Here is a 144,179-nt window from a genome sequence, read left to right as displayed (position 1 = left end):
ATGGGCTTCGAACCAGTCTGCCATCTTTTTGGTCTTCTTGCCAAATGTGGACAAGGCGGTGTTATAAACAGCGTTCTTGAAATGTTCCCATTGTTCAGGTGCATTTGCATCGGCCGGGCCTGGAAGGTTTCCTCAAGCTCTTGGGCAAATTCCTCTACTTTTCTTTAATCGCGAGTCTTGCTGATGTCAATACGTGGTCTTCCTTCCTTTTTCATGTGATACAATCTCTCTGCTCGCAGTTTTACTCTACTACACACCAGGGAGTGATCTATACTCTGGTAACTGTGTGTGATCATAATAGTAGGAAGGCTAGAACATCTAGTGTGGATCAAATTGAGCTGATGCCAATGCTTCAATCTTGGATGTCTCCAGGAAACTCTGTGTTGGAGCTTCGTATTAAATAATGTATTGCTGACACAAAGACCATAATAGCACCAAAACTCCAGCAAGCGTTGGCCATTTTCATTCATCTTCCCAATGCCAAAATGACCTAAACAAGGGGGCCAAGAGTTGTGATCAGCACCAACTCTAGAACTCTAGTGTTAAAGTCTCCAAGAATGAACAGTGGTTCTCTCTTGGGGATTTATATATATATAGTAGCTGCCAGATCATTGTAGAATTTGCCTTTGACTTCTATTGTGGACGACAGTGTTGGTGCATATATACTGATGAGGGTGACCAGTCCCACTGATGAGTGTAGCTGCAGAGACAGGATTTTTTTCACTTCCCACAATAGATGGAACAATGGATCTCAGCAGAGTATTTATGACCGCAAAGCCAACACCATGTTCCCTGGTCTCATTCAATGGTTTTTCCTGCCAGAAGAATAAGAAGTTTTTTTCTTTGACAGGTCCCCTGTCTGGCAATCTTGTTTCTTGCAGGGCAAGAATGTCCATCTGCAGTCTACTCAGTTCCATGTCGATGACAGCTATCTTGTGCACATCGTCTATTTCTTGCAGGGTGTCAGAAAAGCCAAGAGTCATTGTCCGAACATTCCAGGTGCCCAACTTTAGGGCAGAAGTTTTTTTATGATTGTTGCATGGTGCAGGGTTACCGATCTGCTTGTCGGCTTTCACCCTAAACCCCATGCACCCCGTGAGGTTAACAGACCATGGTGAGGTAACACCTTACTGGCTGGGAAATGCCCAGCTTAAGTCAGATGGTAGCTACCTAGTGAGGTGGAATGACCTCTCCCACTGTCAGAAGTAGACCCTGAAATCTTACAGTCAAGTAAATATATTTCAGACAACCTTGTCAATTCTTGCTTGGTCATGCTTTTGTTAACTAATGAAGAGAGAGAATACTCTTTGTAAAAGGATTATTTAACCAAATTCCTACATTATGACATTACTACATTCCTTTGCTTCCACTCAAACATTAGAACTTTTTGTACTTGACACATACTATACACAAAAGCTCTATCTATGAATCATTTCCTTACTTTTATTAAAAAATAAACTTATTACTGTAATCGTGTTTGCAACACCATGTTCTCTACTTCTTGCTCAGAGATTCGTTTCCTTTATGTGAATCCATGCATTTTACTATACAGCACTTACAAATATTGACTGCTTCCTGTTGAGAGGGGATCTATATTGAGGCTTTACATCAGACACACTTTACTGAACACAACCAGAAAGATCCACCCAGTCGTTAAAAAAGAACAGCTATAAATGTAGCTACTGTACACACACTAAAAGAACAACAGAGAACTTCTCCTGGCTGCAAACTTCCTGAAATCATTTGCCAAGAGCCTGCAACTGTATGCATTTCTACAACTCACAGTCAGCGGTTGTGAGGTTGAGAATACTCTGACAGAGACTTCTCAGAGTGTGCCGTCCACCTCGACAGAAGATGTGAGGAGACAGATTTCACCAGTTGAAGAGACCATAAGAGGACTGTGTATAAAAGAAAACAAACAGAAAAGACCTGAAGAGGGAGACCAGATAGGGTGGGTGGATTTTTCACCTTCGTCAATGAGGCTGAGTTATGTGTTAACAGAGGAAACGGGCATATTCAGTAAATGGCAATATAAAGAGTTTAGTTCCACACCTCTACTTGTTGAGAGGGATTTGTTCCTGTTTGAAGAAAAACTACTAGAAAGAAAGCCTCTGAAGCAAGAGGAAGAGACGGCTAATAATGTTGGCAATAGCAGTTTGTTAAAAAAATAGAGGGACCTCTGATGTTATCTGATGGCATCTGCCAGTCATCTATGAGAGAACAAGTGGATAAAGGAGAAGGGGAAACTGCACCCAGTCACAGAAGTAAGTCCCATTTTATTCAATGGGGCTTACTTCCAGTTCAGTGAGTATAGGTTTAGAAAAAAAAAACACTGCCAAAGCAACCCCAGCAAAAGGAACAACTGAATTCAGCCAGATCTGGGAAATATATATTCAACTACTAGGCCAGCCTTGAGTTCCCTGAGTACTTTATCTACTAAGCAGCAGCCAGGCACAACTTGACTATAACATTTTTAAAAAGCTTCCTAATCTAATTTTATCATGGTTTACATTACTGAACTGCCCAGCTGTCTGCATCCAAACTGGCAGCCTTTAAAAGAGGTGGAAATGCAATGCTACATAATTTAAAAATCAAGCATCACTGTCATAAATAAACCATTTAGCAAAGGTTTTGCTTCAACATGGTACTGTATGTGTTTAGAATCTAGATGGGAAGGGCAAAAGCTAAATAAATAAATAAATAAATAAATAAATAAATAAATAAATAAATAAATAAATAAATAAATAAATAAATAAATAAATAAATAAATAAATAAATAAATAAATAAATAAATAAATAAATAAATAAATGGATGGATGGATGGATGGATGGATGGATGGATGGATGGATGGATGGATGGATGGATGGATGAAATACCAAGTTGATGTGCTGTACAGTTATTTAATTTAAAACAAGCTATTTATATTTTCCATGCTCTAATAAAATACAGGAAAAAAATCTTAGTTGGGCTGTCCTTTACTTATTTATATCAGAATTGTGGGCACACATGACATAAAAGGAGCCTCCCCTAAGAGTGGGAAAGCATCATGAGTACAGTCATGATGCCATGCATATCACTAAGCCTCTTGTAGAATGTGCCCAAGGTGGGCATGGCAAAGGTCTTATGAGCAAGGTCATATGCCAGATGAACTGTGGATATGATCCAGCTGGAGATTATTTGGGAGGTAACAGAACCCCTAGAATGTCTGTGACAACTAATAAAGAGTCTTCGCGAAGGCTTTTATGGCCGGGATCTAATGGTTGTTGTGGGTTTTTCTGGCTCTTTGGCCATGTTCTGAAGGTTGTTCTTCCTAACGTTTCACCAGTCTCTGTGGCCGGCATCTTCAGAGGACAGCACTCTGTGCTCTGGTGTAGTTTGCTTGGGAGTGGAGTATTTATGGCTGTGAGATAGGCTTTTGTCCTTTTAAGGAGATGGGTGCTTAGTGTGTCTTGTTGTGGGTGTATTGTGATAAGGAGGAGAGATTATCTGTAACTGTGATTGATGGGTGTCATTAGCTGGTCTTTTGTGTGTAGTGATGCCCAGTCCTTGTGGCTGGGTAGAGGTCATTGACCTTTTGTACGCTGTATTTTTCAGAGCTGGGAGCCAAGTTTTGTTGAGTTTCAAACTTTCCTCTCTTTTTTTGTCATTACGTCAGACTGCACAGGGAAGCCACTGAAATCCACAAGCAGCAGCAGAACTTCAACAAAAAAGAGGTCCTTGGAGGAAGATGGTGTGCCCAGACCTGATCCCTACTGGCTCGACATTTCCCAAGGGTGACTGGGCTCCACACCCCTGTTGCAGAACTATTTGTGTGGTGAGGAGACAGCCACTAAGGAAACCTACCAATTGTGAGAGATTTGGAATGTCACTGCATTAAAAGACTCTGGGTTACAAGAAATGTGGACTGAAACGTCTATGGTTAATGATCCCATTGGACCCACAGAAGTTGTTATTCATGCTACACCATTAAAAGATATTAAACCAATGTTACTTCATCTCCTGTGGTAACTTTTGCTCAAGACAAGGAACTGCATAGTATCAAACAAGAAATCACATACTATTATTATTATTATTATTATTATTATTATTATTATTATTATTATTATTATTATTATTATTATTATTATTATTATTATTATTATTATTATTATTATTATTATTATTTTATTTTATTTTATTTTATTTTATTTTATTTTATTTTATTTTATTTTATTTTATTTTATTTTATTTTTACTGAAAGCCAAATGCAGCAATATTACTTCCTTGGCATGCAACCCGCTAGCAGAGCTTGGAATATTAGGTGTTAAAAGGAACTTGTGTTCCTTTATTCTCATTAGCAGGCTGTCATTATTATTGTTGTTGTTCTTTCTATCTTACAATATTACTGTGTTGCATTGTTATTACAAGTAAGTTAGGAAAGTCAGGGAAATACTCACTAGTCCTCCCTAGTAGCCACTTTTGAAAGTGTAGCATGGAATTATTTATAAAAATACAGAAGACAAATTCTAAGGATGGTTCCCTTAACTCTTAGGTTAAGACAGTGGCATAATACCTGAAAAACTCCTGTCAATATGCCTCTAAAAATACCTTAAATATCCTTTAGAAATAATAAGTAACTATATTACTCATTATCCTCATCATATAACTTATGCATGGCTCATCTAAAAAATAACTTTATAATTACTCATTACCAAAATAACTAGTTACAGGCAACTAAGTCATTGGTAACTATTTACTTCCAAGCTCTTCCCACAACTATGGATATTGATTGTTCTTTCCATATTGGTGGATAACATCTAAGAATTACTGGCTGAAATCCTGTTTCTCTTATCATAAAGTTATACCTGCATGTGTTTGCCAGGAATTTTGCCTGAACAATGAGGCCTCCACAATTCAATTGCACAGCCGGTCACACAGTTCCAGTCACAAACATTATGTGGCAGGCAGGCAGATGTGTTTTCTGCCATGCTGTGATTTTCACAACTGTTGCTGCAGCTTCATGTTACACACACAGAGCTGTGCAACAGGATTCCAGACAATGTTTCTTTTCAAGTATAACTAATTCATTAAGAATGCACATGTAAAATATTCATTAGAAGATCCACTCTCCTGTAGGTATCCACTGTCTTTTAAGCACTAGTTATTTTTCTGACAGTAAATGCTCCCAAATTCCTTAAGCAGATTTTAAGAAGAGTGTGTGTGTTTAGCAGAATATTCATCTCAAATGTCTCACAATAAAGATTACTGTATTTGCTAGATCCATCCAATTCTAATCTAAATTAAGGACAAGCTATGGAAGCATCAAAGTGGAGGTTTAAAGAAAGGATGGCCAGTGTGTTTGATGAAAAATGATGATCTGGAAAAAGTGCATGGACAGCATATATAGTGAGATGTGCCTGGTCTTTATGCTGAAATCCCCCCAGTTCTCAGGAGATCAAAGCATACAGGAAATGCTTTACCAATGATACAACTGATTAAACTCTCTAAGCTAACCAGAGTATGAACAGACTTTTCATTTTAACAAATTGTTTTCAAATGTGTAATTCCTGATGTTGCCCTGATTGTATTTGACGATGTTTTCACTCTTTGGGAGTCTGTAAGTTTTCATTCATTGCTTTAGGGCAGCTACACATTCTTCTCTGATTTAGACCACCCACAGATCTTGGAGAAGTTTTTTTATTATTATTATTATCATTATAATTCATGCCAGCTGAGGAATTATGGGAGCTGTAGTCCAGAAATTTAACTTTTCCAAGGTCTGACCAGCAACCGCTAGTAGCAGCCATTCAGCTTCAGATTAGTTTGTTCCCCCAACAAATGGCTCCAGTTCCTTTTCTATCCTTCTCCTCTCACTCCCATCCTGTTCCTCTAAAGATGCCCAATAAGCAGTCTGGGATTTAGGTGAAATATCAGTTCCACATGTCAACACAAAAGATTTGTCTAACCACATCTTTCGTATGATTCCATACAGAAAGGATGGCGGTCTCTAACTCCATGGCCAAAGACACTACACTACCCAAAGCATCACTGCTTTCAAGCAAAATCATTTTGCATAGAAGACAAACATAAACATGCAAAGCAGTCCTACGTCATCAACTAGGAAAATATTTAACAAAAAAACAAAGTGAAAGATACCTTTTTCAAATGTTATTTTCATTTCCCCACCTTACCTTCATCAAGGGTGAAGGTCGCTGCCCATACGCACACTTATCATTCCTGCACATTACTGATAGTAATTCAAAAAAACAGAAACCCAATATCCCAGACATACACAGTTTTCCTATCAGCCTTCAGCTGGTTGCAGAGTGGATTCTCCAAAAGACCTTCATACAGTTTCAAAAGAAGCTGCCCAGACATTGTGAAAATATAGTGCCCTGTGCTGTCTCCAAAGCTTGGAGAGTTATTTGAAATTTTAACGTCTAACCTTTGAAGTTTAAATAATATAATCATATGCTGATGGCATCCATAACTGAGGAGTAGTAAGACAAAGTTCCAGGATCCAAAGCTCAGTCATGACAGGATGGCTGGAGAATCCCTGGAGGTCTCATCCAGAAAAAAAAAAGTTGCCAAGCTCTTTTTTCAAAACTTTAGCTGGCCCAATGAACTTCGAAGTCTGGATACCTTGGACAAGCTGCTATTTTCTATACATGTTCATTGCGAGTACACAGGCATGACCAAAGGATCAATGGGCAGACTCCAACTGGATATTCATGTAGGCACAAGAGGAATCACAGAAGTTACCATGGCTAATTAACAAGGTACTAGTCAGACATTGTTTGCATGCCTGGCTGTGCACCTAGCAGACTTCTGATTGCATCAGTGGGCAGCTGCTAGCCACTGCCTGTAATTCCTCTTACACACCTATAAATATCCAACTTTTTTTTTTTTTTTGCCGATACTCTTACTGTTATTCTGTCAAGAAAAATAATGTTGCGATTCAAACTTTTGAAACATTTAAACCTTTCTACTGCTCTTATTTTGATTTGCTTACTTATGTATAAGTTTTAGATATTTTGCAACACTTGAACTCTTAAACTTACAATTTAAGAAAAAACATATACCACTTTTTCATTCATTCATTTGTTCATTCATTCACTCATTCCCAACCTTTCTTGCTATAAAAGAATCCAAAGTGGTTTATCAAATATGTAAAAGACAAATACAGCTAGAATACAATAAATTACAACAGAATTATTTCAAAAAATTAACAGTACAGTAAAAAATTAAGGATATTACACACTAAAATTAATGAACAGAAACTATTTTAAATAATTTAAGACCACATGTTGAAAAGGTGCAAAATAAAGTATTCCTAATTAAAATGTCTTCCTTGGCCGTCTGGCAGCCTCCTACTTACCAAAGGCCCAGCTGAAGGCCTTTCCTGGCCGGTGGGAGGACAGCACAGAGAGGGGCACCCTGGCTTCTTGCAGAAGAGAATTGCACACTCAGTAAGCAACCACAAAATAAGCCTTCACTCTAGTTCTAACTAGAGATACCTGTGGAAAATGGTGGAGAATGAAAAAAGCATCTGTCCAGGACTTAAGTTGCTTAAGTCAGAACCAGAACTTTGAACTGTGCTCAGAAATATATCAGTAGCCAGTGAAGGTGTCATCACAAAGTACTTTGGTTCTCTTGCTATAAATTAATATAAGAAGGGAGGAATTTATCCCTTTTTTGTGCTGGTGGACAGCTGGATGAAAGTGTCAACCCAGCGTGCGGTGGCAGTGAAAAAGGCCAATCCCATGCTAGGGATCATTAAAAAAAATGGGTTGAAAATAATACAGTCCACATTATAATGCCATTATACAAAACGATGGTAAGGCCGCACCTGGAGTATTCAGTACAGTTCTGGTTGACGCACCTCAAAAAAGACATTGTGGAACTGGAAAAGGTGCAGAAGAGAGCAACTAAGATGATGACTGGCCTGGGGCGCCTCCCTTATGAGGAAAGGTTGCAGCATTTGAGGTTCTTTAGTCTAGAGAAAAGCACCTGAGGGGGACATGATTGAGACATATTATATGTAATATTGTAATATTACATACAGTAATTATTAAAGTAATATTGTTGTTTTATTTTATTTTAATACTGCTGTTAAACAGTAAGCCCAGAGTAGACTTTGGTCTAAAGCCCAGAGTAGACTTTGGTCTAAATTGGCGGGATATATATATAATAATATATATCATAAAATATTTATTGACCCAGCATGTTCTTAGTCTGTGGAAATCCTTGCCACAGGATGTGGTGATGGCATCTGCCCTAGATGCCTTTAAAAGAGGATTGGACAGATTCTTGGAGGAAAAGTCAATCGCAGGTTACAAGCCATGATGGGGATGTATAATCTCCAGACTTCAAAGGAAGGTACCTCAAAATGCCAGATGCAGGGGAGGGGTATCAGGAGACAGGTATCTAGTTGTCTCTTGTGCTCCCAGAGGTATCTGGTTGGGCCACTGTGAGATACAGGAAGCTGGACTAGATGGGCCCTGGGCCTGATCCAGCAGGACTCTTCTTATGTTCTTAATTTAATTAGAGGGACTTGCTTTATTAATGCTAAGGTGAATAAAAACACTTTAAATAGTTGAACTGTTGCTTTTTATGTATTTATTTCTTGGCCTTGGTCAACACATCTGTCACACATCACTGTGAAATATTATTCACCCTCTGTCTGTCATAGAACACCTATGTGAATGTCCTCTTCTTATTGATTTTCTATTCAACAATGAGGAGGAAGTGGAGGGTTAAGTTCCTGGTGTTACACTAAAAATAGTATAATTTTGAGATTGGCATCATAAACTAGAGATAAATCAGACAGAAATATAACCACTATGCAATTCGCTCTAGATATGTACAGCTCCATTTCAATATATCTAAATGACAGGTTTGAAGAGATACAAACAGCTAATCCCCACAGCAAGTGAGGAAGAGCAGAGTCAAATTATCCATTATTTACAGGTAACAGTTCATACTTTTTTTTCTCCAGATACCTTTCTCTTCTTCCAGAAACCAAGTGCAGACTTGAAATGTGAAAGAACTATGTGAGGGCAGTGCCTGCTTAACTCCTGTTCTTCTTGTCAATTTTTCACACAAAATCCCCTGCCCTGTTGAGCTTCTGTCTTTGAAGATGGGGTGGGGGGATAAATGATTACAGTATATTAGTACAACTAGAGAAAAATTACTTAAGGTGGTGAAAACAGAGAATATTTTGAAAACAACAGAAACAAAGGCTAAATATAAGAAACAACGATTTGAAAATAAACAGTTGGGAAAATAAACCACTACATGGACAACATCAGAAATATTGATGGAAAGTGTGGCAATTCAACATGGGCATGGCTAAAACTGGGGACCATTAAGAAAGAAGTGGAAGGTTTGATTATTGATATTTAACAAATACTTAGTTTTTTGGTTAAAACTTGTATTTTTATGTAATATCAGTCAATATTTTTTATAATTTTGATTGGCTGGGCCTGGTATATTTGAATAAAAAGCTTAGAACTGCAAAGCTGGAAGGGACGCTATAGGTTCCTCCACTTACATGTGCAACTCTGGATTTAGGTTTTGATTTAAAGGAGAAAAAGTTCACATTCATTCAGGGATGCATACTCCATTCTTCTAATGAGTCCCCTTATGAGGAGAAAGGCAGTCTATAAATAAGACAAATGTATTTGCATGACTTAGCATCAGTCTAACATAAACATACTAAAATAAGTAGGCATATCATACACATAACATGCATACTTATTTTAGTATGTTTCATGTATGTATCATCCTCATGAAGAACCCATCATATATACTGTGTGTTTTGAATGTTAGAAACACCACGTCATATAATATGCACATTTCAGACCTTGGAAATATTACTTGTTTGGACTACAGCTCCCAGAATCCCTGGGAGGTTTACTTTGGGATTTACAATCCACAATAGCAATATTTCCAAGGTTTGGCAAATTTGCCTATTTGTTTGCATACTTGGACAGGTAGTATGGTCACATTTTTAGGACTTAATCTCTCATTCTTTCCTTCCCCCTCCTACAGACTCATGAGGGTTACTTGATCTCCTCTCTCTCTCTCTCTCTCTCTCTCTCTCTCTCTCTCTCTCTCTCTCTCTCTCTCTCTCTCTCTCTCTCGTGTGTGTGTGTGTGTGTGTGTGTGTGTGTGTGTGTGTGTGTGTGTGTGTTTAGAGGTCTGGCAAAGACGCTACCATGAGCAAGGATGGAGAAGTCCAGTTTTGCCACCCTGGGTATACACACCCACAGCTGGATTCAGGCCTGGTGTGCAGAATCATGGCAAATGCAATGCTATGCTGACTAACTTGTTGAGTGTCCCTATGTATATGCTGAAGAATGCTGCTATAAAGTGTGTTATCTTTAACACACACTTGTTGCCTTAGGTTTTTTTTTTTTTGCAGTTTCATTTCTGTGTACTCTGTATGTAATGTTGAGCCAAATGAGGATACCGTGTTTTTGTTATCTAAACGAGTGCTTCCCTCAAGTTCAATACAGTTAATATATTTCTGCTGAGTAATGCTATGTGTGCAGCACATTTTATGAAGCCAAAAGCATGACACAGCAAGTTGTAAATACATTTAGCAGAAGTCTGACTTACTAATGGAAGCTTTATTACTTACCACTTATTATTATTTCTATCCTTTTTTTTTTTTTTTTTTTTTTTTTGAGATGGGCTGGAGCAATTCCTGCATGCACTGAAGGGTTGCTTTAAGGACCTTTTCCAACACTATCAGACGCAATTCTTTTCTTTAGTAATGCACACATTTCAGTTATTTCAGTAACAAGACAGCAGATAACAGACAAACCTCCTCTCTCAGTATATCCATACAGGGCAGCATGAATATTTAACTGGTGTATTACATGCCTTGATAAATAGAGTGCACATTTATCTTCTAATTCTATGATACCCACAGCAGACAGGTAGCAGTTGCCTCCAGTCCCCTTTATATATCTGGAGGATTATTTCTCCCTCTACACTTTTTAACAAGTTTTCATCACATAAATTAATGCAATTGTTATCCCAAATGTATCCTTGCAGAAGACTCTAACCTTTCTCCAGGAAGGCTAGGTTTATTCTCAGTTATGCATATGACAAGTTCTATCATTGTATAAATGCAAATAGAAATAGGTCATCCTGACTTTCATCAAATACAGTAATGAAGTAGAGAAAATTGGCAATGGTGCGGCTAAAAAATATTGTAAATAAATAAATAAATAAATAAATAAAATACAGTACTGAAAAATGTAAGCTCTGTACATGGTTAACAAAAATAAGATCTTCACCAGCTTCTCACTTAAGGCAACAGTGCTCTTATGTTCTGTAGCAAAAGTCATGGAAAGCAGGAACATTTCACAATTTGGCTGACTTTATGAAACAACTTTACTGCTTTACTGATTTGTATTTCAGCAAATCCTAAGCATGGTGAACTATATACTCTCTACTTCTAGTGCATTTCAATTTCCACTGGATGACTATGTTAGCTGAGGCACCCAGCACTATCACTACCATAGTGAGGTGGCATCAAGTTGTTATTTATTTTTACCAGAGGAAGAGTTAGGCACTTGTATGATTTTCAGCCACAGGTTCCAAAAATCATTCAATCACTGTCTGATACTGGAGCCTTAACTTTTGTGGGTGGGAGGGGCATGTGCCTTTTATTTGCTCCACTTCAGGTAGTGAAATGTCTCCAATTAGCCCCTATTCCACACAAGAAGAAACTAATGCCTAATATCTTTTTTGGCATTTTGATTTCTAATCATTACATTTCACCTAGCTGTATGATTCATCACAAGGAATGTACAGTGATGCCTCGCAAGACGAATTTAATTCATTCCGTGGTTAATGTTGTCTTGTGAAAAATTCATCTTGCGAAACGCGTTTTCCCATGGGAATGCATTGAAATCTAGTTAATGCATTCCTATGGGCAAAAAAAGTCAGAACAAAGTCAAATTTGGTTTACAAATGGTTTATTAAGTGCTTTTTAAAGCCATATGTATTGTGCAGATGATTTCAAAAATTTCAATCAAAAGGCTTTAACGTTTTAAACATCATAGAATAACATTTAAAAATCAGCAAACATGAGGCAGGAACAAAAAACAGGAAACATTCCTCTTGCGAAGCAGGGCCATAGGAACATTTGTCTTGCGAGTCATCAACCCCATCACCAAAACCATTTGTCTTGCGAGTTTTTTGTCCTGCGAGACATTTGCCTTTCGAGGCACCACTGTAATTGTTCACATCCTTCCAATGGTATTTTAGAGGATTCGAATCTTCCCTAATGATTTACCCTGGCTTTACCAGCACCCAACATTTGTTTTGCAGCTGGAGGGGAATCCCAGTACTTTGATGGGCAGAATTTCTGTAGTGAGTGCTACTAAATTCAGGATGAACAACAGTTGCCTTTCAATTGTTGGATCAGAACGTTCATCATCCCTCACCCTTGGCTCATGCTGGCTACAGCTTGGGAGTTACAGCCCAACATCTGCAGGGCAGCATCTTTCCCTTTCTATACCAAATGGTACAAACAACATATGAATGGGAAATCACCATTCCATAGTGAATGCAAAGTCACCAGCAGAACTCTAGAAGAAGCTTTCAAAAGATGATGTTGCATCCAACACAAAGATATCACTGCTGAATGGATTTCGGTTTTGAGTGGTTTTCACTTGTTCAGTACTACAATACTGAATGGAAAGTGTGTGATATGTGCTGCCATTTTCAGACTGCCATGACTCCACTGACGTCTCAGTGAGCAATCAGGTGACTCAAGGTTTCATGTAATTCAGGACCCTTTGTTCAACTGTTGATCTGACTGAGCATAGTCCTATATTTAGCAAGCAAAACCATCATCTGTGAGCAATGAAAAAAAGATACAGCCAACCATAAGAGGCCTAACCTTTTAACAATTTGGATGGTATCTGCTATCTCAGAGGGGACGTGGTGGCGCTGCGGGTTAAACTGCAGAAGCCTCTGTGCTGCAAGGTCAGAAGACCTGCAGTCATAAGATCGAATCCACGTGACGGAGTGACCCTGTTGTTTGTCCCAGCTCCCACCAATCTAGCAGTTCAAAAGCATGCAAAATGCGAGTAGATAAATAGGTACGACCACGGTGGGAAGGTAACAGCATTCTGTGTCTCGTCGCACTGGCCATGTGACCACAGAAGATTGTCTTTGGACAAATGCTAGATCTATGGGTTGGAAACAGAGATGAGCACCACCCCCTAGAGTTGGACACAACTGGACAAATTGTCAAGGGGAACCTTTACCGTTTATCTTACTGCTATCTCAGATACTTAGAAAGGCTAAGAGCAAACTAATTGTTCATATTGTGTGCATTTCCCTCAGGGAAGTTACCACATTCAGTTTGATTGATCTATAATAGTAACAGTAATAATCTTGAAACTCCAGAACTAGAAGGCACTATGTGGATCATGAAGTCCAGCCCCTGTCAAGGAGTGGGGAATTGAACTCCTAACCAGATACCTAAACCACTGAGCAGTTCTCACCTCACAAAGTTGTGAGGATGAAGATGGGAACGGGCACATATGCTGCCTTGAGCTAGGTAGAGCTATGATTCCCAGCCTAGATGATCTTGAACTAAAATCCCCAGAAGCCTTCACCGCCAGCTGGCGCACATAACTAAACCCCACATAGAAAGGGGAGGACAAAAGAAAAAGGAACTACCTGAATTGTAACGTAATGAATGCGAATGTGAAAAGATACCTTACAACTGCAATGTGATATATTTCCATCCCACAAAACATGCTTTAAAAATGTGCTGGTGTTTTGTTTTGTTTTGTTTTGGAGATGGCATAAGATCCACCTACAAAGAGGATCAAGGTTACAATATATATATATATTTGTGGGTGATCCTCCCAAGGTCGGTCGCTTCAACGGTCACGCCTCGCCCAGCCTGAAGGAACTTGGGTTATTTCCACGGAGGGAAGTCTGAGAACTCCGAGGCAGGCGAGGCGCCCCAAGCCACACGCGCTGAGCAAGCGTCTCCCACAAGCCAGCGCTTGCCTTATTTCTCATGGTACTTATTAGAATGGCATTGCGTGGCGCGCTCTTTCTCCACCGCGGGCAGCGGCGCGAGGACTTTGAACCAACCTGCCCTGCCCTAACCCAACCCACCCCTACCCTGGGGGGGGGCGGTTCCGGGGGGGAGAGAGAGAGAGGTGACTCAAGGCTTCGCGTAATCCGGTGGGCGGGAGCGCGCCCCCTGAGCGTAGTAAAAGCAGCTCGAGTGGAAAATTTTCAGCTTCGGCGGTGCGCGCGCAGCTACCCACCACCTCTCCGCACTGTCTTCCTTTATCGAGAACATTCCGGGCATGGGGGCGGGGGAAGGCGAAGGAGAGGGCTCGTATGGCCTGGAGGGGAGGCAGAGGGAGGCGCGGGGCGGGAGATGATGCTCAAACCGTTCCTTGCAGCCGCCCCCTGTATTTAATGCGGAAGGGGGGGGGGGACTCGCTTCTCAGCTTGCATCTCCGCCCGCCAAAGTTGAAGCGCTCTGCGTTATGGCGTGCTTTAAAGAGCAGGGAACCCGCGCGGGAGGCTTCCCTCCCTTCGGATGAACGGTGAAGGACTGAGGGACACGCTGAGGCCTTAAACGACTCAAGGGCCTTAAAAATTCCATCGTTATGATGCCGGAATGTGTACTATCGCGATGGCTCGGTGGGTGTGGATATACATTTCTATATAAATCTACCTCCCTGTATTTAGAAGCCTCGTCATGCGAGACCCTAAATTGTGGCTAGGATTTCCGGCGTGGTGTAACGGTGAATAAAACAGACAGGCTCAAGAGGACTGGGTTCAAATCCTCGCTCTGCCATGGAAACTCCTGGGGGTGGAAGTGGGGGCGGGATATTGGCAAAACCACTCCTTAAATGTCTCACTTGCCTTCTAATTGATTTATCCTGATACAAGGACACAAAACGTGGCACATTTGTAAAGTTCATTTCATCAAAATGCCCTTAGTCATATGCTTTATTTATGTAATTATATAATGAGATCCCACTACAAACCCAAATAAATAAACACTGTTCTGGGATAGGTTTTAAAACATTGGAATCTGGGATAGGTTTTAACACATTGGCTAAGCAAAAACGAACAGAGGTAACTCAGGTATGTAGTGTGGACTGCTCCTGTCCAGGGTTTCATTCAAATGGACAGCTACAGGTGCTCACTGGCAGGGCACTTCATCCCATTATCTCTGTATTCACATTATATCATTTGAATACCGTGTCATAGACATATTATGTATCATTGTAAAAGAACATTTTTCAATTTTTCCAGAAAAAAACAAAAAACAGCTTTGGGGGGAAACTGGTTTTTATTTCAATGTTTCCATTTTCCCCCCCAGACTTTCCCATCTCTAGCTAAAACCCAGACATTCAGGACATGGAAACAGCATTTATTTCTCCCTTTCTCAACAAGAGCTGAAATACTGTACATTCATTCTTTTCTTCTGTAAAATACAAAACATCTTCAAAAGAAAATAACTGAATATCTCCTTAAGTTACAAGATAATGTAATGCACTGAATACTGAAAATAATGTTTCAATTTCAACAGCAAAACAATATCCATAACCTCTATAAGTACATGAAATCATGTAAAAATAAACCAATGAGCAATTCACATTAAAGGGATAAGTCTGGTACTCTTCCACTTGGAGATTTCTGTCATCATGTGATATTAACACCACCACGAGTTCAACTGGAAATTTTGACAAACATAGTTAATAATAATGCTGAAGGATCCTCAGTGCCATTGATTTTTCAGTGCTGAAATTCAGTAAGCTGTATGTAGATTTTTCACTTATTACAGCATTTTTTTAGTAATGTGGATGGTACTATAGGACTAGAATTATAAAGTATTATAGCACAATGTTCAAAGTTACACAAAATTCTTGAACTTTCTTTCCCTGAAATCATACCTAGAGGAAACATTGCAAAATCACTAGTTTTAATGACCTGAGTTATTTTTTTAAAACGTTGATAAGTATCTCTTGAGATACAGTAGCAACAGTAGATTGTCTAGACATGGTAATTATGCACTGTTAACCATTTTTTTCTGTGAAGCCACGAGCAGTTACTAAACAGATGGAGAAGTTAAAACACTATGCAATGTTCAACCCCTTCCTGCGCTCTTCTTATAATGAATGACAACAATAATGACAACAATGAATGGCAGATCCTGAGGCTGCAACAATGTGCTTTCCTTCCTTTCCCTAACCCTTTTAACCTTTCCAGGAATTATGTAGAACTCAAAGTTTCATGATTGTCTGATTAGTCATAATAAAAATATTTCTTCATTCTATCTGGAACTTATTTAATATATGTTTCCCCTCCACATTGGGAAGGAACACAGATGGTGTATAATAACCTTATTCATGCTCTCCTTGTGGTCTTTACCATAAGGTTCTTTTCTCCAGCAAAACAACTGTTCTAATAAGCCGGTAGGCAAATTAACGTGTCTGGAGGCTATGCCTTGAAATTCAATATATTGATTCACACATTAGTCGTGCAAATACTGATTCGGGCATACAACAAGGCATTTACAACTTATCTTGTGTCATATTATTCTGATTTTACATGTGGAAAACCAAGGCTTGCCCAAGGCCGAAGGAAGGCGCGGATTCCCACCGGCAGGTGTGTAACCTGAGTTTTCAGCAAGTCAGTCTAAACGGAGCACTTGGATATTGCCCTATATGTCAGCGGGGATGTAATTTAACTCTTCCAGCATTTCGGAAGAATGATCTTAAATTTAAAAAAAAAAAAAAGCGTGGCGCAGTGTTTAGTTTCTCCGGCTGCTAAGTAACAGTCTCCTGGTCTTCTTTTGTATGAAAAAGGGTGGCTCCGGCGGGAGGCAGGAGTGTCACTGTAGCAGCCTGGGAAGAGAGCCACGGGGGGCGGAGCGATGCGGTGTTGGTATACAAAGAGAGGGAGCAGCATGTTGCCGGGTGGAAGCCTCGCCCTTTCTCCCACCCAACGCCCCCCCCCGATTGCCACCTTCCGTGACGTCACCGCATTCCGTTCTGAAAAGCGAAGGCATCGCAATACGTTCTCCAGACCTGATCGCGACGTTCCGCGAGAGCATCGTCTTTTCCGCCGCCCCTGCTGATTCCAGGACCAATCTCGCAAAGCGTCCGGGCCGCTCTAGTTTACCTGAACTCTTCTTTTTTTATATACAACAAAACCTCGTTTCATTTAATAAGAAAACAGTAAATTATTATTTTATACCAGCTTCGTTTTTATTTTTTTTAAAAGAAAGGGGAATTCTCATATTGTTTGTATTTTAATTTAATTTATTTTTTCCCTTACCGTACCGGGTCATTTAATTATATCAATATTTAAGGATTATTTCCGCCGAAGAAGCAGTTGACGTCTTATCCAAGATCCCTTGGTCTTTTACTTAAAAAGACAAAACAAAAACGAAAAGATTGTGCGAAACATCCCGATTTGAAGCTTCATTGATTAACGGAGGTAAATATGCCCTGTTGGAATATATCTTTGATTTGGGAGAACTGGGTGGAGGTCGTTTGCCTGCGGGGAGAGACTCCGTTAATTCATTCGGGTGGCTTAAGAGGCGCAGCGCCGGGTTGTTTCTTTATGTAAGGCGGTCTGTATGAGACTCATGTAAAAAAAATAAATAAATAAATAAAAAGAGAGAGAAAAGGAAAAATTCCACCCGCCGTTACTGCAACCTAGCAGTGTTTGAAACACACACCCGAATATATAGGCGTTGGTGGTGCCGTCTTGTGACGGATTATGATTCCCTCTCCCCGCAATTTTAAAACGAAAAGATCCCTTTAATGAGGCGACCGGGGGAGAAAAAGGAACGGTAAGAGAAGAAAAAAGGTAGCGGTTGAAGTAAAGAACGGGCATGAGACAATCTCTCAGCTCGGTTGCATCATGTTTCGTTTCCGGCAAAGAAAGGGTGGAGTTGGATGCCTTCCAACACCCGGGGCACAGAAGTGTGTATTGTGTGTCAGAGTTGTAGGCAAGTCGATTTGCCCCGAATCGTATCAGTTTTTACGACTTAATCTTCCTGTACCCGATTCCTGTATCTTCTACCGTCTGTCTTGTAACTGTGTGAGAAAAAGAGGGATTAGAGGCGGTGAGGGGGGGAGAGAAGGACCCAAAGAACCCGGGTGATGGTTTTGAGATATAGCTCGAAATTTGTTGTTGGGTGGATCGTGTCTCTCTTGCGCACCCCGGCCTTTCTCACGCAGATCTTCTCGCTCCTCTTCCCCCCCCCCTTTTTTTTTGGTGGGCTCCGACATTGTAGCTGGCGATTATCTTTGTTCCGCTCCCTTGTACTTTTCCTTCCCTTTCTCTCTCTCTCTCTCTCATTCTCTCCCTCCCCTTCCCTGCTGGTACTTTTCCACTGCCTGGCTGACTATGAATCAGCCGCGGTGAGCAGCAGAAGCAGCGGCGGCGGTTCCTCACGTGACCCACTTTGGGAGACTACTGCAGTATTGACGTTTTCTTTTTACCTTTACAGACGGGGGAAGTCCAGCAGCCACCAAGGACAAAAGATCAAGAGGAACCCAGGCCGCTGATAGGAACCCAAAGAAATTAATTGGCCTGCTTCATCTCTGGAACTTAAGAACGGTATCCTGGATTCCATCATGACCAAAGCTGAAATGAGCAAGCTCAACACTACACCGGATGAAGATAGCAGCAGCTATAGCTCCAACAGCAATTACTTCAACTACCCCTACCCATCCAAAACAGCTGCTCTGGAAAGGTCAGGGAAGTTTCTCTGTACCCTTTTGATTTTAGGACCTGCCCTCCTTCCCTTTAATGGAGCATGTCGTTTAGTCAGGTCCCTTTATTGCTTAAAAAAAGAGAAGAAATTAATTTCAACCTGGATTCCTAGTTGCTTTTCGCTTTGCTTTGTACCTTTTATTTATTTGAATGTATTTGTTACATTGATATTCCACTTTTCCTGCAATGAGCTCAACAGGGCTTATAGGGCTGTCCCCACCATATCCTCTCTGAGCTATTTAAAAACTGTGTGTTTAAGAGTGGGGAACATGCCGATGTTGCACACATCCTAGGCCTGGTGGGAAGTGGAAACAAATCTGTTCAAATCCTTGTGTGTGCCACCTGCATGTACACTCACATTCAGAAATAAACTCACTTGAACGCCATTGCTGAAAACAAAAACTGGTTTCCCTTGCTCCTTTTCAGTGGGATGTTAAGGAACAATCCTTAAAGTTGCTCTCATTTTTCTCCTTCTCTCACAGCCCTTATGTAGACATGGATCCAGAAAACCAAAACTTTTTACTTGAATCCAATCCTGGAAAGAAGAAGGTAAAGTATGAAACTGAATATATAAGCAATTCTCAGTTATCTTTTTAACATATGCACACACATGAAGACAGTCTTCATGCACATTAAAGCCATTTGAAAGCAACTGTTTCCGAACAAATGATTAACCAACACAACATGTTTTCTCATTAGCAACATCAAGGTACTACTTCCTTTGGAATGTCAGTATTTAATCTGAGCAACGCTATAGTGGGCAGTGGCATCCTTGGACTGTCTTATGCCATGGCAAACACTGGAATTGCTCTCTTTGTGTAAGTATTAGGTAATACATTCAATTGATAGTGCTATGTACGTTGTTGTTATTTGTGCACATTAGTTCCAGAAATATTTGAATATTTATTTCAATGGATTGATGCTCTGGCCCCAAGTAAGCATTTTTGAGACATCTTGATTTCAACTGCTTTACCTAAATATTTAGATCTCTCCTGTGTAAATCAGAAATGTCAACAGAAGAAAGTTAATCCTATCTGGATCATACCCATCTTATTCTGCTTCTGTTCAGTCAAAGCAGCAAAGTACTTCCTGTCAAACTAGCTTAAAGGGGAATTACATGTATTAACTTTCCATAGTGTAAAGGGGGAAGTCCCACATGTGCTTTACTGGGCTTTAATTGTCATTTGAGAACCTGCCCCTGCTTTAATAAATGCACATTGCCAACATGCAGAAATTTTCTCAGTAGAATTATCAGTGCACAGTATTCTAGACAGGGTGGAAAGAAAAACTTATCTAAGGCTAGCCAGATAAAATTCCATACCATATTGTGCAACTCCTTTGTCCTTATCAGCACAGAAATCCTGTCAGTTTAATCACTACAATATATTCTCAATTTGTTTCTTTTTAAAAATCAGAATCTATATTATTGCTTGGGCTGGCATTGTTGTACATTGTTCAGCTTTAACAAAATATAAGTGCAGAGTTTGAGATTGAATAAGCACAGGACAGCAGGCAGTAAAGAGACACAAAAACAGTAGTGAGTAATTTTTAGCTGTGCCTTCACGGGCATGGAGAACAAGGAGCTTTAATGCATTATACAATATATGTATTTCCTTTAGGGGGCAGTGTATATTGAGGAGTATCCTCAGAAAGCAAACCCACTGGTTTTTCAGTATGGTCCCACCCACTTCAGTGGAGGGTTGTTGTTGTTGTTATTGTTTGTCAGAGAGTGAGTGTCAAGAATATGGGTGTATTGACTTTCCAAAGTTCAAAATTTGATACCTTTCGTGTAAGCACTGAAGAAATTCTATCAGGAAGGGAAGAAAAGCTATGCTGCTTTTTAAAACCCAAACCCAATATGTACAGCTCATATGGGAAAAGAATGGTAGTTGCAAGGGGGAAATTACATCAGTAGAATTTTTCATTTGTTATTCCATTTCTCTACATGAACAGAAATCCACTTTTAAAAACTGATAGCTACATTTAAATTGTACTTAAGAGCATGATGTTGTGTCATTACTTGGGAATATGTCCCATTAATGGTTTAAGCATTATGTTCAAAATAATTGACAGTAGCCTACCTAGAATGAACATTTTTCAGCAGAAGATGGCTGCAATACAATCATTTCATTCCTCAGTTATTTGCACCTACCATATTTTTAATTAGCCCAATTGGTTTACTTAGTGCACTGTATTTTCAGACGTCCCCTTCTGTCTTCTCAGGTCCTTAAAATGACTGACTGAGGATCACTCTGAGATGTCCCTACATGCAGTATGCTGGTAATGTTACTGTTGCCACCAAAACCAAAGGAAGTGTGAAGCACATTTTGGTGTATGGCATTATTTCATTTTTTGCTCATTCTTTCAAGATGGAAATGTGTACAAAAAATTTACCAAAGCAAAAAGTGAGCCATACAGTTTAAAAGAGAGCAAGCGAGTGAATAAATTGATCTTATTATGTGCCAGTTCATGCTCCAAGAAAGTTTTGCAGTGGTTACAATGTCATCAGCATAATGCATGCCAGTAATAGTCTTTGAATAGCAAAGTGTAATTTTAAAAATCTCAATTAAGTCAATAGATGTACTTCTAGTAATACAAGTCAGTTAGTGCTATATTTTCCAAAGCTAAATTGTCTTTATTTTTCATGGAGAACGAATTCCTCCGAAATGTAGTTTAAGGCAGTGGTCCCCAACCTTGGGCCTCCAGATGTTCTTGGACTACAACTCCCAGAAGCCTTCACCAACCACCTCTGCTGGCCAGGATTTCTGGGAGTTGAAGTCCAAGAACATCTGGAGGCCTAAGGTTGGAGACCACTGATTTAAGGTAGTTGCGCTAGTACTTATATCAGAGAGGAAATTTCATGGCGTCTAGTGGATCTTACATGCCTGTAAAAGAGCCTGTTTTATGCTTTGCAACATTCAATGGCAAAGGCACATGTAGGTAAAACAATCATTATATAGAGTTAACTCAAAATTAGCCCAAGTTTTTGATAAGGTTCATAAACATACATTTTATTATCATAATGCCAGTATTTCAGCATTACCTTGAGCAAAAACCCAAGATAAATGAATTTTAGCTGGTTAGTAGCAATTGTCTGTGTTATGTAAGTGATGTTATGACAGTTGTTATTCATGTTTGTCATAGAGCCACAAAATACAGTGGCACCTCGCAAGACGGTTACACCTCAAAATGATGAATCCGCAAGACGATGTTTTGCAGCAGCCATTTTGCTTCGCAAAACAGTTATTCCTATGGGGGAATTTCGCTGGACGCCAATTTGGTCCATGCTTTGTGGGCCGTTTTTTCACAGCACGATGATTTAGAGTTGATCGGTGGGTCGCAAAATGGCTTCCTTAGGGACAATCCTCACAAAACGGGTGTTTTCGAGCCCGTTTTTCGCAAGACGGCGATTAAAAACAGCTGATCAACGGTTCACAAAGCAGCTTTCCTATGGCCAATCTTCGCTAGATGGCGACGATTCTTCCCCATTGGAACGCATTAAACAGGTTTCAATGCATTCCAATGGGGAAATGCTTTTCGCTAGACGGTGATTTCGCTAAACAGCAATTTCAGTGGAACGGATTATCATTGTCTAGCGAGGCACCACTGTAATGTAATAGCTGCTACTTAGGTCATTGGGATTTACCATGTGCATTCATATTCTTGTTTGCATCCCCTGGGTTGGAGTAAGGACCAGCTTTTCCTGGTTGGAAGGGCTGCTTTCACAGAACAGGTCGCTGCCCTATTTTGGTGGTTCCATCTTTAACCACATGACATTGTGTATTTCATTCATTGTTGTCTTGTGATCTTCTGCATAGGGAGAGGATCCACTTCCAGTAGTTACTTAAGTCTGAAACTCGCCCTATTAAAATCATAAGCCAACCTCCATTATATGCAGGACAGACTGGACTGAACTCAAGCCAAGAATACCAATCTTGTTTTCATGTGCTTTGCACTGAGATGCCAGAAATTATAGCTGTATACTGACCTTCTCTCTCACCCAGCCATGTGCCAGTGTTGAATTTTTGGAACTGTAACAATTATTAATTGCTTCAGCTTCTTTCATGAGTTTTGTTTAATTTTAAAAGTACTAAAGTGAGAAAGAATGAAAGAAGTAAAACCCTTTCATCTACCCATGCCTTAGGTATGTAGCAGCATTTAAATAGAAGTGGCTCCTCATAGAAACAGACCCATAATCCATTGTAAGTCTGAACTGGTTAAGTCTACATAATCCAGTTTAGATAGTGTTGTATGGGCTATTTGTAATCCTTGCTAGAAAGTGTCTCATAACATTAGCTGAAGTAAAGTTCACTGCTATTTATACTGGGGAGGATTTGCTATGTTATTTTATTACTTACTTGAGAAATATTACAACTCCTTTTAACACAGTTGTACTGTCAGTTTTAAATATCACTGATTTCTGTGAAAAGGTTAAGTATATCCTTTAATCTTGTGCAGTGAAATCAATGAGACAGAAGTGTATAACTTTGGCAGGATCAAGCCCACTATGTTCACTTGCATTTTCTTATTGCATATGCCCTGTTTCATTTAAAGTAAAGGTTGCCTTTGTGTTTGCTTTTAGAATTCTTCTCGTGTTTGTGTCGATATTTTCCTTGTATTCAGTTCACCTCCTCTTGAAGACTGCCAATGAAGGAGGTATGGCTAAAACCGATTTCTAAAGAATAGAAACCACGTTCCTAACTCTTGCCCTCCTCTTATAAATTTCATGCTTTCAACAATTCTGTGTTATTTGACTGCAGGGTCTATCTTGTATGAACAGCTGGGAATGAAGGCATTTGGCATGGCTGGGAAACTAGCAGCTTCTGGATCTATTACAATGCAGAATATTGGAGGTAGGGATTTTCAATGGCCTATTCTTAAGTATGTATGCTTTTTCAGACAATATTCTTCCTTCTGTTCAAGCAGCTTTGTCACACAACATGCTTCCACTTAGTGACCTTAAAATGGCATTCTGGAACATGTTTTGAGACTCTTGTATTTGTCATGTTCTGTTTTTGTAATGATCTACAATGTTATTCACCTGCAGCTATGTCAAGCTACCTCTACATAGTGAAATATGAGTTACCATTGGTCATCAAGGCATTTATGAACATCGAAGAGAACACAGGGTACGTCTTAGAGCTGCTCAGCAGAACAATGGGTAACAGAAACAAAAAGGAGCATTGCAGAAACTGTGTCTGAGTACCTCCTGTGATAGACACAAATGTAACCTCTTTATACAAAAGGATAAATCATTGTTACATTTCAGTTTTACTTGCTTGCTTCTTGAGTGGCCTATTTTGCTCGTAATACAGACATTTCTGGTGAGGGAGGGGAGCTTATGCATTTTGACAAGATAACAGCTTTTAGTAGACCAGATAACCATTTTTCTATTCTGAAGACACAACACTGTTAAATACCCTACAGTCTATTTGTTTACTTTATCTGTTTCAGCAACACACACGTTTCTGACTGACTTGCAGAGTTAATGAATGATTAGCTGTGATATTAAAAATGCAACACAAAAAAGGAAGGGTGGAAAATTACAGAACATTTGGTTTTTGAAAGCAAGTACATGTAAGGATGTTTTTGAACACAATTTTTAACCAAAACACTACTGCAAGAATTGAAATTAGGAACAGAAGCACTGTAAGACATGCAGATATACAAGCACTGAGCAAAAAGTATTCAGGATTGGGACAGAACCTGTGTGTGTGCTGAAATCCTGCTATTGTGATTGGGGATGTAAGGGCTATGATTTTAAAGGAATGCCAAATACTGGCTTATCATCCTGAGAAGCAGGGATGCCTAAATCCGGCTGTTCTCATTAGAATATCAGCACCTAATTAAACCTTGAAATATTCAGTGGTGCTTATGTTGACACAAATTCCTCCAAACTGTGCTTAGTGTGTTTGAGTTACTTTTGTAGCAAGACGGTGATGATGATTTTGGAACTTGATCCTTCCCCAGTAGTGTTCAGCATCACAGTAGTTTGCGTATCTCCTCCTGACCCTTTTGTAGTTGTTCACATCCGTTTATTTCAGGGAGTGGAACACATCACTTTTGTTTCTCTTTCAGTCTTGTGTCCTCTACTCAGATAAGTCTTGGTTTAAAATATATATATATAAAATTATGTGGTCTAATGGAAAGATTAATTTCTTCTCAGAGCACCAGGGCTGGGATTTTAAATTTAGCCACAGTGGCCAAGATCAGTGGTAGACTTAAGTATCCAGTGCAAACAGAACTGAGACTTCATTTCCCTCCTGCTACCGCTCTGCATGGTGCCACATTCTGCTCCAGAAGGTTTTCTGGCCCCAAGCAGATTTAGGCTGCTCAGCAGGCTGCAGGAGGGAGGAGGTCCACTGATTTCGGCAGATGGAACAGGATCCTGCAGAGGTAGCCAATGGATCCTGTCCAGCTGTTGACTCGTAAATCCTTTGGGTGATAGTGCCATCTATTTTGAAGCAAGTACATGTATGGGGGGAAGCAAGATCAATATGGATGCTGCTATGGATATAGCAGTATGGAAGCTTTAATGCAGCTATATGTAAAGAGACCACCAATCTCAGAGTGCAAGAACTTAATTTTGACTACAGTCCTGAGCATTCTTACTAGAAGTGTGGTCACACTCAAGACTGCCTCATAGGTAAATATGTTTAGGACTGATCTGCCAGTCTTCTAAACACATTAACAAGAACACGGTTTCACCAATTTCTGTATAAGTTAATTGTGCATGACTGCAGAGCTTGGAAAAGTTATTTTCTAAAACTTTGTCTGCCAGACAAAGTGGTGGCCTAGAAGAAATACTTCTCCAAGCTCTAGTTGTAACCTAGAAACATCAATCCGGTTGAGAGCTACATCCTTCCAGAGGAATGGGAATCCGTGTACATGAGGTACTCCAGACAAAAATCTTATATGCTCCATTTCTTGTTTCCTTTTTTTCACTGCCATATCAACATAACCTTAGACTTCTAAATTGTAAAGACAACAGCCAAGTATCATGTTATTGATTATCTTCTTTTTTTCTTTTCTCTTTTACAGACAGTGGTATATCAATGGTGATTATTTGGTTATACTGGTATCGTTGGGACTCATTCTCCCTCTGTCTCTATTGAAAAATCTAGGTAAGCAGTTGCTGATTTTTGTGTGAACTTAAGGCAAAAGATTGTAACATAATGGCATATCTCTTTGTATGACCCTTTATTTTGGAGTCTTGTGTCATTTCTGCTGTTTATATTGTGTGGCTACAGATAAATGGCAAACTAAGTTCCTAATGAGCTTCAAATGACAAAACAAAACAAAACAACTGAACATAACTTTAAGGATTATGTGAATAAATTGTAATGTAAGACTGGAAAAGACAGTTGGGAAGGGTTTGCATCCCATTAAGGGTCTACTCTTATGCAAATTTCCTTACTTGGCAGTAGGTTCCATTAAGTCTAATGGGGCTTATTTCTGGGTAGGCATGTAAAAGATTGAATCACATATCTTGTAAAATGTCTCAGATAAGTTAATTTGGGTCAGGGCTGCAGAACCAGTGGCCTTTCAGCTGTTGATGAACAGCTGTTCCTATCATCCCTTGGCACTGGCCAGGATGGAAAGGTTGTTGAGAGTTGGATTCCAAAAACATTAAGAGGACCACAGGCCCCACAGTCCTGATTTAGCCTACAATAGAATGAGAAACAAAACTCTTTATACTTGATAGAAAGGTGCATATGGCTGAGATATAAAGTTAGTGTTAATGTATTATCATGATTAATGTCTACAAATCTGTCTTGTCTTAGAGACCAAAACCCTATTGTGCAATTATATGCACACAACTAAAGGTTTCACGCATGATAGTTGCACTGTGGCTCTGGCAGAAATGCTCTCTCCTAAGCACGTCTGCTGGCACATTGCACAATCAGTCATGCTCAGAATGTGTGGCTGATTGCAGAATTTGTTAGTGCAATTCCTTGTTGTCAAGCGTAATCACCATAGTCACATTGGCGTAATTTGTATGTCACACCAGCGCAAACAGGATACTGTACTAGCCAGAAACTCATTTTTTTCAATCATACAGGCTATGCCACCTTACACACAAGCAGCAGTCTCCAAATTAAAAGTTGTCTTTATTACAGGTTATCTGGGTTACACCAGTGGATTTTCCCTACTGTGCATGGTCTTCTTTCTTATTGTTGTAAGTAAACTTTGTTCTGTAAATTCCTGAGATATACAAGGCATATAAGATAACATGATTTTAATTACGCCCAGTCTTTAGATCTAAAACATATTGACCCAGTGAAATTTAAATTGATCCTGTACTTTGCTTATTCTTTATTAGGTCATTTGCAAGAAGTTTCAGATTCCTTGTGGGATGGAGCATGATTTGGTTAATGCGACACTGAATATTAGTCTAGAACATCTGCCGACAGCATATGAACCTTTAGCCAATATGACTAATGATGACATCTGCACACCAAAATATTTCATCTTCAATTCACAGGTAAAGATTAATATTAAATTGGGGAGGGCCAATGTGTAGCAGCTCAGTAGAAGTAGAGTTATATTACTGTGAGATTAGTGTGTGTGTGTTATTGCCCTTGAATGCAGCCATTTACTAGGGCATACGATCTTTAGAATATGATCAGTCTATCAGTCTGGTAAGGATTTAGAAAATACTTGCATCTTGAATTTCCATTACTGAGAAATCCTGTTTGTATGTATGTATCATCTATAGCAGTGGTTCCCAACCTTGACTAACCCCGGTGTTCTTGGACTGCAATTCCTAGAAATCCTGGTCAACACAGCTGGTGGTGAAGGCTTATGGGAACTGTAGTCCAAGAACACTTGGATAAAGTGCGGATCCTGAAGTTTTGTAAATAAATCAGTTTCTCCAAGCCTTCTGACATCAAGGAGTGATAATGGATTTAAGCAGAAAGAAGGGGTGATTTACTTATAGTAATTTTCAAGACATATGCTCAGCATTGTGCTTTTTCTTGAGAATCATGAAAATATTCCTCACTCCTTGGGATATGGCGCATGCACATGCTACACTATTGGATTTCACTTAATAGAGTGACTAGGGCTTTTGGAAGAGAGCTTTCAGTCTTAGTGGGTACAGCCTCAGATGGAGGTACCCAGAATTGTACTTACGAATAGGATTGCAGGTTTGCAGATATAGATTCAGATTTTAGTGAAGAAATTCTTGTTTAGTGACAAAATACACATTTTTAACTGAATTGTTGTTTTCCTGTTTTGTAAATTGAACAAAAACAGGAGATGTGATTGTGCAGCTCATTATATCATGGAAATACACCTCGCTGTTTCCCATTAGGTGTATTAATAGTCATTTGAGTAAGGAAATTCAAAGCCTCACTCAGTCATGAAGCTTGCTGGATATTCTTTGGGCCAATACATCACAGGGCTGTTGTGAGCTGAAATGAGCTCCTTGAACAAAAGGTGGGGTAGAAATCTAGCAAAAAAAACTAAATGAATGACTATAGTCAACTTAAGATTGTTGTCTTGGTTACAGAAGAAGCTGACTTCAGCCAGAATCCTTTTGCTAGTCTCAACTACAGTAGGCCCACTGAATCAATTACTGAATTATGAATCAACACTTGTGTAAATTTATTTGATTTAATGGGTCTACGCCAGTTGGAGTTAATGATAGGGTTCTGGCCTGTACTGTGTTAATGTTGCTAAAGAATATTAAAACGTTTTGCTTGTTTGTTTTCCAGACGGTCTATGCTGTACCAATCCTAACATTTTCATTTGTCTGCCATCCTGCTATACTTCCCATTTATGAAGAACTGAAACAGTAAGACCTATATATATTATGTTATAAACTTCATATATTGCATATCAGATAATAGGATGCAAGTGTGTACTGCAGAAGTACTGATGACGCTTATTCTTTTGAAATAGGCGAAGCCGGAGAAGAATGATGAAGGTATCCAATGTGTCATTTTTTGCCATGTTCCTTATGTACCTCCTGGCTGCCCTCTTTGGATACTTGACATTTTATGGTAAGTAGCTTCTCTTACGTTTCAGTTTTTTGATTTTTTTTTTTTTAATGTAAACCCTGATTAAAATTTTGAGCATGCAGAAGCCTACCAAAGTTCAGCATGCTTATGTTGGCTGAAATTCTGTTGCTTAGCATAGCAAGTCACAGCTAGAATAAACCCATTCTTTCGATTCAATGGGCCTACTCTAGTTGCAACTTTTTAGCTAAGCAACATTATTTCAGTCAGTATTTTGCTTTCACTAGGAGAGATCAAAGCAGGCATGTAACTTCTGCCATTGAATCCTTGGCCTTAGAAGTATGCATGTACAGTGGACCCTTGACTTACAGACGGCTTGACTTACAGACTTTTTGAGTTACAGACTTCTCTGGCCGCAAAATTTAGGTTTGACTTGCAGACTGAGATTTGACTTACAGAACAGAAAAAAACCAAAATGGAACAAAAACGGCCTGTTACGGGATTAATGGGTTTTCAATGCACTGTAGGTCGATGGAGACTTGACTTACAGACTTTTTGACTTGAGAACCGCCTTCCAATACGGATTAAGTTCTCAAGTCAAGACCCCACTGTACTTGTAGGTGCTTTATATTTTACAGATATTAGTGTAATCTGTGATGGGACCCTTAAGAAGTGTCTTCTAGTTTCAACTTGACATGATCACAATAAGTTCAATTCTAATCGGGCCTTTGGCTGTAGAATAAATTTGTATTGTATAATAAGTTCAACTCAGACTTAATCACATTTAAAACAGGCCCACTGAAATCAATGGGGTGTAAGTGAGCCATAGTTAATGTGAACCTCTTCATCTCAGTGGGTCTGCTCTCAATGTGACAAAGTCTGGATTCAACCCAGTGTGAGAATATTGGTGACACAGACATTGTAGGGACAGGAGATTAGAATGGTTTTAAAAACAATATGATTCAAAATATGTGATTGGTAAGTTTATGGTGTCTGGTCTCTGGGTGTCTGTGAATTTCGTTGTATGGGTATATTGTGTATATACTTACAATGACAATAAATTATTATTATTATTATTATTATTATTATTATTATTATTATTATTATTATTATTATTATTATTATTATTATTATTATTATTATTATTATTATTATTATTATTATTATTATTATTATACAAAAAATGGATGGAAGGAAGGAAGGGATAAATTCCTTTTCCTAGTTGACAGGGCTATATTGCATTATCTACCCACAACTTCAGAATTCCACTTTGAGCCATGTATAGAGATTTTGCTATTGTGTTATGCATATATTAAAGTTCCTTGAAGTTTTACAAACATTCAATTTTCTTTGTAGGAAATGTTGAGCCAGAGTTGCTTCATACGTATTCTGAAGTCCTTGGATCTGATGTTCTTCTCCTTATTGTGCGTTTGGCTGTCCTAATGGCAGTAACTCTTACTGTACCAGTTGTCATTTTTCCAGTAAGTGACTTTAATACTTACAGAGAAAAATACTTATCTTTTTCTTAGGTTTTCTTAATAATAAAAGAGGAAATAAACTAATTTAGGACTAGTACCTTTTAAAGTAAGATGTAGCACATTGAAGGAGACTTGGCCTAAAAATGAAGTCTGGGTTAGGAAGATAAGCAAACTTAAAACGGAAAGTTTCCTCCCTAGTCCTTTCCTACAGTATCCTGTGCCCCTTTTTAAAAGCCTCTGCTGAACAACGTGGGAAGAGGTTTCTGGAGAGAAGAAGGAATAGGAAACATCCATAAACTTCCCTGACTTGTCTTCCTATCAATTCTGGGCAATTCCCCACACTTACTGCAGTCTCCATGTTGTTAAGAAGCACTCCCCTGCCAACCATTTTAGATATGCTTCTGATGGAGAGGAGGGAACATTTTTCCATCCATCCTTAGGTTCACTTGCATCTTAGAATCCAAGCCAAACTGTTGGCTTACCCATGTCCTATATCAATGGTTCTCAACCTTGGGTAACCAAGGTATCCTTAGATTGTCACTCTGAGAAACTCCAGCGAGCACAGCTAGTGTTAAAGGCTTCTGGGAGTTGCAGTCCAAGAACAACTGGGTTGCCCAAGGTTGGGAACCATAGTCCTTTATGAAAGCTATACATAAGCAAATAAAAACATAAATAGCTTTTTAATTAGGGGAAATTGCGTTTCTCTAAATCTTAAGAATTCTAAAAACATTTTCCCCACCTGATATTCTGTTTAGAGGCCTATTTACATGTTCACAATTCTGTGAGAGCATCTTTTTAAAAATAAATTACTTCCAATGTCCTCTGAAAAAGTTGCAATTTAATGGCATCCATCTGTTTTCCAGATCCGCAGTTCCATCAACCAGTTGTTGTGCGCTGACAAAGAATTCAGTTGGTTGCGCCACTGTGCTATTACAATAGCTCTTTTGATTTTCACCAACATTCTTGTGATCTTTGTTCCCACAATTCGAGATATCTTTGGATTCATTGGTAAGGACTGTTCAGTTGTTATTTTTTTTCCAGAAACCTAAAAAAAAGATCTTAAGAGTAGAGCACAAAATTAATATTGTGTTAATTCATATAATTGATTACAGGTGCCTCTGCTGCTGCCATGCTGATCTTTATACTTCCATCTGCTTTCTACATTAAGCTAGTGAAGAAGGAATCAATGAAGTCTGTCCAGAAAATTGGGGTAAGTGCAAAGAAGTACAAAGGAGTTGCTCCTAGTTGGGTTTATCTACATCAGTGGTCCCCAACCTTGGGCCTCCAGATGTTCTTGGACTACAACTCCCAGAAGCCTTTACCACCACTTCTGCTGGCCAGGATTTATGGGAGTTGAAGTTCAAGAACATCTGGAGGCCCAAGGCTGGGGACCACTGATCTACATTACTGGCAGCAACAACACAGTGATGAACTATCAAGTGAACAAAATGACATAGAAATATCATCTCCCATATCTCATGGGATTTTCTTATTTCTCCCATCCTCCCTTTTTAGACAGTCCGCTGCTTAAGGTCATTTCAGGAATTGGAATTCTAGCTTTCATTCCCACTATTCATTTTTTCTTTGAATAATCAAGCATCTGAAATGTTACTTTCCATCACAAGGGCCATTACATTGTCCAGTTACAATAACATGGACCCAGCGTGATCTCTTTTTTTGTTATCCTTTGTCCTTCCTTTGGATGATGGTGCAATTTTTCACATGCAACTACTATTAAATTTGGCAAATGCCTAGGATTTACGTCTTTAAATAGGTTCTCATTCAGATCAAAACAAACTAAAGGGATAAGAAAAGCGAGTTTAGCAGGAGGCTGTTATAAAATCATAATAGTGGCTATTAGGCTAAATCCAGTTGTTTGTCCCAGCTAGAGTAGACTCACTGTATGGTAAATTGACACTTCGTGTAACACCATTCATTGAAAGGATCTGCTCTATCTGTGGACTAACCATTGGCCCTCCATGTAAAGCAGTTATCTATTCTGATGTAAAGGAAATGTATGCCACAGAACTTTCTCTGTAACTTTTAAGTGCTATACCTTACACAAAGGGTAAAGAATTTTAAAGGCTGTCTTTTGGGCTGTGCAATCATCATTAAAATTACCATATATAGTAATTACTATATATAGTAATGTTGTCTATGCTGTGTTATACATCCATTTACATGTTCTTTGTATCATGCCATGCTTTTCCCTCATAAAATAATACCTCCTGTATTTTTGTGCCTTTTTCTGTAGGCTCTTCTTTTCCTGCTTAGTGGCATAGTCGTGATGGTTGGCTGTATGACCTTGATCATTCTGGATTGGACCAGCAATCCTGTTTCTGATGGTCATTAACTCTCTGCTTTGGACCAGTGTTCATTCAACTATCTACTGACAGAAAGAACTTCTCACTCATGTTTGCAGTTCTGCTTCCTTTGAAATGCAGATTCTTTGATGCTGGTTCTTCTAATTGTAGAATAGGTGAACTTTTTGAAAAAAGAAACTATTCTGCACAATGGGAACGGATACTAACATCAAACCACCTGAATCGTTGGCTGAGGGAAGTGACTATTTATTCCATTCCAGAGAATGGACAGTTGTCTCTGTAAAAATTTATCAAGCCAAGTTTGGCTTTTGTCATTGTTAACTTGGATATTTTATTATTTACTTGAATGTGCCTAATGGAAGCAATTGATGTGAGAAATGTTAGTTTACAGTAGTGGGGCTAAGCTAACCATTGAAAGCAAGAGAGAGAAAACACTATTATTTTTATACCAAAAAAAAATTTATGGACCTCAAAGGCACTATTTTGACTTTAAGAAAATGTTTTGTAACTTTATGATTCAAATAAGATCAGAAACAGATCAGCAAACAGTTTAAGTCTAAATTCAGCATGGTTTTTTCCAGTCTATAGAGAGGCATATCTTTAAAATTATATTTTTGCCCATAAGAAATTATTTTTTAAACTTATTATTTTAAAGACTGACAAATTGGCGAAACTTGAACTGTAACTAAGTTATGCATGCAACTTAGTCTTTCTAAACCCAAACAGATATTTGTTAAGGAGACCCCATGGTCATATACCTAACCCAATCAACATAAACTGCCTTGCCCTATTTCTACTAGCTAGTCATTCAGATTCTCATATTTCTTAAAAAGATTCTGTACCATGAGACTGGATGATACATTAAACACTTGTGTGTCCTGAGCATTGCATCAATTCCAATCAGAGCTCCAGCTAAGCAAGCTTGTAAAAATCAATTAGGGCTACATAGGATAAGTGTTTTGGCCAGTTCTTGATACCAGTTCATGATAGTGCAATCTTAGCAGTTTTCCTCTTGAGGTACTTAATAGTGCAGTTAGATAAATACAGAAGTTGCTTCTTCCCTGTTCAGTTGCCGCTGTGCACCAAATCCATATGTTATCATTGGACATTAATATGGAGTTCGTTTACTGGCAGCAGATGGCTTGATTTTATTTTCTGAAAACAGTAAAAGTGAGGTCCTACTATCTTCTACAGTATTCACTGTACAAAATTTTTCAGCTTTACCTTATAATCCACTATTGGGATTTACATTATTTTTGACACATAAGATTTCCTAATTGCATATCAAACAACAGGCATTGATGAATGCAGTAGATGCTCTCTTCTTAAGTCAACTGGGATTCCTACAGAAACCAAAATTTACTATTAAAAGAGAGAGAGAGAGCCTATGATTGACTACATTGCCATCTCATGTGCATTTGTTTCTAAAACAGATGTGTGTTGTTTGAGCCTTTTGTTTGTTTTAAATACAGTGGTTCTTAAGAGCATGATCCTTCCACTTTTTTGCAAAGGGATCACTCTAGGGCATAAGGGATCTTTGTCCTCTACATACTGTCCTTACTCTCTTCAGTATGCACAGCTGAACTCTCAATTTTAACAGATTTGTGCATACATAGCTCTCTTGTGCCTGCACCACTTTTCCTACCCATCCCCTCCACTCAACCAGGGAATGTCATAAGAAGGGGGACATGAGAAGCATGTACAGACTTCCCATTTCCTGGATCACCTAATAATCTTAGGAACTTGTGTTGAATGCTGTGATAAATCTGTGGATTGGTGCTACACCTGCATAGGGAAGGATCATGTTAAATATGCTTGTTACTGTGTGGCTGTGTTCATTAAATTATTTCAGTCTCCAACTGAAGACATTTGGTACTTGCATAAGAACATATCCAGCTTTGCTTTGTACCCAAATATTGTTGGAAAGGACATATTCTGTAAGACGCTATACAGACAAAGTTTCACAGTGCAGTACTTTGTCGACTGCTTTCAGTTAGGTTCCTCTGGAACCATTTTGGAAATCGACTTAAATTCAAGTTGTAGTTGGATTAGTGGGATCAAATGATGGCATCGATTTAGCTAATGAAACCATTGTGTTTTTTTGGTCTAAAAATTGTCTAGGGCCATTTTTATTATTAAGCAAGTGTTTGCTGTTTTGTCTGAATTTTGTATCTGAGAATGCAGGTATTTTCATCTGTATTTCTACAGGGCAACTGCAGACCATTAAGGCTGCAATCCTGATTCCACTGAAGTCAGTATCAGTAACAAACTGCCTTAATGAAAAATGACTGTAATTCTCCTCCCTACCCATCCATTCCCTCCACCCACACTTTCCATTAGTGAATGGGTTAGTGTTTGAATCCATTCAGTTGTGCTGAGCAGGGCAATATGAACTGTACTTGAACAATAATCTCAAAATAATCCCCTGCTGATTGAGAATCCAAGTATCTGAGGACTGCAATGTTCTAAAGTTTCACGGATCAATTTTTGAAGGCATTGCTGAGGATAATGTAAGACAACATTTTAATTTATTTGTATCTCAGAACTGGTACTGGCTTCATGGAGCAGAAGTATATTGCGCATTGGTAGCAGATCTGTGTGACATAATGGAAATGATGTTTCTCTGTTTCTACCTATTGCACTAGTCTAGTGGTATGCGGCTTAACACCATTTTTGAAATAAGAACATGTGAAACAAGTTTCAGTTAAAATGGCAGCTCTTTACCCACCTATGTGGCTTCTTGTGAAATAATTGGTACCCTTAAAGCCATCCATATGGGACAGGGAAGAGCCCCCTTTCCCATCACTGGCCTAAGAAGATAGATTCCTTGGTTCATCTCAGTAGGTATAAGAAGGACCGAAGTCATAATAGTATCTGTGTATCTCACTAAATGATAGTTGACAGTGCAATCCTAGCCATGTTTACTCAGAAGTAAGTCTCATTGAGTTCAATGGGAATTAACTCCCTGGGAAGTACACACACACAAATACAATATATATAAACATATATATAAACATACTTCCCAGGAAGTTAATTCCCATTCCCATATATATAACTGCAGCCCAGGTCCATAGTTGTCTGGGCAGTACACTGTGAATTCCTTTTTTTTTTTTTTTTTTGGCAGCTACAAAATTCACTGGCTGCTTCTGCTGGGTATCGCTAGGGTAAGTTGCTTTTTTGAGGTTTCAAGTATCACCTGAGTTTCAGTATTAAACCACTGTTTGTTGCCTCCTTTTGAAATGACAGTCTTCCATGTTGTTTCATCCATAAAATGTTAACATGTTATTTATAGAACAATAACCTGTTGAAGTTTAAAAACCTCTTTTTCAGTATTTATGCATATCTTCTGTATATAAATTATGTGTGTATATATTGTAAGTATGCTGTATATAATGTAGGTTTGGGATTTTGCATTTATGTATATAAGCCTTCTTTATGCTTAATCACTAACACACTGTTCCCATGGTACACTCATGTCAGATATCCAGGAAAGAGGTGTCAGATGGACATTTCCAGCAAAAGAGTACAGCTGCTCAAACTGAAATGCTGTACTCAAGTTGAATAAGGGCACACTTGCATTACAAAACAAGGCCCCGAGACATCCAGTACCACTTTTTCCCCCCTCTGTTCCCCACACCATATCAGCAAACTTGTTGCAAACTTCTGTAGATTCGAAGGAAGTTTCATTTGTAGGATAGAAGGCAGTGGTTGCTGTTAAAGGAGCGGGGAGGGGATCATAGAACTAGCTTGCCAATTCTTTGCAACTTGGCCCATGTCTAGAAAAACTGTGTGGCGTGCAAAACTCTGTGCATGCAAGGGCTTCACCTTGTGGATGCAAATGTTTCCTTCACAACAAGAAATGGTAAGCTCTTGTGTACATGAAGCTTTTGACTGATATGTACTAACAAATGTGTACACTACAAGAAGCATGAGTTTCTTTGGGGTCCATAAAGTTCAGATTTTGGGAGTACATTGACTGATTTTAAAACCAATCTATTGAGTCTTCGTGTACAGGTGTGATATTATTTGTATATACTGTATATGTATATATAGAAAGAAACACAGTGCATTGTTAGATCAACAATTTGACTACAATTGTTGGGGAAAGAGTACTACACAGTTTCAATGAAACATTGTATGTTTTAACAAAAATAAAGTTATAATCTTACATTGTGCAATTATGACCTTTTTCCATCTCCCTCAAATGGGTTTTATTTATGTCCAAAATTCATGGGACACCATTCAGGACAAAGTCAAGCTGACTCTCAAACATACTTAAAACGTCCTCTGAATCAGTCAGACTGCCTTATGAGAGACACACTGGAGGAAGCTCATCCTGTTGGGTGAGTGACATCCTTAGATCTAAACTCAGCATGCAAAATTTTGTAGCAGCCTCTTCATATATTTTATGGATCAAGTTATTCCACTCCTAATTTAAAAAGGTTTGTGAAAATATGACCTACAAACATCACTGAGTTTTGAGCCATATTTTAAATAAGCCCCAAGCTGCTTGTGATGCCATTTTCTTCATCCTTTACTACTGCATTGGGATTCGCAGCGTGGTGTAGTGGATAGAGTGATGGCCTAGGATTCTGGAGAACAGAGTTCAAATCTCCACTTGGCCATGGAAACTCGCTAGGGGAGTGGAACTGATAAAACCACTCCTTAAATATTTCACTTACTTTGAAAGCCCTGTTTTGTCATTGTTTACTCGTTAAGTCGTGTCTGACTCTTTGTGACCTCCAGGCCCTCCTGTCTTCCATTGCCTCCCGGAGTTGGGTCAAATTCATATTGGTAGCTTCGATGACACTGTCCAACCATCTCATCCTCTGTCATCCCCTTCTCCTCTTGCCCTCACATTTTCCCAACAGCAAGGTCTTTTCTAGGGAGTCTTCTCTTCTCAGGAGATGGCCAAAGTATTGGAGCCTCAGCTTCAGGATCTGTCCTTCCAGTGAGCACTCAGGGGTGATTTCCTTCAAAATGGATAGGTTTGTTCTCTTTGCAGTCCATTGGACTCTCAAGAGCCTCCTCCGGCACCACAATTCAAAAGCATCAATTCTTTGGCAGTCAGCCTTCTTTATGGTCCAGCTCTCACTTCCATACATCACTAAAGGAAAAACCATAGCTTTGACGATGCAGACCTTTGTTGGCAAGGTGATGTTTGGGAACAATTAATATAGTATTGTTAATGTGAAGCCATTACTAATTTCTGACACCAAACAAACATTATCTTAAAACCCACTCAGAGATAGAATGAGTGCATGAATCAATACTTTCTACAGTGCAGAGCTTGGAAACATTATTTTCTGAAATATAATTTACAGAGTTCTCCAGCTAGTATGGACTGGTTGAGGGATTTTAGAAGCTTTCGTTCTGTAGTTCCAAAAAGTAATTTCTCCATGCTGTAAATGGAAGGTTCTGCAGTCAACATGTCAACTGGATCGTTTAACCTGGATCAGATCCTATGGTACATCTGAGGGATACATCTAACTTTACATTCCCCTGCTTGGCCCACCCATGTGAAAATGTTGCAACCCTGAGTGCTCCCTCCCTTTACTGGGCCACATGCACTGTGGATCAAATTAAAGTTCCTCCAGAATTGTATTTTATTTTTAAAAAGTTTTTCAAACTCTGGTAAGTAATACCTTCCTATATTTTTATGCTGATAATGTTATGCCATGTACTTGGGCAGAACTTTCTTGAAGCACATGAATGGGCAGACATCGTAAACATGCCCACAAGGATCCATCCCTCTGATATATAGAAGGATCTGTTTTATGTTAAATAGCCCAAACCTTTTCAAATATCCAGTCCGTCCTCTCGCATTAGGATTGCTAGCTCTGATAACCAAGAGCCAGGCAAGAGGCTGGGGCCTCTTGTTCCTTTAGTTCAGGAGAGTTATATATATTAGATAGAGGGGAAATGAGCTTGAACAATTACTTCTGTAGTCAACAGGTCCCAGAATCACCAGACAACATGAGTGAAGCAAATTTTTCATCACCTGGGGGTGAGGAACACATGCTGAATTGTGAAGTTGTGATCTGTAGAATACATAAACATTCAACATGGATAGAATGCCTTACAAAACAAGTTACTCCATCCCATTTTGGTTTCTTGTTGAAATTGTTTGCCAGCCCCTGCCAACTCAGAGGAAAAATTGAGAACTTAGGTCCTTGCTTGTGGAAGGATGTGTTCTTATTGGAGGGAGAATGGTGGGATAGTCAGGGAGCAGATATTTGAATTGTTCTGGACAGGGGGAGATATGGTGGGGGACGTCAACCACAGCATGATGTGTGAGAAAGGGGGAAAAGAGTATTGTTTGCCATAAACTGTCCCCAAATATAAATACTTGAATAGCCTTCATATCAGGTCCTGTGGGTTGAAAATGCTGCTGCTAAATGCCAGATCAGTCAATGGGAAAGCAACGGCCACCCAGGACGTGATCCTGGATGAGCTGGACAATCTCGTTCCCATCACACAGACTTGGTTGGATGAGGCTGGGGGTGTCAGTCTCACTCAGCCATGTCCATCAGGCATTTCTGTGCAGCAGCAGGCAAAATTGGGGTGGGGTGGGAAGGTGGAGTTGCAGTGGTCAATTGTGATTCTGGCTGGCTGGCCAGGTGTCACATGCTGAATTGAATATCCCATTCTTGGGCAAAGTGCTGGAGTGTTTTGTGACTTCTCCGCTCCAGGGGTTCCTGGATGAGATGAATTATCCAGATCCATTTCAGCCTGGCTTCAGGCCTGGTTATGGGACAGACACTGCATTAGTCACCTTGATGGATGGCCTACGCAAGAAACTAGACAGGGGGAGTGTGCCCCTGTTGATTTTACTGGACCTCTCAGCAACATTTGATGATCATGGTATCCCTCCCGGCCATCTCGTTGGGATGGGACTTGGAGGCACTGTTTTACAGTGGCACCAATATTTCCTGGAGGGGAAAACCCAGAAGGTGGTACTGGGGGACTCCTGTTTGATGCCCTGGCCATTGGCCTGTGGTGTCCCACAGGGTTCTGTTTTGCCCCCTATGCTATTTAACATCTACACGACTCCACTTGGAGAGGTTATCTGGAGTTTTAGGGTTCACTGTCACAAGTATGCGGATGACACCCAACTCTACCTCTCATTTCCATCCAAATCTGAGGAAACTGTTTTAGTTCTAGATCAGTCTCTAGTATCAATAATGGACTGGATGAGGCTGAATTAACTCTCAGGTGTGGGCCAGGTGTGCAGCTAGGGGGTACTCCTGGATTCATTTCTGAGCCTGGATGCTCTGTGCAAGAAGCAGAGAACTTGGTGTTGCAAACGTTATTACTGCATTTCTTTATTTATTTTTTTAAATGAAAGTGAGGAAATGACTAATAAGTATGGTTTCTGTGTACAGTATACAGTATACAGTACAAAAAGTTCTAATGTTTGAGTGGAACCAAAGGAAATGTAGTAATATAATAATGAAGGGATTTGGTTAAGTAATCATTTACACAGAGGACTCTCTCTCTCTCTCTCTCTCTCTCTCTCTCTCTCTCTCTCTCTCTTTTCCTTAGTTGACAAAAACTCAATCAAGCAAGACCAGCAAGACAGAAAGGAAATGTACATGTCTAAGCAATCCTTTATTTCGTGTTACTAGATGTGGTTTCAGTAACTGACTGGAAGAGGGTGAATAAACCGAAACATAATCCAAACTAGACAAGAGGTGCTCCTGGTCATTCAAAAGGCAGATTGAGGAATAGGGATGCAGCCTGTGCTGGATGGGGTTACACTCCTTCTAAAAACACAGGTGCACAGCTTGGGGGTGCCCCTGGATTCATCTCTGAGCCATAGATGCCTAGGTTTTGGCAGTGGTCAGGAGTGCCCTTGCACAATTAAACTAGTGTGGCAGCTGTGCCGTTTCTTGAGAGGTCTTATCTGGCCAATTCAAAGTACTGGTTTTAACCTATAAAGCCCTAAACAGCTTGGGTCCAAGCTATCTAAAAGACCACCTGTCCCTCTATCAGCCTGCCCCAAAATTAAGATCATCAGGGGAGGCCGCCACCCATACAAGCACGCAAGATGAGGACATGAGAGGGGGTCCCAGACTCTGGAATTCCCTCCTATGGGAAGCCAGACTGGCCCCATCTTTGGGGTCCTTCTACAAACAAGCAAGGACTTTTCTCTTCAGGAAGGCTTTTCCTTAGTGTCTGGATGTCTGAGATAGGGTTTTGAATTGAATGTTGTGCTTTGTCTTTTGCATGCCTTGAAAGCATTGCACTGGTGTTGCTTCTGAGTAGATGTCCATGAAACTGAGCTTTGTATGCTTGGTTTCAAATTATCCACATTGTCAGGATTTACATTGACAGTAGTCCCACCCACATAGGATGTACTTAGCCCCACCTACTCTTTAAATGCAACCCCTAAGACTTTTCCCAAATGGGGATTTGGCCCATTGAGTTGACAAAGGGTGCAATCAGACAGGCATTTAATTCACTATTTTAACCACTGACAGAAGGATGTGTTGGTGCACTCCTTTTGAAAGCAACTGCACAACGTAATTGCTGGAGCAAACCAAATCATCTCCAGATCTTTCCCACCAACACCTTTATGGCCCTTAGGAGCTTCTTTCTTTCTTTCTTTCTTTCTTTCTTTCTTTCTTTCTTTCTTTCTTTCTTTCTTTCTTTCTTTCTTTCTTTCTTTCTTTCTTTCTTTCTTTCTTTCTTTCTTTCTTTCTTTCTTCTCTTCCCCATTGTTCCCTCCCTCCCTCCTTTCTTTCTTTCTTTCTTTTTCTCTTCTCTTTCCTCTTTTTTTGTGCTGTAGGATCACTCTGGTGTGGTGCTGGAAATGGACAAAAAGCGAACCTTCCTCTTAATTTGCCAGTATTGTACAATGGTTTAAGAAGTGAGCCACTTCAGGTATTGGCAAACTAAACACTTCCTCAGCTGTGTGGAAGGGTTGAAGAAGTGCAGGGGGGTGTAGTACAGCAGTGCATATGCACTGCATTTAAAAAAAAAGAGTTTGTTCACTTTTCCCTTAAAGGTCTGGTCAAGAGCCTGCTCAATTCAGCTGTAGGCAGGCTCTTGACCAGATGTTTAATGGGGGGGGGAAAACAAGTCTCCCGTCTTGGGATACTTACAATGCCAGTTCAGTAGATCAACAAGGTTTGCAAAATTAAAACAATAGTTTTGAAATAGTTTGTGGGCTGTCAAAACTCTTGTCATTCATTTGGTGTTCTCAACAATTTCAGAGTGTTTCGACATACGAGCATCTGGACCCTTTTCACGTAATCAGTGAGAGTAAAAAATACTTTCTGAAACTAATTCATACTTTTTGCTTAAGCCAAAGAAAAAGGGATGTTTTACTAAGATACAGCAATTGTTTTAATAAATCATAATAGAGTTAATTGAAAATATAATTTCGCAGTAATACCTCACTGTCACTGTATCAGACGTACAACAGTAAAATGTTCCAAATTGATAGTCACATTTGTCTGTCACAATGAAACAACAGGGCCTCTCATTTAGCACCTTAAAACTAATATACTGTATTTATTATAGTATGGACTTTCATGGGCAATAGCTCTCCCAAAACTGAAATTCTGGAACTTCTGCCCATAGAGTAAGCAGAGACCACCATCCCATTAGACAAGTCAATATTTATTTATTTATTTATTTATTTATTTATTTATTTATTTATTTATTTATTTATTTATTTATTTATTTGTTTGTTTGTTTGTTTATTTATTTATTTATTTATTTAGCTAGCTAGCTAGCTAGCTAGCTATTATTTATTTATTTATTTGACTTTTATGATGTCCATTTAGAATAACACTTTAAAAAAAACATAATAGTTAAAAAAATCAAAATCAAAAATCAGAATCAAAATTACAATATACAATCACAATATACCAAAACAACATCATCAACAACATAAATTCTATTAATTTAACAGGCAAGATGGCAAAACAAATATAAATGCTGAGACTGCCACTGTGTTATCATAATGTAACCTCTCAAAAAGCCTGTCTGAAGAGCTATGTCTTGAGGAATCTTTTGAAGATTCCCAATGAAGAGGGATTTGAGTGTACCAATCCTACACACAGTTTCCTGTGCATTAGACCCAATTAACACAGCAAGGCTTACTTCTAAATGTGCAGGATTTCTGCTCTGAATGACCTATAAACAGATGATGTCCTACTTCTGAAGTTCAGAATTCAGCCATTGTCTCCAATACCTTGTCTATGGAAGGTGAACATATAAGGAATCAAATATTCATAACAGGTAAAACTGTAAAACTCTGGAATGCAAAAATAATAAACAGTCCCCACCACCATGTATTTGGCTTTTCATTCCCTTAGTATACATAAATTGAAGACCATTATGTAAATCAAGGTAACTGGGGAATAGTAGCTCCATGAATCTCCATCTCTCTTTCTAAACCTAAACCAAAGAGCACAGGCCCTTCCTTTAGGAGTTGAACTAAACCAATTAGTTCATAAGTGTTACATATACACCTGTGTTTGTTGTGTCATTTGGAGCAAAGCACAGAGTGGAGCACTAGCACTGTGACTTGTGAGCCTTCCTGCTGCATAAGCCCTATGCAGCAGCTCTGGGGTGGGAGGGAAATACCCTGTGCTAAGCACTGGAACTTCCAGGAGAAATGTGGTCCTGGGAAAACTAGGTATGCATCCCATGCTACAGGCATAACTATACAGAATGTGAACCATAGTGAGAAAGGCAACCATGGCAGAAACCTCCATGTGTACTTAATGCCTGCCCAACCTAACTAAATAACTAAATAAATATCCTCAGCTTTGGGTTGTTGTTAGGCAAGTTTTACTAGTATTCTGGGCCCATCTACCTGGATTGCCCTTGTATCTGTTACCACAATCAAGTGCCCCAAAAGCAGTTTCATCCTCTCCCAACTCTTGCTTGCCCTGCCTCTGTGACATCACAAGGCTCCACCTTTTGACACTGCTTTGGCTGCAATAGACAGCACTTCATATAGAGAACACCTTCAAAAACATGACTGTCTTCTGTCAGCTTTCCAAGTACAGGGCTGTTAAAGAAGATACACGCACACCCTAGGGGAAGCCCACAAAAGGACAGCAGTGCAATAATACTGTCCTTTTCATGTCTCCCAACAAATGGCATTGAAATGCTGGACATTTTATTTGTGGCACAGTACACACTAGTTGATAAGAATGGGATATCTCATGCACATGATTGGTTTCTTCTTTACACCTCCTCCCATCAAATCATGAAGAGCCCAGGCAACTAACAAGCACATACAGTAGTTTTGGATATAATTTGTTGTTATTATTGTTGTTATTGTTTCAAATTATATACTGTCTTATAGTGCTAAAGCACTCTCTTGATGGTTTACAACATAATTATGCAAACAACTTGCCATCCAGCAAGCAGGATACTCATTTTGCTGACCTCAGAAGGATGGCAGGCTCAATCAACTTTGAGCTGGCTATCAGAATTCGTTGGGATCAAACTCTGGCCATGAGCAGAGTCTTGACAGCAGTACGGCAGTTTAACTATTGTGCCAAGGGGCTCTTCTCTGTGATTCAAAGAAACATACCTACATACCTACATCTTCCCTTGTTTTTTCATTCTCACCCCCTGCAGATGATTTAATATTGTGGCACAGTAGACTTCCATTAACTACAGAATTAATATTCAGACACATTTTGGAAAAGCAACACAAGACAGACCACACTCTTCTTAATACCAAATACCTTGCAACCTATCTAATACAGATACAGTGGGGTCTCTACTTAAGAACGTCCCTACTTAAGAACAATCCAACTTAAGAACAGCTCCATTTGCTAAATTTTGCTTCTACTTGAGAACAGAAATCCAAGATAAGAACAGGAAAAAAAAACCTTTCCTGCTCTTTTTTTAACTTTAGGTCATCTTAGGTTAAAAAAAAATTCTCCCCATAGTGGTAGAGTACGTATTAACCAGCTTTGGTTAATGTACGAACGGACCTCTACATAACAAAAAAACAGCCAGAACGGATTAATTGGTTTTCAGTCCATTCCTATGGGAAATTTTGCTTCAACTTAAGAACATTTCAACTTAAGAACACCATTCCAAAATGGATTAAGTTCTTAAGTAGAGGTTCCACTGTAGTTTCTATGGACGGAAAAGAGCAGATACGGATTAAATGGTTTTCAGTGCATTCCTATGGGAAATGCAGATTCAGCATAAGAACTTTTCAACTTGAGAACCATCTTCCAATACGGATTAAGTTCTTAAGTAGAGACCCCACTGTACAGTTATCCTGCCCAGAACACAACTAAATCAGAACGAAGGGTGTCGTGCCCCATATTCTGTTCACACACAGTAGAACTGTCAATCAGTAGCTTAGGGGAAGTCCAGAAGTAATAGCACCATCTCACCAGTTTTCTGCAAAGGTGGCTCCGGTACTTCAGAGAATATCTATCCCTCATGTGTAGCAGCCACTGGTATCTGCATTGCTCAGCAATTTGTCCAGTCCCCTTTTAAAGATGTCTAAGTTAAAGTCATTGCTATATCTTGTGGTTATGAACCCCAAGTTTAACTCAATGCTGTGTTGGTTTCTACTTCCTGCATTCAGGTTTCGTGAATAGCCCTGGGTTCTGTTATGTTTGTAAAAGAGAAAGAGCTTCCCTTTATCTACTTCTTCTTTACTACATATAATTGTACACACCTCTACCATTTCCTTCCTTTTTTGTAAGCTAAAGCTTTTTCCTATCAACTCCAACAGTGTGAACAATTCCAAGTACACAACCTGAGGGACCCACTTAAGTTCCCCCTTTACTGAAGTAAATGTAGGAACTGTCTTGCCCAGCAATATGCATGCTCCAAACTGCTACAATTACATTCAAAAACACATGATGTGATAATGCCTTTTTTTAAAAAAAAGCAAGATCTTTTGTTTTTGGACAAGTAGGCCTATTCTAACTGTACTTGCCCTAAAATAGATCTCATCATCTGACCAGTGATTACTCTAATGATACACATGACTAAATTCAGATGCATTTTTCATTCCCTCATGACAAATCCATTATGTAACCTGCAAGTATGTTTTATTATCATTTTTGGTCTCTTATCTTCCTATATAGAGAGGACAAGCATCCCAAGAGACAAAATTAATCCTTAAAGCAGATCAAATAAAAAGGTTAGTTGGTTCAGACCACACATTTCACTCTCATTAGGCACTTCTTTTAGAGGTATTTTCTTGTTGTTCATTTCCTGACAGACATCTCAGATGAATTTGACAGATGCAAACTAAAAAGCACATGCATCCATTACTTTTAGATTCATGAGTTGGATTAGTGCTGGGATTTATGATTCGAACAAGATCAACAGAACTTCATGTTTTTGTCCTTTTCCTGCTTGAAGAAAATTCTGGAAGACAAGCATAATGTAAAAGCTAGAATCATTCTGCTTCGTGATATATATTTAGAAACTAAAAATGTTTGCTTTCATCCAGAAGATGAAAAACTATTTAATCTTATCTCAACCCACACTCTCACAAAAGCCATAGCAGAAAATAAAAATAAAAATAAATAAAGTGGGCGGGGAAGAGGACTCTAACAATGTCTCCTACTTTAGAGGAACATTGCTAAGTTCACACAACATGGTCCTAATATTTGCTGCATTCATTTATTTTTCTAATAGTAACCTTTATATCCCATCTTTCCTCCAGGCATCCATGATTTTCATCCCCCTTCTTATCTCCATAACAATCCTATGATGTAGGCTACACCAAGAAATAGGAATTGACTAAATTTCATCCAGGTATCTTTAGGGCCAAGTGGGAATCTGAACCTGCGCTTCTCCAGTTCTAGTCCAAAATTTAGAATCAGAAGTAAATGATGTTCACGTGCCTTCCTTTACTTATCATGCTACTATCTCCCAGCCCCTGTCACAGTTCAGAAATATGAAAACAAAACACTATATTCTTGTTTCAAAACAAGGCACACACATTGTTTTAAAAGAGAACCATGGTCCCTAGAAGCATGAGTCTGCTTTAAGAGGAGACATGCACTTCCCATATACCTTGTTTTTAAAATAAAATTTATTTTCTGCCAATAATTAGAAGTTATATATTCGCATATCACCCTCTGAGGCATTAAGGTATGGGAGGTGGCACCCCATCTGCTTTGGGGGAACATTTCTCCCCTAAAACCTAAGAAAGTTGCCCTTCCCATTCTATCCAGTACAGCATGCTGGTATAAGAATATACATTTTGAGGGTGGCGCAATGAGATCATTGCTTCAGGTGCAGATTTTGGATGTTGTGCAATATCGCCCAATGTTGTGAGCCGCCCAGAGACCATTGGGTAGAGTGGGCTGCGTATACGTTAAATAAATAAATAAATAAATAAATAAATAAAAATAAATAAAAATACCTGCAGATTATTTGCAATTTCATTTGGTATTATTCATTTGTTGATTTTTACTGCCAGGGACACGTAGACGTGCTTGCGGGATTTTTTGCCTCATGTGCCCTGACCACCATGGTGTAATTCTGACAAACATTTCTTAAGACCTGATATGCCAGATTCCTAAATGTTTCACGTAGCTATAACCAACCTATTTAATTACATGCTATCTCTAAGATATTCATTTTATTACATTTATATGGCTAGGCCAAATTTACTTAAATCTGACAGGAAAGCTGGGAAGGGGGGAGCACTTCATTATTTCTCAAAGGCTTTGACTGAGACCTTGAATTATTTTCTTGAAATTGGGAAGACCACCTTTGCTTGCTGTTAATGGATTGCTGGTACAATTCTGCTGACGAGGCTGTCTCTCCAGGCTGTTGTTGCAACACAGATTATTAGAACTCCCAGGCTTCAAGGCTTCATTATGAAGGGCTTGATTCAGCAAAATCCATAATAATTCTAAACACATGAAGAGTTTCATGAACTCATATGTAACACACATATAACCATATTTCAAAGGAAAAAGAAGGGCCTGTCCCTTTCCTTTTCAATCATGGGAAAACCAGGTCCACCACCAGCCCCATCACAGTAAGTATATTATTTTATTAATGCTTATGTTATTTGTTGTTTTGCAATGGGGTAAAACATTCAAACCTAGGGAAAGAAACAGAATACAATTGCTGCTTTGTGGGTTGGAGCAGCAAATCTTGTAACTTGGATATATTTTGCAAAATGAATGTTATTTCTGAAACTTTTTTTTTATTTTGCACATTCTGCCTGTGTTAGTCATCAGAAAAAACAAAAAGCTACATAGGAAAAACATACCCTGCCCATAATGATCTCTAGATGTGCTAACACTAGCCACATACCTCAGAATCTGTTTAAAGCTTAAAGAACTGGGGAAGTATTTGCTTCTTACATGTAATCTGAGATTCTAAGGATGGAGAATTCCCTGCATGCGGCTTGCAATCATTGGATGCACACAGCTTTGCCTTGAGGTGAGCATACAAAGCTTTGTTCTTGTTTAGTTGTTAAGTTGTGCCCAACTCTTTGTGACCCCATGGACTAGAGCACGCCAGGCCCTCCTGTCTTCCACTGCCTCCTGGAATTGGGTCAAATTCATGTTGGTAGATTCGGTGACACTGTCCAACCATCTCGTTCTCTTTCATCTCCTTCTCCTTTTGCCTTCACACTTTCCCAACATCAGGGTCTTTTCCAGGGAGTCTTCTCTACTCATGAGATGACCAAAGTATTGGAGCCTCAGCTTCAGGATCTGTCCTTCTGGTGAACACTCAGGATTGATTTCCTTCAAAATGGATAGGTTTGTTCTCTTTGCAGTCCAGAGGTCTCTCAAGAGCCTCCTCCAGCACCACTATTCAAAAGCATCAATTCTTTGCCGGTCAGCTTTCCCTATCTCCCTTGCATTTTGTTCCCCTTCTCTTCTCTGCTATTTGTAAGGCCTTATTGGACAAACACTTTGCCTTCTTGCATTTCCTTTTCTTTTGTTTTTTTTTTTTTTTTTTTTTTTTTTTTTTTTTGCTGCTCCCTCTTGTACAATGTTACGAGCCTCCAACCATAGTTCTTCAGGCACTCTGTCCACCAAATCTAGTTCCTTAAATCTATTCTTCAGTTCCACTCTGTATTCATAAGGGATTTAATTTAGATTATACCTGACTAGCTCAGTGGTTTTTCCTACTTTCTTCAGTTTAAGCTTGCATTTTGCTATAAGAAGCTGATGATCAGAGCCACAATCAGCTCCGGGTCTTGTTTTTGCTGGAGCTTCTCCATCTTTGGCTGCAGAGAACATAATCAATCTGATTTCGGTATTGCCCATCTGGTGATGTCCATGTGTAGAGTCACCTCTTGTGTTGTTGGAAAAGAGTGTATGTGATGACCAGCTTGTTCTCTTGACAAAACTCTATTAGCCTGTGCCCTGCTTGATTTTGAACTCCAAGGCCAAACTTGCCTGTTGTTCCTTTCATCTCTTGACTCCCTACTTTAGCATTCCAGTCCCCTATAATGACAAGAACATCTTTCTTTGGTGTCAGTTCTAGAAGATACTGTAAATCTTCACAGAATTGGTCAGTTTCAGCCTCTTCAGCATCGGTGGTTGGTGCATAAACTTGGATTGCTGTGATGTTGAAAGGTCTGCCTTGGATTCATATTGAAATCATTACAAAGCTGCTTTGTATTAAATTGATCAAATTATTTGAGCCCATGCTTATCTTCTGGGAGATCTTCAGTATGGCTTTGCCAGCCCTGCTTCTTGAGGTCTTTTGAATATAGCTGCTGACATGTTAACATGGGACTGCCAACTTGTAAGGGGCATGCTTTACCACTGAGCTACAGCCTTCCCACTACACCTGTTTGAAACTTCTGCCTCTTTTTAGCCTCTCCTTGCTTTCTTGGGGTACCATGTACTTTCTGCATCTTTCCCATAAATTTGCATACTAAAACAGTTTGGTGACAACTGTGTGGTGCAGATACACCTCTTAACTTACAACTTCTGCTTACCAACTGCACCTCTTATATTGTAAGTGACAGCAATACTGGTTTCAATGTTTTTTTCTTGTTGACCATCTTTGCTGTTTAGTGAAATGAATTTTCCAACTCTCAGTGAGTTTCAGTGACCCTTATCTGAGGAAGTGTTCATATTAACTACAAAATGAGACTAGAGAGACAGCTGAAGTAAAATGCATAGATAAGTTCAAGGCTGCATCAAAAGGATTAAATATTGACCAGTGATTCCTAGCTCACTATATATATGAATCCCCAGTTCTCCCTGCAATCTTGCATATGGAATAGACTCTGGGAATTGATCAATTGCTGCTTGATTGTGCAGAGTAATGGACTCTCAAAGTGTTGACTCTTGATTGAAGTACAAAGCAGCTCCTACCACTTCACACCTCATAGGAAGTGTGGGACTATCCATTAAAAACAACATCCTTACTGTTAATTAGTTGTGTCAATAGTGCTATTGTCATCTTGCTAATCCATCTCCTGTGCTTACCTTGTATATAACCTGTTTTTGCTTCACTGAAGAAGTGGATATATCTATGAAAGGTCACACTGAAATATAACACCTCATTTTTAAGGTGCCAAGACATTTTTGTTTTGTATTTTGTATTTGTTTGTTTGTTTTGATTTTATCTGGGTATGTTATCTGAGGAGGAACTCTGTGGCCTCTCCAAGTTCTTCTGCCAAGGAAGTATGCAAGTGCTGTCTACTGTAGATTATCTCTCCCTTCTGTTCCTTTCATTTCTATGTTGTGCTGGAAAACAGTAGTTGCGAACAGTATGTGGCAGAAGGAGACGCAAGCCCCTGCTTTTAGAGATGACTGGTTGAACACAGTTGTTCTTGGCTCTGCCACAGGAACTCTGCTGAAAGTTAGTATCAATCTTTTTGTATTTAGACAACTTAATAAGTAGTCTGGTTTTTGCAAGTTAATGATTACTTAACAAATACTTAAGGATGAATGCTTGTAGTCATTAAATGAAGCTCTGCATCAATTTTTCTTTTCTGACATTTATTTTAAAAAAATTAGGTAAAGAAAGAAAGAAAATTAGCTATAATATGTAGGTTTTTACATAGTAAAACTGATCTGAAACCTACAGTGGATAAACATATTGATCTGTCACTTTTTCTTTCTGTTGTTTTTCTTTATGCTGTATTTTCTGTCTCTTGCTTTTCTGTGATAAGATTTTCTGGGCTGCATCTTAAGATGTGGATCACAGTCCATGAAAGCCTTTGCCCCCAAAAATTGTGCTATTCTGTAAAGTGCTACAAGGCTCTTTGTTCTTAAGAAATACTGCAGGCAAACTTTCCTTGGGTATCAAAATAAAGATAATCAATCTTACTTTAAATGTGCCAGCCTATTATGCAGTCAAACTAAAAGTGCAGCAATACCATAAATATAAATTGAATATAATTCTATTTGTATTTGAATGGAATACACTTTTTTTTACTTTTTGATGTTGTTTTAACTTTATTTTATTCTGATGTCATTAGAATCTATAAATATATTGTTTATAAAAATAAGAGAATATTATGGCTGTCATGTGTACCTGCAGTAAGAAAGTGCCTTGAACACTGAGATCTGATGTTAATCTCAATCTTCAAGGCAGTTTCCAAAGGGAAGAGGTTGTTCTTAAAGGTTCAGAACATTTAGGAGCTTAAAGGTTCATGACAGCATGTTTAAACTGAACAGGATGTAGTATTCTTGGCCAATGGTAAATTTTGAAGTACAGTTCACTCAGCCAGACCCCCCAACATTGAAAACATTCAGTCAGCTGTGTTGATATTTCTGTCATTCTCTCTCTCTCTCTCTCTCTCTCTCTCTCTCTCTCTCTCACACACACACACACACACACACACACACACACACACACACACACACACACACACACACAACTTTGTATTCCAATTTGAATGGCAAATTATAGTTGCATAGGCTGTGGTGGAAATTGACATTCATTTACAAAGTTAACATTCATCCACAAACATAGCCAGCAACTTGTGAAAGAGTGGCCATTTGCCACAGCAACTTAAACTATTTCTCTTACACAAGTGTATCTCCAATACAATCCTTGCCAATATACAGTATATTATTTGATAATAACCTCACGGCTATTAGGGGAAATGAAACTAAGGGCTTGTGAAGACAGACCAAAGCTGTGCTCTAGCTCAGGTGTTCTTGGACTGCAATTCCCAAAAGCCTTCACCAGCAACTGTTCTGGCTAAGGTATCTGGGAGCTGCAGTACAAGAACACCAGAGCTACCCAAGGCTGGGAACCACTGCTGTAGCTGATCTTAGTTTTTAACAAGACTTAATGGGATATGTAAAGAGAACAAACCTATCCTAGCTCACTATATATATCATTGGCAAAATGTTAGGAAGAACAACCTTCAGAACACGGCCAAAGAACCCAAAAAACCCACAACAACCAACAAACCTATCCATTCTGAAGGAAATCAACCCTGAGTGCTCACTGGAAGAACAGATCCTGAATCTGAGGCTCAAATACTTTGAGATCATGAGAAGAGAAAACTCCCTGGAAAAGATCCTGATGTTGGGAAAGTGTGAAGGCAAGAGGAGAAGGGGATGACAGAGGACAAGATGGTTGGACATTGTCATCGAAGCTACCAACATGAATTTGACCCAACTCCGGGAGGCAGTGGAAAACAGGAGGGCCTGGCGTGCTCTGATCCATGGGGTCATGAAGAGTTGGACACGACTTAACGACTAAATAACAACACTGGGATACGTATCTACATTGTAGAAGGCATGCTCTCAAAGGCCAATAATTTGTTTCTGATGTCTCTGGAAGCAACGGATTGATCTTTAAAGACATGTCTTCTACAATTTCCTACTGGAGCTTTGTCTTTGGAACTTTAAAAAAACCCACTTAAAGACATAACTAAAGGCTTCTGATCAGATGTCTCTTGTGCAAAAACTTCCAAATGAAAGCACCACAATGTTAATCTCCACTCCCCCAGAACAAAATAAATCAGCCTTTCAACTGGAAACAAGAATGCAAGGAAAAGGAGGGGGTATAGTGTTCTTAGCATTAGTCTAGCAGACGAAGGATATTCACCACCAAATTTCTTAAAACTATATTGTAATTTGCATGTAATTTGCAACATAAATTCAATCTGTAGGCTTGCAATTTATATTTGAATTCTTATAACAGCCTATGCATAGATCATTTGGAAACGATCAAGACCAACCAGTATGAGATTGGTTGAAATACTTTGTGTGTGTGCGCGCGCGCACGCGTGCACACGCGCACAGACACGAGCACACACTGTGCTTTCAAGTCAAAACTGACTTCACTCTGCTGAAGACCACCAACAATTCATGAATCGTCTTAGCAAGGCCCGCCAAGACTTTGGACTAACAAGCAGCCTGAAGAAAACACAAGTCATGCGCCAGGATGTGGACTCACCTCCCTCTATTACCATCTCCACGCAAGAATTGGAGGTTGTTCATGACTTTGTGAACCTTGGTTCAATGATCTCTAACACTCTCTCCCTAGATGTTGAGCTGCATAAACGCATTGGCAAAGCAGCTACCATGCTCTCAAGACTCACAAAGAGAGTATGGCTTAATAAGAAGCTGATGGCATATACCAAGATCCAGGTCTATAGAGCCTGTGTCCTGAGCACACTCCTGTACTGCAGTGAGTCCTGGACCCTTTGTGCACGGCAGGAGAGGAAGCTGAACATGTTTCATATGCACTGTCTCCAATGCATTTTTGGTATCACCTGGCAAGACAAAGTTCCAAATAGAGTAGTCCTAGAATGAACTGAAATTTTTAGCATGTACATGAAACAGCGATGTCTCCGTTGGCTTGGGCATGTTGTAAGAATGGCTGATGTTTGTATTCCAAAAGATCTCCTGTATGGAAAATTAGTACAGGGAAAGCACCCCAGAGGGAGACCACAACTGTGATACAAGGACATCTGCAAGCGGGATCTGAAGGCCTTAGAAATGGACCTCAACAGATGGGAAACCCAGACACCTGAGCATTCAGCCTGCAGGCAGGCGGTGCATCACAGCATCTCCCAATCTGAAGAAACCCTTGTCCAGCAGGCCGAGGCAAAGAGGCAGTCCCAGAAGCAGCAAAATCAGGGAGCTGGACAGGGGACAGATTGTATTTGTCTTCAGTGTGGAAGGGATTGTCACTCTCGAATTGGCCTTCTCAGCCACACTAGACGCTGTTCTAAGTCCTCCATACAGAAAACGTTACCATAGTATCTTGAGACTGAAGGATGCCTAACAACAGGGCTTTCGAAGGAAGTATAATACACAAAACAATAATTTTATACAAAAATGAGTGTTTCCTGTTAATATTTGGAAACGAAAATGTTCCAGATAAAATGTAACTGTTTCTGTGGTATAATTTGTTCAATATGATTTGTTTTTGTTCGTTTGCTTTAAAACAAAAAAATCTTAATTTTATGGCAGTGTTAGGACTCACCTACACACTTCAGCATGTGTGTGTATATAAGGGATTTGTGTTCTGAAACTTAATAAAGACATCATTTAACGCAACAAGCAGTGATTCAAATGTAAGCAGAAAAATGCACTGATTTCCCTTTTTGTATTATTACTATTGTCTTCATACTATGCAACATCATATTTGTTCCTGTGGATACCTTAGTTTAATTGATTGGAGGGGGATGAAAATGCAAAGCCTGTGGCAAAATGTTATTAATTGGAGTCAGGTGCATCTTTCATCCCTGTGGTGGCACTGTAGCAGTCTCAGAAACTGTCCTTTTATAACCCTCTACCACTGAAACCTATCTCTAACTGCTTTAAGGATTAATTCAAGCTACTTCTTAGGAAGCCTGCCTGCTTTGTCACCTGCTTCCCTCTCCCTCAATCACATGATCTTTTGGATGTCAGATCTTGTGATCCTCCTGGCTTCGTGTACAGAATTCTAATTCACCTTGGGAAAACCAATTTGGACATGTAGAATAGAGTTTCAGCTACTGGCTTAGGATGCTGGAAAATATACTGGATCACAGCAGCAAGGTGACTGAACATCAAAGGAATCAAAATAGGTCATCCCCATTGATACTTTAACAAACCAAACTTGACAATGAGAATGAGTATAAAAGTATCTTCGTGACTAGACAGTCAACAAACATTCCATGTTTGCAGAACATGCAGCAGAAGCTTTAGTAAAGATAAATTCATATAAACCTTCATTTATTGTTTGTCTTCTCTATACCATTGGCATAGAACACATGCCACACATTCCAGAACCACGGCTGGAATTGCTTCTCCTCTGTTTAACTTTCATTGAATTGTAAGGCATCTTGGAGACAATCTAGTCCAACCCCTGCTTCACAGGATTTCCAGTCAGGATACAGCTATGACACCCCCTGATAGATGACTGCCAAGCCTTAATTCTAGTGGTATCTTTTGTTGTCATCAATACACATTTTCATATTGTCACAAAAATGTTGTTTGCCAAACAGACTGACCTATTTTCTGACCGTGGAATGAAATGCATATCCAATTACACCTTACAGGGCAAGACAGATGTGGTTGCAAACTCCTGGCACACCTGCTAGAAACTATTTGAAGTTTCTTCCAAGTAAATGTACCTTAAGATTGAGAGTTCAAGATAAACAAGGCTTTACTTAACATTTTCCTGAACCTTGTCAGCAAACACTACATGGAAAGTTAACTGCAGTGACCTTCCACACCCTTTGTCTTGCTTTTTTGCCTGAATATTTAGTTTCCCTATTTACACATCTGCAAATTCACTACAATTGGGGCTTAATGTACAGGTGGCACTTGAGACCTGGTTTCCTCAGGTATTTCATGGCCCCTGGAATAAGCAAAAATTAAAAGGAATTCAGAGGCTGGAATTGGTGTATATACTATACTGCCCACCCCTTAATTTGAGCACTGATTCCATCACTGGTCTATCACAAGGTCAAGGCATATCTAGATCTCCCATTCCAGATCCCTAACATATACTTGTGTTAAGATCAGCTCAATGAACAAGAAAGGTTGCGAATAATGAGGTGTGGTCCTTCTTTTAGAAGAAAATGCATCCATACAGAGGTGAAATGTATCAGTAAGTGGGAAAATTGGGATTAACATCCATGTATATGTAGTTTGACTAGATTCTCCCAAGAATCTAAGCAAGTGCAGGTAGTACACTGTTCCATTTAACGTGTGATCACTCCCGGGCACTGAACGTTTTTAGCCCTCTGTATGAGCGCGGGTGTTTTCCCCCTCAGGGCGGTGCAGAAGCCCCCAGGATCTTCTACGAAAAGAGAGCAAGGGTCGCTTCCCGCGTTCCCGCTTAGAACCGAAGCAGTCCCCCCCCCCCCACGGTCAAGCCAGCTCTTCCGGTGCCACTAAACGTTAAGGACGCACCAGCACGCGTCGGGTTGATTTCCTCGCCATTGAAAACGGATTGCACGAGATCGGGGCGGGGGGGGGGAGGAAGGTTTGAAGAAGGTGATCCCCCCCCCTTTGCCTCGTGTTCAACACGCAAACACTTCCTCCTGGGGTGGGGTGGGGTTCGGGGACCAGGAGGAGCCCCACCTGCCAGGGCGGAAGAGGAAACAGGCGGCGACAGAGCAAGAAGCCTTATTTTTTTGTTTAAAAAACCCAGTCCCCCTCCCCCCCAAAAAAAATCGATATATTTTTTTTAAAAAATCGTGAGCCACGGAACCACTGAGCCATCGTTTTCTTCGGAGCAGCTGAGGGGGACAACAAAAGGCAACAGGGTTGACGGCAGGGACCAGCTGAGTTGGCCCTCCTTTCCCATCGCACCTTCAGCTGGCTAGAACCCCCGCCTCCGCGCCCCCGACATATTCACACACAGAGACACACACACACACGGAGGAGGAGTTGCCGCCAATGTTACGCCGTGTGAAGGTCGTTTTCGTGTGGTATCATCTTCCGCTCAGTCTCTCTCCAGCCTCGCCACGGCAGTTTGACGTATAGGGTCTCTCTCTCGCTCTCTCTGTAATTTTTTTGGGGGGGAGGGGAGGTGGTGATTTTATTTTATTTTCCCCAGCCCAGTTTTGCTCCTTCTCTGCTCCACCGGTTCTGTTGCCGAGAGAGACGGCTTGAGACGGGGAGAGCTGGCGCTTCTAACAAAGGACACGGCAGAAAAGAAGACGAAGAAAATAAGGCGGGGGTGGGGGGAGAGACCCAGAAGGAGGGCCGCCGCCGAGACACCTTGGACTGCTAGGCTGAGGTAAAAGGAAATCAGGATCGGTCGGATTAACAGGTTGGTGAAGGCAGGCGGGGTGGGGTTGGATGCGTGTTGGGGTGTGTGTGTGTGAAAGGCCTCTCTCCCTTCAGCATCTTCGCTGGGAAGGCTCCGAAGGGCACATGGCTGACGGGATCGTGAAGGAGCGCCACTTCCTCGCCCGACGCCCTCTCGGCCGGGCATGGGCGGCTGCCCAAAGGCGCATCTTCTCTTCCCGTGAGGGAAGCGCATCCCTTCGTTCGCCACCCGCCTGGCCGCTGCCCTCCTGGCTGGACGAAGCAGCTGCCCCTTGGCGGAGGACGCGCCGCCCGGAGCGGGAGAGGGCCGCTGCCTTGCGCCAAAGAGGGAGCCGCGTGGCGCCGGAGGGAAAACAGTGCCTTTTGCCGCCGCCCCCCCCCCGAAGGACCTTCGGGCCTCGCCGCCACCTTTCGGGCGAAGAGGCCCGGCGGCCGGGCGAGGGCGTGGGGTTGGCGGGCCGGGCGGCTTCGCCATGCGGCTCGGCGGCGAGCGCGCGCCTTTTTTTCGCTCCTCTCTCGTTTCTTTTTCTGCCTCCGGGCTGTAGGTACAAAAGACCAAGGCGGGAGGGTGAGGGGGGAAAGGCGGGTAGGCAGTAGCGCGAGGACCCCGGTTTCGGGTTCGCATCCGCCTCTCTGAGGCACATATGGCCGTTTATTATTACTTTTTATTTGAGAAAAAGAGGGGTAATGGGTTGGTAATTACAGAGAAAGGAATAAAAAATCGGTTACTGTGGCCACCCTTTATTTAAAAAAACGCGCACACACACACATATAACGTGTGTGTGTGTAAAAGATTTGTGTATGTGTATACGTGTATGTACGTATGTATGTAACCTGTGAGAAGCCATTGCTTTGCCCTTCAGTCCCTCTCCCTGCCTTTTTTTTTAAAAGAAGGGGTTTGGAATTTGGCTTCCCCGAGTTTCTTTCAAGCTAAACCTGACATCTTTGGAAAGAAGGATGCCTGAGAAGGGAAAGAAAGAACGGGAAGTAGATCTAGACACGTCAGTAGAATGAAACCTTGGGATGAAATGGGGGCATTTTTAAAAAAGGAGTGTTCTTTCACTGATCTTAAAAAAAGAAAAGCCAGAGGTCTTTTCATTTTGTTCTGAAGAACAGTGACTCCAGGTTGTATCTATTAGCGCCTCTGTGCACTGCCTGTATCACATTTTGTATCTTGAACAGGATGTTTCTCAAAAAATTAATTAATTAACGTTTATCACCTTCTTTCCAACCTTGGCTGCCAGCCACTCCTGTCTCAATAATGCATGTCCCAAATAAAGATGTTGCTGATTTAGCATCACATTCAGATTTGCATTGTGGATCCCAGCAGTTTTCTCCCTCATCCAACTCTCTCTTTAAAGCCCTTTTGAATGTTCCACTCATTTTAAAATGAAATTTCATGGTTAAAAAAAGTGCAGGCTTTTTCTCATTCTTGAAAGTAAAATGATGTTGCTGTGTTAAACCTTTCATGGATGTAACTTTAAATGGTGTGAATTAACAATACCGATAACTGACTTGGAGATATTACTCAGGAGTTCCTGGCATGCCAGGAATGTAGCCCTAGACCCAGCATGCATAGAGAACCCACATCTTCCCAAATTTGTCTTCGCGAGAAGCCATTTCTTTCCTTTTTGCAGTTATCAGACAGTATTGATTATTTACATTCACTGCACTGAATGTATTTTGATATCGCTTATGTTTTTTGGTATTCTATTCATTGTTCCTTTTAGTATTGTATACTCATTGTTTCTAACCTAAATACTATCTTTTAATTGTTGTAAGCCGCCTTGGGTCCTTTTTAAGGAGAAAGGCAGGTTAAAAGTATTTTTTAATAAATAAGCTTTATCCCATAAGCTATTGGTTCTATTTGCAGGCAGGTCAAGCCAGAATTAGGGTACAACCTGTTGCTTACATTTTTGCTATTAAACTGGGAAGAGTGACATGTACTTGTAGAAAACTATTATTATTATTATTATTATTATTATTATTATTATTATTATTATTATTATTATTATTATTATTATTATTATTATTATTATTGACAAGTTCATTCACTGCTTACTCCCACACTAGATATTCTCCATCCCACTGTTATTCTTCAGCTCCTTTAGGCATCTTCTTTAGGCCTTTCTTTTCATTTTAAAATGGTTGTATTTTCATGGTGGATTTCATCTTTTGTCTTTCCTGTTACTTTTCAAAAGCAATGAGGTTTATCTGACACCTAATAAATATTTCTGAATGAAACAGTGGTTCTGAAGTAAAGGAGTACTTTGAGCGCTTTATTAGCTTCTTGAAATTAGTATTGTACAGTACTCTTTTTTTACATGTGCACACACTGGCATTGAAACAGCTATTTCTAGCATTCAGAATTGCTATACCTTGTCAAGGCATTTACAGCTGCCTTATCAGATAATTACAGGTAAGAAATTACTAATGAATATTTTGACATGGGAGTCTGTTTTATCACCAGCTTCCCTGGAGTGGGAACTTATTCTAACCTTAAGCATCCCCACACTCCGGCTTGCACCTCAGCTACAAAGTTGCCAAATGGCTTTGGGCAAACTGCCAGCCTCAAGTACTACCCACCTCATAGATTAGGAATATTATTATGGAAATAACAGCACCAGCCTATTTCATTGTTTGCAATAGTACTGTGTAAAATTCCTTTGACCACCTAGGCAATGCACTGTGAAAAACCAGTTAAGAGATGGGAAATGTTACTTTTTGGACTACAACACCCAATCCTCTGCAGCTGGCACCGCCAGTAATTGTTCCAAAATTGAAGAAGTTGTTGTTCAAAAAAAGTAACTTTTCTAAACTCTGAACTTGCACAGCAGGACTAGCATCTTAGAATACAGCTGAGCAATGTTATATATAGGAAACATAAGTCCCCAAATATTTATTGAACCTCTCAGCCTGTATAGGGCCTGCCCCATTCCTCATAAAGATGCTCTCACATCAGTAACATGGCTACCGGGAGATTCTCTAGTCTAGAGCTCTACTCCAAAGACAATATCCTGTTTGGAAAAATCTTGTCAGTGTAGTCTCATAGGATCATGCTGCTTGCATCAGCATTGCTGTTGGCAGGTAGAGAGTAGGTGCTCTTCATGGAGATCACTACTTGCGCAACAGTAACGTACAAGTGTGATCCCACATTTTACCATGCTGGCAGGATTTCCCTCTCAGGGGAAGATGAATAGGACTTTGGTCCCCAGAAGTAAATTTTCTAAGCTTTGAATCTCTGTTGTTGGAAAAGTATTCTAGACTAAACTAGACAAAACACAAGACTGCCTTCCTATTTCCCCTGCAGTGTCAACACACTGGAGGGTAGGTACTGTAGTTCCAGGGCAGAACTGATGGATAGCAGAGCATGCTTAACTCTTTTTCCTACTTGCTGCCTCTTCTCTGCAATCATCCCCACAGTATTGTCAGGTGTTTTTTTTCTCTCTCTCTTTCAATTGGAAATGAAAATGAAGAAATGAATTGGGAAAATCTGCAGGAGAAGAATCTGTGGGACTTTATCCCATCCATCTGTCAGTCTTCTCCTTCCAGAGCTCTGCCCATATTTTCCTGCTGCCTTGGCAAATATAGACTTCAGATGAGACATCTAGGTCCACCTTCAGGTACTTGCGGTTTGTTGAACTTTTTGTTTGTGGCTCAGGAGAGATTTTGAATCTAGCCAATGTCCATACGAAAACTGCCTAGAAATCCTCTGTAAGCTGCATTACGATCCATGATGAAGAAAAGGATCATGTAATGTAAGAGTATGATTTCTAAATGTAATTAACCTCACAAAAGGACTTTGCATGATGTTTGGTAAGGTATACTCCCTAATAATTGTGCTTAGACTGCAGAGACACTTTCCAACTGTGAAAACTGAAGTTCACTGTGAGGTAGTAAGCAGCAAAAGATTAGTCACTGGGAATCCACCACTAAAATGCCGAGAACTTAACTTTCTCAGAACCAAAGAGCCTTTATCATAAACTATGCTGCATCATACAGTTATCTAATCCATTAAAAAAAAAATACAGTCGTTTGTGTGAGGACAAAGAAGAACATGTCAGTCCACAATGTTATTCCCAGCCTCCTCCACTCCGCAACCTTGTCATTCTTTCTCTTTTTTTTCTGTTTTATGTGATCAGAGATAAAAATTGTGAGACAGAACGGGCGAGGACATCAGGTTTAGCCATATTTTAGTATATCCCCTTTTTTGCTACCTTTCTCTCCCTTGCTCCCTTTCAAAATATGGCTCCCTTTCAAAATATGTGCATTTCAATTCAAATAAATGTGACTTCTAAAATACAGATTAGGCACGAAAAAGACAGTGAAAGGAAAAAAGCAATCTTCAGTTGATTCTATAGTACATAATAATCCTACAATCCAATTTATTTAATGTTATGAATCAAAGAATTCAGCAGGCCTTTGAGCTGGTGAGGCATTTGGTCTGAAGTCCTGTCATTATGAAAGATAGGACATTTGTAACATCCTAAATAATAGTAGTACATTTAATATGATTTGAATGCAAGACAATTGGTTAGGGCAGCTATATTCCATTAGCGTAGCTATTTTGAAGCTGTTTAACCCTGCACTAGTGCTACTTTTCCATGGTGACGTCTTTATCTTTGTTGATTGTGCATGGGTTGAATGTTTAATATTCCTTATCTAGTATTGTATGAGAAATTTTGTTGTTTCACTGCCGGTTTATTCTCTGTGTGTATGTGCATGCTCGGGTGCTTGCATGCACTTAAGAGCTGAGGCAAAGAAAGGTAAGCTGGCAGACAACAGATAAGTTGATGAAATTGACGTAAATATTCCCAGTATTCAGTAAAATATTAACTAAGTAGAAAATTTATTACTTTTTAAGTTTGTCCTCTACTATGCCTCTGAAATATTTTTACACATTCCCATATTTCATGGAAAGCATTCATGATATACTGAAGGGTGACATCACAGCAGTTTATTTCATGACTAAAATACCTTTGTTGTAGTGGTAGCTGTGAGTGAAATCTGTTCAGATAGAGATGGGAATCATTGAATCAAAGTAGTTTCTCATGAGTCTGTTGAGTTTTATGTTCAAGGCTGGATTAAGAAGATACTGAATACTGCCACAAGGTTCCAGTAACTGGAGCAGAGTGGTTAAACTGCAGTATTGCAGTCAAGACTCCTCTCATGACTGGAGTTAGAAAATGATGGGCTCAGGTAACCAATGTCAACATTGACTAAACCTTCCATCCTTCCAAGGCCAATAAACTGAGTACACAACTTGCTGGGGAGGCAATGGGTACCCTGCATAATTGAACCACCCAGAGAGTGCTATAACTGCTTTAGGACAGTATATAAGCAGCACTTTGATTTAACTAGGGAACTAGATGTAGTTCCCAATCTAGTTCCCAAAATCTAGTTCCCTACATCTAGGGAACTAGATGTAGTTCCCAATCTAGTTCCCAAAAAATTGAGAACTAGATGTAGTTCTCAATTTTTGAGAACAGTCAGAGTAGAATTTAACTATTTCCACTACATTTGTTGGTTTCTGGAGTCATTTTTATAGGATTTTTTTGGGGGGGGGGCGGCTTTTTGAACTAGCCCCAGAAAACACAAATGAGGAAAAGACACAAATGAGGAAAAAATGAAATGGTCTGAAACAGTGAACTGTTTTGTGTTAAATGAAAGGAGGGGTACACAAAAAAATAAAGAAGAGGCACCCTTGAAAGTATCCAAAGCAAAACAAATGCAAACATTTTTGTTGTGCACATCCTTAGTATATGGTACTAATTTCTAGGAAAGAAAGATTCTGCACCTAATGGTAACCTGGAAGCAGTCTGATCTGAAACTCATCTTTATTCTTATTTTTTCCAGTGGAAGGATAAGTGTGCTGCTTGTCTTTCCACTGAAAAGGAAGAATTAAGGTGAAAGATTTTCATGCATGCTCTGTGCATGTTTTGGGGTGCTTTGATATATTTTCACTTCACAAATATCAAGACACAGTCCTAATCTTGGAAAGTAATATGTATCAGAGTTTGTCCAGTTTAAAGGGGAATTCTTTGGATAGCACAGAAATTCAGAACACAACCTGTTCTGCACCATTCCTCTAGACTGTTAGGACTTCATCTATCACTTTGGACTCTTCTACCTGTCAGGCCTTTTCCCATTGTTTGCCAAGTGCTCTTTCCCTTCTCTTCCTCTCCATTTGGGGAGCATATTGGTTTTTGTCTGGAAACCTACAAAGAAATGAAATTATTGAAAGAGCCGGTACTGGGAATACAAATGGTTTCCTTTTCAACTGACCACAGCCAACATTTCCATCCAGAATTCTGGGACTTGTGGTCCAAAGAAATAACTATCCCAAGCCATGCTATTTGTTCTGTGACGTGGCTTTATTATTTGCAAAGAAGATGGTGCACTGTGTCCTAAGCAGAACAGAACTGCGAAGATGGCCAAACAGTATTAGTAACAGTAGGATACATTACTAGCCCTCAATTTTTATGTTCTAAGAATTGTTACCTGTGGTGTTTCCTTTCTGTCAAGATTTGTGTCTTTGAAGGGGCCAGTTTTTAAGAGGTGTTTCCTTTTGTATTTCTAGTTTCATACTCACTGTTTTATTATTCATGCCTTTGATTTTCTCCTGGTCATAGTGTTCTTATTTTCAAAAAGCTGTGGCGAGGAGACAATACAAAGGAGATGTATCACATCTCAGTCTTTGCATAAAAGAAGCAGTTTATGTGAAACTCAAGCTCTAGGTTTGAAGGCCTCACCAAGGTGCATAAAGGAAGGTGGAGCAACATCAGCCTATCTGTGAACATAACACGGAATCTAATTTCAGCCTGCCAGCAAATTGTTCTATGCCTCAAACATCTTCTAGGGTACAGTTTTTAAAATCTACTTGAATTCTTATGGAGAAGAGAATGAATATTTTGAAAATATGTAGTGCCTCATAAATTCCACCCAAATCCTAGACTCATTTTTAATAGCTCTATTTTGACACAGTCCTTTTGCAGCTGAAGAAAATAAATAGAAATATTTAATAATTTTTGCTATTTTGTATTATTGATTAATTCTACAGCACATCTTAATGTGCAATGTGCTGTATAGTTATTATTGGCATTAACATTCATAATAGAAGTACCTCATTTGGAAATACATAGAAATTTGCCCAGCCACAGTTCATACTAAGCAGACATGCAGGTCATCTGGTCACAGTTTTATCCACAGAAATTAGGTACACTGTAATTTTGTTGAAATTATAAAAATAAATACAAATGGAAATATACTTTCCATCTCTATGTATGAAATTACCATATTATTATTTTTTCCGTATCCTTTTCGATGAAATGTAAGAGGTCATTGTATTCTGACTGCATCTTTGCATGCAGATTCACAAATGAATTCTCTGGTGATAAGCTGTATGGAAAAATTCTTCAAGGAACAATTGTAAACTATTCAAAGACAAGAAAGATGGCCAGCTGGAGTGGAGCAGGTTGGGGAATGATACAGACAAAGATGTGTCACCTTACCTTACTGTTTCTTCAAATTCTGCTTCCTTTTTTTAACCTGGCCTTTCAGATCAGGGTTATAAGACTTTAGTTTTTTTACTTCCTATATTGAAACTAATGCACATTTTGATGTATTTTGCTAACAAGCACGTGAACTGGCATGCAGACTTGATTTGTGCCTGAATAAAGCACACAAATAGAGCCAACACAATCTCACATTGTGTATGTATCATGTACAGTATGACTCCCATATATGAGGAGCCAGAATCCACAGTTTCAGCTGTCCATGATTGCTGCTGCTGTTCACTACTATCTGTGGGGGGGGGTATTTTTTTTTCTTCGGCCGGTTTTCAATACATTCCTATGGGAAATGGTGCTTCGACTTACGAAAATGTTGAGTTACGGCCACCATTCCAATATGGATTAATTTCGTAAGTCGAGACACCACTGTATATTGGTGTACATCCTGAGTGGTTGGATTTAGATTGGCAGTGATAGTTGGGTGTCTGCCAGAAGAGTATTAAAAGCAGGGCTTTTTGTAGGGCATAGAATGTTTATGGATGCAATTGTTTTCTGATTGGCTGGTATGCTGCCTGACTATGGGCCTGCTGTTTCATATGTACAAGGAGTGTGTGAGAGAAAGGACCTTAGATTATCCAAGTTTTAATTTAACAGACAGAAAGACCTGATGGAGAAGTTCAGTTTTGTTCTGATTTGATTTGGTTAGTTTTGTTAGTAGCTGTGCCCTTTGATGAGAAAGGGTTTTGTGTTAGCTTAGAGTTGAGTCTCAGTTTAAGAGGGAGAGCTTTGGAGTGGTTAAAAGCTGTGCGGAGAAAGAACTGAAGAGCTTGCGAATCTTGAATCTTCTTATTCTTCTGTGTTATTTTTAAAGATACTTATTTTTAGTTTACAAATCTTGTTTATTATTTTTGGTAAAAAGCTGTTTTCCACTGCTGCTATAATATTTTGTTAAAACGTCAGATTTGTGTCACCAAAATGATAAAGGGTTGTGTGTGTTTCACCAAAAAGTGTTCTTTCTAAAAGGGCAGTGTAAACTCAGCCCTTAGCTATGACAGTGTTTAAGCAGAGTGGAAAGAGAGCACAGGTTGTTTGCCTGCTCTTGGTAGAAGGGGTATTCCAGGGTGAAAAGTTCTATTACATGTTAAATGGCAACCCCAAAATTAGTGAAAAGAGTCTGGGAGGGTTGTTAAGAGGTGGATTATATACCAGGGTGAGTGCTGGAGGACCCCATGTGTCAGGTTCTCTTCTGTGTCAGTGTTTGTATGTTTCTCTACCAAAAGATATCCACAAAAAATTCTATTTCTGTGAATGGGGAAATGTAAACAGCTATGTAATGACATAGCTGGAAAAGGCTATGCAATAACATCAGAATTATTTTTTTGGATAATTTTTTGCCCACTTCCAGCCCAGAGAAAACAAGAAAAAGGAAGTAGGAGACAACTGTTACAAACATTGGTCATTGACACCAGCTTATCAACAAAAAAGGAGAACCCAAAATTGGGAGAAAGACAGGCATTCATCTGAACAAACACAGACATGCTTGGTCCTGGTAGTATAACTATGTTAAAAAAGGAAAGAAAAAGGGCATATGTTACAGACAGTATGTTACACTGGCAGAAGTCCCGCACGGCATGTCCGGTGACTTCACTGAGATACAGTATGATCTCCATATCTGCTGGGGATTGGTTCTCCAAACCCTCATGGGTACTGAAAACCATGGATAATGGCTAATGTGATAGATAGAGAGAGAGAGAGAGAGAGAGAGAGAGAGAGACAGACAGACAGACAGACAGACAGACAGACAGACAGATAGATAGACAGACAGATAGATAGATAGATAGATAGATAGATAGATGCACGCACGCACGCACGCACGCACGCACGCATACATACATACATACATACATACATACATACATACATACATACATACATACATACATACATACATACAGTGGTGCCTTGCATAACGAGTGCCCCATTTAATGACAAATCCACATGGCGATTCATTTTTTGCGATTGCAAGAGCGATCACATAGCGATTTTCCCCATAGGCCCCCGGCGGGCGCTTCGGAGCAGCCGCGGGGGAGGGCTCCCCCGCCGTCATTCCGAAGCGCTTCGGCCGGCCGGCGCTTCACAATGATGGCGGTGGAGCCCTCCCCCGTGGCCACTCTGAGGCGCCAGCCAGCATTTTCACGGCGGGCGCTTCAGAGCGGCCAAAGCGCCCACTGGCCGGCTTTGTTAAAATGGGGGCTTTGGGAGGACCGCGGGGAGCCCTCCCCCGTGGTCCTCCCAAAGGCCCCATTTTAACACAGCTGATTGGCGGTTCCAAAATGGCTGCCGCCACCATTTTCGCGCGCTGCCCTCGCTTACTGAGGTGGCGAAAATGGCGGCGCTACGGAGGATCTTCACATAACTGTGAGTTTTCGCCCCATAGGAATGTGTTTAATGCATTTCTGTGGGGTTTTCCCTCCCGCATTGCGATGTTTCCGGATAGTGACGATTAATCCAGAACGGATTAACGTCGCTGTGCGGGGCACCACTGTAGATAGATAACATGGTGGAAAGAGAAAAAACCTAAAAAATAGTTTCCATGCATTACCAGAACTGCCCACTAAAGAGGGCCAGAGACCACACTATGTATTTTTCACTATTCATAGCACAGTCTCTGGCTCCCTCTACTGGCTGGTTCTGGCAATACATGTGAAAAAAATTTCTGGATTTTTTCCTTTTAATATTTTTAATATTTTCAGACTGGATAAGTGAAACTATGTATACTGATCCTGCAGATACAGGAGTCCCACTGTACCTTCCAAAGCGCATCAATAGTTAGAATGTCCAGGGAGGTGGGGCTTCCTTGCAGCGAGATTGGCTGGGTTTCAGGAGGCTCCTGAAACTAACTGAGGCCACTTAGTTTTGACCCTCTCAAATTTGGGGTGGGGGAGAAGGACTTTTACTAGGAGAAGTGAAAGTCTGAAGCAACAGAATCTGATTGAGAAGGAGAGTGAACTGGGAGATCCCTGGATTGGTTTCTCTTTGAAGTTACAATCTGAAAAGCAGAAACTGAGAAAGCACCATTTTGACACAGAGCTGTGAATGCCCAAAGACAGACAGCAGAAAAATACAGAAGGATTTTGGAAAAACAATCTTGACCAAACTTGAAGTAAGTGACTTGTTTTACATATGGAACTGCTAAGGACAATACAATGAAGAACCTGGGTGTAATCTGTCAAAGAAGGTGACTGGATCTGGATCTGGCCAGACTGGCAAACACTCCCCCCCCCCTTTCATTTGAGGCTTGGCTGAGAAACAGAAAGGGGAAGGGAGAAAAAAAAACCCTGCTTCTATTGCAGCAGTAAAACCTGCTTTTTCAGGACAATATAACTATAAATTACTGATGGATTTAAATCTGTGAAGCAGCCAGAAACAGTCTGGGGGGAGCCCTTCCTTCCGTCAACTTTTTGCCCTAAGCTATTATTGTGAATAACTATTGTGGTCACTACCTGCTTGAAAGAAATCTAGATAATACCTCCGATTATGGAACACTAAGACATCCTCAAGAGCATTCAGAACATTGTACTTAATGGACTGCATCAGATGAAAACAGAGATGGATCAGCTGTTCGAACAAATTAAAGATGTGGAGACACAAATGGAATTTACAGTCAAGATAGTGAAGATGGAGAAAGAAGTGAAACTGTGACAGGGAACCAACTTTTTAAAACCATAAACAGAGACACATAATTTGATTCTTAAAACCCAGAAGGTTCTAGAAGAAAAAGGTGAAGATACAGTGCAGCAGAGAGCCAATTTGTTAATATCCCTTATGGAGAAGTCAACAGCAGAAATGCATCAGATTACTATGAATTTGATATGAAAGGGAGACGCATGCTGTGGCAGATGAGGAAAGGGAGACAATACCTGGAGTGTATGAAGCTCTTGAGAATGGATGTGTGGTCCATAAGATGGAAAATGGAAGATGACGTGATAATAGCAGCACAAAATATTGGTTAGAATATGGAGATAGAGCAGTGGAGATAAATGCTGTTACAGTGAGGTCTCGACTTACAAACTTAACCTGTATTGGAAGGCAGTTTGTAAATCGAAATGTTTGTAGGTCGAATCTGCATTTCCCATAGGAATGCATTGAAAACCATTTAATCCGTATCTGCTCCTTTCCGTCCATAGAAACTAATGGGAAGCTGCTATTCCGCCCTCTACCACTAGATGGGGATATTTTTTCTTTTTTTATTCTTAGGTCGAGAAAAGTTCAGGAAAGGAGGGGGGAGGCAGGGAACAGTTTGCAAAGCACTTTTGAAACCTTTTTTTTCCAACGAAGCCAATTTAAAAGCATGTTTTAAAGCATGTTGTGTTGATTTTTTCAGCACAAAGACACACAGGCAGGCTTTTAAGATGCTGAGCAAGCCTCCCTAAGCCTCCTCAGAGCCAGCCGATCAGCTGAGGGACATTTATGGACCAGAGGCTATGCTGGTTGTGGATCTCTGGAAGTTGTAGTCTGGAGGGGGGAAAAACCTCAACATCCTTTTGATTTTTGACCGTGGTTTTGTACCTTTGGTTAGAATTGCAAAAAGGTGTTTAGTTTTATCTGTGGCTATCTATAGTGAGCAATATGGGGAAAGGGTTGTGTCTTTCTCTTCTTTATAGACCAAAAATAACCAAAAGAGATGTATGGGAGCTGATATGCTAGGGAAAATATTAGATATGGGGGGGAGAGAGAAAAGGAGGTCAGTTACTTTCCTGGACTTATTTGGAAGTTTGTGTTTCAGTCTTCCAGGTGTGAGAGGAAATGATTGGATTTCTCCTGCTTCTTGGAAGACATTGAGATCACACAGCCTGTCCTTCTGAAGAGCTAGATTGGCAGAGAGAAAGGGCAAAAACTGAGCAGTGGCATCAACAGCCTCAGTAAGGGAAAGTTAGGTAGGATTTATGTTGGCTTTGATATTGTGGGAGTTGTAATGCCAAAAAGTAACATTTCCCAGCTCTGCTTCTGCATATGCTTAGTACTTTAATAGTGATCTGTTTTAAATTACTGTTATAGGAAATGAAATCCATGAATACTTGAAGCAGGACTTTTTTGCTTTGATGGTACTTTAGAGTTGGAATTGCATCTGCAAAGGTCTGCTGGAGACGTAAATTTATATTATATTTTATATCATTTTGTTTTTTAATGTAAAACTGTATATTTTAAATTGTTTTTATCTTCTAAGTTGTGAGCCGCCCAGAGTAGACTATGTCTAGATGGGCGGCATATAAATGCAATAAAATAAATAAATAAATAAATCCTTATATAGCAGGGGTCTCAAACATGTGGCCCAGGGGCCATTTGCAGCCCACTGTATGATAGTTTGTCCCCCCCGCCTTGCCTGCCCCCCCCGAAGCACCCACACGTCCTCTGCTGTCAAGAGTTTAAAAAAAGCCTCGCCTCGCTCGCCAGCTCTCTCTCAAGACAGCGCCTCTTGCACCCTCCATCCAGAACTGCAGCCTGCCAGCCAGCCCCCCTGTCTGCCGGCTGGCAGGCTGCAGTTCTGCATGGAGGGTGCACGAGGCGCTGTCTTGGGGGAGAGCCGGCGAGTGAGGTGCCCTTTTCCCCGAACACCCAAGCCACCACTGAGCGATGCCTGAGAGCGGAGCTCCCTCCTGTCCCGTCCTTGAAGAGCGCCTCCAAGCCGCCAACAGCAGCTGCTGCTGCCACCGCCTCTTCTGGGGAAGCAGCTCTCTGGCTCTCTTTCTCTCTTGGCTCCCCCAACACCAGCCTGGCCAGTGGCTGCCTCAGTGCCCAGTGGTGCTTCCTCCTCCTCTTCATCCTGCTTCAGCTGCCTCGGCTCTGGAGGCTGTCTGGGCTCACCTTGCAAAGTTTGCTCCTCTGTCATGGTGGGGGTAGCTGCTGCTGCGGAGTGTGCCTTTTTGAGGGGGGGCCTCAGAGGAAGGTTGTCGGACCTCCGTGTGTGTTTGTGTGCGTGCATGCGTGCACACCTGTGGGCCCCCCACTCCACCCCATTCTGTTTAATTTTGCAGGTACTGGTGGGGGCTTTTCTCCTTTGGCAAGGTGAATTCTGTGAGGTTTGTTTGTTTGTTTGTTTGGTGTTTTTTTGTTTTTGTTTTTGTTTTTTAATTTTATGTCGTGCTCTTCTCCCGGCTAGGCAGTCACCGCTACTTCCTCCTTTCTCCGCTTCTTCATCCTGCTGCTGGTGGTAGTAGTAGTAGTGAAGAAGGAGCTGGAGGGGGTCGTGGCTGGCAACAAGGGCTCACACACTCCTCCTCCTCAGAGCCCCAGATGGGCTAAGGAAACTCCTGGGCAGCTTCCTCAGGATCTTGCTCCGCTTGGCGGAAAATCTGATGCAGCCCAGGCTCACCCAGACTCTGCCTCCAGCGGCCCCCAGGTAAATTGAGTTTGAGACCCCTGTTATATATAGTGACTTCAGATGTATTTGTTTCCATGCAAACAGGAAAGGACACATGTGGCCCAATGTATGGTTTGATGTCAAAGTTACTGGAAGGAAATGAAGCCTTTAATTCATGCAAGAGAGTATTGGACACACTGAAATTTTAGACAGTTACCACTAGGGGAACATTACAAAAAATGGACATGTCAAGGATAGATGAAACTTGAGTATGGTTTGGCAATGAACAAAGCAAATACAAGTATAGTGATTATCAGTAAAATGCATCTGCTTTTTCTCACATTTGGTAACTTTAGTATTCTAGTAGAGTATCAAATAATTAAACATTTCTGAAGATATAAAAAACAGGCACCTAGCTAAAACATTTCAGGCCACTGATTTGTTAAAATAAAATATTTGTATCCTGCCTTTCTCCATGAAGTGGCACCAAAGGTGCCTTAGCATATGTCTTTAGAGATGCAAATAAAAACAAAATATTTTATTAGAATGGCTACATTAATAAATCAGTTATCAAACCATTTCCCCAATGAATCAAGATTGATGGTGTGCAATTAAAATGCAAAAATCCTTGGGTGCGTTATTATGTACTTCATGCTAATGTTGTTGCTGAATTGATCTCATCAAGTAATCTCATCAATGACTTCACTTTTAGAAAGACACCATGGCTGTACCCATACGGCACTATACACCATAGGTCAGATTATCTTCAATTGTATTGACCGTTTGTGTAGGGGAGGTTTCCCTGACATCTCCTGACATATGTTTTAAGACTATTTGGAGAGACTGGTAGCATGTCTGTTATTATAGAATATAGTACGTTTATTGAAATTACTGATCTGTCATCTTCAGCATTCAAACCAATCATGATGGTCTTTAATAAGTCAGCCTTAAGATAGTACCAAGTCAATGCTTGTACAAGACATTAAAGACAAAGATCTCCAGTATTCAATAGCATGTGCAGACATGACCTGCTCACCAATGTACTTTGCTTTAAATTTTAACTTCTCCAAGTTAGCAAATTATATCGAATCACAGCACCAAGGTATCATTTTGTCTTCTCAAGGGCTAGGTTTAATTGCTTTCCCTCAGCCTTGTTAAAAGGGTGCTTTAATAACATTCCTTATGGAGAAGGAATATGCCCATGTGGGGAACAAACAGTTGAGTCCTTGGCACATACCATTCTAGAATGTAGCTTACATAGGTCTGAATGTATCCGTTACCTCTACCCAATAATGTGTAAATGTACTAGTATACCTCCCACACACTACCTGAAGTTTCTGCTGTCCGGAGAGAACCAATTAATAACACAGTCGATGGCTAAGTTTTTATTCTCAGTTTTAAGAATTCGTAAAATGTTATATTAAGACAACCACATGACTCAAGTTTTATACTGCTGATGTGTTCTAACAGCTTACTTATTCTGTATATCTTATATAGTTTTTATTTTTGTATTTTTGGGTCTATGACCATATAATAATAAAAAAGAAATGAAACAAAGAATCTAGTGAATGCTCACTACCTTTCTCATCCATGAGGGTCTGCCTCACATTTATTCCATTGCTGTGCTCTGTTAGGAGTCAACAAACAGATTGCCTCAAAGACTGATCACCTGTTTACTATTTAGAACATGTCGTGTTCCAAGATATACTCCAAGAGACTTCTGATCTGAGAACATTTCCCTCACTCTGCAACATTTGGGTTTATCAAAGAAGCATAATGCTGTCATGCTCCCTGTTTACTACATAAATGTATGTGTGCATGCATATGTTTAGCTAGTCTTCTCATGTTCTTAGGAGTCTTGTTTGGCTACTTAACAAATAGAAAGGTTATGAAACATTTCTTTTCCTGCTGTCCTAAAATGTGCCTGTCCTTTTAAATTATGGTTTAAATTGGTTTAAAGTTTCAATACTTTTCTTGTTTGTTATTTACGGTAGTGTTAAATATCAAAACTCAGTGCATACATTTTATAGCTTAAAGAAATAAAATACAAAGGAACAGTTAAACTACAGTTCTTTTGTCAGCACCATGATTAATAACAACAGATTTCATGTTGAAATTTCTCAGCAGGAACAGAATTTGATTTGAATAATTATCTGAAACTTCCTGCCATTGGTCTGTGACAAATTATACATATTTCACCTGCTACAACTATTTCTCAGAGTTGTGAGGTCAGGAGCTCATTACCTTGTTGTTTTTAAAAAGGCTATATGGAGATAGGAAGACATTGTATTGCTCTATAAACTATACTTCTCTTTATTCTTCAAAGAAAACATATTTGTGATTTCTCTCCACTCCCCTTGCCACTTTTGTCTACATCTTATTTTTATATTCCTAGATAGCTTTGCATGTTTAGCTCTTCAAATTGTTGTTTGGTGGTTTGCTTATTTCCTCTGTTTCAAAACCATTGTACCCTGTTTTCTTTATTCTTGAGAAAGAGAAACTACTCCAAAGTTCCAGGAGAGGTTGATTTTTAACTAACATATAGGCCAGCCAGTCTGTGTAGTGTAGGGACCTGGTCTTCTTGACTGACATAAGAGCCACTCAACCAATATTGGCTTCTGTTAGGAACTTGGGGGAAGTCAATACAGCCTAGAAGGTTATAGGTACAGTATGTCAAAATTCCTGAATTCACTAAACCACATGTAAACACATGTGTTATGAAACAAATCCATTATGTTCAACTAGAAAGTTTTGTCACAGAGCCCCGTCTTCTTCATGTCTAGAAGAACTTGGGTGGCTACTGTTAACGATTTTAGGAGGGACAGCCCTGTATTTCAAAGCTGGTCCTCATAGCTGGAATCCCTGGACTGGGGAACTGGGAAAAGGACATGCAAGAGACAAAAACACACATTAGGCACCATTTTCTTTTTCACTAACCTTTGTGCTGAGATATGAGAAAGAAGGAAGGGGCAATCATCCAGAGTCACTGAGATACCTCCTTCCCTCCCTCACACTGCCATGTAGCATGTGGAAAGGAAAGGAAAGAACCAGCAGGAAGTTAGGAGAAAGCCAGAGAATGAGGAGAAGGTGACAGCTGAGAAGCAGAACTGAGAAAATAAAAGGACAACATTGGGATACTAGTCAGAAATGGAGAAGACAAGAGGATTCAGGAGACACTGAGGAGGAAAGAGGGAGATGAGAGGTGATGAGTGGCAATGCCACAGTGCTTTGGGAAGCCAGGGAAAAGAAAGGGGAGAAAATGGAGATTTTAGCCAGGCTGGGCAGTAAAGGGCAACAACTTACCTTGCACATATATCCCAGGATGCATCCCATACAACTAACAGTATTTTAAGATTCTGTGTATTTACAAGGTTTGGAAAGAGCCAGAGGGTTAAAACAACACACACAGTGAGAGAAACACACACACTTATACAACCCTCTCTGCTTCTGCAGAGGCTAAATAAAGGGATGGGGTGGGGGCATTTAATGTTCACAGTGGTCTGCCGAAATACGTTTTTAGAGCTGCAGCACTTGAATTCCTGCCTGATTCTACCAAGCTGTGTGAAAGACAGAGGACAAGAAAGGACAAAGAAACTGTTGTCACAGATACAAGAAAGGTGAAGGGAATCTGAAACTCTCATTATCGGTGACCTTTAGTCATGCTAGCTAGGATAGATTGTTGTTGTACATTCATCTATTTACCTACCTGTCTAATTGTCTTACAGTATATCCTGTCTTAGGTCCTGAGGGCTGGTCATTCCTCTTCCCTGTTGTAATGTATACAAATCAAATTCCTGGTGAAAGTGCTCCTCCACAATGCTTGATATGCAGCTAATTTTGAAATAACATTCCTGAGTTTTTCTGGAGGTCAAGTCATGGCAACTGGACTACTTATTCGATTGAAACATGTGACTCATTCAAATAGCTTCTCCAGACTGAATGAGTAGCAAAGTGTTTAATAAGAAAGAAGTCCAGTTGCCATGACTCAAGTTCCAGATAACCTCACCTGGATAACCGAGAATCTTCACAGATATATTCCTGAGTTTTATTTTTTCTGTTTATTTAATTGCAGTCCATTGTGGCTTAAGTGCACATTTCTAGTATAGGGGTTAGAGTGTTTGTTTGGGAATTAGGAGATCTGGTCTCTATTTCCACTGAACAATGGTACTTTAGTGCACTGGTTCTTAACCTTGGGTTACTCAGGAGTTTTGGACTGCAACTCCCAGAAGCCTTCACCACCAACTGTGCTGGCTGGGGATTCTGGGAGTTGCAGTTCAAAAACATCTGAGTAACAAAGGTTAAGAACCACTGCTTTAGTGTAACAAATAACTAATTAGTTAAGACTCTTGTATTTACATGTAGCAGTTTAAATTAGGAGGAGAAGGATGTGCTGTCAAGTCAGTTCTGATTTTTGATGACCTTTTTCAGGCTTTTCCAGGTAAAGAATATTCGGAAATGGTTTACTATTCTGTTCTTCTCAGGGCACCCTGAGACTGCGCAGCTTGCTCAAGGCCACATAGGCTGGCTCTTCTCCTGGGAGGCACAGTGAGGAATTGAACTCCCTCTGTAACCAGATACCTAAACCATCCAGCCAGCTCTTAAGTTAGCACAGATAGACATTTTATGCAAAATGCCTTCTCAGTGTTCTCATTTTTGTGATGCATCAGTGGCCAGCCTTGTCTTAGGAACCAAGAATTACTCTGAGACCATGAGGCCATTGAAAAAAGGGCTATTGAAGCTCTGCAGAAGCAAGAAGAAAGAAAAGGAAGTGTCTTTGAGGCAGGTTAAAGCTAAAGAGCCATTAGAAGGAGGAGCAGAGACTTTGAGAAGATCTCTATCAACAACAGGATAGTAGAGGGAACAGAAGTCATCTAATCAGTCACAGTTTTCTACATTTGATGAGTGGTATTGTGTTTCGAAGCCTGCCGTGCTCTGGTCCATGGGGTCACGAAGAGTCGGACACGACTAAACGACTAAACAACAACATTGTGTTTCTACTTACACATGTTATTCTGTCAATTTTGCACATATTTACAATTTTGTATTAACTGAAAAATGTCATCTTTGGCTGTGAAAGATTTTTTTTCTTTGTTTCAGTTTTTTGGGAGCATCTTTGTCCTCCATATTCCCTTTTTTTACAGTCTATCCTCCTTTTTAGCAATAGAGCAACAGGCACCGTATTATGGAGAAAAAGGCCTTTGGTTTAACGCAGCAAGCTAGTTCTTCTGTTAAACGGACAGCTCAGGGTCATTTGTATTCTGTTGTATATGTAAATCTAATTCTGCACCCAAAGGCTTATACTGTTTTCATATAATTAAGCAAGTGTACATATACATGTGTGTTTTAAATAAATTATTCACGAGAACAAGAAGTGATGTTGAGCACTGATTGAAACCTAGCATTATGTGAGCAAACATTTCTGTTCTCTCTTTTTCCTTGCTGATCCCACCAATTTGTGAGATTTGTACTTACGGGATCAGAGTTACAAGCAACATAGTTAACTAGCTGCATTTTAGAATAACAAAGGTGTGATTAAGTTACATTTCAAACATAGTGTACCAGGTAGGATCAAAATTACTCCAGTGGTGTATTGCTAAAGTGGACACAATGTGGCTTGCAGGTTCCCAAGCCAACCAACCTTGTCTACCCACGGTGTATTGAACAACAATTTCTAGTTATTTCAAAAACTTATATTTTAAGGACATTTTTATTACTTTCTGTAGAATTTTTAGGGGAACTCTAACTTTGGAAAGTTTTGTGCCATTTTCTTGGAGAACGCAAGATTTGTTTCGTGTCATATTTACTATTTTTGTTGAGCGTTTCAAGGCTCAATGTCAGATTTGGCCAGTGAGGATGCTGGAAAATGTTTCACTGTATTTTTCTGTTATGTCTGCAAAGCAAAATGCAACAAAGCATCTTCATCTTGCCGGCCCAAAGTAACAAGCGGTCTACTGAGTGCATTTTTAAAAATAATGCTCCAAGCTCTGGGAGGATGCACAAATGCTATGGGAGGAAGGGGAATTCAGTCTACCAGTGGTATCTCTTTCAGGCTGATGGATAGGCATAGTTGAGTACAAACCCAAGTTTTATGCTCCATCTTTATCCCAATCTTTTAGGATTTCACCAGGCATTGCCTCTAGACAGTCCACATCAGTCATCTTGACTTTAAGGTGCAGAAACTTGCTTGTTTAAAATGAAATGTTATTTCCACAGTGAACTTATTTTGTATCTTCTTTTTTTCTCATCCTATCTGACTTGTTTGGGCATTTGACATGGGGTTGGTTGGGATTAGTCAAAAGGGAAATACAGGGTGGTTTTGTGTTTGTTGTTATATTGGCTGCTGCTGACAGGAAGTGAATACTGAGAAGAACTGAGTCACTGACTGGGGTTAGCAGCTCTGGCTATCAGTAGCTGCAGTCCCATTCAGGCATGAGTTAATGAGCAGGAGCTGGTGAACAGAAAGACTAAATAAAGTGTTTTTCATGAGGCTTTAGTGAAGGGGATGGTGGTTTGAGAGGGAAGCCAGGAGTGTGGCATTGCCTACCTAGAATGAAGAGACATGGGTGGTGGCGGAGCTGTAGCAGTGATCAGAAACATCTCTATCATGTCTGGTTTTTTTTTCCTGATGATATGGGAAGATAACAGCTGCAGTAAGTACCTGATTGAAGAGAAGATACAGTGGCTTGAAACTGACCTATCCACATTTTGACTCATCAGGGAAGATGAAACATTTACATTTCTGGATAGAGCAGATAAGATTCTTCTGGGAGGCCAAAAGAGGAGGGATGTCTCTAGAGAGAGGAAACACACCAGATGCCAGAGGAAATAAATGAAATACAGTGCCGAAGCAAAATTAGCTGGTAGCATGGTGTGACTTTGGAGCTACACTGTTTATTCTAGATCCCATCCATTGACACTCATCCTGAGCCACTGGAACACAGCAATCACTTCCAGGAAAAGGAGAAAATGAGTGGTGCTGATTGGTAATGCCCTTTTGAGAGAGACAGCATCCTAACGGGATGTCTCAAGAAGTGTTCTGTCATCATAAGAAAATCCAGGACATAACATAGATTTTGCCAGACTCATCAGACCTTTTAACCATTTCCTCTCCTTTCTGACTCATATGGGAACAAATGATATGGCCAAATACAGGCTTCAAATTCTCTTAATATGATGAAGGACCTTGTGATACAGAAGGTTATTTCACCCATGCTACCAGTTGAATGCCATGGCCCAAATGAGAAAGATTAATTCTGTGCATCCCCACATGGATGATGTCCTTGGGAAGGATTCTGATTTCTTGATCTGTGTTTCCACCAAGAAGGACATAGGAGAAGATGGGTTGCATCTCACATGGGTTGGGAAGAATATGGCTGCTGAGAGTCTCACAGACCTGACCAGGAGGGTTTAAAATTGAATTCTGCAAGGAAGGTAAATAGTGTTCCAGAGTGTGAAGGGGACAGGGTCCCAGATTCCTCTGTTGGTGTGCCATCATACTCCAACCAAGGACCTGAGACTTCCTCCCGGAGTGTTACGTGGACCTCTGCACTAACCCATCAGGGGTGGCAGCCCAGCTGACAGTGGAAGTTCACAGAGTGCAGCTACCCCATGACCTATCACTTCCTGAGAAGCATGGATCCAAACTGAAGCCATGATTGTCATGTCCGTCCTGGGCTTTGGAGAATGACCCCTGGAGGACCAGCAGAAATTTGTCCATGGCAGATGACGGCTATAAAAGCTGCCTTACCACCAGGGGTGGCAGAAACCTGGCGGGAACCAAGGCAAAAGGAAGAGGGCTGTGAGACTGGAAAGGTGCAAGAACCCCAAGAGGGAAAGACAGGCACTCCAGAGTTGGAAAGGATTGCACTCAAAAGGGAGAAGCAGCTACCTCTGAGCCAGAGGAGAGACAGGTATCCTAGAGCAGGAGGGAGAACTCCCAAGCCCATGGGTCCCTGGAAACTGAAGGACTAGAGGGAGAAGAACAACCACTAGAGGACGAGGACTGGGGAGATGCCCAGGATGAGTAGTCAGGCAGCTACTTGGCAGAAGAGTCTCCAGAAGAGCAGAATCCCCCAGGTGACTGGGATTATATATATAAAGAGTATCCCCAGTGAGGTGTCTGGCTCCTGTTGTGAGTTCCCAAGAGAGAAGCCACCAAATATGAGTATAGACCACCCCTGTGTCCCTCCTATTGGGGAGAGAGAGGGAGAGGAGAAAGAAGGCAATCTTCCCAAAATAGATACTGGCAGAGAAAGAGGCAGCACAACCACCAACATCAAGAGGTCAGAAGACAGACAACTTTGGAGGAAGAATCTCGACATATCTTTCCTCAGTGGTGACACCCCTTGTTTTGTGGGGGCATATTAGGAGGAAGACATCCTGGGAGTAGGGTTGTGCCAGGCAAGTACGCAGAGGACTCAAGGAAGAAAAGTGGGTTCCTCCAAGATACTTTGATTCGGTGAAAGAATCCAAGGACTAAAGAGAGAGAATGTGGGAATGATGAGCAGAACTAATACTCAGGATTCTAAATATAATTTGTTATTTGTTACCCCAATCCAAGTTCCAGTAAAGCTACTGGCTTCAGGGGCCAAAAAGAGAAGGGGGATTCCCTGTCACGCTGGCTGGGGCTGGCGGGACTCACACAGAGAACAAGGGACGCCAAGAACAGGGGAGAGCAGGACCATGATGTGGGCCAGAAACTGAGACAATAGTTCAGGAACCTGCAGGGACCAAGAATAAATAAAAACCCAGGAGGTGATGACTCATAGTCTGAGGTGTCTCTGTCTATTGCACAGACTGTGGGAAATAGGAAAAATAAACTTGAAAACTTAACACAGGAAGGCAAGTGTGATTAATAGGCTCTACTGAAATCTCATGCATTTAAATTTATGATTGGAATGTAGTCATGAAAGAATGTCTCTTGTTCAAAAAATAGGTTAAGTTGAGAGGGCGAGCAATGGCATCAAATATGAAGGATGCATATGGGGTGAGAAAATCCATGATTTGGAACATAGGAGGCTCATGGAGGGTGCTTAGGTATAAACTACAGTGTCATCACTCCAGGAGAACTTTGCAGAACTCTGTGTAAGACTGAACATTTCTTGCATCAGCTTACCAAGCATTTAAAGAGAGACAGAGAATAGTAATGGAAGAGTTCAACAATCTTGATATCTGCTGGAAATCAGACTGCCAAGAATGTTGTCTAACAAATTTTTAATTTGCCCTAATGATTTAATTTTCCAAGAAGTGTAAGACATGACAAGGGGATTACCTCTCCTGCGCCTGATCCTCATCAAGAGGGGAAAACCTGTTTAGCAAGGTGGAAGGAGCAGAACATTAGAGGAAGTGACCATGTTCTCTTGGGATATGTTACACTGAGGAAAGAGAAAGCTGAGCATAATCAGATACACATTCTGGCCTTCAAGAAACCGGATTTTTAAAAGCATGAGGAATGTGTGACTTGTTTATAAGTTGATTAATGAACCAGAAATATTGGTGATTTCCTTGTAGATAAGTGTGTGTTCTTCAGGTACTTTGTTTTAGGGCAAATTATGGTATGTTTTTTCCCCTTTGCCTGTGTGACAGCAGTGGGAGTTAAAGCCTTCAATGCATTGTGGTGGGGAATGTATCCGTCACCAGCAAAGGTTGTCTACCACTGACAACTTCCAAACCATGGCCCTATTTTATTAACATGTGTAGAGCTCATTCTAATCTACCTTGCAAGCTTGTTGTGATGGTAAGATGTAATGTGAGAACTAAGTTGCCTGCCATGAACTCCTTAGAAGTGCAAAGTCTAAATGTAATAAGTAGGTTAGTATTCTGGAGCACAACTAAAAAGTTTGTTTCCTTATATACTGTATAATAATTTTTAGTTCAGGAATTTTACATTATTTTTCAAAGTCTATAAGTGGGTAGTAAAGAGCATTGCGTTGTATGACAACCTAGAGAATATATTATACAAAGTTAATGGCATCATAACAAGAAAGAAAGGAAGCAACCTACAGGTTGTAAGTGTGTTTGTATATCTTTCAGCAGCTCTAGCCTTGATCATAGAATGCATAAACTTTTGATCATTCAAACCAAGAAAAGGTCATAGTTCAAAAATTCTGGGGTGAGTGTTCATGAAATAATTGTTTTTGTTATTCTTCCTCATTCTCAACAGTCTTCAATTTTCTTTTTGAGTTAATTCCTTTCTCCCTTTTTTTCAGGTTGCCTGTCACTAACCTCCAAAGATCAAGTAAACATCAAAATAAGTTTCCTAATCCAAGATGCCTTTCAGAACAGGACTAGAATTAACTGAAATGCAGAATATGAAAGTCCCTGAAGATGACAATGTCAGCAATGATTCCAATGATTTCACAGAAGTTGAAAATGGGCAGATGAATAGGTAAGTCGTTTCCTACTGCTCAAACTTTGCCATGTGAAAGCATGTTGCTAAGAAAGAGTATTTCTGACTTGAAACACAGCTGGTGAATGATTCATCATTGTGTCATATGCCATTTGAGGAGGCAATTTGAATTTCAGACCCAACCTCTGCTGGGCATTGGCATTAAAAGCCAAAGCGGGGGGGGGGGGAAGAAACCATGGGTACTAACTTATTCGACCTTTAAATGTCAATATAGTTAGTAGGAACATTTAGAATACAGTGTAACCAAAGAGCCACTAATTTAAATGGCCTGTTAACTCCAAACACAACCCCAAATCAGATGAATGGTGTGAGGCATCTCGGACATATTTAAATGGTTACTTGTATCCTCGTTTAGCACAGAAAGTTAGTTTAGTGCAGAGGTGGTCCAATTTAAAATTTGTTGATCAAGTTTGTCTTTAACTAGAACTCTAGGACTTTGCGCACATTGTGTCTGCAAAAAACTGGTGTCTTTTTCCTTTGAGAAGACACATGCAAGAACAGCTGATTGTTTTAAAAGATTCAGATAACCCTTGCAACACTTCTTTATCCTTAAAAGTTCTTGAAACAAGGCAGGAGCTCTCATCTTTTTTGAAAAATTTTTGTTTATTGGCTTAAAGGTTAGTACTATAAGCTTGTTTCATTTGTGGGGGGAAAAAGGGTTTTTTTTTTTCTTGTCAAAAACCCCACAAAATACATAGCTTTCTTACAGAACCAGGAGTATAATTTTGTATTTCCCTGGCCTGGTATGCAAGAAGTAAACGAGGAGTTATATTCCTAACTAAAGGCTACCAGCTAGGCACCAGAGAAAAAGAAATATATTAAGACCTAAAGCATTTTTGTTAAACACCAAAACTGGACTAAGCTATAGGCCTCCCACACCCAAATCTGTACCTGGTGGGACCATCTTCCTTCATTTCAGCAAGGGAATTTGGATGAGATGTTGTTGTTGTTTTTTGTCATACAATGGGGATTCAGAATTCCTTGGGTGCAAATCACAAAGAGATCTATCAGTCAATTCCAATTATTTATGTCCATTCCATTTTACTGTTACAAAGACAAGCCACTAAGACTCACAGATGCATACATGCAACTCTTCCTCAGGAGCAGTTTTGAATGGACTAGAAGCTTCTGCTTGCATTTTAGATGAACTGCAATTCAGTGTTATTTCTAAACCAGCATGGACAAAGTACAAGCTGTGTGCTATACATAGCCCCCATGCCCCCTCATATTTCTTTCTCTCTTTTTTAATAATAATGATTGTTTTTTATCAAAAAAAATCCCCTTTCCCTGAAGGCATAAGGACATCTTTGCCAGATTTTGGCCACCTGAGCTGTTTTAGTCAGAGTATACATCACTTCTGTTTTTGAAAAAGACCTTGTGGCCTAGACCAGCTCAAACATAGCCAAAAACATGCTGAAATTGTTTCCTATGATCATTGAAGATTGGGAGGGTTTTTTCAGAACCTTTTTTAAAAGAAAAAATAGGGTTGGGGTGGGAAAAAGCACATTTGGACCTTTGAAGAGGTGCCCCCAGCTCAGAATACTGCCTACCATTGACTAAACACCAAATTATGGTTAATCATATATAGGGTTTCTTGTTCAGGTAGCATGTGGTCCATGCAGGAAGAGGCCCCACTCCAAAATGGCCTCATGAGGTGCTTCTCCCATTGCTTGGACCATGAACTATTGGTGGTTTCTTGAACAAGCCGACTTCATAAAGGACCATTTGGAAGTGGCTTGCTTCAACAAACCGTAGTCAATATTAACCACTGCTTGACTTGAGAAGTTAGTGTGAAACAAAAATGGAAGTGGAAGCTTCTGAAATCTTTTGTATTACTGTGCTGAAGACAAGTGTAGTGTCATTGATCTGCACAATACTAAACTATAGGTTAACCATATGTACAGATATGGTCAGTGTCATTCTTATGATCAGAGCCTGAAGACATTACTGGGCAATGACTCCCAGAATTTCCAAGCTCTGGGTGTGATTTTAGAGATCTCAAAAGCTCAAAACTGCAGTTATCAAAATGACATTTGTATTGCATATAAACTAAGAAAAGATTTGAAATGGGGTATCTTCTTTCTTTTTGGTCTTATTGCATATATAGAACAATCAGCTTTTGTGCTGAGCAGAAATCTTCTGATGATGATTTACATGGAGATAGCTGTAACTTCAGGCAGGTTCATTTCTGCACCAAACTACATTTTTCTATTGCAGCAGAACTACCTTCAAGCAAGTGTATGCAAGTCTGAATGTAAAGTCGTATGTTGCAAAGAATGTTCCTTCAGACAGGTATATGCTTCTCTGCTGTTTGACAGCATGTTCCACCGTCTCCTGTTCTAAAGCATTATTACTCACAGTCCATATACATGATCAGGAGGAGAATGTCATAGCAACCCTTCTGGGACTGTCCATTTTCAGAATGCAGGTGCAGATTTGAACACTGCCTTGGCAAAACAAAAAAAATCCTGCCTTAAAGAAACAAGTTCATCCAGAAGTACTATAACTATATTGTATATAAGCACTTAAAAGAAGCTCACTTCTGCTTATGTTCTTAAATAGTATTTTCCCAGGAGGTTTGATGCTATTTATTGCATTTGAGGTGAGCAAACTAAAAATGAAATAGGTCAATTCCTTCTCCGGTTCATTCCGAGTCAAAATAAAAAATCTGTTTCCAATGAAAACTCCTACCTTTTCTTCATACTTCGAGATTTGAATGGCTATTGGCCTAAAGGGTCAGTAGTATATGTTTGTTTTATTTATTGTGAAAAAAGTTATTTTTTACTGTCAAAAGGCCCACAAAATACTTTGGTGCCTCGCAGAACAAGGAGTATAACTTTGTATTTCCTTGGTCTGTTTCATTGTTACAAAATTCATGATTTATTTATTTGTTTTTATTCACTATGATAAGCTGGCTACTATAAATCTGAGTCAGAATTGTGTCAATAGATAAAGAATTTGAGTGCAATTAATTTGCTGATTGTTTTTTTAAAGGGAAAATGCAAAAGTAGACATTAAATATCTTCCAATTTATGAAATATTATTGCTTGACCTCTGTATTTAGAAATATATCCTGTTGGATTCAAAGTAATTTGATGAAGCAGAAAGGCACTTCTGCTTATATGGGGACCCCCCCCAAATCCCTTACAATTTCTGCATCCTACTGCAGTACCCCATCCCACTTAGAATTCTCAGTTTTTGAAGGGTTCCAGGGACTGTGCTGAGGACCCCTGTTAGCCAACCAGAATTCCACTAGTTTTGTTCTGGATCCAACCCATTTTTTTCCATTTTAAAAAATTATTTCATGCTTTTTCTACCTACATTTTCATGTCCCTAATCCAGCTAAAGTTACTTGTAAATGAGATTGCAGTCCTGTGTATACTAACATAAAATAAGGATACATAATGAAACCTCCTTCTGAGTAAATATGCTATGGGTTGCCTTATTGTTGTAGAGTCCTAAACAGTGCAAATCATAAGAGAACTGAAAGAACTAAACTTGACTAATTTTAGTCCCTATGTTTGTTATGGAACATCCAAACTTCTAAGATAATCTCACATCCCAACTGATTTCAACAAGAATTATTTCCAAGTAAGCTGGCTGGAAAGTTCAATGATTTAATTATCTGGGTGTGGATCCAGAGGTTGGGAGTTTGAATCCCCCACTGTGTCTCAGAAGAAGGCCAGCTTGTGCAGCCTTGGGCAAGCTGCACAGATCCAGGCCATCCTCAGACAAAGAGAATGGTAAAACACATCTGAATACTATATGCTTAGAAAACACTGGGAAGGTTTGCCATAAGCCAGAACTGATTTGATGGCACACAACTATTCTTAAATATGTACAGAGTCATGACCTTAAGCAAATTTAAAAGTCCCTTTGCCTTCAAGGGAAATGTGACCTGGGGTTAAATTTCTCCCACTGAAATAAGCAAAACAGCAAAACTTTACTGCAAAAGTAAGCCCATTTAATTGACTACGGCTACAGAACCTGAAATCTTCCAGATGGTGATTTCCAGTTACTGTCAGCCATAGTCATCCAGGGCAGTGGTGAGGTATGACGAAAATAATTGTTCATCAGCTTCCTGAAGACTGAAGGATCCCAATCCTTGCTAGATGAAATTGAATTTCTAAGACATTTTGTGTACTCCACAATTCTGCTGATGCAGAAAGGCTTTGGTCTGCCAGATAGTGCTGGATTTCATTTCTTGACACTTCCCTATTGGTGGGTATGGGTGTGTTGTTGTTGTTTTAACTTTTCTGCCTTTTTCTTCTTAAATTGTAAGCATGCAATGTCTGTTCTATGTTTTTGCATGTTATACAGTGCCTAGATTTTGAGGCATTTATAAATAATGATGATGTGCAGATATTGTTATAAATAGGAATGTGCTACAACCATTTGTATGTTTTGGTGTTTTGTGTAGATTTAAATTAAAAAATCTAACTCCTGTAGTCTCCTAGATAACTGGAGAACTGCATTCATTCTCATTTGCTTATATGCAAATGATATCAAATGAACCTGTGAGATTTCTATAGGGTAAAGATCGTTGTTTCAGTCATTTGGCAAAGCAACTCATGGTTTCTTCAATGTAGTGGGATAACAGAGAATTAGAGATTGTTTTCTTGATATGCCTTCGGTATATGGCATGATCCCTCACTACTGGAAGTCTGCAATGGATTGTAAATAAAGATGGGGGTATTTGTATACGAATACCCCCATCAGGTGGACATAACAAGGGTCCAGCCCTCTGGGGCCGGACCGTTCACTCACCTTCCTCTGTTGCCAGAGCTCCCTTCCTATCGCTCCTGAGCTCGCGGTCCGCAAACCACTCCTGGCAGGAAGCAAGAGGACGAGCCTCACTGCAAGGTCAAAGAATGGCTCATAGACGGTGAGCTCCAGAGTGATAGGAAGGGTGCGGGAGCTCATAGCAACAGCAGAAGGTAAGTGGACGCTCTGGCCCCAGGGAGCTGGACCTTCACTATGTCCACCTGTCCACCTCTAATTGTAAAGCCTTTTTTGTTGTTTAACATTCTGGAATCTATAAACTTAAAAGGAGGATAAGAATTTTAGGAATGTCATGTGATCTCAGTATCACTAGTCTTCTAATTATACTGTTGATTAAGGAGTATTTTCCAATAAGGATGTGCCATTCCATTTTTTTTCAATCAAGCCCCCAGAATCCTCCTTCCCAGGCAGAATTCTCGGGGTTCCAATCTTGCTACCCTTTAGACTATATATAGAGGGTGCCTTCCAAAGAACTACAATAGCCAGGAAGCATAATGGCAGCTTCCTTTTTTGCATATTTTACAAGAGGAAGTATGATCAGAACTGGGCCATGCAGCCTCAGAGATAGTCCTGATTCAGGTGAGTTAGATGTGTGATTGTGTGGGCTAGACTCCCCAGAAATCTGTCTGGGGAATTCTTGGCAAATTCTGGAAGTTGGAGTCCAAAAAACCAGAATGCACATACCTACTTTCCATACCACACATTAATGCAATAGAATTTGAGCAAGTCATTCCAAAAATCCTATTATGAAAAGGAGAGGGGAAGAGAGAAGGAGAATCAGAGCAGCTGGTGACATTATAGTAACTTCCACATCCTTTTTTTAGAAAAGCATAAAGAGGGCTTCTACCCATAGGCAGTTTCAATCTAAATGTTTGTAGAAGGGCAACCATAAGAGCTAAGGGAAGGGAACAACATGTGCTACATGTTCACGTTTAGGCAGAGATGGCAAACATTACTTTTTCAGATTTGAATCACTAGAATACTCAAGCCATCTACAGCCGTATTCAATCACAGCCACTGACCAGGTTATGCTGGAAATAGTGGTCACAAACCGTAACTTTTCTCATCACTGTATTTAGGCTTAGTTTTAGTACTGGGGGTGAGAGATTAAGTCGAAGAGGTTATGGAAGATATGAGTTTCACAGATGCTAACCACACATCTTGAACCCATACATTTCTCCACAGTGAAGATGTATACGTCACCCTTATCAGAATCATGAGGAACAGGAGAGGCATGTTATTTCTGCTGCATCTTACCTCAGAGTTCTGTGTAGCCATCAAATTCAGCAGGAGAATCTGCAAGAAATTCAGCAGTAAATATGAGTTTCTCTTTCCAGGGGGAACCTGTGCTAATCTGGTTTTGCAAAGACAGGCTTAGAGACTAGCTGATTTTATCAGTTCACCAGACATACAGTATCTTTCCCATATTTGATATGAACATAATAAGGATTGTTCTGTTATAGGGTTTCTTTGATACACAGCAGTATGACCTCAGTCCCCCTTTTCATGCATACAGCTGAACTCAAGGAAATGGAGACAAATGTTCTGTGAATGTATGAGAAGAATGACTGAAAACGATTTCTGTGTTTTGTGAAATGTTTTTCCCTATTTTGTCTTTGCTACTGATTTATTTCAGTGGGTGACCCCTTATTATAGGAGTTGAGGCATATGAGCTCTTTTTATATGAGGCCAAGTATTATGGGTAAGGCAAAAAAAAACTGCACATATTTTCTAACACAGCTCAGAAATTACTTGGGGAGAACTTTTCCCTTTTACAAAATGGCCAGATGGGAGCAATTCTTTTACAGCAGGATACTGAAAAGCTAATTATGGCCCTATATGTATTTTCCAGACTTTACCCATTCATTTCAGTCACACTGTGTCTGTTTATCTCTTTTCCTGTGTTCTAGATCATGTGTATCTCCATTATTTGTTTACTTGTGCCCTGCCTTCTTATGCAACAGTATTCAGGGTAGGTTAATTAAAACAATACAAACTGACCCTGAAATGACATCAGACTTAGAAACAGTTACAGATCATAAAGAGCACTAATGGGTATTCCTGCTGTGTATGATTGTCCATTTAAAGAAAAAAAATCATTTTGTGTTATTTCCTTTCAGCAAGTTTATTGCAGATCGTGAGAGCAGAAGAAGCCTAACCAATAGCCATTTGGAAAAGAAGAAATGTGATGAATATGTAAGTTCTTCTCCTTGCTCTGCAGAAATATTCACTCCAATTAAGTACAGTGTGAGAGCTGTTGTGACACACAGGCAGAGAAGCATTATGGGATTCACTTTGGTTTGTATTTTCAGTGTCAGTGTGCTTAGAATACTACATTCTCTCAGTGTTGTTGAAGGTAATGTATAGTATTCTGCACCTTTCACTGCTACTCATGTTTTTCCTCAAAGAAAACCCACTAGGCAGTTCACTCCTATTCCTCCCAACTCACTCTGTATCTGAATAAAAGGCATACAGATTGGGACCAATCCTCTTCATATCCTTTAAGAGATATTGTTGGAAAACAGAACAAAATTCAAAATGATCTGGATCAACTTGAGCACTGGGCTGAAAATAACAGAACGAAATTCAGCAGGGATAAGTGCAAAGTACTGCGCTAGGCAAAACAACCAAACACACAGTTACAAGATGGCCAGTTGCAAGATACTTGGCTCAGGAATACTACACCCAAGAAGGATCTTGGAATTGTCATAGAGCACAAGCTAAATATGAGTCAGATATGAGTGTGATGTGGCTACAAAAAAAGACAAATGCAATTTTAGATTACATTAACAGAAGTATAGTCTCCAAATCCCATGAAGTACTGGTTCCCCTCTGTTTGGCACTGGTTAGGCCTCATCTTGAGTACTGTGTCCAGTTCTGGGCACTGCACTTCAAGAAGGACACTGACAAATTGTAACAAGTTCAGAGGAGGGTGACAAGGATGATTAGGGGCTGCCCTATGAGGAAAGACGGGAAGAACTGGGCATGTTTGGCATTGAGAAAAGAAGATTGAGAGGAGATCTGATAGCACTTATCAAATACTTGAAAGGCTGTCATACAGAAAAGGGCAGGATCCATTCTTGATCATTTCAGGGTACAGGACATGCAACAGTGGGCTCATACAAGAGAAATTCAGACAGCCACCTGGCAGATATCCTTTGATCTGTATTCCTGCATTGAGCAGGAGGTTGGGTTTGATGGCTTTATAGGGCCCTTCCAATGTCATTATTCTGTGATTCTGACTTGCACCATCCCTGGGTTCATGACATGAGCTGTGCATTTGCAGATGCAAATGTTTTTAAAAAATCCAAAACATTACAAGTGGGGCAGGGAGCAAACAGGCCCTACAAATCAAGGAATGTAGTAAGCCAGCTGTGTGACCTATTCACTCAAAGTTGATACAACCATCAACTTTGTGCAGTCACATCATGCTCAATTCTAGTAGTATGATGATATTAATATAGAGTACTAAATGAAGTTGAGTGAATAAAAATAAAAGAATATTGCAGTATTTATGTATTTATTTAAAATATTTATTTTAAGGATTGCTGGATAGCTCAGTGGTTTAGGTATCTGGCTGCAGAACAAGAGGTTGGGAGTTTGATTCTTCATTGCCTCCTTGACTGGTATTGAAAACCACTAGTGTCTCTTCCAGCTCTGCAGCTCTAAGACTGTTATTATCTAAAGTTATTATTTACTATATATGCCACTTTTCTCCTAAGGGATCCAAGGCAGCTAACAGTATTCAAGAAATGTTAAAAACTAAAAATAATAAATCATCACCTTTTCAACATTGTGTCTGAAGAATAATACTGGGATCTCAAAAGTTTGGGCAGATAATTTGTGCCCTTTTGTTTGGCCTGATAAATGTATTCCTATGCCATGGATTTTGGAATTTGTCTTATGGTGCTTTCCTCTATCCTTGAGTAATGGAGCAATGATTCTTTTCCTTTTTCTCTCTTTCAATTAAACTTTTACAGATTCCAGGCACAACGTCTCTGGGCATGTCTGTCTTCAACCTTAGCAATGCCATCATGGGTAGCGGAATTTTGGGCCTTGCCTTTGCACTGGCTAACACAGGAATTCTTCTTTTTTTGTAAGTCATCTATATGCAAAATGCCTTTGGCACCCTTTTTGCTTTTAATATGGTCATAATTCATTTCACTCAGGTTCAAATATCCATGCCTCGTTTGTGTGGTGTTTTAATACATGGAGTGGACTCGATCTTAATTTAGTGTGACATGTGCATGCAATTTAAGGTAAATTGTTTAATAGTAAAATAGTAAAACATGGTTTCTTTTTTCCCCTAACCTCTGTGGCACTTTCCAGTTCTCCCTCTGTGACAAACCTTCATGCAGACTAATCACATTTAAAATGCCCTTGCTTTTAATAGGTCGGTCTGCAGCCAAAAAGTAAGAGTCCAAGTGGTTTTAAGAATGAAACATTTAAGATGTTCTTTATTATAACATAACAACTGGTAAAACCAAACAGAGGTCAACTAAAGTTGACACTAAGTTACAAATTAGCTCTCCAACATTCAGCCTCCCTCTCCTTGATACAAAATAACTCGCTCAAGTTACAGTCCACTCTTAAAATCCAACCTCCCTCATCAAAATACAATTTAATTATCTTGTTTTCTCCAGCTTTTCATCACTCCACCTCCTGCAGGCTCTCCTGGATTGGCTCCCCTTCTGCATTCTTCCAACCAATCACCTTTTTCCCCCCTGCTGTTACTAGGTACAACTGGTTAGGGTTCCGTTATACCTTCTAACTCACAAAACTCACCTTTCATTGGACTTTAGTCTGAGAAACCAGATTCTTATGCATGGAATACTAGGCAATGTGGTCTGGTCTGTAGCACTTCTTCCCAGATTTCTAATCATAGATAGAACATCATAGATTGCAACACATCTCAGTTTTAAGATTTTATCTTTTCTTTCTCTGCTGGAGATGTTGGATTATTATTATTATAAATGGCATGGTAAGAAGGGTAATTAGCACAGATGGCTACTAAGAAATGTTTAGATCTAGAAGTATAAATGCAGTATTTAATGACAGTTTTTGGGTCTTGTACCTCTGTCACCTACAGTTAGAAAACCAGATTCTAATGATAATATATTGAATCTCAGCATTCAAAATGAGGGGAATCCAGAGGGGCAAGTCCAGGATGATTGCTTAGTTCTGATATGTCACCAGACAGATCAGTGTGTTTACGTTTCTTGTTTGTTCCAAAACAGTGTACCCTATGACATTCGTTGAATCATGGAGTAGGATATAGATGTACACATTTATGCTGTGAACAAAATTAATTTATATTTTATCTTGGAAGCAGCAAGCAGTGGATATGGTAGATTAGACATACCTGCAAATGTTATTTTTAGAAACTGGCTGAACTGATTTCTTATACAATTTATAAAGGGATTTTGCAATCTAATCACTTTCACTACCTACTGGTGGATCATAATGTGCTCTCAAGTCAATTTTGACCATTTTCATGGTTTTCCAGGTAAGGAGTACTCAGAAGTGGTTTACCAGTCCCTTCTTCTGGGGGTGCCTTGGGACTGTACAACTTGCCCAAGACCAAAAAGACTATCTCGTCTCTTGGGAGGCACATTGGGGAATTGAATTCTCAACCTCTGGCTCTGCAGCCAGATACGTAAACCATTGAGCTATCCAGCCAGTTACATACTTTAGGTAATCTGGCTGTGGAGCTAGAGGTTTGGAATATGATTCTCCACTGTGCCTCCTTCCGAGTCAGCCTGTTTGGCTTTGGGCAAGCCGCACAATCCCAGGGTGCCCCAGAAGAAGAGAAAGGCAAACCATTTCTGAGTATTTTCTACTGAGAAAGCTTTGAAAGGGGGTTACCATAAGTCAGAATTGACTTTGTGAGTCATTATTGTCATAGATATGCAGATGATACCAATCTGATGGCTGAAAGTGAAGAGAATTAAAGAACATTTTAATGAAGGTGAAAGAGGAGAGTGCAAAAATGGTCTGAAGCTCAACAACAACAAAAAACTCAGATCATGGCCACTGGTCTCATCACCTCCTGACAAATAGAAGGGGAAGATATGGAGGCAGTGAAAGATTTTACTTTCCTGGGCTCCATGATCACTGCACATGGTGACAGCAGCCATGAAATTAAAAGATCCCTACTTCTTGGGAGAAAAGTGATGAAAACCTAGACAGCATTTTATAAAGCAGAGACATCACCTTGCCGACAGAGGTCCGCATAATCAAAGCTATGGTTTTTCCAGTAGTGATGTATGGAAGTGAGAGCTGGACCATAAAGAAGGCTGACCGCCAAAGAATTGATGCTTTTGAATTGTGGTGCTGGAGGAGGCTCTTGAGAGTCCCCTGGACTGCAAAGAGAACAAACCTATCCATTCTGAAGCAAATCAAACCTGAGTGCTCACTGGAAGGACAGATCCTGAAGCTGAGGCTCCAATACTTTGGCCATCTCATGAGAAGATAAGACTCCCTGGAAAAGACCCTGATGTTGAGAAAGTGTGAAGGCAGGAGGAGAAGGGTCACGACAGAGGACGAGATGGTTAGACAGTGTTACCGAAGCTACCATAATACATAATGTGACTGAAGCGACCAACATGAATTTGACCCAATTCTAGGAGGCAGTGGAAGACAGGAGGGCCTGGCGTTCTCTGGTCCATGGGATCCCGAAAAGTCAGACACAACTTAACAACTAAACAACAATTGTCATAGACTCATGGAGTTGGAAGGGGCCCATAAAGCCATCGAGTCCAACCCCCTGTTCAATGCAGGAATACAAATCAAAGCATATCTGCCAGGTGGCTATTTGAATTTCTCTTGAATGCCTCCAGTATTGTAGCACTCACCACCTCCTGAGGTAATTGGTTCCATTGCCACACTGCTCCAACAGTTAAGAAGTTTTTCCTGATATTCAACCAAAATCCAGCTTGCAGTAACTTCAGCCCCTTGTTATGTGTCCTGCACTCTGGGATGATCCAGAACAGGTCCTGCCCCTCCTTTGCATGACAACCTTTCAAGTATTTGAAAAGTGCTATCATATCTCCCCTCAGTCTTATTATTATTACTTGTGTATATTGCATGGTAACATAACTCATCCCCTAATGTTTACAATTTCATTATCACTGATGCCTGTTCCTGGCATTTTGGACCCCACCCATAATTACCACTGAGCATTGACCACTAGCTGCCTCTGCCTTGAGTATGGATCTCCCCACCCTCTGCATAATAACCTCCCTCTGCTTGGTCCAGAAACACCCCTGGCATCAGCATGTCCTTGCTCTGCATTTAATAATCCCTGTTTAGATCAGACATCTTCATCTTCACTTGTTATGTGTTAGCAGTGATGTAAAAATCAATCCTGAAAGGTTTTAATGGCCCAGGGAACATTTAAGGATGAACTGCTAAAGGTGTTAAAACACATATTATTTCAGTCCTACTGAAATGGCGTGGACTGAAAAAGAACATTGCAATGACTTCACTGTCTAAAAAAGCCCTATGTGAAGCAGAGTTCTTTGGCTTCCCATGAAAAGAGGCCTCTTGTAAACTTAACAGAGTTTATGGCTTTAAAAAAAAGGACTTGTGCAACTCCCCTGAAATGCATAAAAATAGATAAAAACCCAGACAGTGACATCTCATAATTTTAGGTGAATTAATTTTTTTTAAAGTAGTTTCAGTGAACATGCAGAGAGAAATATATTGCAGCTACAGTCTAAGGAATACTTTCCTGAGAAGAAGTCTTATTAAATTAGGCAGGGCAAACATTCATAGGATGATATTGCATGGGCCAAGATGGGAGAAATTATCCTGCAGACGCCCTGTTGATGAGGATGATAGTTCTGCAGTAACGTTCTTGCAGATTGCCATTTATTTCAGTGATAATTGTGCAGAAGAACATATCCTGTGAAATCCAACCCCTAGCTATTACAATTTTAAAACATTAAAAAAGTGGTTAATTGGAGGCTTTCCAGCAGATAGGTTAGATTGTGCTGCTACAGATTTATTATTTTATTTATCATCTATCTAAGTAATTTAGGTGTTACACTGGAACAACAACATGTTTTGTAATTGAGAATAACTCACAAAACCTGCATGTACTGTACATTGACATATTTCTATACTATAGCTAAAATGTTTTGCTTCTTGAGGCAAGTTGTGATTGCATTGTTTTGATATTATAGTGACTGAAACCCTGTGGGTATAACTGTGCCTGTGGAATGCTTGTACCATTAGCAGGGGATGATTTTTGGTACTCAAATACTTCATCCTTTTGTCCTGTGGCTCCCATGAGGAGAGCTTAATTTTCAAACACCACTCTGCTGATGACATCAGCCTCCTGCAAGCATAGTTACGCCAACAGGATTTAAGCCACTCTGTATCATAGGATCTCTCTAAGTGATGAAATGGAGGCGGGGGACAAAGACTCTTGTAAAGTAGCCTTCAAACAGATGGCCTCTAGGTGATGACAGGTTTCATCATCCTCAGCTATGGGAGCTGTAGATACATATATCTGAGGATATCAGGTTGGGACTAAAGAAGGATTGGGGGTAAGGAAATCAGATGTTAGAGAGACAGTGTGCTGTATTGATAAAGTGTTGCACTAGGACACTCTATACAGTCATGGAAATGGTAAAAGTGCTCCTTAAATTATTCACATGTCTTGAAAATCTTATTAGAGTTGCCACAGGTCAGGTAACAACAACAGTTCTTAAGACAATTGGTGAGATTGCTCTCAGATAACAGTATTTTAGTATAGTGAGCCAAAACAGGTTCCCTACCACTGTTTCTAAAGGTTTTTCCTATGTGTTCCTGTGCTACTGCTCTATAATCTACTGCTACTTTTGTTGGCCAACCATTTGGGGTGGAGTGAGCCAATTCCCATATACACAAAACAACCTGTCTATGAAATAGAATCTTCACTTCCACTGCCCTCTTGTCCCCGTCATAGTGGTGGGCAGAGTGTTAGACCCCCCCCCTCTAATCCCAAAGCTGTTCTTGCAGTCATCAGTCTTCCCCCAAAAAACCCACCTCCAGAAGCAGTGATACAACTTTTAATTAGATTATAAATCCATCTGCTGAAGGGCTTTATGTAGGAAAAATACAATTTTTTCAAAACCAGGTATGGCCTTCTAGCCACTTCCCAGGTTTGTTCTTCGTGTTTGGAGATATTTTTCTTGGTCCATGTAACTCCAAGAGAGTCCCAAAGAGGCCCCCAGATCGAGCATATTCTCCTTTGTCTTAAAACAGAGCAGCTATCCCGGTCATCAAGATTTTTACAAGTTAAAAAAAAAAACCACTATATGCCATTGTTTTTTTTTCTGTTCTCCTGAAGTCACATCAAAATTTTATGAATGCAGTCTTAAAACTACCCTCCCTGCAGCTTGTTCTGTTCCCTTCTCATTAATACTTGTAATGTCACCAGGCGCTTTTGCACTTTATAGAATGAAAGCAACACTCTTATTATTCTAGCAGTAATGGTGATTCACTTGCTTTGCAAATATTTTAACATCTCCCAGAAACAAGTGAAGAACAATTTTCTGTCTCCAGTAGATCATTGTGGAAAATGCTCAAAGATCAGGACACTGTCTGAGGGGGAGTTTTTTCTGTGCATAGTAGACCAATAAAATAGCATCATCATTTACAAACAGTTTTCCTTTCCATTTGTTGAAGTACACAATAATCAACTGAGAAAAATACTCCATACATCATTACTAGATACCTTTGCCCCCCCCATGCGTTTTGCAGATTTTTTATATTCAACTTTTTAAAGCAGTTTTGGACAAGCATATTTTTGTTAAGCTTGCCTGAATATGTGGAATACAAGAGCTCTTTGGATGCTGCAGAACTTTCTCTGCTTCCTTGTGTGTGTTTTGAATTTGCAGAAAGCCAGTACTGTTCATGTCTTCATACCACTCCATGGGATGGTGCTAGCTGTAGCCTGTCTGTCTCTACCACAAGCCATACAACAAAGAGCCTTTTCATGCTGCTTTATTGGAAGCCACAGAGGGAAGAAAAAAAAAACAGTTTACACACAGTAACCTGTGAGAGCTTGTGAGGGCAAGAAAGGACAGCAGATTAGAAGATCATAACTGTTCCTTTCTACTCTTGCAAGACCATCTTGCAAGGCCACTGGGAGCTTCACGTCAGAAGCTTTGCTACTATTTTTGCAGAAAATATTGTTTAGAGGTCTTGAATAAGCTTCTGTGACTAAGGCGTAGCCACTGAGGGTTTCTTCTTAACTAAGTCTCTGTGCAAAGCCACCAGTAGCTTGAATAGAAGCACATTTAGTAGCGGTTCTTTCTATCTTATTTACAGAACTGCTGGACCACGAGTTCATGAAATGCAAAATTTTGGGGTTTAGCCAGCATCACGGGCATCACAGCCTGCATTTTCTTATGGAAAACTCATTGCAACTTGGGGCTATATTCAGCATATGACATCCAGCAAAATCCATCGTAAATGTAACCTGCTCTGGAGAACTAAAAAACCCTCAGCAACATTTTATTTTATGGGACAAGAAATTCCTTCTGTGAGTGTCAAAGTGGATTTAAACAAATTTTTGTATTAAAAATACCCTATCATAAACAGATCTTCTTTTTAGTGCTGATATCAATAATTTTTTCAATAATATGAAAATTTAGCCAATCCCATGTGTTTCTGGACTTGGTGATAGGCTTAGGAGTTTGTCAGGATACAAATACACTATTTTGATTGGAATTTGGGACTCTTTTTTCTTTATCTTGTCCTTAAAGAACTTCTGGTATGTACAACACTAATGGAATTCTCCAGTTCAGAATGGGACTGAGACAGGGTCAGAGATTAAATCTCTTCCTGCTCTGTATTGAGCTCGATCTTTACTGCTTTTTTCAAAATGTAAAATGTAACATCATATTACAGTATTATAATCATATCTGGTTTTGCATCCTATATAAAGGTTTCTTATAAGTGATCCTTCTCAAAGGCTATCTGCAGAGGAGAGCCTCCCACAAATAAAACATTCTTCCTTCACTGAATCTTTGGTGAATATAACAGTTCTGACCTTATTGTGTGTCACTAAGCTTTCTCACATTATGTATTGTTGTTGTTGTTTAGTCGTTAAGTCGTGTCCGACTCTTCATGACCCCATGGACCAGAGCACACCAGGCCCTCCTGTCTTCCACTGCCTCCTGGAGTTGGGTCAAATTCATGTTGGTAGCTTCAGTCACATTATGTATTAAAACACCACAAAGTTGGCTCTTCAAATCAACTTTCTTTTATGGTTCACTGCAAACAAAGTTAGGCCAAAACATTTAATGTGCGTAATTCTGTTTGCATAACTTGTCATTGGAATTAAGAAGGGGAAGATCTTCACTTCCTCTGTAACCCTTTGTGCACCCTGAAAACCTGCACTGGAGAAGTGGGATACTCTCCAGAGTTGAACTACAGGTGGTGTAGCAAGCTATGCAGTGTGGGGAAGGGAACACAGTTTAGCTGCACTAGTTAGTGGTCAGGTGATGTTGGATATTACTATAACCAAAAGAGTTGAAGGGGTGTTGGACATTGCAATTTTTTTGCATATTTACCTACATAAAACCATGCTGCACACAGGAGGAGATTGTTCTGAGCTGCAATGTGCTGTTGGTTGGAGCAGACATGGAGGGAGTTTTCCATCTGAGTTGTTCTGAGTCAATTTGTGTAGAGTTGACTTTTCCCCCCATCCTGCATAATTATTGTATTCCTGCAGCAGTTAGAACTACAATGAAATACAATGATAAAATACTAATTTCAGTTGCAGCAAAAACAGTAGATAAATCTGGATACATCTTAGAGGTGGTTGCTTAGAATGATAGAGCTCATCAAATAATTTCTCTTCTTTCTGGTGAAACTGTAGCAAAAGAAGGTTTGATCAAGTGGTAATATTTCAATCAAACATCCAGAGGGGATAGGGTTTGAATTGCCTATTGAGAACTGCCAAATTTATACCACCATATTTAGACATTAAGAGGCTGAAGATGAACTATTTCTCCAAGTTTCTAAAAACCATGTAATAATATTCTAGGACCTAATGACCAGTTTCATTCAGAGGAGTTAGCAGGAGATTTTATGTGGGTTTCGTTAGACCCTTTATTTATTTTGGCAGACTTAAAAATATTGGGTTAGTTACTGTGGTTTTAAATTTTTTTTATTCTGCTTGACTTCTCACTGTGGTATGGAGCAAGGCAAATAGTGTGTAATGTTGATGTGTTGAAAAAAGAAGCTACCTATGATTTTATGTAATATTCCTATTTTTGCTCCAGATTCAGTGCCATATAATACTAAGCTTATGATAATGAGAAGTCTTTGTTTCTTATTTCCTTTTCATAGGATGCTTCTGATTTCAGTGACACTTCTCTCTATTTATTCAATAAATCTCCTCTTAATATGTGCAAAGGAAACAGGTAATTCATAAAAATGCTGTGTTAATTCAGTAGTAATGAAAATGGCAGGCTGGAATGATACATAGGTTAAAATCTCCTCCCCAGTCTGTTTTATAACATGTGGCTGGAGGAGGGAGGTTTTTACAGTGGTGTGATAGATATGTGACTTTAAGTCTATTTCACCAGAGTAGCTGAAGCCAGATTCTGTAGGAGAGCTGTGCAAATTTATGTTTCTGTACTATAATCCCAAGAATTCCCCAAGTAGCATGTCATTGGGAATTCTGAGAGTTGTAGTCCAAAACCACAAATCTTCCCAGTTCTAGTTTATACAGACATATTGAATGATGTTCTGGGTTGTACAAATACATTGAAGAAAGTAGGGCATATCATTGGATTTCTGTAAATTCCAAAATGAATTGGCTTGATTTGGACCCATTTGTATGAGGTCTAGATCAATGCCAAATGACCAAATTCAATCCCAGAGTTTAAAAAAATGTACAAATCCATTTGCATCTGTAGCATAAATTAAATTGGAAAGGTGGTAAAACACTTCAGGCCTTGTTTGTGTGTAAAAAAACCCCACCAAATATTTAAAGTCACCTAGCATGCAAATCCCTGTTTGAATGTTCTTAGTTTTATGTATTCTCAAAGGCTTTGTTGTTAGTTTTGTTACTACTGTCTTTAAGAGCTGCCATGCCTCCAGATTTCACATACATCAATGCAAAAACAAATAACTTACAGCTGTTTGATGCAAGTCTATGGAAGGTTTACAAATCAATTTGGATCTGGGGTGCAAATCAAATTGGCCCCCAATATGTGGATAGTACAGTGATGTTAACATAGTGTGGAGCTAATTATCTCATCCTTGCTTTCCTTTATGTGATTTTAATCATGGGAGGCATGATTACATGGGACATAATGGACTTTGCACTTAAACTCATGAAGCGTATTTTCAAATACAGTAGTTTGACCAAGGCTTATTCTTACACTAAGCTAAATAATTGAATTATAAACAGAGGAGTAGTTACAGGCACAAGATTAATAAATGACTTGATTTTTTTCTGTTCCTTGCCATAGTAGTTTTGCCAATGCCTGTTCAAATTGTTTTCATTAGGCTGTATGGTTTACGAGAAACTTGGTGAGCAAGTCTTTGGCACTCCAGGAAAGATTATTGTTTTTGGATCTACATCTCTTCAGAACACTGGAGGTAAATGAAGGGGGATAAATGTGGATAAAATAAATGATTCCTTTACAACTCTTTAGATTTCAGCATCTCCATGTAACTCAGATACTGCCTTGTGTTAGCTTTAAGGAGTCAGCAGAAGCTTTCTCCTTTCAAAGGTTTTGACCAGAATCTCCAGCATAGTAAGTCACACAAAAGACAGCAGAAATAGGTGCAGAAAATATATTTACATGCTATACAAACTTACATGGTGCTCACAGGAACTTAAACATTCAGCAGTCAGACAAAACTTAACCATGACAGTCAGATAAGAACTGTGGAGAACATATTAGCTAGTCCCTTAATTTATACTTATTATTCAATCAGTAAAATTAGTGCTTTACTTCAGGGTAGCTTATTTCATACAACCATGTCCTACTAGTCATGTAGGCAGTGACTAATTAACTCCACCTGTACTAACAAATTGTTAATTACAACATTTCTTCTTAAAGACCTAACACCTTGGGTTGAACACAAATTATCCCAGCTTTGTAATAAATAAGTGTTTCAAGGCTACGTAAGAACTGCTTTTTGGAATCTTTTCCAAGAAGGGCCTACATTAGACCTCCTATAAGTGAGTGGAGAAACATTCTCCTGGAAACCTCCAGGAGCAGTTATGTGCTTCCTTAAAATAAGGTATATGATCTTATTGTATTGAAAAAGCACTTTTGTGTTTTGTTTTTAAAACAACTGGAAGTAAACATCTGGTCACTTCCACCTTTTTTAAAAAAATGTAAAAATCACATTTTGAGAGATGGCATTTGAACTTCTAGATCTGAAAGTGACATGTATTTTTAGATGCTTGGTTGTTTTGTGTAAGCACAAATGGCAATAAATTGGGCCCTCTACATAGGACATTTTCAAAAGGACGAGCAGCTCAAAATGCATTGAAATGGGATTCAAATTGACATACACACAGATTAAGTCTAGACATAACAGTTCCAGTCCAATAAGGCTTGAACACTCGGTCCTCAACTTTGCTCCCACTGATGTATTAATTGGGAAAATGTGCTCTAAGGACTTCCTACTAACCAGGATTGCAAGATGAAGCTTCATTCTGGCTTGTAATTCTGGGTTACAGTAAGTTCTTAAATCACATTGTTCCAGTTCGAGCATCATGCTGTAATTTTATAAACTAGGAAGTTGTTTTGGCTGCTAGGGTTTATTTATTTATGATTTATTTAAAATAGTTTTGCCCTGCCTTTCTCTTTAAAAAGACCCAAGGGTTGCTCACACCCATTGTTCCTGTTCCAGCAACCCACTTTTTATGGAAGGGATGGGCAAAGTGGGTCCTTCCAGGTATTGTTGGACTTTGTGTCCCAGCATTCCTCACTATGCAAAGAGTAGGGCTCACGGGAGCTGTCAGTCAGCAATACTTGGAGGACTATACCATCCCCGTTCTGTTTTATTGATCAGAAAAGTTACATGTGGATTTGACTGGAGTGTACATTTTTAAAATTGGGAGATAATATTTGGATTGGTTTTGGAGAATTACATTTTGGCTCCAGAAGCTGAGATAGGAATGAGTCCTTTGTCCATACACATTGTCCTCTTTTATGTTTCTTTTTGTGTGCAGACAACTGAATGAATCAGGGGAGTCTCAAATTAACTGTGGTTTTCCATTTTGTTCAAACCTAAAAATAATGTATTGATAGCAGCTTCAGAAAAAAAACACAGAATATTAAAGTACAATTTGAAATTAATTAATATTCTGGGTTTTTCTAAAGCTTGTGGACAAAATGGGGAACTAGTTAATTCAAAACTGCTAGTTAATTCAAAACTCTTGCTTGCAAAAACCTAAATCATAGTTATTAAACTGGAACATGAAGAACTGAACGCTCTCACTTGGCTGGAACCCAAGGATAGTGGAGGAAACTCAAGTACATTGTTGTGTGTTGGCACCATGCTTTATATTAAGTTTTGTTTCTAACAAGACTTTGTTTTCCCTAGCAATGCTGAGCTATCTCTTCATAGTTAAAAATGAACTACCTGCAGCCATAAAGTTCCTTATGGGAGAAGAAGAAACATTTTCGTAAGTTTCATTTGTGGTTTTGTTAACTTGACAGATTTCTTGTGGCTTAAACATGGGCTTATGAAAAGCACTCAGTGTGAGAAGTGTTTGTATCCTGCCTGCCATGCTTACTTTATGCTGCAGTTTGACTGCTTGTGGAATTAATAAATATAACAAAACCAAAAATAATAAGAGCATGACTCAATGAACATTAAGTGATGATATCTTTGTTACTTTAGGTTTTTGTTTTAGAATGAAATAATAAACAAAATATTTCTGTTCAGGTCCTTCAGGTACAACTCTGGCATAAGTTTTTCAAATGTTGGGTCATAACCATAAAATAAACATTTCAGATACACTAGTAGCACAGAAGGCAAATGAAGTAAGAAGATAGAGAAATAAGGATACGCAGAGCTGCACATTGCATGCCTTTGGGATCAGGTGTAGTCATATTCTCTGCTTGTGAAGGAAATTTACACCTATACTGGTACATGTCCAAGCTGCCATGCTGGCAGCATTCTGGGAATTATCCAGAAAAATAACTTTTCAAGGTTCTGATATTATAGCAGGTTTCAATAGGTTGAGTTTTTTTCTGGACACTGATGTCAGTACGTCAGTACAAGCAAATCTGTGGAGTAGGGTGATTGAGGTTGTGACTGCACTGCCTGTATACACTCCCCCCCCTTTTAAATTCTTTGGCCTTTTAAAGGAAGGAAAGAAGGGTTCTTCTATAGCATATGATCACAGGCTAGACATATAGGTGAATAAAAGCTGATGAAATGGACAAAACAGTGTTCACTTGGTGATGATTGATGGTGAATAACTGCCTTTCCAGCTGCCTTTCCAGCACGATTCTTTTACCTATAGTGAGAATATACAGATCTAGCCATGTTGACCATGTCAAGTTCCAAGGTGCAGAAGTATAATTTATAGGTACCTAAGCATCTACAAAGAGCAAAAATTTTTCTAATACGAATTCAATACATGAAAAATTCAAGATCTCAAATCCCACAGATGCCTGAATTCATGTAAGCTCTACACCAGTGGTTCACTGAGATGCATAGAGGCCACACACGGGCCAGGGGATGTTAGCCTAATCAATCTACTCTGTACACTGTGCTCTTCATATTAAATTGATTCTCAGAAACAGGGACACATGTGGTGCCAAACCCAATTCTAAATGTTTTGTTCAGGCTTATGCTAAAAGGAGGATGAGGACAGTGATTTTATTTTTTGCAGAATGCTACTTTTCTGAGGGCTTGACACACGGAAAAGGTACTTGTTGTTTAATGCAAAGCTCTTCTTTGCATTTCCTCAAGCACTGAATTCCTCTCCTCCCATCACTGAGCCATTGAGCCTAATGCAGCACGAGAGGCAATAGACAACAAATCCAGCAGAAGGCTAGTAGGATAGGTGCAATTAATACCTGCTGTATAACATACAGTGTCAATTTAGTAAGTCATGGACTGAGCAGGGGTGCACCATAACCCAGCTCACAAGCCATCTGTGTGTCTACTCTTCTTTGCACAAGATGCTATGGCTATGGGCATCTGGGACCAGAGTAAGTGGGAGATGGAGGAAGCAGTAGGCAGGGAGCCTTTTTATATGCTAGGCTTTACCTGTTTGTGTTTTGCCTCATCTAAACCTGTAATCAGAATACATAGGACTGTTTATTTGTTGTCCATGCTACACCATGAACATTGAATAAGGTTCACTTTTGTTTTCCATCCTGTATTAACAACAGCCCCAGCTCTGCAAAAATAGTATGAGAAGAGCTCACTTGTTTTTCAAACTTTATGTGAAAATGAACAGATTCTTCCTGGGTGAGGTCCTGGATGTTCCTGCCTGTTGCTGAGAGCATGTTTATATTCAGGGCATCATTGCTGATCTTTAGTAGCTCTAGTTTGCAGGCTTAGTCTCCAAAGAAGAAGCAGTTGGGAAGCAGTGTTCTAGTAGACAAGCATTTCTTTTCCCCCATGCTACTTTTTTTTTTGCCAGTAAGTAGATGTCCAGGCATAGAAGAATAAATAGGTCTATCATATCCTTGGCAGCGTGGATATTTCATTCAGTGTATGTAGTATTTCTGTCAGGTGGCTAGATTCAAAAAAAACAGTCTGCAGCACATATTGTCCTGAGCAATCCTTTCCTGTGTTGACATCTTGGGCCATGCCCAATGCCAGCTGGCAGGGTTCATTCTCCACCCCCTGGCATTATCGTAACCAGTTGGGTAATGCTTTTCTTAATGCAAATATGATGTTTGTACACTCTGGAGGCTCAGATTAATTGAAAAACCAATCAAAAGTATTAGCTAAGTCTGGTTTCTTACATACTGTCTAAGAAAGGGATGAGGACCATATGGTGGAATCCCCATTGTTCTTTACTGTTGGTTGATTAGGATTGATAGGAACTGCTGTCTAATGAGATCTGGAGGGCCAGTGTCCTCCACTCCTCATCCATGCCATCCAGAGATTCATTTCTTTTGGGAGTGATTGTTTACAAAGAAAAAAGAAAGAATCTGATGACATAAAAATGTAAGAATCAAGGGCAATAAAGTTATGCTCTCATTTTGAAACATGTTTTACAGGGCCTGGTATGTGGATGGGCGAGTTCTTGTCGTAACTGTGACATTCTGTATAATCCTTCCTTTATGTCTTCTTAAAAATTTAGGTAAGAATATATTCTCAGTGTGAAATACATTTTTGAGACTTAACGTTCAAGTTTGTATGTCTTATTCAAATTCCAAATGCTCAGCTCCTGTTCTTGAACCCGGAATAAACTATGCACAAGGAATACTATAATAAAAAAAAGCCTAAGTTACAATTTGGTTCAGTCTGAATCCATTTGGCTGTCTGCACCTGAGACAAAATAATGTCTTCATTTGACTTGTCTATTTCTGAGCATTGATTACATCCAAAAAAAGATTTGTTCTCTGAGGAAATGTAAATAATGCAGTCTGGGTTTAAAAACAACAGCACAGTACTGCTACATTATATATAAAGAAAGTAAGGCAAGTATTTTTTTTAAATAAGGAAAAACCAATGAGTAGAAAAAGAAGTGAGCAATTGTACATAAACCTCAGACTAGCAAACACGTCAGAAAATGTATAAATCTGTGCTTTCTGAGACATGCTTTGGACATTTCCCTTCCTGGCCTAGAATATTCTCACCTAGCCTTGCTTTCTGCCATTGCTTGTTCTCTATGAGCTCTCAACATTTAGGTATCCAGCATTTAATTACTTCTTGTTGCCAACTCTCCAGATGGCCTTTCTTCCTGGAAAGCCAAACTAGTGCCTTTTCTTCTTAGAGCCTTTTTTCTTGTTCATTCCTTACAGGGTGTTTAATAGGCTTTCTGTATCCAGGGAAAGTTCTCACTGTTCATAGGAAGACAGGTTAAGACTGCAGCAATAAGCTTGTCTTCTGCCATCAGGAAGTATGCAGCTTTTTTCCATGTGAGCTTTTTCCTTAATGAATAGCTCTAGCAATCTCTTAATGCATGGATTTTGACTCAGGATTTTACAATATATAAAATATATATAATACATATTTCATAGCTATTGGTGATCTTCCTGTTTCAACTTAGAGAATGACTTAACATATTTTTCAGATTAATGCAAACATTTGTCTAATGCAAAAACATTTTAAGACATAAGACATAAGACATAAGAAATTTATTTGTCATTGCGCTCACAAGTGGGTGCAACGAAATGAGGTGCTCTTCCCCAAGGTAAAACTGGACAACACTACAAAAAAAAAGTTAAAATATACACAACTTTCACCATCCAAATATAGATACCCCGTTTTCTCTCAGCAATTAAAATCCACCAAAAACCTATGGCCCCACATTTAAACTCAATACTGCACTTGGGTAAAAACTGTTCTTGAATCTGCTTGTCCTTGCTTTCAATACCCTGAATCTCCTTCCTGATGGTAATAGTTTAAAGAGCTGATATCCCGGATGAGAGGAGTCTTTCAGTATGTTAGATATCTTCCTCTTACATCTGTTCTTATACAATTCTTCCAAAGAGGGGAGTGAACAGCCAATGATGTTTTGGGCCGTCTTAATCACCCTTTGAATTGCCTTTTTCTCTGCCACTGTGCAGCTCGTGAACCATACACAGAGACAGTAGGATAATATGCTCTCAATCGAACTCCGATAGAAGGTGATTAACAAACTCTCAGTCAATTGTTGCTTTCTAAGAATCCTTAGAAAATACAACCGTTGTTGTGCCTTCCTGATTAACGCAGCGGTGTTTGCACTCCAAGTCAGGTCATTTGTTATGATAGTCCCAAGAAACTTACATTCAACCACCTGTTCCACACAAACTCCATCTATATACAGTGGCTGAATGTCTGCTCTTTTTTTCCTATAGTCCACTATGAATTCCTTGGTTTTTTGGATGTTAAATAAAAGATTGTTTTTTTTGCACCAGCGGGATAGCTGTAATACCTCGTCCCGATACGCAGACTCATCATCCCCAGAGATAAGTCCTACTAGTGTAGTATCGTCTGCAAATTTGATAATCCTATTACTGGGATGGTTATTGGTGCAATCCGATGAATAAATGGAGAACAGTAGTGGACTAAGGACACAGCCTTGTGGAGTGCCTTTTTAAGCCTTTCCCTGCCCCATGATTTGAACATACAGTGGTGCCTCGCTTAACGGGCGCCCCGTTTAATGACGAAATCACATAGCGATTAACTTTTTGTGATCGCTTTGCAATGTTCCCTATGGGGAAAAATCGCTTTGCGATGATTGGTACCCTGTTTCGCTTACCGATCATCACAAAGCGATGATTTTTTAACAGCTGATTGGCGGTTCCAAAATGGCCGTCAGGTTAAAAAAATGGCCGCCCGCTGTTTTCTGGGACGGATTCCTTGCTTACCGGGCAGCGAAAATGGCCGCCGAATTGAGGATTTTTGCTAAAAGGTGAGTCTGAAGCCGATAGGAACGGCATTGAAGGGGTTTCAATGCATTCCTATGGTCTTTTTAATATCGCATAGCGACAAAATCGCTTTGCAGCAATTTTTGCTGCACCGATTATCGCCGCTATGCGAGGCACCACTGTAAATGCAATTATTTGATGTTTGCAGTGGTGGTGTAGGCCATGCCATACATACAGCACTGAACTTGAAGATTAGAGTTGCCACTTTCATTGTTGTTTATTAAGGAACCAAATCGAGTTCCTTAAATTTGTTCTTCACTTCCACTCTGTATTCATAAGGGATTTGGTTTAAATTATACCTGACTAGCCCAGTGGTTTTTCCTGCTTTCTTCAGTTTAAGCTTGAATTTTGCTATAAGAAGCTGATGATCAGAGCCACAATCAGCTCCAGGTCTTGTTTTTGCTGACTGTGTAGAGCTTCTCCATCTTTGGCTGCAGAGAACATAATTTGATTTCGGTATTGCCCATCTGGTGATGTCTATGTGTAGAGTCGCCTCTTGTGTTGTTGGAAAAGAGTGTTTGTGATGACCAGCTTGTTCTTTGACAGAACTCTATTAGCCTTTGCCCTTCTTCGTTTTGAACTCCAAGGCCAAACTTACCTGTTGTTCCTTTTATCTCTTGACTCCCTACTTTAGCATTCCAGATCCATATAATGAGAAGAATATCTTTCTTTGGTGTCAGTTCTAGAGGGTGTTGTAGGTGTTCATAGAATTGGCCAATTTCAGCCTCTTCAGCATCGGTGGTTGATGCATAAACTTAGATGACTGTGAAGTTGAGAGGTCTGCCTTGGATTCATATTGAAATTAGTCTATCATTTTTTAGATTGTATCCCAATACAGCTTTTCCCACTCTTTTGTTGACTATAAGGGCTACTCCATTTCTTCTATGGGATTCTTGCCCACAATAGAGTAGATATGATAATTGTCTGAATTGAATTCGCCCATTCCCATCCATTTTAGTTCACTGACACCCAGGATGTCAATGTTTATTCTTGCCATCTCCTGTTTGACCACATCCAGCTTCCCAAGGTTCATAGATCTTACATTCCAGGTTCCTATGCAGTATTTTTCTTTGCAGCATCGGACTTTCCTTTCACTTCCAGGCGCATCTGCAGCTGAGCATCCTTCGGCTTTGGCCCAACCACTTCATTAGCTTTGGAGCTACTTGTACTTGTCCTCCACTCTTGCTCAGTTAGACGCCTTCTGACCTGAGGGGCTCATCTTCCAGCGTCATATCTTTTAGCCATTTGTTTCTGTTCATGGGGTTTTCTTGGCAAAGATACTGGAGTGGCTTGCCAGTTCCTGCTCCAGGTGGATCGGGTTTAGTCAGAACTCTGCACTATGACCTGTCCATCTTAGGTGTCCCTGTTCGGCATAGCCCATAGCTTCTCTGAATTACTCAAGCCCCTTTGCCACAACAAAGCAGCAGTCTGTGAAGGGGAGAGTTGCCACTTACTCCTTGCCAAAAAAAGGGACGGAATCACACACAAAATAGGAAAAATGAAGTGCAGATATGTACATATTGGCTAAATTCTAATATTAAGTCACAGCTAGAGTAGGCCCATTGAATTCAGTGGGGATTTGATGAGGTGACTCTTCTGTAAATGCCATTGATTCAGTGGTTCTACTCTAGTTGTGACTTACTACTGGATTTCAACCACTATGTATGTATACATGACATACATTTAAAATTTGCAAATGCTAACTTAGATGCAAATGTAGAAACAATATAATTTAAACAGAAATGCACAAAGATTGGTTGCTTTTCAGACTGCTTTTCTCACAGCCTCCTAGCCAGTATGGCCAGCAACTTGCTAAGTGGGGGAATTCTAGGAACTGCAGATTAAAATGTAACCTTTTCAGTCTCTAGAACAGTGATTCCTAATCTTGGGTTCCCAGCTGTGTTGGCCAGGATTTCTGGGAGTTGCAGTCCAAGAGCATCTGGGGACCCAAGCCATTGCTCTAAAAGAATGGTATGTCATTCATGGGATGAGTGGCCTGTGTGCTTTCTCTCTCTGCTGTTCAGGTGCAAACTATCGAAGAACAACCTCAAGACCTCTGCTCTTTTTTCTAGGCATGGGATTTTTGGAATTTGTGGACTACAGCCCCCAGAGGTCTGCAGAAATTTCCATGGCCAGACTTCTGTATCTTTAATTAAGAAATCAAAGTATTGATACATGTTTTCAAGTTCTTAGCCCAGTCCATTCAGATTCCAGCAGCCATTTTCATACTCTGGAGAAAGCAGGGGCAGTGGTTAGAATGGGATAAACTTCATTGGAGCTATAACGGATTATGGGTCTGTAGTTTTTGTTTGTTTTTATAGGCTTAAATGTAGAGTCTAGTGGGCAGGCACTACCACACCCATAATCTCTTGCAGCTCTTGTAGTCCTGCTTAGCTCCACAGGATGAAAATGGTTGCTAGAGTCTGAATTCATTAGCTTAAGAGCACCTGTCAGGACTTTGATTTCTTCATCAAAACCCTCAGAAATCTGGATGGGGGAATTCATGCAGACTTTTGGGGACTGTACTCCATGAATTCTGAAATTCCATGTTGCCAGAACTCTTTATCTGTAAAATGGACTTGGGCAGGACAGCTCTTCAAATAGAAGATGTTTTGAAATAGAAAACTATATTCCGTAAAGTAGAATGCTTTAACCTGTTGAAGATGGTTCAGAAGATTTAGCTGGTATAGAAGGCAGCTGCTTTGTTGCTTTTGAGACCCAGTAATTGGAACATGGAATGCTGATTTTGTATTCATTGTGTTGTATTGATTTTAGTTGCCAGTGCACATCTGGGGCCCCTTCTGATTACCATGAGTCAAAACTAAGTTATTTGAAAACTTGCTTGGACTCCTACAAGCTTGTCTTGCTGCTACGATTTGTTTCTGAGACTATTCTCTTAGCCTTATTAATCCTTACTTTAACTGTTTAGAACCTTGATATTTGGTAGAATGTCTCTCTCACAAAATAGCTACCCATCTCACCCATTCCTTACATCATTGATGTCCCAAGAACTGTGCAATAACCAACCTTTTTCAGCCATGACTCCTCCTCTCTGGAATAAGATTCATACAGAGATGTGTCAGGCACCATCCCTCTTAGTTTTTAGAAAGCTAATTAGGACAGAATTATATAAAGCTGCCTTCTACTAATTAATATTGACCTGAGATGCTCAAATAGGTTTTAATTTGTGTATTTCAATTTAAAGATTAAGTTCATTGTTTTTGCTAGCAATAGGGTTTATTGAACTTTATTGCGTATTCATAGTGTTTATTATGCAGTGTTTCTTATTGTATGATTTTATTGTATACTTTGTAAACCACTCCAAGACAGATAGCACTAATGGGTTGGTATAGAAGTGAAAAAATACCTATCTACCTACCCACCTATATACTTTGGATCACATTCCAATGGAAGTTTTGCTTAGATTTATTTTGTGTTTTTAAACTGGTTTTAAAGGCCTGGTTGTTTACACTTGCTTTTATGCAATCTATTTGATGCTGACAATGATTTTTAATTAACTTTTAAAATTCTCACTGCCTTTTTTCCTTAATTGTTGCTGGTTTTAGATGAGGTCATAAGAATATGGATATTATGGTTGTTATGGGTTTTTCGGGCTCTTTGGCCATGTTCTGAAGGTTGTTCTTCCTGATGTTTCTCCAGTCTCTGTGGCCGGCATCTTCAGAGGACTGGAGTAGGAACTCTGTCCATGCTCTGTATGGAGTAGAGTTCTTACTCCAGTCCTCTGAAGATGCCGGCCACAGAAACTGGTGAAACGTCAGGAAGAGCAACCTTCAGAACATGGCCAAAGAGCCCGAAAAACCCACAACGACCATTAGATACCGGCTATGACAGCCTTCGTGAATACAATATGGATATTGTTATTTTGTTTTTTTATCACAATATTCTTATAAACCACTTTTACATAAACAGTATCTCTTAAAGTTTGTATAAAAGTCTTAAATGAACTTAACTCAGAGCTGTAAATTATTTGATTAAGTGAGCAAGTAAATGTGATGACCGAATTAATTATTTGTCCTTCAAAATTTTCTCAGGGTATCTTGGCTACACTAGTGGATTTTCCCTGACTTGCATGGTGTTTTTTCTCATAGTGGTAAGTTTTGCTAGATATTTCACATAGATTTAAGGCTTTCCCTTCTAATGTTTACAATTGTGGCTCCTCTCCTTTCTCTATTAAAATGGTCCATGCTCAGAAAATTATTATAACTAGTGGACACCTGGGGGGTTCAGGAGATTTTCTTGCTGCTTTGGCTGGTGCTTCTGTCAAAGCCTTGAGCTGCAGGTAGGATGTAACTATGACTTGGGTATTTGACATGGTTGCTCCTAAGCATCCCCTTTCACTTTGGCACAATGGTATACAGTGCATCTGAAGGCAGTGAAGAAAAAGACCATAATCTGACAAACAGAAATTATAGCCAGGGATAATGATCAAGCCTGTTTTCTGGCAAAGAAGATAGCAAACAATGTCTTTTCCACCACCATTGCATTCTTATACTGCACAGCTTTTTCATATAGTTTGTGGACTTTTAAATGTGGATCCAAACAACTATTTAATTGAACGTTGCTTGTTATGATCCATCACAACCTTAGACCCCTTAGAGCAGTGGTCCCCAACCTTGGGCCTCCAGATGTTCTTGGACTTCAACTCCCAGAAATCCTGGCCAGCAGAGGTGGTGGTGAAGGCTTCTGGGAGTTGTAGTCGAAGAACATCTGGAGGCCCAAGGTTGGGGACCACTGCCTAAGAGGATATGAGTCAAGCACTGAAGGTGTCATAAACACAACAGTGTTCTGTTCTGGTGGGTGAATTTCAGTGGTTGAAGCCTCAGGATATAGACAGAATGTTATGCTCTATCTGTGTTATGAGTTCTGTTCTTGATCCATGCCACTCGCATAACTATAGTTGATAGCTTGAGTATATGGATCCGAAAAGTGTTCAGTGCTTCTCCAATAACAAGCCAGTACTCCCTTCTAAAAATGACAGCGACTTGGTGTCTTCTGAAGAAGCTGGGGCTGGATTCTGAGGATGTACATAATTTTAGACTAAAGCAAATTATGCATTTGGAGCAAAATGGGCCTTGAGTTTGGATCGTATTCACTGTCTGGCCCATGTTAATTATGTTTTAGGCCTGTTTTTACAGTAGAGGGACCCCTTTGGATCTTTGTGGAATGGCCTTTGCCAGAAGAAAGACTAATGGAGTGCATAGTTGGTTCTCCTGAGTCTTTCAGAGGCTTTCAATTTCTTTGCCCATGGTATCCTTCTAAGGAGGTTGGTAGCATTGGGTAATAGGACTACTTCAGGGAATATTGTACTTCTTCATGAAGATTCTGGCTTGGCATTCCTCAGAGTTCTGTTTAGTCTATTATCCTTTTTAACATCTACATGAAGCTGTTAGGAGATATTGTCCAGAGGGATAGAACGAGGTATACTCAGCTTAGCTCTACTAGGTAGTATCTAATATCTTACTAGATAACCAAGTCTATGTCATGAAATACAGGAAGTAAGTAAATAACCCTGTTAGAGGTACTTGGACTTAGTACTAGTCTGGATGAGAAGGAATAAACTGACACTTAATCCAGACAAGGTTGAACTTCCATTAGCAAGTGGTACATCTTGTTCTGCCTGCCTTAGACGGGGTTGTGTCTCCCCAAAAGAAGGCTATTTGTAGTCTGTGAGTCCTCACAGATCCAGCTCTGTCATTATGTATCTTTTATCAGCTTCAGATAATATTGCAGCTGTATTCCTGACTAGACAAAGACAACCTGGCTGTGTTTATTTATGCACTGGTGGCTTTCTGTGTGTATTATTGTGATCTCTTCCATCACACACTGCCTTTAAAGACAGGTGAGAAGCTTCAGTTGCTGCAGAAAAAAACAGGGTGTTCACTGCCATTCCAAGCATATTAGTCCAGTGCGTTGTCAACCACATTGGTTACTGGTCAGTTTCCGGGCCCAGTTCAAACCATAGGTTGTAGCTTTAAAGTTCTAAACAACATAGGACCAGCCTGTCCAAAACAGTGCCTACATTTGTATGTTCCCCTCTGATTATTAAAAATCATCCATGAATACTCTTGGGGAGGGGCTGTCAGTCACAATGGGGCAAAAAGCATGTATCAAAGAGAATTCCCCATGGTTTCAACTTCTAGAATGCCCTTCCTAGGGAGATATGCTTGGAATCCTCAATGTGGACAGTACACTAAGACCTTCCTCTTTTGACAGGCGTTTAGTCTTTAATGTGTTGCATATCTTATCTGTTTTATTTTTGAATTGTTAATATCTTAGCATTTTAATATTGTAATCACCTGTATTATTGCTCTGGATATTTACTGTACTGATTACTTTGTGGTTCTTTGATGGTAAACCAATCTGAGAGCTTTGCCAGTTGGATGATGTATAAATTTAATAAACAAACAAATGAATAGTTTAATAACTTTGTATTCTGCGTATAATTCCAGGTTATCTACAAGAAATTTCAACTTCCCTGTCCTCTTCAGGACACAAGTGCAAATACAACAGATTCCACAATTTCAAACTCTAGTTTAGCCTATAAAGATATGTGCACGCCCAAGTATGTGACCATTAATTCTAAGGTATGCTTCTTTCTACAGTATCTTGTCATTTCAGCCCATTTTATAGGCATTTAAAGATGACAAAAGAAAGTAATTGTTTTCCAGTTAGAACAGTCCCCGCTTTCTTGTTTTGGAGAAGTTTTAGAGAATTTTTAAATCTTAATAAAACTTCAGGACCAGAGTGTAAAAACGGATAGTCTCTAAAGAGGTCTTTCTGCTGATGGATCTGCTCTTTTTCAACAAAACCAGAAAAGGATTATCACTTCCCCCCCCCCCCACTTCCCAATCACAGTTCCTCATGTATCCTCAGAACCTGCTTAAGATGAACTGGGAAAATCTTTAGAACAAATTTTTAGAGGGCAAAGAAGACCACAGGAGGAATTGAGGAAGAGAGGAAAGAAGTTGTGTTGCACTAGCAGGCAACCTCTAGTGCATTGGTTCCTGACTTTGGGTTTCCAGATGTTTTTGGACTGAAACTCCAAGAAGCCTTCGAAACTAGCTCTGCTGACCAGGGTTTCTGGGGGTTGTAGTCCAAGAACATCTGGGGACCCAAGGTTGGGAAACATTGCTCTAGCAGAGCATTAGATTTAACCTATATTGAGTGAGTTTAATGTTACTCTGTGAATGTTTCTGAATGACAGTAGATCTCCATGCTATGGTTGCAGATTGTGTCCTGAGTGACCTTTTTGAGTATTTTCCATAATAAAATGATGAAGAAGAAAAAGCTGTCTGGTCCTTACACAAAAGGACTGGTCCACTGATGGCTGTATCTAACCATTTGGCATAGCCTTAATTTTTCTAAGGTGGATATCTTTTCCTTAATGAGTCAACTACATCTACTCTCAAACTCTCCTTACATGGGGGTTGTCATGCCAATATATGCTTCGGTTGCTACTCAAAAAGGAGCTATATGCCTCCACACAAGGTGAAGGTGAATGTGCTGGGTGATTCAAATCTTTTGTTTACAAAGATGCAAAAAGACTATGGAACACCCTCCCAATTGAGATTCATCTGGCGCTGATGACATTTTGGTGCCAGGTCAACACCTTCCTGTTCCAGAAGGCTTTTAATTAAAATAGCATCAACTGTGGGTCCTGATGGAAATTTTTAGAGTATATATTTTAGTTGTGTTTTAGTTGTATTTGGGTAATGTGGGTGGCATATAAATAAAATAAATAAATAAAATAAAATAAATTTAAAAAGACAATTGGCACTACACTACCTGAGGTGAAACCTTATACCTTAAGCTGATTCAGCAAGCTAGCTGCTTCCATATTGGGGTACTACTTCAATTTAGATGCTGCAAACAATGATTTTGGGTCAATACTGTTCTTTTTTCACTTCCTCATGTTCTGCAACATTCATTTTGAGGAAGAGTCTTGCTGGATCAAAAGTTTAGCCATTTTTAATATTTTAACAGTCCAATAAAAGAATTAGCCACCATTGGTTTTGGCTTCAGTTGAATATCTTTTCAGTTAGAATGTGTGCATCTCTCATTCCAACCCCACTATATGATGGTGCTTTTAGCCTATATTGAATTGCTGCACCAGGTACCCCCTCCACGCTTCTTAAAAGGTTTGTAGTTCTATTTGAAGTCTGGGGATGGGGATCAAATTCATATCTCCCAAAACAAATTTCTTAATGACATTGGGGGAAAATATTATCTCTTCTCACACTAAGTTTAACTTTTGTTTCTAAACAGACTGTGTATGCATTACCTACCATTGCCTTTGCATTTGTGTGCCACCCCTCCGTCCTTCCAATCTACAGTGAACTTAAAGAGTAAGAGACTTTTTATTGGTTTATGGCAAAAGTGCCTCTTCATCTGCAGAATGCTGGTTCTGAATTCTGTCCTCTACTTCTTTTGCTGCTCAAAGTAAAGAAAAAAAAATGAGAAAGCAGCAGGACCCTCTTGACATGTATAATAATGATGATGATGTGGTCTCAAGTCAGTTCGGATTTACGGCGACCCTTTTCAGGGTTTTCCAGGTAGAGAGTACTCAGAAGTGGTTTTACCATTCCCTTCTGCTGGGGGCATTTTGGGACTATGCAGCTTTCTCAGGGCCACACAATCTGGCTCTACTCCCAGGAAGCACAGTGGAAATTCGAATTCCCAACCCCGGGCTTTGCAACCAGATACATAATCCACTGAGCTCTCCAGCCAGCTATGTGCCATATATAAGCAAACATTAACTCCCAGACTACTCCATGGAAGCTCACATACGTTTTGTTATCTTTTGGGCAACAGTTGAAGATCTGTGCCAGTTATCTAAAATAGGCCTGGTCAGTTTTAGCGGCAATTGAGGGAAGGTCTAATTCAGCTCTGAGATGAGCCAAGGGAATCCTGGAGGGGAGTCCCAATATCAGCCTCGTGAATTTATTCTGCAAAATTTCCAGTTTTGTTCTCACAAGTGATTTTTGTTTTTTTAATTTTTAATATGTAGTGAAATCTTGCCAACCAGTACAGTATAGCCTCTGCTTCTTTAAGTTTAGACACTTTATTAAATTTTGCAGTTTTATATATGTAACCCAGTTTTAGAAGATTGGTAGGTAGATAGGTAAGCAGCACTCAAGTGTAAAAAATAAATACATATGGAAAATGTTAATGTGAACTACTCTATATGAGGAGATGTAGAACAGTTGCACAGTCCCTCATCACAAGAATCACTATATACTAATGTCCACGTTGTGCCAGTATGTGCTTATATGCTTCTGAGTATATATTCAGAGGATGCTGTGAATCAGCTCTTAGTCATTATCCTCTGGAGAAGAGCTTGGAAATCTGACCTTTTTTTGGACTAAGCAATATTTCCAAGCTCTGATTTGGAGAAAATTAAATAACTAGTAGACGACTGTTAGGTCCAAGCCATGCTCTTCCATCTCTGCTCTCAAAGGTCCCAGTATTCTTCAGTATTACTGTCAAGTGTAGTTGTGTTAAAGTACATTGTCTACTATGTATATTTAAGTGTAGTACCGATTAATCATCTGCTTTCTTTCTCTCCTTTTTTTGCAGTCGTTCCCAGAAAAAAATGCAGTTGGTTTCAAAAATCTCTTTCTTTGCCATGTTTGTCATGTACTTCTTGACCGCAATTTTTGGCTATTTAACATTTTATGGTATGTAACAAATTTTTGCCAATGCATGTCAAAATTTAGGTAGCTTTGTTTGCCTTACTGCATTTTTTGAATTAGCCTCCCCTCAGCCGGAGGGCTGAAATAAATTTTAAAAGAGTTGCAATCCATTCATTTTTGTCTCTTGTCACTTCTCACTGGTATTTCACTGAAGGATTTTGTTGAGAACGTCATTGTTTAGAATCATCTTGTACCTTAGTAATTTAAGTATAGTCAACACAATATTTTATTATATTTAACTGTCATTATGTCCTAAATAATCATGATACAGTAGATCTGTTTGTAAAATTTTGCCATTTTGTATATATCATAGTGACTAGTTGTTTTAAAGTGGACCTGAGGCAAATGCTGTGAGTTAAGGATTTTTGTGTGGGCTGTCATTCAAGACGAAACAGATTAGCAGTCCACACCACAAGTAATCTCCACTTGGAAGTGAGCTTCCACTGAATTCAGTCAGGCTCATGTCCAAGCGTATGTGTATCAGCTTTTAGCCTCAATCTGAATGGCAGAAATCAGTGGAGTGTGGTTAAACATGCTGTTTCCAGTCCTGCTTCCTTCACTGCCAGCTCTATTGTCCGCAAATTAATCACTTTTTTGTTTGAGGTGGCTATTGCTAAGTGGCAGCTTTTGTGAATTAATTCCTTTAATGGTTGGAACAACCCTCTCCTTGTGCTCCTTGCAGAAAATGTACAGTCAGATCTGCTTCACAAGTATCAAAGTAAAGATGACATCCTAGTCTTAACAGTTCGTGTCGCCGTCATTGTCGCAGTCATACTCACAGTCCCGGTGTTGTTTTTCACTGTAAGTTAGCTTCTCTTGTCCATTTGTAACTATGCTTCCAAATCTATGGTATGAATACCAGATCCTTATTACTCCCTTGTTTTAGTTGGGGTTTTTTTAGTTGTTGTTTTTTCCTGCTGAGAATGGACTACTGTTTAGCATCAGCCCCCAACTTCTAAAAATCCAGATAAAAGATAGCAGTTCCTAAACTACTTTTTAATGTCTTAGACAATGTGATTAAGAACTGCAATAGCTTCCCATGGTTTCTATTTCCAGGAATCTCATTTAGAGCTAATCCTTGTTTTTCTCCATAAGGAGTATCTTCCAGTTCAGGCCCAAAGAGCAATTCACTCAAAATGGTCCCCTTTCCCTTTGACCAAAGGAAACAAATTCTTCATCTCAGATTGACTTGGCTGACAAGCATACACACTGTGGGGCTACAACTAGTGATGTACTGGTAAATCTCATATAGCTGTGTTTTCAAAATTTCCTGCATCAAGGGGAACTACTTCCGGCACTTTTAATCAGTAGGAGTAGGTCTGCCATAAAGCTAGTGGCCAGAATCCTGTTGATGATTATGCTTGCATAAAGAAAACCATGTAGGTTTCAGCAGCAAATTTCCACTCATTGATAAGGTGCTGTTGGCATTCCTGAGTACATGCCTGAATGGGCATTCGCCCAAGAATGCAACGGGCTCCTTCATTTTCCTTACATATGTGTAAATCACCAGTACTGATGTTAAGATTCATTTAGCTTGCTGCTCCTAATTGCAGTTCATTGATTAACTGCTGGGGCGCATCTCACTCATGTGCCTGGTCACACCCCTGATTGTGCATCTGAAATATGTTACTGTAGTTTGTCAATTAGCCATAATTAGTGATGCCAGGTTACTTAAACCTAATGCATACATAATTTGAATGCTGTCTGATGAGTCTTAATTACACAGTACCAAATCAACCCAAAATACTGTGCATTGTAATAGGGATAGGACACAATAAAATATTGTTGCTGAAAAATTATTTTTCTGTCTCCCTCCCCCACCCAAACACACACAACAGATACTGTGAGGACTGCAGCTAGACTTAGAGGAAGAAGGACACCTAGGTGGGTGTAGGGGAGACCAAAGGATGTCAGCATCCTTGCTCATCAATGTGTCCTAACATTTAACTTTTCAAGCTCTGCCTTACATGGCTATGGCTGCAACTAATACTTTGCCCATCTCTTCCTCTTGCAAACCTTATTATGGAATTACCTGCCTTCCCATTTTATGAGAGTCCTCATTTGCTCAGTTTTTTCAATCCATGTACATTAATATGTATTCAGTCTCCCCTTCTGCATCACACCTGCCTGCACTTTGCATGGGTCTTTCATCCAGTTAGATGGTGAATATACTCAAAAGGCCAAGAACACTTAGTTTGTGCAGAATTTCTCCCAGCCCTCATGTCACATTGTGCTTGATCTTAGAAGAACAGCTTCCTGTAATACTGAAAAACTGAAAAATACTGCAGAAAAACATTCTAGAATCCTTGCTTGAGGGTGCAAATAGATGTGTAATTGGCCCACTGTTTGGTCCAATGAGGGGACGGGTTGGTTCACTCTTTTTCTGGCAGTTACACAGTATGACCACTGGAGCAAACCAAATTGCCCCCCAAGTGCTTATGCCTGAAATTTTCTGAGCCCCTATCAGAGGCTTCTACTTTTGAGGGGATGGGGAGGATAGCTCTGGTTTGGTCAGTTTCCAGCATGTGTGATCACTGGGAACAGACTAAAAGCAAGCCTTCTTGCTGTGAAGGCTTTTTTTCAGTTGGAACTTTCATTATCCTGAAGTGGCTTAATAAGTGAGGCACTTCAGGATATTGGCAAATTGAACACTTCCTCTGCTCTTTGGCGGAGGTTCAGAGGAAGTAGTTTTTATTTGTTTGTTTTTAAATACTGTGATAGACCATCACTGATGCACTGCATCAGTTTTTTAAAAAATTTAAAAAATATATTTCATTGCCTTGTCTGAAGGGCCAAATGTACCTATTATGCCATTTGGATGTGAGGATCATATCAGATGGCATATTGCACCTCCACCTGACCCCATTAGCCACTCCAAAAAAGCCGTTTGATTACATCCTAAATCTGTTCAAAGTTGGTGGTCCCCTATGAGGTAACGCAGAAGATCAAGCTAGGAATGGAAACAGATTATATGGGAAGCAGGACTGCTGGCCCTGCAGCCACATCCCCATTGGCCTTCCTCACCACTTTGTACATGTTGGGGGCAGAAGCTTATAGGAGAAATCTGCTTTGTATTCTTCCTTGACTTCAGTCAGAGTTGATGAAAGGACACAGTGGAGGTCATTCCTTTATAGGGCTACCGTAAATCAGAGGTGACTTGATGACACATAACAATAATAACAAAATACAGGATCCTCCAGGGGAGATGCAGGTCTTAATTCCTGTGTAAGGATTGTTCCACACCACAAATAGCCCACAGAAAACAGTAAAATAATTCATCCTTCTCCTTTCATATTGGAGTCTTCGCAGGGTATCTTAATTTGCTAAGCTCTGTGAGAGAAAGGCTGGCTTTCAAGAGTAGCAGAAGAGTAATTAGTTTTGACACTAGAACAATGTGAGCTTAAAAGCCTGCTACTGAAAAAAAGCATAGCATCTGTAGGAAACTGAGATAATTCTATCTTCCTCTTTCCCTCTCTCTCTCTCTCTCTCTCTTACACACACACACACACACTCACACAATCAAATACTACCATAATTCCTCCAGAATGACTTGAGAGTCAAACAAAATCTAAGTGCAAGATATAAAACCAAAAGATTATTCACAATAAAGTTGGCTGTCCCATGCAAGTTTTTCCTGACAGATATCTTTTTCTTTTCCTACAGGTGCGCTCTTCTATATTTGAGCTCGCTAGAAAAACCAAATTTAATCTGTGCCGTCACGTTGTGATTACGTTGATCCTTTTGATGATCATTAACCTGTTAGTTATTTTCATACCTTCCATGAAGGATATTTTTGGAGTTGTAGGTACAGTATTTTAATTACATTTGATTAAGAAAGTCTTCCCTTCCACCCCTTTTCTGTCATGCTTAACCTTGTCTAGCATAACAAAATCCATGTGTTTGATTTTTATAGGAGTAACTTCTGCCAACATGCTCATATTTATCCTGCCGTCATCCCTGTATTTAAAAATCACCCACCAGGATGGATCAATACAAGTACAGCGGATTTGGGTAAGTTTTCAAAACGAAGGATTCTGAAGCTTTTCCATAGAACTCACCACCAACTCCATCTTTATACCAAACTGTATGTACCAATGTGTAATAGAGAAAATTTTAAAAAATTCTCATGTTCCAGAGCTCTGTGTGTGCTCCCACTGGCATAGCGTGGGTTGCCAGCACCCGAGGCATGGCAGCCTCCCCCCCAACTTGCTCCTGCCACCGTGCTGCCTTCTGGGCTGCACAGACAGCATGCCTGTAAGGGAAGCCGATCAGGCCTCACCCCCCCCCCCACACACACACACACCCTCACGGCTTGTCCACTTGTTCCGCCACCCTGCCTTCCAGAACTGCATAGACAGCGGGACTGGAAGGGAAGCTGAGCAGAACTTAGCCCCCAACCCCCTCTGCAACCCCCTACCTGCTCCTGAAACTTCTATTTCTCAGTGGCCCCTGTCCCTCTGCAGGTCCTCCTGTCAGCTGGGCTGCAGGTGAGGGGGGGGAGGCAGTAGGCCCTTGGCTCCTGGAAGGGAAGCCTGGCCTCCTGGCTCTGAAAATTGCCACCACCACTCTCGAGGAGAAGGTAAGAGCCCCTGCAGAGGCTTGGACTCCTTTGCATGCCCTAAACAAATTGTGTCCAGGGCAGTCAGCCCTGTGCCTCCCCGCACCCCACCCAGAATATGCCACTGTGTGCTCTAGGTCATCAATTGATTGTTCTATGAGCTGTTTTCCTCAGTCAGTGGAAGAGTAGGGAATCCATGCATGCTGACAAAGAATGTATCTTGGCATCTCAGAATCTGCTGCAAGATATTGTTGGATCAAAATGTTTGTACTATGATGGACTAGATTTTTAGGAGATGCCCTCCTTTGCAATTCTGCAGAGTCCATTCTGATTTAGCAAAATCTGGCTAAGGAAGGAAGATATTGCCCATGTTTCTATTGCCATTCATACTTGGCCGAAGGGGAAATGATAAAGACCCTCTTAACTCTATTGTTGTACGTCCTACAGATGTGAAATCAGTGTGTACAATCAATAACCCTCTCCGGGCATTTAAAGTCAGAATGGAGCCACATTTCCCCATTATTGTATTCCTGTTGAAGAGTGGGGAGGAAGGCCAGTGGGGATGTGGGAGCCATCAGTCATGATTAGAGATGGGCATGAACCACCACCCATAATGTCATAGTAGCTGACATCCTGCTTTTTAAAAGAGTAAGCCACACAGCAGTAGACATATTGAATCAGTGGGGATTTGGTGAGTCAACATGTCTATAAGTTCCATTGATTCAAATGGGCCTACTCTGATTGCAACTTACTTTAGCATAATAGGACATACAGACATGCTGACCACAAAATCTCCACTGATTCCATGGGTCTACTCTACTGTGACTTCATTTGCCCCTTTCAAAAAGGCCTAAGGTTGTTCTGTGTTTCACTACTTCTTCAGTTAAAGACATCACTTGAGCTAAAATTTAGTTGCTTTCTAAGGCTTTAACTCTAGTATGGGATGCAGGTATTCATGAATATCTAGTAAAATCACTAATTCCCTAGTCACATTTTGGTTTTCTCTGCTTTTACTATTGAGAGGGTTCTGCTTAGTTTTGAGACCCATTATTGCATTAATCATACTGAATTCAGTTGTATTAACTGATGTAATTTTCCACTTTGATTCCAGGCATCACTATTTTTGGCTTTAGGAATATTGTTTTCCCTTGTGAGCATTCCTCTTGTCATCTATGACTGGGTACATTCAGGCGACACTGCTTGAAGGCCACTGAGTCACTGAGAACAACATGATTCCACTTTGCTACTCACCAAAATCATCCTCAGCTCATTTTGTCAATATGTCCCAATCTTCATGCATTTCTACATCAAACTGAACAAATGAAATACCAGTAGGATGTGTTTTCCTGTAGGAGAGAGCTGTTTACTGAAGTTCTTTTTACATGCTACTTTCCATGTTCTCAAAAGCTACTGGATCAGTATTAAGTTTAAGATAATGGTCAGCCAATACAGTTCTCTTTAACAATAGGCATTTTGTGTGTTGTAGTTAACACTACAATAGCAGAGAGGGACCCTACTTAGATCATGTGCTTGCAAGTCAATGGCTGAAATCCTGTTCAAGTTGGCAGAACATAAAGTTACACTGGTGGAAGTGTGCAGGAGTTACACCCAGGCAGCCAGCATTGGGCAATTTGATTTTGCAGGTGATCATGTAGTTCACATTGCAGTTGTGCACCATACCTACAGAAGTACTTCATGGTTATTACTTCTGCCCTCATGCAATTTTCCCTACCACTTCCAAAGCTTCATGTTGCACATGCATAGCAGCGGGACATGATTTCAGCCAACACAGTGTATGTTTTAACCAAGATCCACTAACCAGCCTTTACTGATGTAGGTCACCTACTGGACTGAGCTGGTATGGCAGTATTGTCAGTGGATCCATAACTTAGTCTGCCAGATCTTTATCAGTATCAGTAAACCAAGCCTGTGCACAGTTTGGGCTTAGTAGTTCACCACTGTGGGAGTTTTCTCTATGCATTCAATTTTGTTTTCATTCACAACAGTATAACGCATCTGTGTTTTTTTCCAGTAATGGTTTATTTCAAATCAGAATTTGACACCTACTCCCAGAATCATCCAGCTGGGATGACCAATGGCCAGGGGATAATAGGAATAATAGCAAAAAAGTAACTTTTCCAAGCTCTGGTTCAAATACATGATTATATGAAGGTTATAATAGGGCAGATTGCTGTCCATTGTAGACTTGATGGAATTAATCTGGAGCTGCAAAGGCTGTGATTTCTTGGTGAGTGTACAATCCAATAAACTGCTGAAATGTTCTCCTGGAAGATATGTTTTGCTTAGACAATGAGTGAGGAACTTTTGACTCTTTGGCTATTTTGAGTTGCACCTTCCATAATTCCTTGTCATTGACCATGCTGGCTGAGCCTTGTGAGAGCTGAATCCAAAGCACTGGGAGGAATAAAGTTTCCCCATCTCTCACTTAGACTTTGTCCCAGAGGTTAAACTGTGGGAGGCTTCTCTCTGTCACAGTTTGTTATGAAACTGAATAAACTCCAAGGCAAAATCTTCAATAAACAAGGTGCTGGGACGTTTTTAAAGATCCCTGGTCTCATATCCCTCTGTAAGCCTATGATGTGAGGCAGGTAGAAAGCACCACTTCAGAGAAGTGAGGAAGGAGCTCTCAGCTTCATGAGGGATGAAGTAATTCAATAAAGGAAAGGGTCGATGCAAGACAGATGGGCCACCAGCAGTCACATAACTGATAACGTTACAATGTGTGCAACATGACCATTTCGGAAGTAGCAAATGTTCCCTTACATATACTGAATACAGTATTGATATTTTCATCTAGCACTTATTCAGTTTGATAACCAATCTGTTTAATCATCTTACTAAACAGTAAGCAGAATTCTACATGTCATAGGGAGATATGCCGTAAACTGAGCATCTATATACATCCACTTGCAGTTGCCCTTTTGAGACACTCTGTGCAGTCTAGATACAGTAACTGTAATGTATTCTACATGGGGCTACTTTTCAAGGAAACCAAGACACCTAAAAAGGAATGTTTTTGCCTGATTGCTGAGGAGAAAACTAGATAGAACAATAATATTACTTGATCTTAAGACATCTTTATTGGTGGCCAGTTTGCTTATTATGACTTAAGCGAGGTTTATGAGTCTAATTTATTTATCAGCCAAATCCACTCCCTGGATTCAGATCTATAAAATTCTTCCCTGTGAGCTATCCTTTCTGGTCATTTATCTTTCACTAAAATAGACCAAAACACACAGTTTTGCATCTCCCTTCTCTTGCTGTGTTTTAGAGGCTTGCAAGGAGATATACTGTTAACCTTTGAGGGATTGGGCATTATAAAGACGAGTCTCATGTTGCTGAGTTCTTTTTGCTTGATTGTCTTACTTTTGTTTTGTTTCAGCTGATTTCTGGTTTGTTCTGTATTGTGGAGGTGCATGTATATAATTTTTGAGCATCTTCAAAAGGTTTTTAACCACAGAAGTTGGTTTCATCTGTTTAGTATATTGTACTGGAAAACAGAGATTCTAGAATATGACCAGTTCAATCTACCAGGAATTATTTCAGTTTCAAACTCCATGCTTTTTTTACTGCATAATGTCCAGCCAGCTTTGTGTTTTTATTTTACTCAAAAGTGAGTGTGCCCTGCAAACAGAATTGGGAGTGCAGCTCATGAGAAGTCTTCCTTCCCCAACCGTGTGTTCATCCCTGGAACCTCATCCCTACCCTACTGAGCTCGGCCTGCGCCCTGGTTTAACCAGGAGCTCCGAGCGATGAAGCGACATAGGAGAAGGCTAGAGCGTAGGTGGAGGAAGAACCCGACGGATTACAATTGGACAGCTGTCAGGGTCGCAACTAACCTTTACCTGACTAAGGTAAAGGCTGCCTGTAGATCATTCTTCGCTAACCGGATAAGCGAAGCGTCCAACCAGCAGGCGGAGTTATTCCGTATAGTGCGCGACCTATCTGGAACTGGTTCAGGTGATAGGCCTCCCCCTAGTTTTTCCCCTGACCAGTTTGCAGCCTTTTTTAAATCTAAAGTGGAGGCCATCCGCCGGGAGCTCTCTCCGTTTTTAAAAACAGTGAGTCGAGCAGAGATGTCCAGCACTCCATCTTACCCAGTGACTTTCGATTCTTTTCAGCCTGTAACGCCTGATTCCGTTTCCAGGGTGCTTGACCGCTGCCGAGCCACCACCTCCTCCTTGGACCCTTGCCCGGCCTGGTTAATCAAAGCAGCCAGGCCGATAACAACAGAATGGGCCACAGTAATAATAAATGAGTCTTTCCTTGAGGGTAGATTTCCATCCGCCCTCAAGGAGACACTCATTAGGCCCATAAGAAAGAAACCTAGTTTGGCGGCGGACGAAATTGGCAATTATAGGCCTGTCGCCAATGTTTCTTTCATGAGCAAAGTGGTTGAGAGGGTGGTGGCCGATCAGCTCCAGGCTCACCTGGACGAAACGGATGCCCTGGATCCATTTCAGTCGGGCTTCAGGCCGCGCCACGGTACTGAGACGGCATTGGTCGCCCTGTACGATGACCTGCTGAGGGAGGCCGACAGTGGCAAAATCTCCCTGCTGGTCCTCCTCGACATCTCGGCGGCCTTTGATACCGTCGACCACGGTATCCTCCTAGGGAGGCTCTCTGAGTTGGGAATTGGTGGCTTGGCACTTGCCTGGCTCCGTTCCTTCTTGGGGGACCGTCCCCAGAGAGTTCAGCTTGGGGAGAGCGTCTCGGCCCCGTGGAGTCTCAATTGTGGGGTTCCACAGGGGTCGATTATCTCCCCAATGCTGTTTAACATCTATATGAGGCCGCTGGGTGGGGTCATTAGGGGATGTGGGGCTTTGTGTCATCAATATGCCGATGACACCCAGCTCTACATCTCCTTTTCACCAACTGCAGGTGATGCTGTCCTTTCCCTTCAGCGTTGCCTGGGGGCCGTACTGCAATGGATGCAGGAGAACGGACTGAGGCTGAATCCGGATAAGACGGAAGTTCTGAGGGTGGGTGCCCCCATGGTAGGTGGCTTGGGTGGCTCTCTCACATTTGGGGGGACCACCTTGGCCGCGAAGAGTGGGGTCCGCAGCCTCGGCATATATTTGGACCCGACGCTCACCATGGAAACTCAGGTGGCATCGGTAGTCCGCACCGCATTTTTCCATCTTTGGCGGATTGCCCGGCTGCGACCCTATCTTGACATGGGGGCGCTCACTACCTTGGTGCATGCGCTCGTAATCTCAAGATTAGATCACTGTAACGCGCTCTACGTGGGGCTGCCTTTGAGGCTGACACGGAAACTTCAGGTGGTGCAGAATGCGGCGGCCAGGCTCCTTACAGGAGTGAGAAAATATCAACACATCTCTCCAACGCTGGCCGCATTGCATTGGCTGCCCATCTGTTTCCGTGTCAACTTCAAAGTTTTAATGCTTACGTATAAGGCCCTAAACGGTTTAGGACCTCGATATTTGGCGGAACGCCTCCTCCCACCAAGGTCTACCCGGATCACCCGCGCGAGTCAGGAGGTGAGGCTGAGGAGCCTGACGCTGAGAGAGGCCCGGAAGGAGAAGACACGAAACCGGGCCTTCTCGGTGGTGGCTCCTCGCCTCTGGAACAATCTCCCTTCGGCGATTCGCGCGGCCCCCACGCTGGGCACCTTTAAAACCCAATTAAAAACATGGCTGTTTATTCAGGCCTTCCCTCCAGCCAACTCTTGATTTTTTCTTACTTTTCCTTTTTATCTTTACTGCTGTTCTTGTTTGATTATTATGTATTTGTCTATGTTTTATTATTTGATTTTATATTTGGAAGCAGCCTAGAGTGGTCCGGTGGGCCAGATAGGCGGGGTATAAATTAAATAAATAAATAAATAAATAAATAAAATAGTAAGCAAACAGACTCCCTCATTTGCATGAGTAGAACATTTTGAGCCCTCTATTTGGTTCACATGAGGCAGTTCTGGAGAGGATCAGGACTGGAAAAGATAGAAGGAAACCCCCTACCCATGTGTCTAGATAGGAGGCCCAGACGTATTTGTAATTAAAGAAGAAACGCATGGGGTTATTTAATTTAATATGTGACTGGACTTTTTGATACTGAGGATTTTGGAGCAAGTTGTGAAATTCTATCCAGGCAAGACATGAATAAATAAGAGATTAATCAAATAAGAGATCTCTGAAGCCAATCAGTTGTGTAGTTCTACGGCAGTGGTTCCCAATCTTGGGTCCCCAGATGTTCTTGGACTACAACCCCCAGAAATCCTGGCCAGCAGAGCTAATGGTGAAGTCCTCTGGGAGTTTTAGTCCAAGAACATCTGGGGACCCAAGATTGGAAACCATCTTTCTATGGTATTTGTTTTGAAGAATCTCCTTCATTATTTCCATTGCTTTTCAGTATTCTTGCTTTGAAGATGGTTGTAATAAATTAGTCCCAGAGATTTGTTGTGTAGTTTTGTTTTTGCATTTAGCATGTGATGTGTGTGCTTCTTTTCAGTTTACATCTCTCTGAAATCACTTTTATTGTGCTGGTGTTTATTTCTATTGCAGTGCCTGCTGTTCTATTTTATATAGGAGGCTAAAACTTTTTAGAGGTTTAAAAACCCTAAGTATTTCTTCAGGCAACTGCTGCCTGTTTCCCAGGACACTGAGGCAGGGTGCTTCAAGTGGAGGCACCATAATATGAAAAAATCAGTTCCAGGAATAGACAAATCTCCTCAATGCCAAGGTGACTATTTAAGTACAATTTTAATTTTTCTTTTTAGCTTTCTTAATTGATAAGCTGCTGGTTAGAAGGATTTCTACCTCGCTGTTTTGGTTGTCACAACAACAACAACAAAACCTCAAAGAAAAAAGGCAAAAGGAAGAGGCTTAGCAGGTGCCAACAAGGGTGTGTATTTATCAGCCAGTAAAAGTGCCAATTCATATCAGTCGTAGATTCCACCCAGAGCTTTGACAAATTACAGCTAGTACTTTGTTGCCTAAATATGGAACAGAAGGAAGGTGACAGCACCTGAAACTAATGCAAGAATGAGCACATACGATGGAGACGTCTAGATTTGGGTAATGGTGAGACACCTTCACTCCTGCTCTACATTTATGCTACATGATACTAACCTATCTTTTTTCCCCCTTGTTATGCAGGAAAGCACGGTTTAAAAACACTAACCATTTTAATGAAAGTGGCACTATTTTGTTTTCAACCAGGGCCCATGCAGCAAGACTTCTCCTATGTAGAGAAAGTCAAAACTAATACAGAGTGCAGTCTTGTGTGTGTTAACTTAGAAGTGTAAGGCACTGTGATCTCGGCTCCACGGGCTCAAATGTTTAGACTCAGATAAAATAATCAACCCTCTTCAATGGAATTGCTACCTGGGGTTGTTGCCAGTTGTAGGCCAAAACCTCTGGAGGGTACTATGTTGAGGAGGGCTGTTTTGCTCCATGTATGGAGTACTTGCTCATGGTCACTGGGTTATAGCCTGTCAGTGCCTGCTATCAAATACAGGAGCCTGTATTCCTTTGTAAGATTATGATGATGATGATTTTTCTCCTTGTACTTCCCATTTTGACAATTCCTAGAACAGATTATCTATCTTTTGGATAAGCCACTGTTTGCTTTTCTCCATTTCAGGCTCTGGGGCATTTATTGTTGTGGTGTTCAGCCACTTGTACATTTTAAATCAAAGCTCACACATAAAACTGTACATACCGAACTGGCATAATTTTAGATCTGTTTTTGTAGATCTTTTGCCTCTTTTTAGAATGTGTACTACTTTAGAATGTCTTATTATTCATCTGCAAAGTGCTTTACACCTATTACCTTGCCCATTTCCCCCACTGCATTAGCAAGTAGATTGGCCATAGTGCCATTATATTGATGGAGAACTGAGGCCAAGAGAGAGAATGAACTGCTCATGACTGAATAAAGATCTGAACTTAGGTCTCTTTTGAAGACTGGTACATGCTTTGCTTAGATTTGTTTGTTGTAAAAACAAAGAAAAGATCCTAACATAACATGACGTAGTAGAATTCACTATAATATTATACAACATTTGTAAAAGTAAATAAATAAATAAGCAACTTAGTAATGGATTACAAAATGCTTGGAAAGTACATCTCTAGGATTCAGGGATGGGACTGATGGACTATTGACAAAGTTGAATGATAGTTAGTTCCCCTTCTTTAAGAACACCTAATTAGTCTAGTGATTTGCTACACAAACAGGCAAAGCTACTCCTTCCTAAACAATGAATTCATTGTCCATGATATTTAATTATTTTTAAAAATTGTAACTAGAATTGAAATAGATATTTCAAAGTAAATAAATAGAACTCTGTGTTTCTGGCTTTGTGCAATAACCTCAACCTAGTCTTACTGTGGCCAAAACCCTGTTTGTAGAAGACAAACACCGTAACTTAACAGTGGCTTTTCACGAGACAGTAACAAGCCCCTGCTTAGATCTTGGGATATGTGCAAGTCATCTGATGGGCATGAGTCCAAAAACCCAAGTGGGAATTAGTTGCCATTGAGAAAGTGCTGCAGGTTATGTCATTTGCCGTCCTTAGGCATAATTGTACCAAAGTCTCTGACTTTCCTTGTCTTTTGGTACTGATCAGAATGGTCATTTTTGCTGCTAGATATAGAACATTGGGAGTTGTCGTTCTATGCATTTGAAGCACACCAGCTTAGAGAAATCTGTCTTGGTGGTGCTGAAGGATGATTGGAAAAAATCATGGAGAAAAATTCTATCAACAGCTGCTGGCCCTGTGAACTTAAAATGTTGGATGTGCTGGGACCAGGTCTAAATAGATAACCATGAAACATGGGAGCTTTGTATTCGTATCCCAGGGGATATGAATACAAAGCTCAGCACCACAGGTGCCTGGGTCATCCTTTCCTGACCCCCCAGAACCTGCGTCTTGGTCCTCTCACCAGGTTCCTTGCAACATGTGCATTTGTCGGCAGCGACATTGCACCAATTGTACACATAGTCCTTTCAGTGCCTCCCTGTCTCTCCCCTCAGTTGACCACTCTGGAAAAGAGGCAGGAAGATGAGTCACCCCACCGCCAACAGATGCACGCACTGCAAGGAGCCTGGTGAGTGAACTGGGCTGGTTCTGGGGGGCAGGAATGTACAAATACAAAGCTCCCATGTCTAGTAACCATCCACAAAAAAAAAAAAAAAAACCCCCAGTAACTAAAGGACAAGTAGGGTTTGCCACCAGTATGGGCTGCCACCATTACGGCTTCATTTAGGCGTGCCGTTGTCTTCTCTGGGGAACAGGATGTTGGTCTATGTAAGAATGAACAACATACAGCCTGTGATTCTCAAGGGCCCTGATTATTTTCCCTTTACTGCTAGTGACACAAGTTTGCCACTGAAATTAATAAGACTCATTTTCCTTTTTGAGAAGGGAAGAAGACACTTTCTTATACATTCAGGTCTCTGTGGTGTTGTAGGGTGTTCTGGCACCCTCTTATGCATGGAATACCACCACGCTGCCGCCAAGATTTTTTGGGAAATTGTGGGAGATGGGGTCATCTCGATGACAAGCTGCTAAATCTTGCAGTATCTTGCAGTTCCTGGTAGGCTGTAAAAGAAGTCTACTGTTGTGAGTTCCCATGTTAGGAAGACACTGATATTTAAGTGGATATTTTGGCAAATTCCACAGTACTCATACAAGTCAGTGGGCTGATAACAAAGGCCTTTTTCGGCCATAAGCTTACAGCACAACAAATGCACATTTGCTGAAGATAATCCAAAGTATCTTTTCTCCACCCCAATGATGGCATGTCTACTGCAGGAAAAACACATTTCCCCAGCATATGAATAAGCAAATATTTTCCTTAGCAGGGGGAAAACAGGGAGGGGAAGAAAGCAATAGATAGCAGAACTACTGTCTATCCAATTACATGTGTGATATTGCACAGTTGCTTGAACACCAAAAAATATATATATATCTGGTTGACATGAGGGCAAGAATGTGTTCAGATTTCTTTCCTTGGCCCCAGTTACAAAATCCTGTTTCAATTGTAAACTTGTAGAATCACAATAGAATGTATCAGTTTAGAAGACTTTTTGTAAAGTCTCAGATCTCCTCTCTCAGTAGGGAGCTTTCTTTCTTCAGAATGAGCAGTTTGGGGATTGCTGCTTGGCACCTGGAGAAATTATTTTTGTGTATGTGCTTTTAAAACTGACTGTGTCTGCTCTTTCTCAGTGTAAGGTCTTCTGTTACCTAATGTGAAGGTAATAATCTTGAATGACTTTCATTAAATATGGGGGCAGGTGAGGCCTTGAGACTCTCATGCTGTATATATTCCTGAGTCTGATTTTTTTTTTGTCTGTTTGGCTGGTTTTAGTTTTTAAACAATAGCAACAAAAATAATCTATGCAGGTATGTGGTACTGTAGGAAATGTTTCATTTGTGTATGTATATATAAATATTGTAAATAAATAGGATGCTTCTATTTTTGCAGTTATGTATTCCATAAAAATGAAGGTGACGAGGTAGTCTGTCCATATGAATAATAAAAAAAGGTATTTGCAGCCCAATCTGAATAGTATCGCCAATGCCTTAGCATTCAGCTAAATTGGCCTCTCCTGCTCTGTCCTGTTCCATTCTAGCACGTATCAAAGTTCCTAGAACAAACCTTATGCTGATATAAATATATTATTTAGTGTAGCACTTTTCTAACAGCACAATCCTTGAAAATGCCAGAGTTTGTTCCTGTGTGCTATAGATTTCCTTACATTTTTTGGAAGCAAAATGTGACATTATCCTTTAATGTCTTGTGCTGTAATCCAAAGGCTCATGTATGCTCAGATGTGACCACATACGACAGAATTCTCTTGTAATAAATTAGTCTATTGGTTTACTCTGCCCACTTGTGTCACTCTATAATGACATTGTGTCAGTTTTCCAAAGTTCAGAACTGTCTGACATCCTTGCATAGGAGATGATTAGAACTGAATCTGGAATAGAGACAGGGACAAACTGCCAAAAGGGACTCTCAATTTCTTATGATTCTAAGAGCTGAGGTTAGAAGATAGCCCTGCTACTATGCGGGAAATTTCAGCAGCTTTACCCACACAAGGTTTGTATGTAAGGCAGAGTGAATGCCAATGATTGTCTATTAATCTTCTGGACCTGCTTTGACTCCATTATTTGGGGTCAGTGAAAAATGAGCTCTGGAGAAGAACGAGGGAGTAGCTGTTTTTGTTGCTTGTGTCAGCATTTGTGCAGGCTTTTTATTTTCTTCTCCTTCTTCTCCTTCTTCTTCTCCTTCTTCTTCTTCTTCTTCTTCTTCTTCTTCTTCTTCTTCTTCTTCAGACAGGGCTCAATATCTGTACTTACCAGAGTTATCCTCTTTCTCTGCAAAGTCAGTGATTACTTCATAGAGCCCACAATCAAAAGGGGGAGGCCTTGTATCACAGAGCTGGGTGTATGTGTGGGAGACTGCTAGAGTTCTCCTGAACTTTCAATCACAATCTATAGCAAAAGGGGCAATTGTTACTGTCAGAAGTATTCTTGTATATAAGGCCAAAGTTATGCATGTTACAGGAGCACCAATAGGGCATTACGTACTGTTTGGATTGTTTCACAGAACATAACCCAGATTGAAAATAGAAGTGGACCTTATAATTTTATTAAATGGGAAAATATTCTGTTGTGTTCCAGTGTAGAGATGGATTTTACTGAGTTAACCAGTTCTTTAAAAAAAAAAAAAGTTCAAATATCTTGGGTAATCTGTTTTTAAAATTGTGCTGTCTGTCATTTCTCCATATTTTAATAATGCTCTACTGATTTCAAATAAATTGTTGTAACTTTTCCCAAGGGTAGTTTGTAGTTTGGATTGAAGGCTTGAAAGAACATTGGTTTTAAGCAACACAAATTTCAGTAGGGGGAAAAAAAATAGGCCCCCACCCCTCTAACTGTGTTATTCCTTTTCTTTGGTGCTGCAAATACCCAAACAGAATGTATCAAAAAAAGAAAAAAAGTTTTTCATCTTGTAAGAAATGAATTTACACTGTTTATATTAAATCAGATTTCTAAATTATGTTTATGGTTGAGTGCTGTTCACACATGTTTTTTAAAAATGAGACACATTTTTTGGTTGTTGCTCTGGCTTCTATGTCATCATTCTCTTTGCTGTTTGTATTTAATGATATACATGTAAATGATGCTAACTGTAAATAAAGATAATGTAATAAACTCTGGCATCACTGTTCTCAATACAGATTTCAAATGTGAGCTTGAGAAACTACACAAAATGTATCGCTTCTGAATAAAATTAAACATTTGAGTGTGTTTATCATCCTTAGCTTACTATTCTACATTCACTGGGTCTGTATTCCAGACCACATAAAACCTGTAAATGTCCATTTTATTTTTAAAAAAATTACTTCAGTTCCTTTCCCACTGAGTAATACTGGGAGCTGTGGTTCCAAAAGAGAGACACAGAGAGAGTCATATTTCTAAATTTTGGACACAGAATAGGTTAATTCCCTTCTCAGTTTAGAGAGAATTTACAGAGAATGATACAATGACTTCAGGCTGCTCCTTCTTGTCATTGTAGAAATTTCTGCAGCTCTTGCCTCTCCAGTGTCAGAGCCACAAGATCAGAAGTGGTAAAATGTGAACGGAGAACAGCGTGGTATGGACAAGCCAGGGGAGGCTGTGGGATCCAAAGTGCTTTCCGCCCTGAAAAGAGCTCCCAAGGTAGTACTGTAGGAAACTCTGGGAATGCTGTAAATATTTCCTCTTCTGCTGCAGACATCAATTCTGCTGTATGGCAGGGAATCATAGACTTCATCACAGGCAAGTATTTAAATAGAGAGAAAAGAACATCTGAAATACAGTGGTGCCTCGCTTAACTAGCGCACCGTAGAACGACGAATCCACACACCGATGAGGTTCTAGCGATCGCAAATGCGATCGCATACCGATGGCCCCTATGGGCAAAAATCGCTTTGCGAAGATCGGTAAGCGTTTCGCTTACCAATCTTCGCAAAACGAAGCCCAACGATCAGCTGTTCGGCGGGTTCAAAATGGCCACCAGAAGCCCCAAAATGGCCGTGCGCAGCATTTTCGCACCCTGCCCTCGCTTACCGAGGGTGCGAAAATGGCTGCCGGACCCAGGAAGCATCGCTGAACGGTGAGTTTTTGGCCCATTTGGAACGCATTAAACGATGGGCTTCCCCATCCCGTTCAGCGATGTTTCGCCATAGCGAAAGTTAATCCAGAACGGATTAACCTCACTATGTGGGGCACCACTGTATGTGTTTTTGTAAGATGCTGAGAATTTATTGGATTTTGATCCTGACCAACCAAGTGCTACAGTGAGTGAATAAAGGCCACAAAAATAATAGAATACATACCATGCAAAAAGCTAAAATACTTCAGTCATGGAATGAGAAGCAAAAAGTACAGGTTGCTACTGTTGATCATTCAAGATAGAATAAAAAAGAAACAGAGAACTTCTTGTTGGCTGAAAGAACCTCTTTGGAAACAATACCACTGTATCCTGGGGAGGCTCTCCAAGCTGGGAATTGGTGGTCTGATGCTTGCCTGGCTCCTATCCTTCTTGGAGGACCGTCCTCAGAGAATACAGCTTGGGGAGAGTTTTTCAGCCCTGTGAAGCCTCAATTGGATTCTGTAGGGCTCGATTATGTCCCCAATGCTGTTTATTGTCTATATGAGGCCACTGGGTGGAGTCATCAGGGGGTGTGGGACTTTGTGCCATCAGTATGCTGATGACACCCAGCTCTACATCTCCTTTTCTGCAACCACAGTGGATGCCATTCTGTCCCTTCAGCGCTGTCTGGAGGCTGTACTGCAATGGATGCAGGAGAATGGACTGAGGCTGAACCCAGACAAGACGGAGGTCCTGAGGGTGGGCGGCCCCTCCATTGGTGGTTTGGGAAACTCCCTCTCTTTTGGGGGAGTGGCTCTCACTGCGAAGAGTGAGGTTCACAGCTTGGGGGTCCATTTGGAACCAGTGCTTACTATGGAAACCCGGGTGGCGCCAGTGGTCCGCTCCACCTATTTCCATCTGTGGCGGATTGCCCAGCTGTGTCCCTATCCTGATGTTGGGGAACTTACCACTTTGGTCCATGCGCTTGTAATCTCAAGATTAGACTACTGCAATGCACTCTACGTGGGGCTACCTTTGAGATTGATGCGGAAGCTTCAAATACTGTAGTGCAGACTTATCTTACCTGTTAGCCAAAGTGGTGTGGCATATTAGCAATAGCACTTTCAAATCTCAGTATCATTTTGGGCCTGGGCCTAGGCAATAGAAATATGGGGGCAGGGTAAAAAAGGACTTGCAAATAGGTATATGTAAAAATATATCCTCCATGTGTATCTCAAGCAAAGCATTTGGAAAAGCAAAGCAAACACCTGGGGACAGAAGGAGCCATTCCATTGTCTTCGAGCATCACCTATCTGTATAAATGATAACTTCTAGTCATATGGTGACCTGTAAAGAAAGACAAGGCAAAAAGTGCAGATGATACCAAATCATACTTGCACCAATATTAGAATGGGGGCTTTTGTCAGGAACAAGTTGTCATTTCTGCAAGGAAACATTTTCCTGACATGCAGTTAGAGAAATGTAACATGCAGTTCATGAAATAGTTACATAGTTTTCCCAACTATTCTGTACCCAGGACCACTGGATAAGGTGTTCTGTGAATCTAGTACATAACAAATAATGCCAAACTGTTGTTCCTTGTATACTTACTGTTGCCTGGGATAGGAAAAAATACCACTGCCCTAGGAAGACAGGAGGATGGGGAATTTTGGAGATTAATCATTCTTATGGTTACTGTAAATTTGAGTCCCCTAGGCAGCACATAATTAGAACAACAGGGAGACAGGAAATTCACGCTGCACATTTCTTTCCATTTTACATACATTCCGAAGCCAGCCTGAAACTGGATAGCTACAAGCTCCTACTTGCAGACCTAGAAGGAAATGGGTCAACCATTCCTCTCATGGCCTTAAGGAAGATAGCCACTGCTGTTCTAGAAGGCTTTTGAGATAATCCAACCCTTTGCCTCTTTAAAGTCTAAATGGCAATTACCTTGGTAAGACAAAGTTTGCTGTTCTGAAATTTCATATGAGCAGGTCTAGTGTGAGTACTCAGCATATATAAGCAATTACCAAGGCTCATGATCTGCAGAAAAGCCAGTCTGCTCATAGCTTGGGAGTAACTTATTACCAGTAACCTTGTAAACATAATAGTAATTAATTAGTTTTGGCAATTATAATGCTAACAAACTGCAACAAAATGCTAATTATAAGCAAGTGCCAAAGCTAGGAGTCTGCCTGCCTGTCTTTTAGGAGCATTGTCAATAGTCTCTCTCCAGCACTACCAGCCGGTGCTGCCAACACCATCGTCTGACCAAAAGCAATCAAAAGAGAGTACGTAGTGATAGTAAGAGAAAATTGATGTGAAGGATCTTCTTTGACATTTAAAGTTATGTAGATAAATTAATTCACCTAAGGAACAAGAGTTCCAAGGTACAAAGTTGAAAGTGGTTCAGAATTATAATCACTAGTTAAATTATGGAGTGGTCAAAGTATGTTCTATATTCTCTAGAAGGCTCCCTGAGAGGCTACAGAAAGAAACATATTCCTGCATTGAACAGGGAGTTGGATTCGATGGTTTTATAGATCCCTTCCAACTCAATTACAGTATTCTATGATTCTACTGCTAGAGAGGACATTAGTAGGATGACATTTTCTGTTCCTGTTTAGGAGGTATGGGCAGGACCCCATCAATTTTAATGGAGAAAAGTAAGCATCTCAGAAACACATGTAGGTCCATAAGGTACGGAACTGCCTCATTCCCTGGACATGTCCACAGAAATGAAATTATACTGCTTCAGTGGGAGGGAATAGGGAAGATACCCCTCTCCACCACTGTCTTCCATCCTGACTATAGTGAATCAGTCAAGTACATTATGTGAAATCTGTTCCATCAGCAAATAGACATCCCTATGAAATAGGATTACTTTACAAAAAATTCAAGCCCAAACCCGTGAACACGATGATATCTGTAAATACATAGCTAAGGAAGCCATGGTGAAAGGTATTGTGGCTGAGCCACCTACTACTAAGATATAATCCAAGATGGGAACACTTTTGGGCTATGGTTCCAAGAAAAAGTCAACCATTATGGCCAATGGCTATACTACATGAGATATTCTAGCAGTTGTAACCCCATAAATTAAGGTTTCTCATTTCTACACATAATAACACATCCTCTTCCCCCAAAAAAGTTTGATTTTTTTCTGTGTAGATACATTAAAATTCAGTTTTGTATATTAGTCTCCAAAAGACAGATGGCTGTTTTGTGAAGGTCTTTCGACTAAGTCTGAAAGATTTTTCACAACTTCAAAAAGATAAGAGGTCTGAAAGGTCTTACTGTCTCCAGTAAGAATGACTAGTTACAATTAGAACTAAAGATGTAATTATGACCCAAATTATGGCAAAACTCCAGTGAGTAGACAAACAAATACATGCATACATGGACAAATCTTTCCAAAAACATCCCTAATCGTATTACCAGGATACACTCCTTACATTTGTTGTAATGCAGTTTACAGGTTGCATGGATTTTGAAAGTTTTTATTCCATTGGTAATTATGGATACCATTATTTTTGTAAAACATGTAGTCTTAAGTCTCACAGACTTTTCAGATTATGACGTCGAAAAGCACAGAACATGCCATAATTCTGTCCCTTCCAGCTTTATATTTTGCTTACTTTCAAAGGAGTAGAGTACTGTTTACCTCATCTATTCTAATTAGTACAATATGGACAGCTTGGAGCAGATTCAACAAAGCATTGCACTATTTTGCATGGTCTTTTGCTTTCATCCAGGCTGTGTTACATTGGCCTCAATGCACATACAGATTCCATTTAATCATTCTCAGTGATGTTGTGTTTTGCATTCTTGCTTCCCACCCAATGTACCAAGAGTTAAACTTACTGAAGGACCAACATTTCTTAGTTGACCAAAATCAACTGGTCTACGCCTCCTCTAATCCCATCTAATCATTACCATACGAAGAACAGAACTGTTTTCTCCATTGTCCCGCACCCCACAATATCTTAGATTTAATTGTGTTCATTTATTTGGTTACAGAGCAATCATGACTACAGGATCTATTGTTCTGTGCCTGGGTGTTGTTATTTTTCAAAGCTCTCCTTGTTCCTACAGAAACAAATCTCTTCTGTTGATGATTAGCTAATTGGGACTATACATTATTTTACCTTTCCCCAAAGTGCAGAGTTTGCCAAGTACCTTGTTACAATACAGAGATATTGTTGCATATACTGTATATCAGTGAGACTTGTGATCTTATCTCTGTTGAAACACTAGAAAAAATGTCACTAACATAATACTCAATTCAGTAGCCCAACTATTTCCATGTGTGTAACTAATGCTACTTAAACAACAAGAGTGGTTTTAATAATGATATTTGAATGCTGTCATGTTCTACATGTTTGTCTCATTGATCATTAGCTTGTTCCTGCTGGTTGTTATTTCTTTTTGTAAAAAGCATCCAGGCCAGCTTTTTAGTTGTCATAGTAGACGTGGAAATCAAGCACACAGTGTTCTCTTTTGGGAGACAAATTCTGTTCCTGAATATATCGATATCACAAGCGTAACTCGCCAGACTTTTTTTTACATACGTCAGTTTATTGCCTTTAATTTCCATGAATAAATGGCAGCTCACACCAGATAAGAAATGTCCACTTCTCTGTAACAGCAAACTTCCTCTCTACCAAAACATGGGTACGAGAAAGGCTTCCAATACTTGTTCTCTGAAGTTCTTCAACAAAATTTTGGTTTTATCTTGTACCATACAAATGAGTTAAATGGAACTGCATTACACTTTATTAAAGTATCAAGCCAGAAAATGCAAACACGTTAAATACCACAGAATAGCTATTTCATCAATGCTGGCTTTGTTGATGTGGAGGAATGAGGCAGGATCTCCAGTTTAATCACAGATACTAAGAGTTGGAATACATTTTAAGTTGTTAATGCTTTCAAGCTTATTATGATGGAGGAAAATGACAAGTCAACCACTAGGACTTACTATTGGAGCCTAGGCAAGAATTGGTTCCATGCATGGCACATTTTTGGTTGTGTTTCTTTCTTTGCAGCTGCACCTGCATGACCCGTATCTTGCTCATAACTAAACTGAACTCACCTGGAGAGAAAGGCCAGCTGGCAGGCTTCATGCCTTGTATAAGCTTAACTTCCTGTTTGAAAAGGAAGCTGCCCTGACAGTTGCTGAAAAACTTTGCTTTCAAACAGGACGTTAGGTCTGTCTCAGACGTGAAGACTGCCAGCTGTGCTTTCTCTCAAGTTGAACATAATTTGGGTGTCTGTAAAGTCTTGGTTCTGTAAGTGGGACTCCTGGAAAGGAGAATTATGGGATTTTCAACCCAATACATCCAAAATGCATGTCCCTAGTTACAGAATCCTTCCAGTTAATTTGAGCTATAGAATTTACTACCAAAAGGTATATTGATACCCACTAGCAAATTAGATAGCAATTTTTTTAGCTAAAGCAAATATTACCATTGTTGAAATTACTGGTACAGTACTTAAACAGGGAAAAAGTGAAATCTCACAGAGCTCTTCTTTAAGATCAACTAATATTGCAGTCATAACTTATTTCTCACTCTTATGTTCCTGAAGCCAAAGTGGCAAACTGAAATGATCTGAAAACAAGATACTTGGAACACGCCTTTGTCAATTTGGTTTCTGGTTTGTGGGGCCTACTTCATTTATAACTGTAGGACCTTAATATCCATCAGTTGGAGTTACATGCAAAACAGGTACTCAGAGCTCTGAGTACCTTAGACTTTACACACAGAGACACACAAACATATTAAAGCAGATGCCAGTTCAATGTGGCACCTCCTTTCTAAAGTCTCCCCTATTAGCTACTGTTTGGCCAGAGCAGAGTCTTTTTAAATTATTAGAATGTTTGATCTGGAAAAAAGAGCTAGAATGAATTACAAAAATATATTGCTGTTGTTTAGTTGTTAAGTCATGTCCGACTCTTTGTGACCCCATGGACTAGAACACGGCAGGCATGGACTAGAACACGCCAGGCCCTCCTGTCTTCCACTGCCTCCCAGAGTTGGGTAAAATTAATGTTGGTAGCTTCAATGACACTGTCCAATCATCTCATCCTCTGTCGTCCCCTTCTCCTCTTGCCTTCACATTTTCCCAACATCAGGGTCTTTTCTTATCATGATATGGCCAAAGTATTGGAACTTCAGCTTCAGGATCTGTCCTTCTAGTGAACACTCGGGGTTGATTTCCTTCATAACGGATAGGTTTGTTCTCTTTGCAGTCCAGGGGACTCTCAAGAGTCTCCTCCAGCACCACAATTAAAAAGCATCAATTCAAGGCAGTCAGCCTTGTTTATGGTCCAGCTCTCACTGCCATACATTGCTACTGGAAAAACTATAGCTTAGACTACGCGGACCTTTGTCAGCAAGGTGATGTCTCTGCTTTTTAAGATGTTGTCTAGGTTTGTCATCGCTTCCCTCCCAAGAAGCAGGCGTGTTTTAATTTCGTGCTGCTGTCACCATGTGCAGTGATCTGTCACTGCCTGCATATCTTCCCCTTCGATTTGTCAGGAAGTGATGGGACCAGTGGCCATGATCCTAGTGTTTTTTATGTTGAGCTTCAGACCATTTTTTGCACTCTCCTCTTTCACCCTCTTTAAGAGGTTCTTTAATTCCTTCTCACTTTCTGCCATCAGAGTGGTATCATCTCCACATCTGAGGTTATTGATATTTCTTCCAGCAATCTTAATTCTGGCTTGGGATTCATCCAGCCCAGCCTTTCACATTATGTATTCTACATATAAGTTAAATAAGAAAGGAGACAATATACAATATACTCCTTTCCCAATTTTGAACCAATCTGTTATTCCATATCCAGTTCTAACTATTGCTTCCTGTCCTACATATAGATTTCTCAGTAGATAGATAAGGTGGTCAAGCACTCCAGTTTAAGAATTTGCCACAGTTTGTTGTGGTCCACACAGTCAAAGGCTTTTGCGTAGTCAACAAAAATATATACAATTCATTAAATGAGCAAGGATCCAGACTATAAATATGAACAGATATGAATCAATTTTCTGCATTACAGCTGTTCAAGACAAGATAGATCCTCACATCCAAATGGCATACGGAACTCATAGCAACTGTATTTGGTCTACTTTTTAAAAGTGTGCATTAGGTATGTGCTTTGTTTATCACAAGTTACGTATAATACACTGCTCGTAAAGGTCCATTGGGAGCCTGCCCACAGCCTAATACACATACCTAGAACATGTCTTAATACTCTTGTTTTCCATGACAAACAAGAGGGTGGTAGAGCAAATCAAGCTTAACTACAGTGGTGCCTCGCAAGACAAATGCCTTGCAGGACAAAAACCTCACAAGACAAATGGTTTTGGCAATGGGGTTGGTGACTCACAAGACAAATGTTCCTGTGGTTGTGCTTCGCAAGAAGAACGTTTTCTGGTTTTTTGTTCCTGCCTCATGTTTGCTGATCTTTAAATGTTTTTCTATGATGTTTAAAAAGTTAAAGTTTTTTGATTGAAATTTTTTAAATCATTTGCACAATATGTATGGCTTTAAAGATCAGTTGATAAACCCCTTGTAAACCAAATTTGAATTTGTTCTGACTTTTTTTGCCCATAGGAACGCATTAATTAGATTTCAATGCATTCCTATGGGAAAACATAGTTTCGCAAGACAAATTTTTCACAAGACAACATTAACCGCGGAACGAGTTAAATTCGTCTTGCGAAGCACCACTGTATCTCTAGAGACAAAATGATGAAACTGAGGTGTTCTACTTTGGACACATCATGAGAAGGCAGGATTCTCTGGAAAAGACAACAATGCTTGGAAAAGTTGACTTTGATTGAAGTTAACACTGAGTTGGCATTCTTCTTTAATGGATAATTATGGGTATGTTCTTTGTATAAAAAGATAACCAAAAACCCCCATCTGGTGCAATAAGAATCAGAAATAGTGAGATGAAAGGGAGATATTGTTTGCCTTGTTACAACCCCCTGGTTTTTCAGAAATGTCAGTCCAGTCAGCTAGGCAAACATTGGTCTTGGGGAAAGTCAAACACAACAAAAGTTGTATGAAGCTGTCCAAACCAACACTCTTGGTGCTTCAGTAGTATTATCTACAGGGAATCACTGCATTAGTCTATTTGCTTGCCTTCAGGAGGTTTATTTTCAGCTTCTGTTCATGCCTTTTCGCTCAGTATGGACTCATATGAAATAGTTTAACAAGTGTGACATTTATTTGTAACAAAACACACACTCATACATGTCTCAGAAAAGAAGCAACTAAAACAAGCAAGATATGGTAGAATTTAAAGATTACTCTGAAATATTTAGCACCGAGACGTGCGAAGTAAAATTCATAGTAATTGATGCTTGTGTTCATATCCATGCTTTTGATATTTTTGCATTTAGGGGGAGTTTACAGTCAACAACATTCTGGCAGGACTTTTAATACATTGATAATATATCTTATTCTCTGCTGATATATTAACTCTATATGCAGATGATTCAACCCAGGTAGTAACTATGTTCCCGATAGAATGAGCTTGGACTTTTTGCCTGGCAATGCACTTCACCTAGGCCTGTCAGCCCACCATCATATCTCTTACGTCTCTAAAAATGTTATTTGGTTTGTTACAAGATCCTGGTTTTTCAGAAATCCCTGTCCAGTGTTGTCGGGGCAAGAGTTGCCCCATCACAGGCACAAACAGGAAAATTCTTGTTTCATAGTGTATCCAGTTCTTTGCTTATTGGTCAGTACTGACTTCTGTAGATTACTTGCATCATGTCCTCTCATGGTGGGTGTGCCATTGTAATGGGCAGTTTGTAAGTGCTGAGAACAGGAATGCTGTTATCATACAGTAACAGGAAGGCAAACACCTCCTAACCAGTAATTTTATTTTATTTTTTTGTCATGGGAAATGCCATAACCAGATACCAAAGATTAATCTTGCCTTCAGTGATTCTCATGATATTGCTGAAATTACAGCTGACATACTTCAGCTCAGTTCATAAGGACAGGAAGATACATGTCGGGAAATGAGACATCCTTTAATCCACAGGATTTATTTGCAGGAAGCAGGTACCTTTAGAATGCAATTATTATTATTTTCATGACAACAGTATACCACCTTTAAAGTGTGTGGAAACATTTCTGAAGCACAGATTCTGTGTGAGCAGTAGAAACCCAGGCAGAAGTGTTAGTTACCACACTTGTCTCACTGTATACATCTCGACGTGTTCTCAGGACACAGCCAGCAATGTTCCAGAAGGACTGTAAACAAGGTTCTCACAAGAAAATTTGAGCCCAGAAATGTGAGCGGAAACACAACAATGGGGAGGGGGGGGAAGGAGCACTGAGTGAGTGCTGAAAAAAATGCGATATGCAGATTACATCTATTGGAATTAGCAAAGATGCATTCTGGTCATTGGAGAAAATACTGAAATATTCCCTTTAATTGTGCGTGCACGCACGCACGCACACACACACACACACACACACATACACACTGACTTTTTCCCTCTAAAATAGTAGACCAAGTTGTCAGGTGGTTTAACTGTTCTTTCTTTGTGATCCAATAGGCATTTCTGATGAGTTCTCATTTGCTGAAACTTCTTTCAACCTCTGCTGGTCACTGCAAGGTACCAAAAGTCTGCAGATTGCGCACTTCACTAAAAACCAATGCCTGGTGTGAACTAGACATTTACTGGCCTAAATGTTGTCCTGTAAATTCTTTGCGTAGCGCTGGGTCTCTTGCATCTGTGTCCAGAATGGACACTGGGTTTTGGTCTGCCTGCACATTATCCTCCCTTCTTGCTTTTGCCTGAGGGACTCTGGGGCTAGGAGTTCTCAAGAAAGCCACACAGAGGAATCACAACTCTCTGCAAATCCTAGCTGAATTGTACACACATTCATTCTCTCTTCTAAAAAGGGCATCTAGACCAACAACACACTGTTTAGAATAGTGCTTGTCCTGCTTTATTTTATTCATGATGTGCTCAGGGAAGTCTTATTATGATCTGGGCAGCAAATACAAACAAATTGCTTTCTATAAATATCCAAAAGTGTTACCCAGAATTTAGCCTAAATATTTTTCCTCATTACTGCTACTGTTATCCTCATTACCTAAACCTTGTTACATTTTTAAAGGAACTTGTGTTCCTCATAACTTCTTGCCAGGCAGACTGCTGTCATGCAAATAATTCATTTCATTGGGTGATATTAACATGTTGTGTTACAGAGCCTCGTGACACAGTGGTTAAACTGCAACTCTGCTCACAGCCTGGGTTTAATCCCAGATAACCGGCTGGAGGTTCACTCAGCCTTCCAACCTTCTGAGCTGGGTAAACTGATAACCCACATTCTGGGCGGGTGGAATGGGTAGCCTGCATAATTAAATTGTGAACTGCCTAGAACAGCG

General features: G+C 40.1%; 2 protein-coding genes and 1 long non-coding RNA gene across 8 annotated transcripts; 2 read left to right on the top strand and 1 right to left on the bottom strand.

Moving 5' to 3' along the window:
* The first annotated feature begins 16,671 nt into the window (after positions 1-16,671).
* SLC38A2 (solute carrier family 38 member 2) lies at positions 16,672-36,710 on the top strand. The gene is made up of 16 exons (XM_020795534.3): positions 16,672-17,491; positions 18,513-18,758; positions 19,261-19,327; positions 19,478-19,596; positions 23,361-23,434; positions 23,539-23,631; positions 23,826-23,907; positions 25,820-25,902; positions 26,899-26,957; positions 27,102-27,263; positions 28,498-28,577; positions 28,685-28,785; positions 30,097-30,221; positions 31,082-31,226; positions 31,331-31,428; positions 32,473-36,710. Exons 2-16 carry the CDS (start codon positions 18,640-18,642, stop codon positions 32,569-32,571), a joined length of 1,506 nt encoding a protein of 501 aa, XP_020651193.3. The 5' UTR covers positions 16,672-17,491; positions 18,513-18,639; the 3' UTR covers positions 32,572-36,710.
* A 4,570-nt stretch (positions 36,711-41,280) lies between these two features.
* LOC144583321 (uncharacterized) lies at positions 41,281-45,115 on the bottom strand. Its single transcript, XR_013537045.1, has 2 exons — positions 44,926-45,115; positions 41,281-41,351 (listed from the first exon to the last, which is right to left on the bottom strand). It is a non-coding gene; the product is annotated as an uncharacterized LOC144583321 (long non-coding RNA).
* Positions 45,116-56,008: 10,893 nt separating this feature from the next.
* On the top strand, positions 56,009-124,364 carry SLC38A1 (solute carrier family 38 member 1). Of its 6 annotated transcripts, none has more exons than XM_020795515.3 (17): positions 56,009-56,722; positions 80,802-80,980; positions 83,219-83,293; positions 87,904-87,979; positions 89,764-89,879; positions 98,132-98,205; positions 99,299-99,391; positions 101,357-101,438; positions 104,002-104,084; positions 110,412-110,470; positions 112,830-112,964; positions 114,646-114,725; positions 115,957-116,057; positions 116,755-116,873; positions 119,736-119,877; positions 119,986-120,083; positions 121,742-124,364. In XM_020795515.3, the coding sequence occupies exons 2-17, from the start codon at positions 80,862-80,864 to the stop codon at positions 121,832-121,834; spliced, it is 1,545 nt and encodes a 514-aa protein (XP_020651174.1). In that variant the 5' UTR covers positions 56,009-56,722; positions 80,802-80,861; the 3' UTR covers positions 121,835-124,364. The 6 variants fall into 6 exon arrangements, with proteins under 6 accessions (XP_020651174.1, XP_020651175.1, XP_020651178.1 ...); XM_020795516.3 differs by having other exon boundaries at positions 56,027-56,689; XM_020795518.3 differs by having other exon boundaries at positions 56,147-56,722; positions 83,222-83,293.
* The last annotated feature ends 19,815 nt before the right edge of the window (positions 124,365-144,179 follow it).

Source organism: Pogona vitticeps, chromosome 5 (assembly GCF_051106095.1).
Source record: "Pogona vitticeps strain Pit_001003342236 chromosome 5, PviZW2.1, whole genome shotgun sequence".
NCBI lineage: Eukaryota > Metazoa > Chordata > Lepidosauria > Squamata > Agamidae > Pogona > Pogona vitticeps.
The sequence above is the reverse complement of the archived record's forward strand: the minus strand, read 5'-3'. Positions and strand labels throughout refer to the sequence as shown.

Coding starts and splice junctions, on each gene's coding strand:
- SLC38A1 (XM_020795515.3), top strand. CDS start 80,862: ATGCCTTTCAGAACAGGACTAGAATTAACTGAAATGCAGAATATGAAA. Junction 112,965..114,645: donor ATGTGACCATTAATTCTAAG/GTATGCTTCTTT, acceptor GTTTCTAAACAG/ACTGTGTATGCATTACCTAC. Junction 120,084..121,741: donor TACAAGTACAGCGGATTTGG/GTAAGTTTTCAA, acceptor CTTTGATTCCAG/GCATCACTATTTTTGGCTTT.
- SLC38A2 (XM_020795534.3), top strand. CDS start 18,640: ATGACCAAAGCTGAAATGAGCAAGCTCAACACTACACCGGATGAAGAT. Junction 31,227..31,330: donor AGATATCTTTGGATTCATTG/GTAAGGACTGTT, acceptor AATTGATTACAG/GTGCCTCTGCTGCTGCCATG. Junction 31,429..32,472: donor AGTCTGTCCAGAAAATTGGG/GTAAGTGCAAAG, acceptor CTTTTTCTGTAG/GCTCTTCTTTTCCTGCTTAG.